Source organism: Electrona antarctica (genome assembly GCF_951216825.1).
Source record: "Electrona antarctica genome assembly, chromosome: 11".
Classification (NCBI taxonomy): Eukaryota; Metazoa; Chordata; class Actinopteri; order Myctophiformes; family Myctophidae; genus Electrona; species Electrona antarctica.
The window spans coordinates 1,496,758-1,640,936 of NC_136792.1; the positions used below are offsets into that span (position 1 = coordinate 1,496,758).

General features: G+C 46.1%; 5 protein-coding genes and 1 pseudogene across 6 annotated transcripts; 4 read left to right on the top strand and 2 right to left on the bottom strand.

Annotated features, from left to right (window-relative positions):
• Nucleotides 1-1,456: 1,456 nt before the first annotated feature.
• LOC306932977 (carbohydrate sulfotransferase 3-like) lies at nucleotides 1,457-6,691 on the bottom strand (the record flags this gene model as incomplete). Its single annotated transcript, XM_079514948.1, has 3 exons — nucleotides 1,457-2,153; nucleotides 4,591-5,001; nucleotides 6,612-6,691. 3 exons carry the CDS (start codon nucleotides 6,689-6,691, stop codon nucleotides 1,457-1,459), a joined length of 1,188 nt encoding a protein of 395 aa, XP_079371074.1.
• A 12,321-nt stretch (nucleotides 6,692-19,012) lies between these two features.
• On the bottom strand, nucleotides 19,013-21,893 carry LOC306932978 (carbohydrate sulfotransferase 3-like; the record flags this gene model as incomplete). Its single annotated transcript, XM_079514949.1, has 3 exons — nucleotides 19,013-19,700; nucleotides 20,615-21,064; nucleotides 21,814-21,893. The coding sequence occupies 3 exons, from the start codon at nucleotides 21,891-21,893 to the stop codon at nucleotides 19,013-19,015; spliced, it is 1,218 nt and encodes a 405-aa protein (XP_079371075.1).
• Nucleotides 21,894-35,183: 13,290 nt separating this feature from the next.
• LOC306932979 (carbohydrate sulfotransferase 3-like) lies at nucleotides 35,184-42,048 on the top strand (annotated as a pseudogene). Its single transcript has 3 exons — nucleotides 35,184-35,263; nucleotides 40,059-40,355; nucleotides 41,369-42,048. The product of its transcript is annotated as a carbohydrate sulfotransferase 3-like (transcript).
• Nucleotides 42,049-52,991: 10,943 nt separating this feature from the next.
• On the top strand, nucleotides 52,992-59,052 carry LOC306932980 (carbohydrate sulfotransferase 3-like; the record flags this gene model as incomplete). The annotated part of the gene is made up of 3 exons (XM_079514950.1): nucleotides 52,992-53,071; nucleotides 53,891-54,337; nucleotides 58,356-59,052. The coding sequence occupies 3 exons, from the start codon at nucleotides 52,992-52,994 to the stop codon at nucleotides 59,050-59,052; spliced, it is 1,224 nt and encodes a 407-aa protein (XP_079371076.1).
• Nucleotides 59,053-67,634: 8,582 nt separating this feature from the next.
• On the top strand, nucleotides 67,635-110,716 carry LOC306932981 (carbohydrate sulfotransferase 3-like; the record flags this gene model as incomplete). The annotated part of the gene is made up of 6 exons (XM_079514951.1): nucleotides 67,635-67,714; nucleotides 95,610-95,992; nucleotides 98,326-98,401; nucleotides 104,901-104,936; nucleotides 106,528-106,578; nucleotides 110,011-110,716. The coding sequence occupies 6 exons, from the start codon at nucleotides 67,635-67,637 to the stop codon at nucleotides 110,714-110,716; spliced, it is 1,332 nt and encodes a 443-aa protein (XP_079371077.1).
• Nucleotides 110,717-138,550: 27,834 nt separating this feature from the next.
• Nucleotides 138,551-141,431, top strand: LOC306932982 (carbohydrate sulfotransferase 3-like; the record flags this gene model as incomplete). The annotated part of the gene is made up of 3 exons (XM_079514952.1): nucleotides 138,551-138,630; nucleotides 139,380-139,829; nucleotides 140,744-141,431. 3 exons carry the CDS (start codon nucleotides 138,551-138,553, stop codon nucleotides 141,429-141,431), a joined length of 1,218 nt encoding a protein of 405 aa, XP_079371078.1.
• Nucleotides 141,432-144,179: the final 2,748 nt, after the last annotated feature.

Sequence of the window (144,179 nt, forward strand, 5' to 3'; positions counted from 1 at the left end):
CCATATAGCCAATAGACTACTAAGTATCATAGGCAGCGCCATATAGCCAATAGACTACTAAGTATCATAGGCAGCGCCATATAGCCAATAGACTACTAAGTATCATAGGCAGCGCCATATAGCCAATAGGCTACTAAGTATCATAGGCATCGCCATAGCCAATAGGATACTAAGTATCATAGGCATCGCCATATAGCCAATAGGATACTAAGTATCATAGGCATCACCATAGCCAATAGACTACTAAGAGTCCCAGATACTTAGCTTTGCTACATACTGTACAAACCACTTGACCTGACAAATACAATGAAGGAAAGAAGATGTGTATTTATCCCCTCGCGTCCTGCAGATCATTACAACACTCTTTATGGCATTATATTTTACATAAAATGCATGGCCCAAGAATGATGATTATTAAAGAATAATATATATGGCATTTGTCTGATGACATGAAGAACATGATTTTGGCACAGTATCCCGCGAGGCAGACCAAAGTTAAAACACATAGAATAGCATAGACGTCACAAAATACAATTTCACATTACTGCCAACTTCACCTGAGTCAAATATTTAAAGCCATATCGTCAAATATATCCGTTCTACAATAAACAGGTTGTCTTGTGGATTATAATAAGGGTGAGCATTGCGTCAGAATAGAGGAGCCCCTTGAGATGCAGCATCTCATTTTAGAGGGGGTCCTATATGCACCGATACAACAATACATGCAGTACTGTGCAAATCCACAATACACAGTACACACTATGCAATACAATTATGGCACAATTAATGTTGTATCCCTTACATCCTGTTAGTGTCATTGAGGCAAATAACTGGTAAGTGTGTATAATTTGACATAATTGTGTGTGGATCAAATGTCTGATCACTGGTAAAGCATCATTCTCATCTCGTGTCTGTCCCGTGACCCGTTTAGTTTGGGTGTGGAAACGGCACCTTTTGGCCACCAATCCACCTGCAACAATTAAAAGCACATTATACAACAGGTCGTTTCGAGGAAGCAATATGATTGGTTGAAACAGCCTTCTAGCCGTGGTTCAAACGAGCACCACTCCACACCTAATCAAAACAAAGCATTCAGCTGCTCTGTTCTCCCAGAGAGCAGCAAACTGGGTGGCTTTAGGCTAGCTAGTTTCTTGCGACATTTGTGGTCGTAGTGACTACATCTGCCATTAAAAGAATATGTTTTTTCAGCGATTTTTTTAGTTTTAACATTACACAGGTCATTCGCACGTATAATTCGCGTCGCTAATTCGCCAGTGTGTAATGACTTTTACTGTTGTATAATTGTAACATTACACGAGAGGGTGTGGTTTAACGTCATTGATGCACTTCTGCATTGCTTTCGGAACTCGCCTTGCAGGCTCGTTCCTGCAGTATCGCAGGATTGCGTTAATGACGTTAAACCACCCCCTCTCGTGTAATATTGCTTAAATCTTTGCTATATCAGGTACAACGGGTCAAGCAGGCTGACGGACCTATTGACCAACGTCTTCTCATCGTCCACAAGGCTGTACCCAAACAGTTCCATGGTCGGCCCGCACACCATCTGAACGACCCGGGCCACCTCGTACGGCAGGCTAAACCTCCACTTGTCCGCCTGCTCCAAGGAGTTCCTATTGGTTTTCCAAGGATACAAAGGATCGTTGTTCGCCGGCGTGGTCTGCGTGTTCCTCAGAATCCACTCCCTGGCCTGTGAACTGAACGGTATCCCCGCAAAGCTGTAAATCTCCTCGGCCTTCTGCATGGGGTAGCGGGTGACGTCCTCGTAGCGCAGCAGCATGTAGCGTCGCCGCAGCCAGCGAGGCCGGCTCAGACCCACCATGGCCGACATGCGGACGCTGTCACATTCCCCCTTCAGCCACTTCACCTGCTCGTCGTCCTCGGGCACTTTACCCTGCCGCGCCCACGTCTTCCACTTCTGGAAGAAGGGGAAGACCACCATGCGGGACGCCAGCATGGCCCGGGGGTCTCGCACCAGCTGGATGACCCTCAGGTCCAGACGAGGGTCTTCCACCAAGGGACGCAGGATGTCTAGCTGGCGCACGCGGACGGTCTTGATGACGCGGTGTTCTTTAGTGAGGCAGGATTGGGATGCCAGGGTCAGGTTGAGAGGCCTGCAGCTTGTCGTAGTACACCTGGGTGAAGAGAGGGACATTTCTAGCTGTAAGTCCTTAGTGTGGAGTCAAAACAAGACTCTCTGAATAACTGTAGTCCAGGGTTTCCAGAAGGTTGCATACTCGGGTTCGGGTTAATTTCCCTGCAGCCAATTTGAACCGGAAACAAATACGAGGCCGGGGTGTCATATTTGTTTCCATTGCTGCCAATAAGCCAATCAAACTAAGCTATGGGAAAGTTAACTGGATCAGTTAACCATACAATGGTACTTTCTGGATACCCCGCACAGAGCCTACTGTAAAACGCTGTGGCTTCCCTCTGCAATTGCAACGGCTTTCAGACTGCTGAATTAATTAGCCTGGCTGTTGAATCCCCCTATGCATAATAGCCTAAATCTTATCTTACAAACAGAATTACGTTCCCATATATCCTTTTACATCATTCATACAGTGATATGCAGTTTATGCACAGCCTATACAGTATAGACTGAACAATGCCTATACAGTACATCAGCAATAATGTGCTAATATGCTAATGTGAGTTTTGTGGTGACATTCAAAAGCCTATACAGATTGAAGTAAGTAGCCTTGCTTAGCCATGAGGCCCATAGGGCAGGAGCCTATCTCCTGTTTCTGTAGCCATGAGGCCCATAGGGCAGGAGCCTGTCTCCTGTTTCTGTAGCCATGAGGCCCATAGGGCAGGAGCCTATCTCCTGTTTCTGTAGCCATGAGGCCCATAGGGCAGGAGCCTGTCTCCTGTTTCTGTAGCCATGAGGCCCATAGGGCAGGAGCCTATCTCCTGTTTCTGTAGCCATGAGGCCCATAGGGCAGGAGCCTATCTCCTGTTTCTGTAGCCATGAGGCCCATAGGGAAGGAGCCTATCTCCTGTTTCTGTAGCCATGAGGCCCATAGGGCAGGAGCCTGTCTCCTGTTTCTGTAGCCATGAGGCCCATAGGGCAGGAGCCTGTCTCCTGTTTCTGTAGCCATGAGGCCCATAGGGCAGGAGCCTATCTCCTGTTTCTGTAGCCATGAGGCCCATAGGGCAGGAGCCTATCTCCTGTTTCTGTAGCCATGAGGCCCATAGGGCAGGAGCCTATCTCCTGTTTCTGTAGCCATGAGGCCCATAGGGCAGGAGCCTATCTCCTGTTTCTGTAGCCATGGGTCCCATTTTTTAGAGTCTTTGGTATGACCCGGCCGGGGATCGAACCCCGACCTCCCAGTCTCAGGGCGGACACTCTAACCACAAGGCCACTGAGCTGGTACAGATTGAGCATAGAGTATAACCACACCCCGCTTCTGTAGCCAACACGGAAAAAACTGCTGTCAAAATCAACACTAACAGACCAAACCTGTTCTACACAGCTGGCCCGTATAGGCCAGTCAATCTAAGGTTTGACCCAAAATAAAATTGCAATTCAAGAACATATTATAAATTAAAAATTAAAAAATGAAATATTTAGTGGATCATGGTTAATTCAGGCGTTGAAAGTTGGGGTACCATTAATTCTTTCACCGCCATTGCTGTAGATGTAGGTCAATTGAAGCCTATGTTTTGATACTACGCTTACCGCCATTGCCGTTGATTAATGGCAATTGCGCTTTTATAGTGCATTCGATCGATCGAGCCATAATGCTACTTACGTTAGCATCTGGTAGCTAACAAGACTCCGGAGCCCATCTTAGATCATCGGCACCATAAGAATCCATTCTATCCGTTTCTTTCAATCGCCTGTATCTCCTATTCCTTGACCCATATGGCATTTTTGGTCAAAACAGCGTTTCTTTGATGGCACAGAGCCGGCGATGTGGAGCTCCCCAGTACATATCGTAAACAACAGTTGAACGGGACCTGTTCAACTTCCTAGGATAATACTTTTTCCGGTATGTGGCTTTTCAAAATAAGAGCTCAACTGGGAAAAATGCTGGCGTGAATTAGATCCTAATTTTTCAATAAATGCTAAGTGTTAACAACCTACTGTATATAAGGCAAAACATTTCTAAATTTCATTGTGCTTTAAGTAACATGTGACGTGACGAACTAGGTGGTTTTCATGATTCTGAATCCATTGCAAGCATTCGTTTTGCACTCCTTGGGGCTAAAAACGGCCATAGCCGTCATCACAAATGTGATGAGGTCATCAGTGGCTATGGCCGAATTTAGGATTTTTTTCCGTGCAAAACTGAATGCTTGGAATGGATTCAGAATCATGAAAAACCCCTAGTTTGACACGTCACATGCTACTTAAAGCATAATGAGGAATTTAAATGCCTTATATAGGTTGTTAATGGTACGGTGAAGGAAAACTTTTAATATATGATGTAGGAGGATATTATTAACGATATCACATTACTATTGCAATATCTTCTGGGTCACGCCTCTTTGTAGCATAGATTGACTGGCCGAATACTGGCTCTACGTGAAAACAAAAGTTATCAAAATCTGCAATACCACACATACTTGACCCCTGGAGTGCAGACAGGCTTTTTACAGAGAGCTGCGCTGGCATGTCTAGCGTACAGCGTGGGCGTCACATGGTTCAGAGGCCGCGGAGAAATGAATTCTTCCAGGGGGGTGAAGTCGCACAGGAACAGTCCCTGGAGAACGTCCTTGTGGAACCCTGCCAATCCCTGTAAGTACCACAGGGGTTCGTACAGATAGAACATATTGTCGCCGTGCTGGTTGAAAAACTCCCCCACAAACGAGGAACCCGTCCTGGTCGAGGCGAGGATTAGGATGTGCTTGTGGCCTCCGCTGTGGCTGTTGGCGTCCATGATGTCCTCCTCCTCCTCTGGCTCCTCGGAGGGCAGACCCTGCTGGGTTTGTGGCGTCGGATGTGGAGTCACTCTCTGGATCAGCTCATCAGAGACCCTGATGAGACATGATGGATTGATTAGCTCACATTTCATATAAACTAATTCAGCGTACAAACAAATGTTGTAGTTTTCCCAACCACCGTGACCGCGGTCGTCACCGTATCACCTAAAACTGGGGTATGTGTGGGCCTTAAATCTCCATCTCCATCACACATACAGTAGAGGCCTATACTTTATATTGTTTAGATTTGACAGGTTGAATTGTGCAGTTTATTTTTTGTCTTTCATTTCTTTCTACTTTTTGTCTATGTTGAGTCGGGTGCTGCAAATTGTAATTTCATTGCACCTGCAAAACTGTGCCCTTATGTCTCTATGTATGTAACTGTATTTTTGTCTCCACCAGGCCGAAGGCATGGGGAGAGAGTATGTTTTGCACTCCGTCCGTGTGTCCGTCCGTCCGTGTGTGTGTCCGTCCGTCCTTCCTTCCTTCCGTCCGTCTGTGTACAGCTAATCTCCGGCACCGTTAACCCGGTCGATGCCAAACTTTGCACACACACTCCCTGGATGCCAACCATGAACCTCTGCCCCACATTTTCCAGAACGGCCTGTTATAGCGCCACCATGAGGCAGCTTTTCACATTTATACCTAAAACTGTACCGATCTGCGTGAAACGTTGCATGCACACTCCCTAGAGGCCAAGGACAAACCTTTTACCTGCATTTTCCGCATCTGCCTTTTATAGCGCCACCAGGAGGCCGACTTTTGTAAAACACATTTTTTGATATTACTCCTCCAGATTCTGTCCAAAAATCTCACAAATCGTTACACAATATCTCTATGGTCATGTGCTCAAGTCGGATCTGTCTGATATTTCATATTCCATCCTAATTGGCTATAATTGGCTTTCACAGTTTGCAAGATTGCCCCGTTTTGAACAATAGCCTCAAATCATGAACGCAGCATGCAATTTACGTGAAATCTTTCACACATTTTCTTACTAGGCTGAGGAATATATCCCACCCTTTTCACATTGGCCTGTTATAGCGCCACCAACAGGTTGATTTTTGCAAAACACATTTTTGGAACAAAATGCCTCAAATCGGTACACATGATCTCTGTAGTCATGTGATCAAGACGAGTCTGTTGGATTTCTCAGATTGTACACTGATTGGCTAAAATTGCCTTCCAAAGTTTTCAGGAGTGGCCCGTTTTGTACAAAATGCTGCACATGTCCTGCTCATCCAGAATTCTATCCTCAGAGATGCTATGAGTGATCTGGCTCTGCATTTCCTCAACAAAATGAAGAAAAGAAAAAACATTCTCCTAAACATTTTGCCAAACATCACACACACTCCTATCCTCCTGGTGGAGACCTGTGCCCGGAAGGGCACTTTTTCTAGTTATTTCTGTTTTTGTGTTATGTCAAATGTGTGTATATGTGTTGCATACCAGGCCACTGGGCCACAAGACAAATTTCAGTGCGAATTGACAATAAAGTACTATATCATATCATATCAATTAGACATTTACAGGTTTAGGAACCAATTAGACATTTACAGGTTTAGGAACCGATTGGACATTTACATGTTTACAACAGTATACAACTGGAACCAAATGGACCCGTAACTTCCACTGCATCTCAATATGAAGGCCACCTCCCTCACCTCGATAAGATGTTGGTCTCCTGTTCGATGATGACCAGGGCCACGATGCAGATGAAGATGATGGCATACTTGGTCTTCATTTTTAACGGTGGACCTTGAAGTGACGTCTAGTGTGTGTTCGCCAACGGCTCCTGTCTTGAAGGAATCTGTTCAATAAATCTGTTTTAATAAATATATTAAAATATAGGTCTAACTTCCCCTAACCTCCCAACATGTGGCTTGTTAAGGAAAGGGGTAGGATGAAATTAAAAGCAATTGCTTCTTTATTATACACATCTGCGTTTATCACAATTTTAGACAAATTAAACAGTTCAGAAACAATGCAATGTACTCAGCAGTGTTGTTATTGTCGACTAAAACTAAGACGAAAAATGTTCGTCGACTACCTTTTTTCACTGACCAAAACTAAATGGAAACTGAATGAAAACTAAGCTATGTTGACTAAAACTAATACTAAATGTATTGACAACAGATACAAACTAGACTAACATGTTAGGAAGGGACTAGTGGACAAGAGATCCAGTATAAGTCATTTTACACTTGGTTGCATGCTGAAAATAGCAGATCTACAAGCACACAACGCATCGCAGCGGGACAAGTTGTGAGCTTGTAGATCGGCTATTTTCAGCAAGTGTAAAATCAGTCATTACGACGCCATCAAGGCCCGCCAAAAGACATTTTAGTCGACTAAATCAACTGTAGATTGAGTCGACTAAAATCTTATGACATTTAGTCGACTAAAACTAGACTAACACTAAAACATTCCAGGTGACTAAAACTAAGATTCTCTGTGGGGTTCAGGTCAGGCCAGTTGGCTGGTCAGTTAAGCACTGTAATACCATGGTCAGTACACCAGTTACTAGTAGTTTTGGCTCTGTGGGCAGGTGCCAAATCGAGCTGGAAAGGAAAATCAGCATCTCCATAAAAGCTTGTCAACATACTGAGGCTTCCACTGTCAGTGGACCAACAGCATGCAGATGACATGGCCTAAATCATCACTGTGTTTTATCAAGTCCAGGGTCTCAACACAACCGTCTATTATGATATTGTACAGCACTGTTAGCTCTGGTCCATAGCTCTAATGCGTTGCATTTATAGAGCTATGGACCAGAGCTACAGCACTGTTAGCTCTGGTCCATAGCTCTAATGCGTTGCATTTATAGAGCTATGGACCAGAGCTACAGCACTGTTAGCTCTGGTCCATAGCTCTAATGCGTTGCATTTATAGAGCTATGGACCAGAGCTACAGCACTGTTAGCTCTGGTCCATAGCTCTAATGCGTTGCATTTATAGAGCTATGGACCAGAGCTACAGCACTGTGTGCTCTGGTCCATAGCTCTAATGCGTTGCATTTATAGAGCTATGGACCAGAGCTACAGCACTGTGTGCTTCCATATCTTGCTTTTTGTTGATGCTGATCTAACTTTTCCAGCAGGACTTGGCAACCTGCCCACAGAGCCAAAACTACTGGCCCAAACACACGCATGTGCATACGCACGCACGCACGCACGCACGCACGCACGCACGCACGCACGCACGCACGCACGCACGCACGCACGCACGCACGCACGCACGCACACAGTATATTAAATATCAGAATGTTTGACTCCCTGCTGACTTGCGATGGATTCAGAATCACGTTGTTTCCTCTGGTCCAGTGCGTAAGCAAACTCACTAACACACTTTTTGAATAATGTTTAATTTTCAATGTTGCAACACTTAAAATATAGAATATGAAATGTTAACGGTAATATCGTATCATATCGATATCACAATATTTGGCATAAATACAGAGATATGAAATGTTGTGCAGCCCTACTGTACAGATAGAAGGAATCCGTGTATCTTGTGTTCAATCAATATTCTGTCTGGTGTCCCAAAATTGAAAATCGAAAATTGGCTTGTTTTTCAATATCAGCTTTTTAACTACAAGGATGGAAAACGAAAATTGACTCAAATCGCGTTTTTCTTTTTTGTTAAACACAACTTCTTGCCAAGTATTCTGAAATCGAAAAACGAAAATCCAAAAATGCCCTTTTTCAATTTCCAATATCTGTCTTTCGTCTACCAAAAATGTGCCAAAAAAGCCAAGTCGGCTCTCAATGTTCTCCCCGGCTCCGCCGCGTAATAACGCGCGCGCATATGTGCGTCCTCCCCAACGGCAAAGTAGGAGAGAGAGAGAGAGAGAGAGAGAGAGAGAGGGAGGGAGGGAGAGAGAGAGATAGGGGGACTCTCTCTCTCTCTCTGGGGAGGCAGAGAGAGAGAGAGAGAGAGAGGCAGAGAGAGATAGGGGGACTCTCTCTCTCTGGGGAGGCAGAGAGAGAGAGAGAGAGAGAGAGTGCCCACAGGTGTGTGGGCATGGGGAAATCATGAAATAAGAAGAAATAAGGCATTTTCCCAAATTTAGAATTTTTATTTCACAACATATTCCCCAATTTCCACTGAGGTTATGGGGTGAATGAATGTGCCAACACAGTGACATTGTCCTGCATCAGATCACATCAGAATACGTTTTTAAAAGTCTGACTTTTATATAAACCGATATGGATATTTAATAGGAGACATGCTGGGCACACATGGACACATGGACAAAATGTGGGTTATTATTTAGCATCATATGCAGATATCATTTTCTTTTGCAGTTTATAATTAAGCAAAAAAAAGGAAAAAATATCCACAAATATGTATGATTTTTTGAGTGGTCCAACCACTCCCTTATGGAGCTATGTGTGTGGCTGGCATGGCTGGCTGGCTGGCTGGCTGGGTCTGAGCACGAAAACATCATGGTTGTTTTTCACCACCTGTGCGCAACCTAACACACACACAAACACACACGCACATATTAACTGCATGTATTTATGATGATTTTGGGTGTGCCAGTACAGTACAGTACAGTACAGTACAGTACAGTACAGTACAGTACAGTACAGTACAGTACAGTACAGTACAGTACAGTACAGTACAGTACAGAAGTGGGACCCCGACACGGTAGCTCTGTCATTTCTCAACCGTTTCTGACCGTTTCTGCCCTTTTTCAATTTCCAATATCTGTCTTTCGTCTACCAAAAATGTGCCAAAAAAGCCAAGTCGGCTCTCAATGTTCTCCCCGGCTCCGCCGCGTAATAACGCGCGCGCATATGTGCGTCCTCCCCAACGGCAAAGTAGGAGAGAGAGAGAGAGAGAGAGAGAGAGAGAGGGAGGGAGGGAGAGAGAGAGATAGGGGGACTCTCTCTCTCTCTCTGGGGAGGCAGAGAGAGAGAGAGAGAGAGAGGCAGAGAGAGATAGGGGGACTCTCTCTCTCTGGGGAGGCAGAGAGAGAGAGAGAGAGAGTGCCCACAGGTGTGTGGGCATGGGGAAATCATGAAATAAGAAGAAATAAGGCATTTTCCCAAATTTAGAATTTTTATTTCACAACATATTCCCCAATTTCCACTGAGGTTATGGGGTGAATGAATGTGCCAACACAGTGACATTGTCCTGCATCAGATCACATCAGAATACGTTTTTAAAAGTCTGACTTTTATATAAACCGATATGGATATTTAATAGGAGACATGCTGGGCACACATGGACACATGGACAAAATGTGGGTTATTATTTAGCATCATATGCAGATATCATTTTCTTTTGCAGTTTATAATTAAGCAAAAAAAAGGAAAAAATATCCACAAATATGTATGATTTTTTGAGTGGTCCAACCACTCCCTTATGGAGCTATGTGTGTGGCTGGCATGGCTGGCTGGCTGGCTGGCTGGGTCTGAGCACGAAAACATCATGGTTGTTTTTCACCACCTGTGCGCAACCTAACACACACACAAACACACACGCACATATTAACTGCATGTATTTATGATGATTTTGGGTGTGCCAGTACAGTACAGTACAGTACAGTACAGTACAGTACAGTACAGTACAGTACAGTACAGTACAGTACAGTACAGTACAGTACAGAAGTGGGACCCCGACACGGTAGCTCTGTCATTTCTCAACCGTTTCTGACTCTGGGTGGCACACCGGAACAGCCCCGGTCCCCCGGGCACGTTCCTGGGGGTCTGCCTACCTTGAACACAAGGTAGGCCTAGGCCTACACAGTGCGGCACTGCGCCTGATGTTCTGTCACCGCGGTACAGGAATATTGGCTATACGGCTATTTGCGCACGCCTTGATTGACAGGTCAATGATAACTCGTCGTCCGATCCTTTCCACTTTTATTTTACAGATGTTTACAGATAAATAGCTTTAACAGATACATTGTTTTAAACACCGTCACCAGTCCTGGCAGTCCATTACATTACACAGACCGGTCAGAGTTCACGCCAATGTGGCAAAGCCGACATCACACACACCTGCACGCACGCACGCACGCACGCACGCACGCACGCACGCACGCACGCACGCAAAACATTTTTCTTGTTCTCTATAATGCAATGCAATCTTATCTTTTTAGCAGAGGCTTCAAAGAAGTGCCATCATGACTTTACAAATGTTTAACAAGAGGAAGTTTTAGTTCAAGCATTAACTATTAGCATTAGTTAAAAATAGCATTTAATTGAACTGCAGTGATTGACGCCTGCCTGCCTGCCTGCCTGCCTGCCTGCCTGCCTGCCTGCCTGCCTGCCTGCCCGCCCGCCCTGCCTGCCTGCCCTGCCTGCCCTGCCGGTGGGATAAAGTAGACCTTTTAAGCAGTTACCATTACTTATAAGAGTGTGCACCCCTGTGCTTAGCAAGGTCACAGAGAGACAGAAATATTTCTATATAGTGTCTGAAAAAGTAGAGACACGTCAGAGTTCTCCAGGTCAGACGACCTCTCTGGCCTGCTTCAAGGGGCGCCCCGACCAACGGACTGATATGATCCAATCTAATTTGTGATGTGTGAATAAAGCATCCCAGGCAATCATTAAAATATGCCAGTTCTTATAATTCCATGACTTATGTTTACAGCCTGTTTATTGGACTATCAGATAATTCTCGCACGATAACGAAGCATCACTATCTATCTATCTATCCGCTCACAGCTGAATAAGATTTTAAGGTAGCACTTTACAATAACGACCTGTTATAAAGCATTTATAAACATTTATTTAAAAAAATGCCTTTTTTAATGTCGATTTGGCCTTTTTTAACATTGATTTAGAGGAATACAGACATCCCACCCTAGAAAATAAAATCACACCCATGTGAAGTGAGTGGGGGGAGGGGGGGGGGGGTTTCAGACCCACAGGATCGAGCCCAGGGTGCCGGGCCGGTTCCGGCGAGCCGCCCCGCGTCCGAAACGGTAGAGAAATGACAGAGTTACCATGCATGTTAGGGGCCCCGGGGTCCCCGGAACATCCAGACCCCCAGGAACGTGCCCGGGGGACCGGGACGGTTCCGGTGTGCCACCCAGAGTCAGAAACGGTTGAGAAATGACAGAGCTACCGTGTCGGGGTCCCACTTCTGTACTGTACTGGCACACCCAAAATCATCATAAATACATGCAGTTAATATGTGCGTGTGTGTTTGTGTGTGTGTTAGGTTGCGCACAGGTGGTGAAAAACAACCATGATGTTTTCGTGCTCAGACCCAGCCAGCCAGCCAGCCATGCCAGCCACACACATAGCTCCATAAGGGAGTGGTTGGACCACTCAAAAAATCATACATACATTTGTGGATATTTTTTCCTTTTTTTTTGCTTAATTATAAACTGCAAAAGAAAATGATATCTGCATATGATGCTAAATAATAACCCACATTTTGTCCATGTGTGCCCAGTATGTCTCCTATTAAATATCCATATCGGTTTATATAAAAGTCAGACTTTTAAAAACGTATTCTGATGTGATCTGATGCAGGACAATGTCACTGTGTTGGCACATTCATTCACCCCATAACCTCAGTGGAAATTGGGGAATATGTTGTGAAATAAAAATTCTAAATTTGGGAAAATGCCTTATTTTTTTACATTTTCTTATTTCATGATTTCCCCATGTCCACACACCTGTGGGCACTCTCTCTCTCTCTCTCTCTCTCTCTGCCTCCCCAGAGAGAGAGAGTCCCCCTATCTCGCTCTGCCTCTCTCTCTCTCTCTCTCTCTCTCTGCCTCCCCAGAGAGAGAGAGTCCCCCTATCTCTCTCTCTCCCTCCCTCCCTCTCTCTCTCTCCCTCCCTCCCTCTCTCTCTCTCTGAACAGAACTAACGACGAGTCGCGATGCGGCCCCTCTCCCCTCACACACACACACACACACACACACAAGGACTTATGTGCGCACTGGCACCGTTCCTCATCTCGCGCAAGAGACGCCAGAGAGATAGTCACTTAGGCTACTCACTTGTTGTGGAGGCTATTGTTTTCCATAAACATTTCCATGCGTCACAGTCAGGGACCTGCTGACGATTTGGTGGTTCACTATAGTTACCCTACTACTGCAGTCTGCTGCCTGCATATAACAGCGCTGCATTATCTCATGCAGATCGGCTACTTTGCCGTTGGGGAGGACGCACATATGCGCGCGCGTTATTACGCGGCAGAGCCGCGGAGAACATTGAGAGCCGACTTGGCTTTTTTGGCACATTATATGCCCCCCCTCGCCGTGCGTATTGTGCGCGCGTGAGAAATGGGAGGTGTGGCGTGGCCACATTGCGTGACTGTCACTCTCAAAGCATGAGAGTTGGCAGCATTGCCGTTTACAAATGTTGAACACTATACGATTATTATTGATGCTAAAAGTTTTAGTTAAAAATAGCATTTAATTGAACTGCAGTGACATGATTGACATATGTCTGTCTGTCTGTCTGTCTGTCTGTCTGTCTCTATCTATCTATCTATCTATCTATCTATCTATCTATCTATCTATCTATCTATCTATCTATCTATCTATCTATCTATCTATCTATCTATCTATCTATCTATCCGCTCACAGCTGAATAAGATTTTAACAGGTGCAATCAAAAGTGTGCAAGGAAGCACATTTGGCTATCTATTATTATCATCATATAGGTTAATTACATATTCATATAGGCTATGAGGTTGTAGATCGGCTATCTGCACCCACACAGTGCGTAGCCATAACGCATCATTGAATAATGCGTTATTTTATCGATTAATTTAATTCTAAATTAATTATCTATTATCTTAGTGCTGAATCCGATTGCAATGTATGCAATGGCTATCATTGCATCACACCCACACACCCAGCACTATATAAAGATATCGCTTAGAAATGTATTGTAAATAAATAAATTAAAACAATAAATGAATGTATTGTCTCCTCCGGTGACAATACACAGGACTGAAAAAAGATAGGCGATATGGAAACAAGGATAAGAACAGATATGATCAGGCACAAAGCATTAATTGTCTTGATGTTGTATTGTGTTTTTGTTTCTGTATAATAAAGTAGGCCTAGGCTATTAAAAAAAGGGCGATCATCATAATCAATAATCATAAATGGGGTGCACCGGGAGATCCACGGCCGCGTCCGACGGACCCGTCCTGTTCCGACGGTCCGTCCCGCACGCAAGATTGCTGTAGGCTACTGTACAGTACAGTACTGTGCTAATCTGTTAGCCCTACAGTCGGCTAGCTAAAAACATATTGGAAGCTTCCGGATCGGTTCCGGGTGTGTTAGAACTACAAGCGGAAAGAGGACTTCATTTTCCATTCATGTAGACGAAAGACAGATATTGGAAATTGAAAAAGGGCATTTTTGGATTTTGGATTTTGGATTTCAGAATACTTGTTATCTTGTAGTAAGAGAAATCTATGCAAATCTGGGAATTAAATCGTTACCAAGAAATTTCTTCACCAATGTGTTTCTAAAGGTGTCTAATAACATGTACTAAAAGTTTGAAATTCAACTCCCGTGGGAAATTGAGTTATTAGCATAATATGCATAATATGCCCATAACATCCTATATAAGGCAAAAAAGTCCAAATTTCATCATTCTTTAAGTAACATGTGACATATGAAACTAGGGTGTTTGCATGATTCTGAATCCATTCCAAGCATTAGTTTTGCACAAAAAACACTCCTTGGGAGGAAAACGGCCACACAAACGTGATGAGGTCAGCCCATTTGGTCAAGTGGATATGGCCTAATTTAGCCCAAGGAGTGTTTTTTGTGCAAAACTAATGCTTGGAATGGATTCAGAATCATGCAATCACCCTAGTTTCATATGTCACATGCTACTTAAAGAATGATGAAATTTGGACTTTTTTGCCTTATATAGGATGTTATGGGCATATTATGCATATTATGCTAATAACTCAATTTCCCACGGGAGTTGAATTTCAAACTTTTAGTACATGTTATTAGACACCTTTAGAAACACATTGGTGAAGAAATTTCTTGGTAACGATTTAGTTCCCAGATTTGTCAAATACCTGATAAAATGCCCTTACTATTGGCAAGAAGTTGTGTTTAACAAAAAAGAAAAACGCGATTTGAGTCAATTTTCGTTTTCCATCCTTGTAGTTAAAAAGCTGATATTGAAAAACAAGACAATTTTCGATTTTCAATTTTGGGACACCAGAATTATAGTGTTGTGCACCACAAGATGCCCAACAGACCGCTCAGGCTTACAATACTCACAATATTAACATACACCAAGATGGCTACAGATATTGATTGTCCAGCAGTGTTGATTTTGACACAAATCTTTGTCTTTTGAGGTCATTTAGTTTTAGTCACATTTTAGTCATCTGAAAAGTTGTAGATTTAGGGCCTTATCTTGCCTGCCCTTATCCCTCAACTTTTTCGCTATTTTTTACTATTTTGAAAAAAACATTTTAAAATAGTTCAACTAGCCGATCTACATCTACACACTGTGAGCTTGTAGATCAGCTATTTGAACTATTCTAGGGATAAGGCTAAAGGGGTGGCGCAAGATAGCCCTTAGTCTAATTTTAGTGGACTAAATGTCATAAGATGCAAGTCAACTAAATCTACAGTTGATTTTGCCAACAAAACATATGTTGGCAGGCCTTGATAGCGCCGTAATGCAAGATTGTACGCTGCATGCTGAAAATAGCAGATCTACAAGCTCACAACGTGTAACGCTGCAACTCGTTGTGAACTAGCTTGTAGATCCACTATTTTAATACAACATAATCTGTCAGTAAGTTTTGACATGCAGTATGGATTTAGAAAGAACAACTTATTCACGTATTTCACACATCTAAAGTCACACTGTTATACAATGGTACTAATACAAAGCACACAAATTGATCAAACATGTCAAATTCCCACTATAGGAATTCACATCCAGGTGAAGATAATAGACATTTTACCTTCTTCTGCACAGGAGAAAAGACGCTGCTTCTTCACAAACACACCTGTGTGGAGTGTGGAGTGTCTGAGCTCATCTGAGGTCGTTGTCAGTTTGTCACGCCCTCAAAAGAAGAAAGAATGGACCTATGCAAACAGATCCTATCAAAACAGATCATTATGATTGATGAGTGTTTAATGCAGGGCATGGCGTGATTAATAGGAATGCAGTGTCACAATAGTTTGACGCAGCCTCCCCCTGGCCAGCCGGGGCGCCTGATGGAGTTTTCGTCAGTGGAAAAAGGTAGTCGACGAACATTTTTCGTCTTAGTTTTAGTCGACAAAAACAACACTGATGAGAACTTCCTACTTTTGGTGCTTTTAACCCATAAAGGACGGGAACGACTTTTGGTGTTTTGAGCATTATGTTATAACTTTAGCTATTGAAAAATAGCAGAGCTACAAGCTCATATAGCACTCTGCTATTTTTTGAAAAATCATGAAAATTTGGCGCAGATCTTTGAATATATATTCTTTCAGAGCAAACGTTTTTAACTCAAATCTTTGCTTCTGGAGGCGTTCCTGGAACAACATATTTTTAGATGGGGGTCGGCGGCCAATTTCATATATTGTTGGGGGTCGTTGACATTAAATAGTTTGAGATCCACTGATACAAAAACAGGGTTTTTCAGAAAACTGTCAGGATTTAGAAGACATTTGTAGAATCTGTTCTCAGGTTTAAGTACATTTTGATAGCAATACTTTTGTACTTAAGCGTAAGCGTCCAAAGCCCTTACCAGGCAGAGGACGTTAGGAGCATCACCCGAGCCCTCCACATTCATGGAAGGGACGTATAGGCTGACAGGTGAAGAGGCTGATTCACATGTCCCACGGACAGAACCTTCGGCAGAAAGGAGGAATTGGGTCGCAAAGTCACACTGGCCTTACCAGGACCCATCTGAAGACACTCCGCTCTCACTGAGAGCGCATGGAGCTCACCAACCGCAGAGGTGACTGCCAAGAGAAACGCAATTTTCCATGAAAGGTGCTGAAGAGAGGCAGTATCCAGGGGCTCAAAGGGAGGCTTCCCGAGTGCTGAGAGCACCAAGCCAAGGTCCCAAGCGAGGACCTGAAGAGCCTTCGCTGGGTGGAGGTGCCTCACTCCCTTCATAAAGATCGACAGCAACGGGTCCTTGCAGCTGTCCATCAGGGCCATCAGAATTGCATGCAGAGATAGCGGCAACATACACCTTTAGTGTGTTAGCCGCCTTGACCTCATCCAGCAGTGACTGCTCGCTCGCATGTCACTTTCCCGTGTAATAGCACGGGAATCATCGGTAAGTCCGCTCGATGGCTCCACCTAGCGGAGGAACTATCATATATTGGAGTGATCCAATATAGCACTACATAACCCGAAAGAGACCCCAACATACGGCAAATATAGTGCGCGCGCGTGACGGCCCAGCTAGCCGTGGCCAGGCCCATCTTGGACTGCATTTCTGGCTGTGCCACTGGTGCATGCGTGTGTGAGTGCGTGCTTGCTTTGCGTGCTATATATATTTTTTTCAGGAAAAATAAAAAACTGATCCCAAAAAATTATATTTCACCGAAAACGTTTATAACAATTTATTTAACTTAGAATAGTCAGTTATGTAACACAAGAAGATTAAATAGAAATATTGCGACTGTAGGTCGCAGATTACTATGGAAACCTGCAAAACATGTCAGTCAGTCCGTCACGCCACCATATACAGTATGGCCGTCAGTCCGTCACGCCTCGTAACATGCTCCATATATGGCTGTCTCCATATGAAGATCACGACACTGACCTCATCAAACCCTGGATAGCCATACATGGACAAGACTGGATCATCACCAGTGTAGAAGATCTGATCTGCGATCAGTTTGTCATGACGCAACCGTCATTGTGAAAGAAGTAGAGGGTATTTTCAGTTCCGTTTATTTGCATACATCGTCGACATTACATACAAGACATGCAAGGCCTGTCCGAACCACACTGACTTCTAATATAAAATTAAAGTTGAATAGTTCAAACAATATAAACATACTGTGCTGTATGTGACTGATTATGTTACATACATTATTTATGTAAAAATATACCCCGCTCGAGTATATATTTTACATAAAATGCATGGCCCAAGAATGATGATTATTAAAGAATAATATATATGGCATATGTCTGATGACATGAAGAACATGATTTTGGCACAGTATCCCGCGAGGCAGACCAAAGTTAAAACACATAGAATAGCATAGACGTCACAAAATACAATTTCACATTACTGCCAACTTCACCTGAGTCAAATATGTAAAGCCATATCGTCAAATATATCCGTTCTACAATAAACAGGTTGTCTTGTGGATTATAATAATGGTGAACATTGCGTCAGAATAGAGGATAGCCCCTTGAGATGCAGCAATTTCATTTTAGAGGGGGTCCTATATGCACAGATACAACAATACATGCAGTACTGTGCAAATCCACAATACACAGTACACACTATGCAATACAATTATGGCACAATGAATGTTGTATCCCTTACATCCTGTTAGTGTCATTGAGGCAAATAACTGGTAAGTGTGTATAATTTGACATAATTGTGTGTGGATCAAATGTCCAATCACTGGTAAAGCATCATTCTCATCTCGTGTCTGTCCCGTGACCCGTTTAGTTTGGGTGTGGAAACGGCACCTTTTGGCCACCAATCCACCTGCAACAATTAAAAGCACATTATACAACAGGTCGTTTCGAGGAAGCAATATGATTGGTTGAAACAGCCTTCTAGCCGTGGTTCAAACGAGCACCACTCCACACCTAATCAAAACAAAGAATTCAGCTGCTCTGTTCTCCCAGAGCGCAGCAAACTCGGTGGCTTTAGGCTAGCTAGTTTCTTGGGACATTTGTGGTCGTAGTGACTACATCTGTCATTAAAAAAATGTTGTTCAGCGATTTTCTTAGTTTTAAGGGTAACTGTTGTATAATTGCAACATTACACTCGAGGGGGTGGTTTAACGTCATTGATGAACTTCTGCATTGCTTTCGGAACTCGCCTTGCAGGCTCGTTCCTGCAGTATCGCAGGCGTGTGTTAATGACGTTAAACCACCCCCTCTCGTGTAATATTGCTTAAATCTTTGCTACATCAGGTACAACGGGTCAAGCAGGCTGACGGACCTATTGACCAACGTCTTCTCATCGTCCACAAGGCTGTACCCAAACAGTTCCATGGTCGGCCCGCACACCATCTGAACGACCCGGGCCACCTCGTACTGCAGGCTAAACCTCCACTTGTCCGCCTGCTCCAAGGAGTTCCTCATGGTGGAGTAAGGATCGATGTTCGCCGGCGTGGTTTGCGTGTTCCTCAGAATCCACTCCCTGGCCTGCGAACTGAACGGTATCCCCGCGAAGCTGTAAATCTCCTCGGCCTTCTGCATGGGGTAGCGGGTGACGTCCTCGTAGCGCAGCAGCATGTAGCGTCGCCGCAGCCAGCGAGGCCGGCTCAGACCCACCATGGCCGACATGCGGACGCTGTCGCATTCCTCCTTCAGCCACTTCACATGCTCGTCGTCCTCGGGCACCTTGCCCTGCTGCGCCCACGTCCTCCACTTCTGGAAGATGTCGGGGAAGGTCGCCATGCGGGACGCCAGGATGGCCCGGGGGTCTCGCACCAGCTGGATGACCCTCAGGTCCAGACGAGGGTCTTCCACCAAGGGACGCAGGATGTCTAGCTGGCGCAGGCGGGTGGTCTTCATGGCGCGGTGCTCTTTAGTGAGGCAGGATTGGGACGCCAGGGTCAGGTTGAGAGGCCCGCAGCTTTTTTTACACCTGGGTGAAGAGAGGGACATTTCTAGCTGTAAGTCCTTAGTGTGGAGTCAAAACAAGACTCTCTGAATAACTGTAGTCCAGGGTTTCCAGAAGGTTGCATACTCGGGTTCGGGTTAATTTCCATGCAGCCAATTTGAACCTGAAACAAATACGAGGCCGGGGTGTCATATTTGTTTCCATTGCTGCCAATAAGCCAATCAAACTAAGCTATGGGAAAGGTAACTGGATCAGTTAACCATACAATGGTACTTTCTGGATACCCCGCACAGAGCCTACTGTAAAACGCTGTGGCTTCCCTCTGCAATTGCAACGGCTTTCAGACTCCTGAATGAATTAGCCTGGCTGTTGAATCCCCCTATGCATAATAGCCTAAATCTTATCTTACAAACAGAATTACGTTCCCATATATCCTTTTACATCATTCATACAGTGATATGCAGTTTATGCACAGCCTATACAGTATAGACTGAACAATGCCTATACAGTACATCAGCAATAATGTGCTAATATGCTAATGTGAGTTTTGTGGTGACATTCAAAAGCCTATACAGATTGAAGTAAGTAGCCTTGCTTAGCCATGAACTAGGGGGTTTTCATGATTCTGAATCCATTGCAAGCATTAGTTTTGCACGAAAAAAAAATCCTTGGGGCTAAAAACTAATTAGCTAATTAACTAATTTAGCCCAAGGATTTTTTTTTCGTGCAAAACTGAATGCTTGGAATGGAAAAAAGTATGTTCCACTAAATCCATGAAGGAAAACTTTTAATATATTTGATGTAGGAGGATATTAGGACCAATTAACGATATCACATTACTATTGCAATATCTTCTGGGTCACGCCCCTTTGTAGCATAGATTGACTGGCCGAATACTGGCTCTACGTGAAAACAAAAGTTATAAAAATCTGCAATACCACACATCCTTGACCCCTGGAGTGCAGACAGGCTTTTCACAGAGATTTGCGCTGGCATGTCTAGCGTACAGCGTGGGCGTCACATGGTTCAGAGGCCGCGGAGAAATGAACTTTTCCAGAGGGGTGAAGTCGCACAGGAACAGTCCCTGGAGAACGTCCTTGTGGATCCCTGCCAACACCGACCCGTTGGTGGTGCGTTTCAGCATGGCATTTACGTAATACAGGGGTTCGTACAGATAGAACATATTGTCGCCGTGCTGGTTGAAAAACTCCCCCACGAACGTGGAGCCCGTCCTGGCCGTGGCGAGGATTAGGATGTGCTTGTGGCCTCCGCTGTGGCTGTGGGCGTCCATGATGTCCTCCTCCACCTCTGGCTCCTCGGACGGCAGACCCTGCTGGGTTTGTGGCGTCGGATGTGGAGTCACTCTCTGGATCAGCTCATCAGAGACCCTGATGAGACATGTTGGATTGATTAGCTCACATTTCACATAAACTAATTCAGCGTACAAACAAATGTTGTAGTTTTCCCAACCACCGTGACCGCGGTCGTCACCGTATCACCTAAAACTGGGGTATGTGTGGGCCTTAAATCTCCATCTCCATCACACATAGAGGCCTATACTTTATATTGTTTAGATTTTGCGCAGTGTATTTTTTGTCTTTAATTTCTTTCTACTTTTTGTCTATGTTCAGTCGGGTCGGGTGCTGCAAATTGTAATTTCATTGCACCTGCAGAATTGATATTACAGTACGGTTCTCAAAGTGGGGGTCCGGGCCCTCCGGGGACCCACAGGGGTCCTTGAAGGGGTTCCAGGGGCTCACCAGCAAAATCATAGATAGATAGTTAGGAATAGGAACCAATTATATATAGGAACCAGCATACAATAAGGTCAGACTGAAGAAGTATTTTGTCCATCAGTCGACTTTGAGGCTTAATCAGGTTTTTAGCCAGGACTAGACTGAGCTGTGGACATTGCTCTGTACCAGGCCGCTGGGCCACAAGACAAATTTCAGTGCGAATTGACAATAAAGTACTATATCATATCATATCAATTAGACATTTACAGGTTTAGGAACCAATTAGACATTTACAGGTTTAGGAACCGATTGGACATTTACATGTTTACAACAGTATACAACTGGAACCAAATGGACCCGTAACTTCCACTGCATCTCAATATGAAGGCCACCTCCCTCACCTCGATAAGATGTTGGTCTCCTGTTCGATGATGACCAGGGCCACGATGCAGATGAAGATGATGGCATACTTGGTCTTCATTCTTAACGGTGGACCTTGAAGTGACGTCTAGTGTGTGTTCGCCAACGGCTCCTGTCTTGAAGGAATCTGTTCAATAAATCTGTTTTAATAAATATATTAAAATATAGGTCTAACTTCCCCTAACCTCCCAACATGTGGCTTGTTAAGGAAAGGGGTAGGATGAAATCAAAAGCAATTGCTTCTTTATTATACACATCTGCGTTTATCACATGTAACAATTTTAGACAAATTAAACAGTTCAGAAACAATGCAATGCACTCAGCAGTGTTGTTATTGTCGACTAAAACTAAGACGAAAAATGTTCGTCGACTACCTTTTTTCACTGACCAAAACTAAATGGAAACTGAATGAAAACTAAGCTATGTTGACTAAAACTAATACTAAATGTATTGACAACAGATACAAACTAGACTAACATGTTAGGAAGGGACTAGTGGACAAGAGATCCAGTATAAGTCATTTTACACTTGGTTGCATGCTGAAAATAGCAGATCTACAAGCACACAACGCATCGCAGCGGGACAAGTTGTGAGCTTGTAGATCGGCTATTTTCAGCAAGTGTAAAATCAGTCATTACGACGCCATCAAGGCCCGCCAAAAGACATTTTAGTCGACTAAATCAACTGTAGATTGAGTCGACTAAAATCTTATGACATTTAGTCGACTAAAACTAGACTAACACTAAAACATTCCAGGTGACTAAAACTAAGATTTTCTGTGGGGTTCAGGTCAGGCCAGTTGGCTGGTCAGTTAAGCACTGTAATACCATGGTCAGTACACCAGTTACTAGTAGTTTTGGCTCTGTGGGCAGGTGCCAAATCGAGCTGGAAAGGAAAATCAGCATCTCCATAAAAGCTTGTCAACATACTGAGGCTTCCACTGTCAGTGGACCAACAGCATGCAGATGACATGGCCTAAATCATCACTGTGTTTTATCAAGTCCAGGGTCTCAACACAACCGTCTATTATGATATTGTACAGCACTGTTAGCTCTGGTCCATAGCTCTAATGCGTTGCATTTATAGAGCTATGGACCAGAGCTACAGCACTGTTAGCTCTGGTCCATAGCTCTAATGCGTTGCATTTATAGAGCTATGGACCAGAGCTACAGCACTGTTAGCTCTGGTCCATAGCTCTAATGCGTTGCATTTATAGAGCTATGGACCAGAGCTACAGCACTGTGTGCTTCCATATCTTGCTTTTTGTTGATGCTGATCTAACTTTTCCAGCAGGACTTGGCAACCTGCCCACAGAGCCAAAACTACTGGCCCAAACACACGCATGTGCATACGCACGCACGCACGCACGCACGCACGCACGCACGCACGCACGCACGCACACAGTATATTAAATATCAGAATGTTTGACTCCCTGCTGACTTGCGATGGATTCAGAATCACGTTGTTTCCTCTGGTCCAGTGCGTAAGCAAACTCACTAACACACTTTTTGAATAATGTTTAATTTTCAATGTTGCAACACTTAAAATATAGAATATGAAATGTTAACGGTAATATCGTATCATATCGATATCACAATATTTGGCATAAATACAGAGATATGAAATGTTGTGCAGCCCTACTGTACAGATAGAAGGAATCCGTGTATCTTGTGTTCAATCAATATTCTGTCTGGTGTCCCAAAATTGAAAATCGAAAATTGGCTTGTTTTTCAATATCAGCTTTTTAACTACAAGGATGGAAAACAGAAATTGACTCAAATCGCGTTTTTCTTTTTTGTTAAACACAACTTCTTGCCAAGATAACAAGTATTCTGAAATCGAAAATCGAAAATCCAAAAATGCCCTTTTTCAATTTCCAATATCTGTCTTTCGTCTACATGAATGGAAAATGAAGTCCTCTTTCCGCTTGTAGTTCTAACACACCCGGAACCGATCCGGAAGCTTCCAATATGTTTTTAGCTAGCCGACTGTAGGGCTAACAGATTAGCACAGTACTGTACTGTACAGTAGCCTACAGCAATCTTGCGTGCGGGACGGACCGTCGGAACAGGACGGGTCCGTCGGACGCGGCCGTGGATCTCCCGGTGCACCCCATTTATGATTATTGATTATGATGATCGCCCTTTTTTTAATAGCCTAGGCCTACTTTATTATACAGAAACAAAAACACAATACAACATCAAGACAATTAATGCTTTGTGCCTGATCATATCTGTTCTTATCCTTGTTTCCATATCGCCTATCTTTTTTCAGTCCTGTGTATTGTCACCGGAGGAGACAATACATTAATTTATTGTTTTAATTTATTTATTTACCATACATTTCTAAGCGATATCTTTATATAGTGCTGGGTGTGTGGGTGTGACGCAATGATAGCCATTGCATACATTGCAATCGGATTCAGCACTAAGATAATAGATAATTAATTTAGAATTAAATTAATTGATAAAATAACGCATTATTCAATGATGCGTTATGGCTACGCACTGTGTGGGTGCAGATAGCCGATCTACAACCTCATAGCCTATATGAATATGTAATGAACCTATATGATGATAATAATAGATAGCCAAATGTGCACACTTTTGATTGCACCTGTTAAAATCTTATTCAGCTGTGAGCGGATAGATAGATAGATAGATAGATAGATAGATAGATAGATAGATAGATAGATAGATAGATAGATAGATAGATAGATAGATAGATAGATAGATAGATAGATAGATAGATAGATAGAGACAGACAGACAGACAGACAGACAGACAGACATATGTCAATCATGTCACTGCAGTTCAATTAAATGCTATTTTTAACTAAAACTTTTAGCATCAATAATAATCGTATAGTGTTCAACATTTGTAAACGGCAATGCTGCCAACTCTCATGCTTTGAGAGTGACAGTCACGCAATGTGGCCACGCCACACCTCCCATTTCTCACGCACGCACAATACGCACGGCGAGGGGGGGCATATAATGTGCCAAAAAAGCCAAGTCGGCTCTCAATGTTCTCCGCGGCTCTGCCGCGTAATAACGCGCGCGCATATGTGCGTCCTCCCCAACGGCAAAGTAGCCGATCTGCATGAGATAATGCAGCGCTGTTATATGCAGGCAGCAGACTGCAGTAGTAGGGTAACTATAGTGAACCACCAAATCGTCAGCAGGTCCCTGACTGTGACGCATGGAAATGTTTATGGAAAACAATAGCCTCCACAACAAGTGAGTAGCCTAAGTGACTATCTCTCTGGCGTCTCTTGCGCGAGATGAGGAACGGTGCCAGTGCGCACATAAGTCCTTGTGTGTGTGTGTGTGTGTGTGTGTGTGTGTGTGTACCCCCCCCCCCCCCTCCCCCCACTCACTTCACATGGGTGTGATTTTATTTTCTAGGGTGGGATGTCTGTATTCCTCTAAATCAATGTTAAAAAAGGCCAAATCGACATTAAAAAAGGCATTTTTTTAAATAAATGTTAATAAATGCTTTATAACAGGTCGTTATTGTAAAGTGCTACCTTAAAATCTTATTCAGCTGTGAGCGGATAGATAGATAGCTAACTGTTAATACATACTTCATGTGCCTCTGTGCTTGAATGTTTATCCAAAAAAGAATGTTTATCCAAAAAAGAATGTTTATCCAAAAAAGAATGTTTATCCAAAAAAGCAGTTGAGACAAATAACAGTCTAAGAAGTCGATAATTTATTCTGACACCTCCCCGAAAAGGCATAGCTGTCCTGACCCCTAATCCATCATTTATTTATATATTATGGATAATTAGTGTGGGCTTAGACTAGCGTTATTCAGCTCAAGTAACTGCATGTCATCTGTCATGCCTGGCTATATGCCTACAGTCTTTGTAAACATTAGGCCTACATCCTGATCTGATGCTGCAGCTGAACACAAGGTAGGCCTAGGCCTACACAGTGCGGCACTGCGCCTGATGTTCTGTCGCCGCGGTACAGGAATATTGGCTATACGGCTATTTGCGCACGCCTTGATTGACAGGTCAATGATAACTCGTCGTCCGATCCTTTCCACTTTTATTTTACAGATGTTTACAGATAAATAGCTTTAACAGATACATTGTTTTAAACACCGTCACCAGTCCTGGCAGTCCATTACATTACACAGACCGGTCAGAGTTCACACCAAAGCGGCAAAGCCGACATCACACACACCTGCACGCACGCACGCACGCACGCACGCACGCACGCAAACAATTTTTCTTGTTCTCTATAATGCAATGCAATCTTATCTTTTTAGCATAGGGCTTCAAAGAAGTGCCATCATGACTTTACAAATGTTTAACAAGAGGAAGTAGGCCAATAGCCTATACGATTATTATTGATGCTAAAAGTTTTAGTTAAAGCATTAACTATTAGCATTAGTTAAAAATAGCATTTAATTGAACTGCAGTGACATGATTGACGTCTGTCTGCCTGTCTGTCTGTCTGTCTGTCTGTCTGCCTGCCTGCCTGTCTGCCTGTCTGTCTGTCTGTCTGTTGGTGGGATAAAGTAGACTTTTTAAGCAGTTACCATTACTTATAAGAGTGTGCACCCCTGTGCACACCCCTGTGCACACTGGCCTGTCAAAGGTCGTCTGACAGGCCAGGTCAGACGACCTCTCTGGCCTGCTTCAAGGGGCGCCCCGACCAACGGACTGATATGATCCAATCTAATTCTCCAGGTCAGACGACCCCTCTGGCCTGCTTCAAGGGGCGCCCCGACCAACGGACTGATATGATCCAATCTAATTTGTGATGTGTGAATAAAGTATCCCGAGCAATCATTAAAATATGCCAGTTCTTATAATTCCATGACTTATGTTTACAGCCTGTTTATTGGACTATCAGATAATTCTCGCACGATAACGAAGCATCACTATCTATCTATCTATCTATCCGCTCACAGCTGAATAAGATTTTAAGGTAGCACTTTACAATAACGACCTGTTATAAAGCATTTATAAACATTTATTTAAAAAAATGCCTTTTTTAATGTCGATTTGGCCTTTTTTAACATTGATTTAGAGGAATACAGACATCCCACCCTAGAAAATAAAATCACACCCATGTGAAGTGAGTGTGGGTGGGGGGGGGGGGGGGGTTTCAGACCCACAGGATCGAGGCCAGGGTGCCGGGCCGGTTCCGGCGAGCCGCCCCGCGTCCGAAACGGTAGAGAAATGACAGAGTTACCATGCATGTTAGGGGCCCCGGGGTCCCCGGAACATCCAGAACCCCAGGAACGTGCCCGGGGGACCGGGCCGGTTCCGGTGTGCCACCCAGAGTCAGAAACGGTTGAGAAATGACAGAGCTACCGTGTCGGGGTCCCACTTCTGTACTGTACTGTACTGTACTGTACTGTACTGTACTGTACTGTACTGTACTGTACTGTACTGTACTGTACTGTACTGTACTGTACTGGCACACCCAAAATCATCATAAATACATGCAGTTAATATGTGCGTGTGTGTTTGTGTGTGTGTTAGGTTGCGCACAGGTGGTGAAAAACAACCATGATGTTTTCGTGCTCAGACCCAGCCAGCCAGCCAGCCATGCCAGCCACACACATAGCTCCATAAAGGAGTGGTTGGACCACTCAAAAAATCATACATATTTGTGGATATTTTTTCCTTTTTTTTGCTTAATTATAAACTGCAAAAGAAAATGATATCTGCATATGATGCTAAATAATAACCCACATTTTGTCCATGTGTGCCCAGCATGTCTCCTATTAAATATCCATATCGGTTTATATAAAAGTCAGACTTTTAAAAACGTATTCTGATGTGATCTGATGCAGGACAATGTCACTGTGTTGGCACATTCATTCACCCCATTGTCATGATCCGTGACCTGTTCTGTCTCCCTCATGTGTTTCCCTATGTTCCTTGTTTTGGGTTTTACTTTTGTGCACTTTTACCTTTTATTTTGTAGTATCTAGTGTCTCTTGGTTTCCTGTGTTGCCCATGTTTACCTGCCTTGTCTAACCCTGTGATTAGTGTAGTGTTCTCCTCCTGTGTCTTGTTAGTCTCCCAGCCAATCCCTGTGTTGATTTTGTCTGTTGTGTTCACCTGTGTCTAGTTAGTCCTTGTCTATTTATATCCCCTTGTGTTTTCAGTTCTCCGTTGGTTCGTTATTTATTGTCACTGTGAGTATTTGTTAGTACCTTGTTCCTTGACTCCTCGTTTGCCCTGTATTTCAGATCCCCTAGTTTTCCCAGTTTAGTGTTTCCCTTTGTACTCCTTGTTCTGTGTTCACTTCTGACTGCCTACCCGTGTTTTGACCTTTTGCCTGTACCTGGACACTGATGAATGCCTACTCCTCTGGTTTGGTGAAAATAAAACCTTCATTTGAACTGAGCTGCCTCTGCCTCTCATCTTGCACTTGGGTCCTCATTCACTGTCTTGACTCGAACCGTGACAGAACGAACCAACCAACATGGACCCAGCAGATGACGCAGAGGTGGATGATTTCACCAAGGTGCTTCAATCCATGGTCTCCATTATGGAGTTTTGCAACCGTCCATCCACCACGGCTGAACAGAAGATCGAGGCTCTGAAGCAGGCTCTCCGGGTGGCCTACTCCAGTCCAGACCTATCGGGCAAGCTTGGTGGCATTATAAAAGGGATGTGGGCTGCCATATCCAATGCACCTGCAAGTGTCCGGTCTGCTATCCATCAGCCTGCAATCCACCCTACTTCCCAGCCTGCTCCACAGCCCTGCTTACCCTTTTCCTGGAAGGATTTTGGTGTAACCAGGGAGGTGTTTTATGAAGACTCCAACTTCCTAGAGTCCCTTCATAAATATTGGAGGAGTGACTGTGAATTTGCCAAGTATTTGGCTTTCTACAGATGGGAGAGCCGTGGTGCTCTTTTTCCTGATCCCCAGGAGGCGGTCACTCCCGTCTCCTCTGTTTTCCTGCCTCCCATCACGCCGCCGCCTGGCATCCAGGAGCCGCAGCCCGGCATCCAGGAGCTTCCATCCTGCATCCAGGAGCCTCCGTCCTGCATCCAGGAGCCTCCGTCCTGCATCCAGGAGCTTCCGTCCTGCATCCAGGAGCCTTCGTCCTGCATCCAGGAGCTTCCGTCCTGCATCCAGGAGCCTTCGTCCTGCATCCAGGAGCCTTCGTCCTGCATCCAGGAGCCTTCGTCCTGCATCCAGGAGCCTTCGTCCTGCATCCAGGAGCCTCCGTCCTGCATCCAGGAGCCTTCGTCCTGCATCCAGGAGCCTCCGTCCTGCATCCAGGAGCCTCCGTCCTGCATCCAGGAGCCTTCGTCCTGCATCCAGGAGCTTCCGTCCTGCATCCAGGAGCTTCCGTCCTGCATCCAGGAGCCTTCGTCCTGCATCCAGGAGCCTTCGTCCTGCATCCAGGAGCCTTCATCCTGCATCCAGGAGCTTCCGTCCTGCATCCAGGAGCCTTCATCCTGCATCCAGGAGCTTCCGCCTGCAGCCCCGTCTCGTCCGTCTGCAGTCCCTCCTGCAGCCCCGTCTCGTCCGTCTGCAGTCCCGCCTGCAGCCCCGTCTCGTCCGTCTGCAGTCCCGCCTGCAGCCCCGTCTCGTCCGTCTGCAGTCCCGCCTGCAGCCACTTATCCAGAGTTTGCAGCCCTGTCTGCAGCCTCGCCTCCGTCTGCAGAACCCCTGCTGCCGGACCCCGGGCCTGACCTTCAGTTGTCAGAGCCCAGGCTTGCACTACAGCAGCAGGACCTCGGGACTGCACTCCATCCGCTGGCCCCTGACACTGCTTTCCGGCCACCCGACCCCGGTTCTCCTCTCCCTATGCCCCCATCTCCTTGTTCTCAGGTACCCCAGTTTCTGTGTCCCCAGTCTGTTAACGCCCCCCGGTTCCACTCCAGAAGACCCAGTCCTGTGGCCAAGGCTGTAGTTGGTCCTCCTACCACCCCATTAGCTGATCTCCCTATTTGTTTATCTGCCTGTCTCCCTGTCTGTATGTCTGCGAGCGTGTATGCCAGTCTTCTTGTGCGTCTGTCTACTCCCCAGTCTTTTAGTCACCCTTCCAACCTGTTTACCCCCCTGTTATGTCAGACTGCTTGTTTGTCCGCCTGTTTGACTGTCTGTCAGTTAATTTGTTTGTCTCTTGGTTTGTCTCACTGTCTGCCTGTCTGCTTGTCTGTGTGCATGTCTATGTGTCTCCCCACCTGCCTTTCTGTGTGACCCTTGCCCTAAGCCACTCCAGTGTTTGTGCCCCTACTGGTTTTGAGCTTGTAGATCTGCATTCTTTTTTTCTTTGCTGCTTTGTTCCTGCCAGTCCCATGTTTAGTCCTGTGCCCCAGTCTTTTCTCTTGGCCCTGATCCCCTGTCCCAGTGTCCCTCCTTCCAGACCCCCCACCACCCGCCCTGCTCGATGTTATGGACTTTGTTTTGTGCGATGTCTGGAAGCCATCGCTTAAGGGGGAGGCACTGTCATGATCCGTGACCTGTTCTGTCTCCCTCATGTGTTTCCCTATGTTCCTTGTTTTGGGTTTTACTTTTGTGTACTTTTACCTTTTATTTTGTAGTATCTAGTGTCTCTTGGTTTCCTGTGTTGCCCATGTTTACCTGCCTTGTCTAACCCTGTGATTAGTGTAGTGTTCTCCTCCTGTGTCTTGTTAGTCTCCCAGCCAATCCCTGTGTTGATTTTGTCTGTTGTGTTCACCTGTGTCTAGTTAGTCCTTGTCTATTTATATCCCCTTGTGTTTTCAGTTCTCCGTTGGTTCGTTATTTATTGTCACTGTGAGTATTTGTTAGTACCTTGTTCCTTGACTCCTCGTTTGCCCTGTATTTCAGATCCCCTAGTTTTCCCAGTTTAGTGTTTCCCTTTGTACTCCTTGTTCTGTGTTCACTTCTGACTGCCTACCCGTGTTTTGACCTTTGCCTGTACCTGGACACTGATGAATGCCTACTCCTCTGGTTTGGTGAAAATAAAACCTTCATTTGAACTGAGCTGCCTCTGCCTCTCATCTTGCACTTGGGTCCTCATTCACTGTCTTGACTCGAACCGTGACACCCAGAACCTCAGTGGAAATTGGGGAATATGTTGTGAAATAAAAATTCTAAATTTGGGAAAATGCCTTATTTTTTACATTTTCTTATTTCATGATTTCCCCATGCCCACACACCTGTGGGCACTCTCTCTCTCTCTCTCTGCCTCCCCAGAGAGAGAGAGAGTCCCCCTATCTCTCTCTGCCTCTCTCTCTCTCTCTCTCTCTCTCTCTCTCTCTCTCTCTCTCTCTCTCTCTGCCTCCCCAGAGAGAGAGAGAGTCTCTCTCTCTCTCCCTCCCTCTCTCTCTCTCTCTCTCTCTCTGAACAGAACTAACGACGAGTCGCGATGCGGCCCCTCTCCCCACACACACACACACACACACACACACACACACGCACACACACACAAGGACTTATGTGCGCACTGGCTCATCTCGCGCAAGAGACGCCAGAGAGATAGTCACTTAGGCTACTCACTTGTTGTGGAGGCTATTGTTTTCCATAAACATTTCCATGCGTCACAGTCAGGGACCTGCTGACGATTTGGTGGTTCACTATAGTTACCCTACTACTGCAGTCTGCTGCCTGCATATAACAGCGCTGCATTATCTCATGCAGATCGGCTACTTTGCCGTTGGGGAGGACGCACATATGCGCGCGCGTTATTACGCGGCGGAGCCGCGGAGAACATTGAGAGCCGACTTGGCTTTTTTGGCACATTATATGCCCCCCCTCGCCGTGCGTATTGTGCGTGCGTGAGAAATGGGAGGTGTGGCGTGGCCACATTGCGTGACTGTCACTCTCAAAGCGTGAGAGTTGGCAGCATTGCCGTTTACAAATGTTGAACACTATACGATTATTATTGATGCTAAAAGTTTTAGTTAAAAATAGCATTTAATTGAACTGCAGTGACATGATTGACATCTGTCTGTCTGTCTGTCTGTCTGTCTGTCTGTCTGTCTGTCTCTATCTATCTATCTATCTATCTATCTATCTATCTATCTATCTGCTCACAGCTGAATAAGATTTTAACAGGTGCAATCAAAAGTGTGCAAGGAAGCACATTTGGCTATCTATTATTATCATCATATAGGTTCATTACATATTCATATAGGCTATGAGGTTGTAGATCGGCTATCTGCACCCACACAGTGCGTAGCCATAACGCATCATTGAATAATGCGTTATTTTATCGATTAATTTAATTCTAAATTAATTATCTATTATCTTAGTGCTGAATCCGATTGCAATGTATGCAATGGCTATCATTGCATCACACCCACACACCCAGCACTATATAAAGATATCGCTTAGAAATGTATTGTAAATAAATAAATTAAAACAATAAATGAATGTATTGTCTCCTCCGGTGACATGCGCACACAGGACTGAAAAAAGATATGGAAACAAGGATAAGAACAGATATGATCAGGCACAAAGCATTCATTGTCTTGATGTTGTATTGTGTTTTTGTTTCTGTATAATAAAGTAGGCCTCGGCTATTAAAAAAAGGGCGATCATCATAATCAATAATCATAAATGGGGTGCACCGGGAGATCCACGGCCGCGTCCGAGGGACCCGTCCTGTTCCGACGGTCCGTCCCGCACGCAAGATTGCTGTAGGCTACTGTACAGTACAGTACTGTGCTAATCTGTTAGCCCTACAGTCGGCTAGCTAAAAACATATTGGAAGCTTCCGGATCGGTTCCGGGTGTGTTAGAACTACAAGCGGAAAGAGGACTTCATTTTCCATTCATGTAGACGAAAGACAGATATTGGAAATTGAAAAAGGGCATTTTTGGATTTTGGATTGTTATCTTGGCAAGAAGTTGTGTTTAACAAAAAAGAAAAACGCGATTTGAGTCAATTTTCGTTTTCCATCCTTGTAGTTAAAAAGCTGATATTGAAAAACAATCGATTTTCAATTTTGGGACAACATAATTATAGTGTTGTGCACCACAAGATGCCCAACAGACCGCTCAGGCTTACAATACTCACATACACCAAGATGGCTACAGATATTGATTGTCCAGCAGTGTTGATTTTGACACAAATCTTTGTCTTTTGAGGTCACTACAAGCGGAAATAGGACTTAATTTTCCATTCATGTAGACGAAAGACAGATATTGGAAATTGAAAAAGGGCATTTTTGGATTTTCGATTTCAGAATACTTGTTATCTTGGCAAGAAGTTGTGTTTAACAAAAAAGAAAAACGCGATTTGAGTCAATTTCTGTTTTCCATCCTTGTAGTTAAAAAGCTGATATTGAAAAACAAGCCAATTTTCGATTTTCAATTTTGGGACACCAGACAGAATATTGATTGAACACAAGATACACGGATTCCTTCTATCTGTACAGTAGGGCTGCACAACATTTCATATCTCTGTATTTATGCCAAATATTGTGATATCGATATGATACGATATTACCGTTAACATTTCATATTCTATATTTTAAGTGTTGCAACATTGAAAATTAAACATTATTCAAAAAGTGTGTTAGTGAGTTTGCTTACGCACTGGACCAGAGGAAACAACGTGATTCTGAATCCATCGCAAGTCAGCAGGGAGTCAAACATTCTGATATTTAATATACTGTGTGCGTGCGTGCGTGCGTGCGTGCGTGCGTGCGTGCGTGCGTGCGTGCGTATGCACAGGCGTGTGTTTGGGCCAGTAGTTTTGGCTCTGTGGGCAGGTTGCCAAGTCCTGCTGGAAAAGTTAGATCAGCATCAACAAAAAGCAAGATATGGAAGCACACAGTGCTGTAGCTCTGGTCCATAGCTCTATAAATGCAACGCATTAGAGCTATGGACCAGAGCTAACAGTGCTGTAGCTCTGGTCCATAGCTCTATAAATGCAACGCATTAGAGCTATGGACCAGAGCTAACAGTGCTGTAGCTCTGGTCCATAGCTCTATAAATGCAACGCATTAGAGCTATGGACCAGAGCACACAGTGCTGTAGCTCTGGTCCATAGCTCTATAAATGCAACGCCTTAGAGCTATGGACCAGAGCTAACAGTGCTGTACAATATCATAATAGACGGTTGTGTTGAGACCCTGGACTTGATAAAACACAGTGGTGATTTAGGCCATGTCATCTGCATGCTGTTGGTCCACTGACAGTGGAAGCCTCAGTATGTTGACAAGCTTTTATGGAGATGCTGATTTTCCTTTCCAGCTCGATTTGGCACCTGCCCACAGAGCCAAAACTACTAGTAACTGGTGTACTGACCATGGTATTAGAGTGCTTAACTGACCAGCCAACTGGCCTGACCTGAACCCCACAGAGAATCTTAGTTTTAGTCACCTGGAATGTTTTAGTGTTAGTCTAGTTTTAGTCGACTAAATGTCATAAGATTTTAGTCGACTCAATCTACAGTTGATTTAGTCGACTAAAATGTCTTTTGGCGGGCCTTGATGGCGTCGTAATGACTGATTTTACACTTGCTGAAAATAGCCGATCTACAAGCTCACAACTTGTCCCGCTGCGATGCGTTGTGTGCTTGTAGATCTGCTATTTTCAGCATGCAACCAAGTGTAAAATGACTTATACTGGATCTCTTGTCCACTAGTCCCTTCCTAACATGTTAGTCTAGTTTGTATCTGTTGTCAATACATTTAGTATTAGTTTTAGTCAACATAGCTTAGTTTTCATTCAGTTTCCATGTAGTTTTGGTCAGTGAAAAAAGGTAGTCGACGAACATTTTTCGTCTTAGTTTTAGTCGACAATAACAACACTGCTGAGTGCATTGCATTGTTTCTGAACTGTTTAATTTGTCTAAAATTGTTACATGTGATAAACGCAGATGTGTATAATAAAGAAGCAATTGCTTTTGATTTCATCCTACCCCTTTCCTTAACAAGCCACATGTTGGGAGGTTAGGGGAAGTTAGACCTATATTTTAATATATTTATTAAAGGTATATTCAGTGATTTGACTTAATTCAAATATCACTTATTTTTTCTTTTTTTCTGGATAATCCTCCCTACTATAGAGTGTGCTGACTATATAAGGAGTTCCTCCCTGTCCCCAGTGAGCCACTGGGGTCAAAAAACCCTAGTTTCAGTTTTGGTGGTGGGTGGCAAAGCCTTCATCCAATCAGGATGAGAGGGGCCTTCCTCCAATCATGATCGAGTGGGGGCGGGCCTTGGTGCACATGCTGTTGGCCTGTTGCACTTCCCCCCACTGTAGAGCGTGCATGTGCACATTTTGTTACCGGGGCGGACTGGGTGGTTTTCAAAATCACCCAAATCACTGAATGCTCCTTTAAAACAGATTTATTGAACAGATTCCTTCAAGACAGGAGCCGTTGGCGAACACACACTAGACGTGACTTCAAGGTCCACCGTTAAGAATGAAGACCAAGTATGCCATCATCTTCATCTGCATCGTGGCCCTGGTCATCATCGAACAGGAGACCAACATCTTATCGAGGTGAGGGAGGTGGCCTTCATATTGAGATGCAGTGGAAGTTACGGGTCCATTTGGTTCCAGTTGTATACTGTTGTAAACATGTAAATGTCCAATCGGTTCCTAAACCTGTAAATGTCTAATTGGTTCCTAAACCTGCAAATGTCTAATTGATATGATATGATATAGTACTTTATTGTCAATTCGCACTGAAATTTGTCTTGTGGCCCAGCGGCCTGGTACAGAGCAATGTCCACAGCTCAGTCTAGTCCTGGCTAAAAACCTGATTAAGCCTCAAAGTCGACTGATGGACAAAATACTTCTTCAGTCTGACCTTATTGTATGCTGGTTCCTATATATAATTGGTTCCTATTCCTAACTATCTATCTATGATTTTGCTGGTGAGCCCCTGGAACCCCTTCAAGGACCCCTGGGGGTCCCCGGAGGGCCCGGACCCCCACTTTGAGAACCGTACTGTAATATCAATTTTGCAGGTGCAATGAAATTACAATTTGCAGCACCCGACCCGACTGAACATAGACAAAAAGTAGAAAGAAATTAAAGACAAAAAATACACTGCGCAAAATCTAAACAATATAAAGTATAGGCCTCTATGTGTGATGGAGATGGAGATTTAAGGCCCACACATACCCCAGTTTTAGGTGATACGGTGACGACCGCGGTCACGGTGGTTGGGAAAACTACAACATTTGTTTGTACGCTGAATTAGTTTATGTGAAATGTGAGCTAATCAATCCAACATGTCTCATCAGGGTCTCTGATGAGCTGATCCAGAGAGTGACTCCACATCCGACGCCACAAACCCAGCAGGGTCTTGTTAAGGAAATTATGATGTCCCATCATTGGCGATCAGCAGAGAGAGGCGAAGGCACGACACAGCATCAAGGAGTCCGGCATAATCATCATCGTTCTTTATTCATTGTTCCGATCATCTCAGTACAGCAGAATGGTTTAACAGTCCAACAGCACTCTCCCACCGCCTTTTCCATCAATGACATACAACCCCCTTTTATTGTCAAGCAAGCCCCAGTATACAGGAAATAGATAGTCAACAACAGGTGGTCATACAACATCTCCGTTTATGGTCGGAGTTAAGCGAGCAGGAAACATCCTATTCCAAGTGATCTAAGATGAGAGCACTATTAGTAAGTGGGCATGGGACCTCCAGCTGTCATTAGTGACAGCTTCTGCCAGGAAGCCATCGTTGCTATTCTGATTGTTGACCAATACCCACGAATAGGTAATAGTAACAGCTGTCAGATTGACAGCTGTTGGTTGGTTGTTTGGGAGAGGAAGTTAAGGTGTAATGAGCAGGACACAAACTTATTCTAATCTGTTCTATTGCGAGGACAACACACTATTAGTGACACCTTAACTGACAGACAGGAAACACACATGCTTGGTATACTGGCTTGGAGACCTCCTTGTCGACAGTGACTTGGAGATGACAGCTGTCAGATGACAACTGCATTAATTAGACTAAGCATTGGTGAAGGAAGGGACTTAATGGAATAGATCAATACACAATAATGTATATTATATGTATCGATCTATTTGGCATTCTAATAATTCCATTACAATTCCATCGCTTTTCATTTGGAAATGTGATCATATCAATTTCCATGGCCCAGGCGGTTTTTAGAATGACAAATATTGATGATTAAAACTGTATGGCTAGATTCATGTTTGATGACAGTGGTCAGATAAAGAAGGCTTCGCTATTTATTCATTATTTTTCTTCACGTCTAAGAACTTTTAAAAATTACACTTCTAAGAAATTAAAAAATTACTGGACACATCTAGAATCAAGAAAAAACACATCTATAGTTAAGATAGTAAACACATCTAGTTAAATTTAGGAAGATATTTAGAGCTTGTAGATCTGCTAATTTTTTTTTCCCCTTCTTTCCCTATACTATTTTTTTACTTTGTAATTCCACACTACAAAATACCTATAATAGTTAGTTTAAGAACCAAATGAACTGAAATGATTTAACTCAAATTAAAAGAATTGAAATGGGTTAAAACTTTAACCTGGTAAAACTTTAAAATTAGGATATTCTCCATTGAAACAAAACTAAAACTATGGCCACTGTTAGTCACCTCTCAGGCTGTTTTTCACACCCGAAAATAAATAAATAAACCGACTGACAATGACCAAGTCCTGTATTTTAGGCTCTCTGCTACTTTTAACTCAGTTACACACAAACACACAAATACCTTTCCTCCCCCTCACCCCCTCTGCCAGCTGGACAGAGAAAGAGAAAGAAAGGAAGGCTGTAAATCAGACATTTTTTTTTTCTTCCAATATCGAATTAATTCAAATTAAACTGTTGCTAATGTGAACAAGGTGAGGTTTTCTCTGTCTAAATATTATCTCCATTCGTTCAACATTTTCTGTATTATATTACTTAAGTTAGCGTTCAACCAAAGAATATTTCATATTTATACCAGTGACTTTCTGATAAGGGACGTTCAACCCGAAACTGCTTTATATCATGTATTACTATACTGATAAAGGACGTTCAACCTTGAAGAGAAAGGAACTATTTAACTTTCGTAAGCTCACTAGATTCGATTTTTTGCAGGTCTCACCCCGAAAATAAATCCTTTCTCTCTGTTTTCTATACTAAAGGCCTAGTGCTACCTAGTAAATACCAGAATAATTGACAGGAGATAAAATAATATTAGACGTTTAACCTTGTCAAACCATCATAAATGATTGATTTCACACTATTGATTTAACACCTTGAAACACTCACTTTTGAATAATTACTTAGATCCATATTAATTTATTTGCAAAACTATAAATGTATTCCTTTTAACTAACCCACACATAGGCTGTACCAATGACCCCTCCCCCTCTTGCCATTTTGGGGACGGGGTGTTAAATGAGGAGTTCCTTTAGTACAGTATATGTGCGTGGAAATGAATTCCAATATCTTATCATCCTATTTTAGGATTTTCTAACATTGTTGTTCTTGCCTACACTTTTACAAATTTTAGATTGGAGTCTAGTTAGATTAAAATTTAGATTAGATTTTTAGTAGTTTATCAAAACTTTTGTAGTTCACTACTTGCACATGTAAGACTAAATAGATTAAATCACATAGGGTAAATTACAAACTAAAGATCTAGTTATTTTCAATTGTATTTACCCTTTCGTAGTTTGTTTTCTTTAGCCAAAATTGATTTGCTGGCCCGTCGTTGCTGTGCGGCGTAGTACAGCAGCATGGTTCAGTGGACACCAACGTTTCATATGACCTGTCTGGCCGCAGTAATAGCACAAGTCCTCTCCCATGTGGCGTGCGTGGTTTAGTTGCCGTCTTCTTCTGTCCTTCCTTTCCTGGAGTACAGCCTCAACCCTGGCTCGGGTATGTACTTGTCCTCTCACTGGTCGGCTGTGGTATGGTCCTGGGTTGCCAGGCTGGTTACGCCAGGCTTCCCACGGCGGTGGGTGTTGTCTTGGTCTTGGGGTAGGCTCGCTGATGTGGTCTAGCTGGAAGCCGCTCAGTTGATTGGTTATTTCTTTTCCTCTGTGTTTGGTCATTTGAAAGTCTGGTTCTGGCTGGTCTCTGTTGTGGTTGCGGTCGGCATAATAGTTGTTGTTTGGTAGGGACACGTGGAGTTGTGTGTCTCTTCTTTGGTCGTTGTAGTAGCTATCATTTTCTTCAGGAATGGTGTTGGCTGCGCTGGCTTCATCGTTGTAGTTGGTTGTTTTGGCATGCAAAGTGTAGTTGGCTTGGTCGTCTTCATCGTTGTAGTTGGCTTGGTCGTTGGTTGTGTTGGCGTGTAGTAGTAACACCGCAGTTTGAAGTTCTTGTTCCAGGAGTGTCACACGTGACTCTGCCTGGTCCATTAGCTTTTTCTGGTCCTCTAGTTGGTGTCGACGTATCGCCTCCCTTTGCTGTGCGTCGCTCATTTCTTGTCGAAGTCTCTTTCGGCTCTGCTTTGCCCCCATCTTTAAAAAATTTTTTACCAAGTACTCATCTATGGTGAAGACGAGATATCGGCCCTGCGTCACTGCGTCATTTGTTAAGGAAATTATGATGTCCCATCATTGGCGATCAGCAGAGAGAGGCGAAGGCACGACACAGCATCAAGGAGTCCGGCATAATCATCATCGTTCTTTATTCATTGTTCCGATCATCTCAGTACAGCAGAATGGTTTAACAGTCCAACAGCACTCTCCCACCGCCTTTTCCATCAATGACATACAACCCCCTTTTATTGTCAAGCAAGCCCCAGTATACAGGAAATAGATAGTCAACAACAGGTGGTCATACAACATCTCCGTTTATGGTCGGAGTTAAGCGAGCAGGAAACATCCTATTCCAAGTGATCTAAGATGAGAGCACTATTAGTAAGTGGGCATGGGACCTCCAGCTGTCATTAGTGACAGCTTCTGCCAGGAAGCCATCGTTGCTATTCTGATTGTTGACCAATACCCACAAATAGGTAATAGTAACAGCTGTCAGATTGACAGCTGTTGGTTGGTTGTTTGGGAGAGGAAGTTAAGGTGTAATGAGCAGGACACAAACTTATTCTAATCTGTTCTATTGCGAGGACAACACACTATTAGTGACACCTTAACTGACAGACAGGAAACACACATGCTTGGTATACTGGCTTGGAGACCTCCTTGTCGACAGTGACTTGGAGATGACAGCTGTCAGATGACAACTGCATTAATTAGACTAAGCATTGGTGAAGGAAGGGACTTAATGGAATAGATCAATACACAATAATGTATATTATATGTATCGATCTATTTGGCATTCTAATAATTCCATTACAGTCTGCCGTCCGAGGAGCCAGAGGAGGAGGAGGACATCATGGACGCCAACAGCCACAGCGGAGGCCACAAGCACATCCTAATCCTCGCCATGGCCAGGACGGGCTCCACGTTCGTGGGGGAGTTTTTCAACCAGCACGGCGACAATATGTTCTATCTGTACGAACCCCTGTATTACGTAGATGCCATGCTGAAACGCACCACCAACGGGTCGGTGTTGGCAGGGATCCACAAGGACGTTCTCCAGGGACTGTTCCTGTGCGACTTCACCCCTCTGGAAAAGTTCATTTCGCCCACGCTGTACGCTAGACATGCCAGCGCAAATCTCTGTGAAAAGCCTGTCTGCACTCCAGGGGTCAAGGATGTGTGGTATTGCAGATTTTTATAACTTTTGTTTTCACGTAGAGCCAGTATTCGGCCAGTCAATCTATGCTACAAAGGGGCGTGACCCAGAAGATATTGCAATAGTAATGCGATATCGTTAATTGGTCCTAATATCCTCCTACATCAAATATATTAAAAGTTTCCCTTCATGGATTTAGTGGAACATACTTTTTTCCATTCCAAGCATTCAGTTTTGCACGAAAAAAAATCCTTGGGCTAAATTCGGCCATAGAATGCTGACCTCATCACATTTGTGATGACCGCTATGGCCGTTTTTTGCCCCAAGGATTTTTTTTCGTGCAAAACTAATGCTTGCAATGGATTCAGAATCATGAAAACCCCCTAGTTCATGGCTAAGCAAGGCTACTTACTTCAATCTGTATAGGCTTTTGAATGTCACCACAAAACTCACATTAGCATATTAGCACATTATTGCTGATGTACTGTATAGGCATTGTTCAGTCTATACTGTATAGGCTGTGCATAAACTGCATATCACTGTATGAATGATGTAAAAGGATATATGGGAACGTAATTCTGTTTGTAAGATAAGATTTAGGCTATTATGCATAGGGGGATTCAACAGCCAGGCTAATTAATTCAGGAGTCTGAAAGCCGTTGCAATTGCAGAGGGAAGCCACAGCGTTTTACAGTAGGCTCTGTGCGGGGTATCCAGAAAGTACCATTGTATGGTTAACTGATCCAGTTACCTTTCCCATAGCTTAGTTTGATTGGCTTATTGGCAGCAATGGAAACCAATATGACACCCCCGGCCTCGTATTTGTTTCAGGTTCAAATTGGCTGCAGGGAAATTAACCCGAACCCGAGTATGCAACCTTCTGGAAACCCTGGACTACAGTTATTCAGAGAGTCTTGTTTTGACTCCACACTAAGGACTTACAGCTAGAAATGTCCCTCTCTTCACCCAGGTGTAAAAAAAGCTGTGGGCCTCTCAACCTGACCCTGGCGTCCCAATCCTGCCTCACTAAAGAACACCGCGTCATCAAGACCGTCCGCCTGCGCCAGCTAGACATCCTGCGTCCCTTGGTGGAAGACCCTCGTCTGGACCTGAGGGTCATCCAGCTGGTGCGAGACCCCCGGGCCATGCTGGCGTCCCGCATGGTGGCCTTCCCCTTCTTCCAGAAGTGGAGGACGTGGGCGCAGCAGGGTAAGGTGCCCGAGGACGAGCAGGTGAAGTTGCTGAAGGAGGACTGCGACAGCGTCCGCATGTCGGCCATGGTGGGTCTGAGCCGGCCTCGCTGGCTGCGGCGACGCTACATGCTGCTGCGCTACGAGGACGTCACCCGCTACCCCATGCAGAAGGCAGAGGAGATTTACAGCTTTGCGGGGATACCGTTCAGTTCACAGGCCAGGGAGTGGATTCTGAGGAACACGCAGACCACGCCGGCGAACATCAAGCCTTACTCCACCATGAGGAACTCCTTGGAGCAGGCGGACAAGTGGAGGTTTAGCCTGCCGTACGAGCTGGTCCAGGTCGTTCAGATGGTGTGGGCCGACCATGGAACTGTTTGGGTACAGCCTTGTGGACGATGAGAAGACGTTGGTCAATAGGTCCGTCAGCCTGCTTGACCCGTTGTACCTGATGTAGCAAAGATTTAAGCAATATTACACGAGAGGGGGTGGTTTAACGTCATTAATGCACGTCTGCAATGCTGAAGGAAAGAGCCTGCAAGGCGAGTTCCGAAAGCAACGCAGAAGTTCATCAATGACGTTAAACCACCCCCTCGAGTGTAATGTTGCAATTATACAACAGTTACCCTTAAAACTAAGAAAATCGCTGAACAACATTTTTTTAATGACAGATGTAGTCACTATGACCACAAATGTCCCAAGAAACTAGCTAGCCTAGCCACCGAGTTTGCTGCGCTCTGGGAGAACAGAGCAGCTGAATTCTTTGTTTTGATTAGGTGTGGAGGGGAGGCATACTATGGTCCGACGGAGCATTGGTTCGATATGCGTCCGCACCTCGGACTAGCGCCTGCTCCCGTGCTTGCGGTTATGGTTAGGTTAGGGGTTGGGGTATCGGATCAATGAATCGTCGGACCAAACACATGTACCCGGTGTGGAGTGGTGCTCGTTTGAACCACGGCTAGAAGGCTGTTTCAACCAATCAGATTGCTTCCTCGAAACGACCTGTTGTATAATGTGCTTTTAATTGTTGCAGGTGGATTGGTGGCCAAAAGGTGCCGTTTCCACACCCAAACTAAAGGGGTCACGGGACAGACACGAGATGAGAATGATGCTTTACCAGTGATCAGACATTTGATCCACACACAATTATGTCAAATTATACACACTTACCAGTTATTTGCCTCAATGACACTAACAGGATGTAAGGGATACAACATTCATTGTGCCATAATTGTATTGCATAGTGTGTACTGTGTATTGTGGATTTGCACAGTACTGCATGTATTGTTGTATCTGTGCATATAGGACCCCCTCTAAAATGAAATTGCTGCATCTCAAGGGGCTATCCTCTATTCTGACGCAATGTTCACCATTATTATAATCCACAAGACAACCTGTTTATTGTAGAACGGATATATTTGACGATATGGCTTTACATATTTGACTCAGGTGAAGTTGGCAGTAATGTGAAATTGTATTTTGTGACGTCTATGCTATTCTATGTGTTTTAACTTTGGTCTGCCTCGCGGGATACTGTGCCAAAATCATGTTCTTCATGTCATCAGACATATGCCATATATATTATTCTTTAATAATCATCATTCTTGGGCCATGCATTTTATGTAAAATATATACTCGAGCGGGGTATATTTTTACATAAATAATGTATGTAACATAATCACATACAGTCACATACAGCACAGTATGTTTATATTGTTTGAACTATTCAACTTTAATTTTATATTAGAAGTCAGTGTGGTTCGGACAGGCCTTGCATGTCTTGTATGTAATGTCGACGATGTATGCAAATAAACGGAACTGAAAATACCCTCTACTTCTTTCACAATGACGGTTGCGTCATGACAAACTGATCGCAGATCAGATCTTCTACACTGGTGATGATCCAGTCTTGTCCATGTATGGCTATCCAGGGTTTGATGAGGTCAGTGTCGTGATCTTCATATGGAGACAGCCATATATGGAGCATGTTACGAGGCGTGACGGACTGACGGCCATACTGTATATGGTGGCGTGACGGACTGATTGACATGTTTTGCAGGTTTCCATAGTAATCTGCGACCTACAGTCGCAATATTTCTATTTAATCTTCTTGTGTTACATAACTGACTATTCTAAGTTAAATAAATTGTTATAAACGTTTTCGGTGAAATATAATTTTTTGGGATCAGTTTTTTATTTTTCCTGAAAAAAAAATATATAGCACGCAAAGCAAGCACGCACTCACACACGCATGCACCAGTGGCACAGCCAGAAATGCAGTCCAAGATGGGCCTGGCCACGGCTAGCTGGGCCGTCACGCGCGCGCACTATATTTGCCGTATGTTGGGGTCTCTTTCGGGTTATGTAGTGCTATATTGGATCACTCCAATATATGATAGTTCCTCCGCTAGGTGGAGCCATCGAGCGGACTTACCGATGATTCCCGTGCTATTACACGGGAAAGTGACATGCGAGCGAGCAGTCACTGCTGGATGAGGTCAAGGCGGCTAACACACTAAAGGTGTATGTTGCCGCTATCTCTGCATGCAATTCTGATGGCCCTGATGGACAGCTGCAAGGACCCGTTGCTGTCGATCTTTATGAAGGGAGTGAGGCACCTCCACCCAGCGAAGGCTCTTCAGGTCCTCGCTTGGGACCTTGGCTTGGTGCTCTCAGCACTCGGGAAGCCTCCCTTTGAGCCCCTGGATACTGCCTCTCTTCAGCACCTTTCATGGAAAATTGCGTTTCTCTTGGCAGTCACCTCTGCGGTTGGTGAGCTCCATGCGCTCTCAGTGAGAGCGGAGTGTCTTCAGATGGGTCCTGGTAAGGCCAGTGTGACTTTGCGACCCAATTCCTCCTTTCTGCCGAAGGTTCTGTCCGTGGGACATGTGAATCAGCCTCTTCACCTGTCAGCCTATACGTCCCTTCCATGAATGTGGAGGGCTCGGGTGATGCTCCTAACGTCCTCTGCCTGGTAAGGGCTTTGGACGCTTACGCTTAAGTACAAAAGTATTGCTATCAAAATGTACTTAAACCTGAGAACAGATTCTACAAATGTCTTCTAAATCCTGACAGTTTTCTGAAAAACCCTGTTTCTGTATCAGTGGATCTCAAACTATTTAATGTCAACGACCCCCAACAATATATGAAATTGGCCGCCGACCCCCATCTAAAAATATGTTGTTCCAGGAACGCCTCCAGAAGCAAAGATTTGAGTTAAAATCGTTTGCTCTGAAAGAATATATATTCAAAGATCTGCGCCAAATTTTCATGATTTTTCAAAAAATAGCAGAGTGCTATATGAGCTTGTAGCTCTGCTCTTTTTCAATAGCTAAAGTTATAACATAATGCTCAAAACACCAAAAGTCGTTCCCGTCCAGAATGGGTTAAAAGCACCAAAAGTAGGAAGTTCTCATCAGTGTGGTTTTTGTCGACTAAAACTAAGACGAAAAATGTTTGTCTACTACCTTTTTCCACTGACGAAAACGAAATGGAAACTAAATGAAAACTAAGCTATGACGACTAAAGCTAAGACGAAAAATGTTCGTCGACTACCTTTTTCCACTGACGAAAACTCCATCAGGCGCCCCGGCTGGCCAGGGGGAGGCTGCGTCAAACTATTGTGACACTGCATTCCTATTAATCACGCCATGCCCTGCATTAAACACTCATCAATCATAATGATCTGTTTTGATAGGATCTGTTTGCATAGGTCCATTCTTTCTTCTTTTGAGGGCGTGACAAACTGACAACGACCTCAGATGAGCTCAGACACTCCACACTCCACACAGGTGTGTTTGTGAAGAAGCAGCGTCTTTTCTCCTGTGCAGAAGAAGGTAAAATGTCTATTATCTTCACCTGGATGTGAATTCCTATAGTGGGAATTTGACATGTTTGATCAATTTGTGTGCTTTGTATTAGTACCATTGTATAACAGTGTGACTTTAGATGTGTGAAATACGTGAATAAGTTGTTCTTTCTAAATCCATACTGCATGTCAAAACTTACTGACAGATTATGTTGTATTAAAATAGTGGATCTACAAGCTAGTTCACAACGAGTTGCAGCGTTACACGTTGTGAGCTTGTAGATCTGCTATTTTCAGCATGCAGCGTACAATCTTGCATTACGGCGCTATCAAGGCCTGCCAACATATGTTTTGTTGGCAAAATCAACTGTAGATTTAGTTGACTTGCATCTTATGACATTTAGTCCACTAAAATTAGACTAAGGGCTATCTTGCGCCACCCCTTTAGCCTTATCCCTAGAATAGTTCAAATAGCTGATCTACAAGCTCACAGTGTGTAGATGTAGATCGGCTAGTTGAACTATTTTAAAATGTTTTTTTCAAAATAGTAAAAAATAGCGAAAAAGTTGAGGGATAAGGGCAGGCAAGATAAGGCCCTAAATCTACAACTTTTCAGATGACTAAAATGTGACTAAAACTAAATGACCTCAAAAGACAAAGATTTGTGTCAAAATCAACACTGCTGGACAATCAATATCTGTAGCCATCTTGGTGTATGTTAATATTGTGAGTATTGTAAGCCTGAGCGGTCTGTTGGGCATCTTGTGGTGCACAACACTATAATTCTGGTGTCCCAAAATTGAAAATCGAAAATTGTCTTGTTTTTCAATATCAGCTTTTTAACTACAAGGATGGAAAACGAAAATTGACTCAAATCGCGTTTTTCTTTTTTGTTAAACACAACTTCTTGCCAAGATAACAAGTATTCTGAAATCCAAAATCCAAAATCCAAAAATGCCCTTTTTCAATTTCCAATATCTGTCTTTCGTCTACATGAATGGAAAATGAAGTCCTCTTTCCGCTTGTAGTTCTAACACACCCGGAACCGATCCGGAAGCTTCCAATATGTTTTTAGCTAGCCGACTGTAGGGCTAACAGATTAGCACAGTACTGTACTGTACAGTAGCCTACAGCAATCTTGCGTGCGGGACGGACCGTCGGAACAGGACGGGTCCGTCGGACGCGGCCGTGGATCTCCCGGTGCACCCCATTTATGATTATTGATTATGATGATCGCCCTTTTTTTAATAGCCTAGGCCTACTTTATTATACAGAAACAAAAACACAATACAACATCAAGACAATTAATGCTTTGTGACTGATCATATCTGTTCTTATCCTTGTTTCCATATCGCCTATCTTTTTTCAGTCCTGTGTATTGTCACCGGAGGAGACAATACATTCATTTATTGTTTTAATTTATTTATTTACAATACATTTCTAAGCGATATCTTTATATAGTGCTGGGTGTGTGGGTGTGATGCAATGATAGCCATTGCATACATTGCAATCGGATTCAGCACTAAGATAATAGATAATTAATTTAGAATTAAATGAATCGATAAAATAACGCATTATTCAATGATGCGTTATGGCTACGCACTGTGTGGGTGCAGATAGCCGATCTACAACCTCATAGCCTATATGAATATGTAATGAACCTATATGATGATAATAATAGATAGCCAAATGTGCTTCCTTGCACACTTTTGATTGCACCTGTTAAAATCTTATTCAGCTGTGAGCGGATAGATAGATAGATAGATAGATAGATAGATAGATAGATAGATAGATAGATAGATAGATAGATAGATAGATAGATAGATAGATAGATAGATAGAGACAGACAGACAGACAGACAGACAGACAGACAGACATATGTCAATCATGTCACTGCAGTTCAATTAAATGCTATTTTTAACTAAAACTTTTAGCATCAATAATAATCGTATAGTGTTCAACATTTGTAAACGGCAATGCTGCCAACTCTCATGCTTTGAGAGTGACAGTCACGCAATGTGGCCACGCCACACCTCCCATTTCTCACGCGCGCACAATACGCACGGCGAGGGGGGGCATATAATGTGCCAAAAAAGCCAAGTCGGCTCTCAATGTTCTCCGCGGCTCTGCCGCGTAATAACGCGCGCGCATATGTGCGTCCTCCCCAACGGCAAAGTAGCCGATCTGCATGAGATAATGCAGCGCTGTTATATGCAGGCAGCAGACTGCAGTAGTAGGGTAACTATAGTGAACCACCAAATCGTCAGCAGGTCCCTGACTGTGACGCATGGAAATGTTTATGGAAAACAATAGCCTCCACAACAAGTGAGTAGCCTAAGTGACTATCTCTCTGGCGTCTCTTGCGCGAGATGAGGAACGGTGCCAGTGCGCACATAAGTCCTTGTGTGTGTGTGTGTGTGTGTGTGTGTGTGTGTGTGTGTGTGTGAGGGGAGAGGGGCCGCATCGCGACTCGTCGTTAGTTCTGTTCAGAGAGAGAGAGAGGGAGGGAGGGAGAGAGAGAGAGGGAGGGAGGGAGAGAGAGAGATAGGGGGACTCTCTCTCTCTGGGGAGGCAGAGAGAGAGAGAGAGAGAGAGAGAGAGAGGCAGAGAGAGATAGGGGGACTCTCTCTCTCTGGGGAGGCAGAGAGAGAGAGAGAGAGAGAGAGAGTGCCCACAGGTGTGTGGACATGGGGAAATCATGAAATAAGAAAATGTAAAAAATAAGGCATTTTCCCAAATTTAGAATTTTTATTTCACAACATATTCCCCAATTTCCACTGAGGTTATGGGGTGAATGAATGTGCCAACACAGTGACATTGTCCTGCATCAGATCACATCAGAATACGTTTTTAAAAGTCTGACTTTTATATAAACCGATATGGATATTTAATAGGAGACATGCTGGGCACACATGGACAAAATGTGGGTTATTATTTAGCATCATATGCAGATATCATTTTCTTTTGCAGTTTATAATTAAGCAAAAAAAAAGGAAAAAATATCCACAAATATGTATGATTTTTTGAGTGGTCCAACCACTCCCTTATGGAGCTATGTGTGTGGCTGGCATGGCTGGCTGGCTGGCTGGGTCTGAGCACGAAAACATCATGGTTGTTTTTCACCACCTGTGCGCAACCTAACACACACACAAACACACACGCACATATTAACTGCATGTATTTATGATGATTTTGGGTGTGCCAGTACAGTACAGAAGTGGGACCCCGACACGGTAGCTCTGTCATTTCTCAACCGTTTCTGACTCTGGGTGGCACACCGGAACCGGCCCGGTCCCCCGGGCACGTTCCTGGGGGTCTGGATGTTCCGGGGACCCCGGGGCCCCTAACATGCATGGTAACTCTGTCATTTCTCTACCGTTTCGGACGCGGGGCGGCTCGCCGGAACCGGCCCGGCACCCTGGGCTCGATCCTGTGGGTCTGAAACCCCCCCCCCTCCCCCCACTCACTTCACATGGGTGTGATTTTATTTTCTAGGGTGGGATGTCTGTATTCCTCTAAATCAATGTTAAAAAAGGCCAAATCGACATTAAAAAAGGCATTTTTTTAAATAAATGTTTATAAATGCTTTATAACAGGTCGTTATTGTAAAGTGCTACCTTAAAATCTTATTCAGCTGTGAGCGGATAGATAGATAGATAGTGATGCTTCGTTATCGTGCGAGAATTATCTGATAGTCCAATAAACAGGCTGTAAACATAAGTCATGGAATTATAAGAACTGGCATATTTTAATGATTGCCTGGGATGCTTTATTCACACATCACAAATTAGATTGGATCATATCAGTCCGTTGGTCGGGGCGCCCCTTGAAGCAGGCCAGAGGGGTCGTCTGACCTGGAGAATTAGATTGGATCATATCAGTCCGTTGGTCGGGGCGCCCCTTGAAGCAGGCCAGAGAGGTCGTCTGACCTGAAGAACTCTGACGTGTCTCTACTTTTTCAGACACTATATAGAAATATTTCTGTCTCTCTGTGACCTTGCTAAGCACAGGGGTGCACACTCTTATAAGTAATGGTAACTGCTTAAAAGGTCTACTTTATCCCACCGGCAGGGCAGGCAGGGCAGGCAGGCAGGGCGGGCGGGCGGGCGGGCGGGCGGGCAGGCAGGCAGGCAGGCAGGCAGGCAGGCAGGCAGGCAGGCAGGCGTCAATCACTGCAGTTCAATTAAATGCTATTTTTAACTAATGCTAATAGTTAATGCTTTAACTAAAACTTCCTCTTGTTAAACATTTGTAAAGTCATGATGGCACTTCTTTGAAGCCTCTGCTAAAAAGATAAGATTGCATTGCATTATAGAGAACAAGAAAAATGTTTTGCGTGCGTGCGTGCGTGCGTGCGTGCGTGCGTGCGTGCAGGTGTGTGTGATGTCGGCTTTGCCGCATTGGCGTGAACTCTGACCGGTCTGTGTAATGTAATGGACTGCCAGGACTGGTGACGGTGTTTAAAACAATGTATCTGTTAAAGCTATTTATCTGTAAACATCTGTAAAATAAAAGTGGAAAGGATCGGACGACGAGTTATCATTGACCTGTCAATCAAGGCGTGCGCAAATAGCCGTATAGCCAATATTCCTGTACCGCGGTGACAGAACATCAGGCGCAGTGCCGCACTGTGTAGGCCTAGGCCTACCTTGTGTTCAAGGTAGGCAGACCCCCAGGAACGTGCCCGGGGGACCGGGGCTGTTCCGGTGTGCCACCCAGAGTCAGAAACGGTTGAGAAATGACAGAGCTACCGTGTCGGGGTCCCACTTCTGTACTGTACTGTACTGTACTGTACTGTACTGGACTGTACTGTACTGTACTGTACTGTACTGTACTGTACTGGCACACCCAAAATCATCATAAATACATGCAGTTAATATGTGCGTGTGTGTTTGTGTGTGTGTTAGGTTGCGCACAGGTGGTGAAAAACAACCATGATGTTTTCGTGCTCAGACCCAGCCAGCCAGCCAGCCAGCCATGCCAGCCACACACATAGCTCCATAAGGGAGTGGTTGGACCACTCAAAAAATCATACATATTTGTGGATATTTTTTCCTTTTTTTTGCTTAATTATAAACTGCAAAAGAAAATGATATCTGCATATGATGCTAAATAATAACCCACATTTTGTCCATGTGTCCATGTGTGCCCAGCATGTCTCCTATTAAATATCCATATCGGTTTATATAAAAGTCAGACTTTTAAAAACGTATTCTGATGTGATCTGATGCAGGACAATGTCACTGTGTTGGCACATTCATTCACCCCATAACCTCAGTGGAAATTGGGGAATATGTTGTGAAATAAAAATTCTAAATTTGGGAAAATGCCTTATTTCTTCTTATTTCATGATTTCCCCATGCCCACACACCTGTGGGCACTCTCTCTCTCTCTCTCTGCCTCCCCAGAGAGAGAGAGTCCCCCTATCTCTCTCTGCCTCTCTCTCTCTCTCTCTCTGCCTCCCCAGAGAGAGAGAGAGTCCCCCTATCTCTCTCTCTCCCTCCCTCCCTCTCTCTCTCTCTCTCTCTCTCTCTCTCTCTCTCCTACTTTGCCGTTGGGGAGGACGCACATATGCGCGCGCGTTATTACGCGCGGAGCCGGGGAGAACATTGAGAGCCGACTTGGCTTTTTTGGCACATTTTTGGTAGACGAAAGACAGATATTGGAAATTGAAAAAGGGCATTTTTGGATTTTCGTTTTTCGATTTCAGAATACTTGGCAAGAAGTTGTGTTTAACAAAAAAGAAAAACGCGATTTGAGTCAATTTTCGTTTTCCATCCTTGTAGTTAAAAAGCTGATATTGAAAAACAAGCCAATTTTCGATTTTCAATTTTGGGACACCAGACAGAATATTGATTGAACACAAGATACACGGATTCCTTCTATCTGTACAGTAGGGCTGCACAACATTTCATATCTCTGTATTTATGCCAAATATTGTGATATCGATATGATACGATATTACCGTTAACATTTCATATTCTATATTTTAAGTGTTGCAACATTGAAAATTAAACATTATTCAAAAAGTGTGTTAGTGAGTTTGCTTACGCACTGGACCAGAGGAAACAACGTGATTCTGAATCCATCGCAAGTCAGCAGGGAGTCAAACATTCTGATATTTAATATACTGTGTGCGTGCGTGCGTGCGTGCGTGCGTGCGTGCGTGCGTGCGTGCGTATGCACATGCGTGTGTTTGGGCCAGTAGTTTTGGCTCTGTGGGCAGGTTGCCAAGTCCTGCTGGAAAAGTTAGATCAGCATCAACAAAAAGCAAGATATGGAAGCACACAGTGCTGTAGCTCTGGTCCATAGCTCTATAAATGCAACGCATTAGAGCTATGGACCAGAGCTAACAGTGCTGTAGCTCTGGTCCATAGCTCTATAAATGCAACGCATTAGAGCTATGGACCAGAGCTAACAGTGCTGTAGCTCTGGTCCATAGCTCTATAAATGCAACGCATTAGAGCTATGGACCAGAGCTAACAGTGCTGTAGCTCTGGTCCATAGCTCTATAAATGCAACGCATTAGAGCTATGGACCAGAGCTAACAGTGCTGTAGCTCTGGTCCATAGCTCTATAAATGCAACGCATTAGAGCTATGGACCAGAGCTAACAGTGCTGTACAATATCATAATAGACGGTTGTGTTGAGACCCTGGACTTGATAAAACACAGTGATGATTTAGGCCATGTCATCTGCATGCTGTTGGTCCACTGACAGTGGAAGCCTCAGTATGTTGACAAGCTTTTATGGAGATGCTGATTTTCCTTTCCAGCTCGATTTGGCACCTGCCCACAGAGCCAAAACTACTAGTAACTGGTGTACTGACCATGGTATTACAGTGCTTAACTGACCAGCCAACTGGCCTGACCTGAACCCCACAGAGAATCTTAGTTTTAGTCACCTGGAATGTTTTAGTGTTAGTCTAGTTTTAGTCGACTAAATGTCATAAGATTTTAGTCGACTCAATCTACAGTTGATTTAGTCGACTAAAATGTCTTTTGGCGGGCCTTGATGGCGTCGTAATGACTGATTTTACACTTGCTGAAAATAGCCGATCTACAAGCTCACAACTTGTCCCGCTGCGATGCGTTGTGTGCTTGTAGATCTGCTATTTTCAGCATGCAACCAAGTGTAAAATGACTTATACTGGATCTCTTGTCCACTAGTCCCTTCCTAACATGTTAGTCTAGTTTGTATCTGTTGTCAATACATTTAGTATTAGTTTTAGTCAACATAGCTTAGTTTTCATTCAGTTTCCATTTAGTTTTGGTCAGTGAAAAAAGGTAGTCGACGAACATTTTTCGTCTTAGTTTTAGTCGACAATAACAACACTGCTGAGTACATTGCATTGTTTCTGAACTGTTTAATTTGTCTAAAATTGTGATAAACGCAGATGTGTATAATAAAGAAGCAATTGCTTTTGATTTCATCCTACCCCTTTCCTTGACAAGCCACATGTTGGGAGGTTAGGGGAAGTTAGACCTATATTTTAATATATTTATTAAAACAGATTTATTGAACAGATTCCTTCAAGACAGGAGCCGTTGGCGAACACACACTAGACGTCACTTCAAGGTCCACCGTTAAAAATGGAGACCAAGTATGCCATCATCTTCATCTGCATCGTGGCCCTGGTCATCATCGAACAGGAGACCAACATCTTATCGAGGTGAGGGAGGTGGCCTTCATATTGAGATGCAGTGGAAGTTACGGGTCCATTTGGTTCCAGTTGTATACTGTTGTAAACATGTAAATGTCCAATCGGTTCCTAAACCTGTAAATGTCTAATTGGTTCCTAAACCTGTAAATGTCTAATCATATCGATATGATATGATATAGTACTTTATTGTCAATTAGCACTGAAATTTGTCTTGTGGCCCAGCGGCCTGGTATGCAACACATATACACACATTTGACATAACACAAAAACAGAAATAAAAATACAGTTACATACATAGAGACATAAGTCCTGGCCAAAAACCTGATTAAGCCGACAAAATACTTCTTCAGTCTGACCTTATTGTATGCTGGTTCCTATATATAATTGGTTCCTATTCCTAACTATCTATCTATGATTTTGCTGGTGAGCCCCTGGAACCCCTTCAAGGACCCCTGGGGGTCCCCGGAGGGACCGGACCCCCACTTTGAGAACCGTACTGTAATATCAATTTTGCAGGCAATGAAATTGCAGCACCCGACCCGACTCAACATAGACAAAAAGTAGAAAGAAATTAAAAGAACATGCATATTGACATTTTTGTAGACCAAAATAAACTGCACAATTCAACCTGTCAAATCTAAACAATATAAAGTATAGGCCTCTACTGTATGTGTGATGGAGATGGAGATTTAAGGCCCACACATACCCCAGTTTTAGGTGATACGGTGACGACCACGGTCACGGTGGTTGGGAAAACTACAACATTTGTTTGTACGCTGAATTAGTTTATATGAAATGTGAGCTAATAAATCCAACTTGTCTCATCAGGGTCTCTGATGAGCTGATCCAGAGAGTGACTCCAAATCCGACGCCACAAACCCAGCAGGGTCTGCCCTCCGAGGAGCCAGAGGAGGAGGAGGACATCATGGACGCCCACAGCCACAGCGGAGGCCACAAGCACATCCTAATCCTCGCCTCGACCAGGACGGGTTCCTCGTTTGTGGGGGAGCTTTTCAACCAGCACGGCGACAATATGTTCTATCTGTACGAACCCCTGTGGCACGTAAATTCCATGCTGAAGGCCACCACCGGGTCGGTGTTGGCAGGGATCCACAAGGGTGTTCTCCAGGGACTGTTCCTGTGCGACTTCACCCCTCTGGAAAAGTTCATTTCTCCGCGGCCTCGGAACCATGTGACGTCCACGCTGTTCTGTAGACATGCCAGCGCAGCTCTCTGTAAAAAGCCTGTCTGCACTCCTGCGGTCAAGGATCTGTGGTATTGCAGATTTTGATAACTTTTGTTTTCACGTAGAGCCAGTATTCGGCCAGTCAATCTATGCTACAAAGGGGCGTGACCCAGAAGATATTGCAATAGTAATGTGATATCGTTAATTGGTCCTAATATCCTCCTACATCATATATTAAAAGTTTTCCTTTATGGATTTAGTGGAACATACTTTTTTTCCAGGTCAAAAGTTGGGGTACCGTACCATTAACAACCTATATAAGGCATTTAAATTCCTCATTATGCTGTAAGTAGCATGTGACGTGTCAAACTAGGGGTTTTTCATGATTCTGAATCCATTCCAAGCATTCAGTTTTGCCACTGCTGACCTCATCACATTTGTGATGACGGCTATGGCCATTTTTAGCCCCAAGGAGTGCAAAACTAATGCTTGCAATGGATTCAGAATCATGAAAACCCCCTAGTTCGTCACGTCACATGTTACTTAAAGCATAATGAAATTTAGAAATGTTTTGCCTTATATACAGTAGGTTGTTAACACTTTAATTGCCCGGAACTATTTAATCCATTACATTCTTGCGCCCAGTCGATTTATAAACACGGACGCCTTTTCCGGACGGACCGGCGGAAGTTCATGATGTTGTGTAGCAGCTAACAATAGCCACACCACTCTAGAATCGATCGACAACAACGGGAGACAAGAATAAATCTATCGAGACTAGCGACTGGACTGCGGAGCGCCGTCTAACACAGGATATTTTTTCAGAAAAAGACGGGATGATTTAGATTGCGAGTAATGAACGTTTTAAGATTTTCGTTTTCATCAGCTAAACAGAGGAGGGAGTTTTTCGATGACGTCTCACTCTTGCGCGTCACCGAGGAGAGCCCAGGAGGCGCGCCTGGGCTATACAGCCATGCGATCTGTTCTCGTATCAATAAACTTCGTCTTTTGGACAATACTTCGTCCTGGGCGACGGGCGTTACTAATAGAAAGGACAAAGAACTTCGTCCTGGGCGTTCGGATTGTTAACACTTAGCCCGCTAGCATTTATTGAAAAATTAGGATCTAATTCACGCCAGCATTTTTCCCAGTCGAGCTCTTATTTTGAAAAGCCACGTTTACTACCGGAAGTAGTATTATCCTAGTAAGTTGAACAGGTCCCGTTCAACTGTTGTTTACAATATGGGTCTATGCCGGGGGACTGGAGAGCTCCACATCGCCGGCTCTGTGCCATCAAAGAAACGCTGTTTTGACCAAAAATGCCAGATGACAAGGAATAGGAGATACAGGCGATTGAAAGAAACGGATAGAATGGATTCTTATGGTGCCGATGATCTAAGATGGGCTCCGGAGTCTTGTTAGCTACCAGATGCTAACGTAAGTAGCATTATGGCTCGAACGATCGAATGCACTATAAAAGCGCAATTGCCATTAATCAACGGCAATGGCGGTAAGCGTAGTATCAAAAAATAGGCTTCAATTGACCTACATCTACAGCAATGGCGGTGAAAGAATTAATGGTACCCCAACTTTCAACGCCTGAATTAACCATGATCCACTAAATATTTCATTTTTTAATTTTTTATTTTTTATTTATAATATGTTCTTGAACGATTACTATTGCAATTTTATTTTGGGTCAAACCTTAGATTGACTGGCCTATACGGGCCAGCTGTGTAGAACAGGTTTGGTCTGTTAGTGTTGATTTTGACAGCAGTTTTTTCCGTGTTGGCTACAGAAGTGGGGTGTGGTTATACTCTATGCTCAATCTGTACCAGCTCAGTGGGTGGCCTTGTGGTTAGAGTGTCCGCCCTGAGACTGGGAGGTCGGGGTTCGATCCCCGGCCGGGTCATACCAAAGACTCTAAAAAATGGGACCCAGTGTCTCCCTGCTTGACACTCAGCATCAAGGGTTGGATTGGGGGGTAAGTGTCATGTCCAGGGGGTGTACTTGTACATCCAGCTGCCTCACGCTACAGAAACAGGAGATAGGCTCCTGCCCTATGGGCCTCATGGCTACAGAAACAGGAGATAGGCTCCTGCCCTGTGGGCCTCATGGCTACAGAAACAGGAGATAGGCTCCTGTGGGCCTCATGGCTACATAAACAGGAGATAGGCTCCTGCCCTATGGGCCTCATGGCTACAGAAACAGGAGATAGGCTCCTGCCCTATGGGCCTCATGGCTACAGAAACAGGAGATAGGCTCCTGCCCTATGGGCCTCATGGCTACAGAAACAGGAGATAGGCTCCTGCCCTATGGGCCTCATGGCTACAGAAACAGGAGATAGGCTCCTGCCCTGTGGGCCTCATGGCTACAGAAACAGGAGATAGGCTCCTGCCCCTATGGGCCTGATGGATACAGGAGATAGGCTCCTGCCCATAGTGGCTACAGAGATAGGCTCCTGCCCCTATGGGCCTCATGGCTACAGAAACAGGAGACAGGCTCCTGCCCTATGGGCCTCATGGCTACAGAAACAGGAGACAGGCTCCTGCCCTATGGGCCTCATGGCTACAGAGATAGGCTCCTGCCCATAGTGGCTACAGAGATAGGCTCCTGCCCCTATGGGCCTCATGGCTACAGAAACAGGAGACAGGCTCCTGCCCTATGGGCCTCATGGCTACAGAAACAGGAGACAGGCTCCTGCCCTATGGGCCTCATGGCTACAGAAACAGGAGACAGGCTCCTGCCCTATGGGCCTCATGGCTACAGAAACAGGAGACAGGCTCCTGCCCTATGGGCCTCATGGTTACAGAAACAGGAGATATGCTCCTGCCCTATGGGCCTCATGGCTACAGAAACAGGATACAGGCTCCTGCCCTATGGGCCTCATGGCTACAGAAACAGGAGACAGGCTCCTGCCCTATGGGCCTCATGGATACAGAAACAGGAGATAGGCTCCTGCCCTGTGGGCCTCATGGCTACAGAAACAGGAGATAGGCTCCTGCCCTGTGGGCCTCATGGCTACAGAAACAGGAGATAGGCTCCTGCCCTATGGGCCTCATGGCTACAGAAACAGGAGATAGGCTCCTGCCCTATGGGCCTCATGGCTACAGAAACAGGAGATAGGCTACTGCCCTATGGGCCTCATGGCTACCGAAACAGGAGATAGGCTCCTGCCCTATGGGCCTCATGGCTACAGAAACAGGAGATAGGCTCCTGCCCTATGGGCCTCATGGCTACAGAAACAGGAGATAGGCTCCTGCCCTATGGGCCTCATGGCTACAGAAACAGGAGACAGGCTCCTGCCCTATGGGCCTCATGGCTACAGAAACAGGAGATAGGCTCCTGCCCTATGGGCCTCATGGCTACAGAAACAGGAGATAGGCTCCTGCCCTATGGGCCTCATGGCTACAGAAACAGGAGATAGGCTCCTGCCCTATGGGCCTCATGGCTACAGAAACAGGAGATAGGCTCCTGCCCTATGGGCCTCATGGCTACAGAAACAGGAGACAGGCTCCTGCCCTATGGGCCTCATGGCTAAGCATCTGTATAGGCTTTTGAATGTCACCACAAAACTCACATTAGCATATTAGCACATTATTGCTGATGTACTGTATAGGCATTGTTCAGTCTATACTGTATAGGCCGTGCATAAACTGCATATCACTGTATGAATGATGTAAAAGGATATATGGGAACGTAATTCTGTTTGTAAGATAAGATTTAGGCTATTATGCATAGGGGGATTCAACAGCCAGGCTAATTAATTCAGGAGTCTGAAAGCCGTTGCAATTGCAGAGGGAAGCCACAGCGTTTTACAGTAGGCTCTGTGCGGGGTATCCAGAAAGTACCATTGTATGGTTAACTGATCCAGTTAACTTTCCCATAGCTTAGTTTGATTGGCTTATTGGCAGCAATGGAAACAAATATGACACCCCCGGCCTCGTATTTGTTTCCGGTTAATTGGCTGCCAATCAAACTGCAGGAAAATTAACCCGAACCCGAGTATGCAACCTTTTGGAAACCCGCGACTACAGTTATTCAGAGAGTCTTGTTTTGACTCCACACTAAGGACTTACAGCTAGATATGTCCCTCTCTTCACCCAGGAACCAGTGTAATACGCAAAGCTGCAGGCCTCTCAACCTGTCCCTGGCGTCCCAATCCTGCCTCACTAAAGAGCACCGCGCCATCAAGACCGTCCGCCTGCGCCAGCTAGACATCCTGCGTCCCTTGGTGGAAGACCCTCGTCTGGACCTGAGGGTCATCCAGCTGGTGCGAGACCCCCGGGCCATCCTGGCGTCCCGCATGGCGACCTTCCCCGACATCTTCCAGAAGTGGAGGACGTGGGCGCGGCAGGGCAAGGTGCCCGAGGACGACGAGCATGTGAAGTGGCTGAAGGAGGAATGCGACAGCGTCCGCATGTCGGCCATGGTGGGTCTGAGCCGGCCTCGCTGGCTGCGGCGACGCTACATGCTGCTGCGCTACGAGGACGTCACCCGCTACCCCATGCAGAAGGCCGAGGAGATTTACAGCTTTGCGGGGATACCGTTCAGTTCACAGGCCAGGGAGTGGATTCTGAGGAACACGCAGACCACGCCGGCGAACATCGATCCTTACTCCACCATGAGGAACTCCTTGGAGCAGGCGGACAAGTGGAGGTTTAGCCTGCCGTACGAGCTGGTCCAGGTCGTTCAGATGGTGTGCGGGCCGACCATGGAACTGTTTGGGTACAGCCTTGTGGACGATGAGAAGACGTTGGTCAATAGGTCCGTCAGCCTGCTTGACCCGTTGTACCTGATGTAGCAAAGATTTAAGCAATATTACACGAGAGGGGGTGGTTTAACGTCATTAACGCACGCCTGCGATACTGCAGGAACGAGCCTGCAAGGCGAGTTCCGAAAGCAATGCAGAAGTGCATCAATGACGTTAAACCACCCCCTCTCGTGTAATGTTACAATTATACAACAGTAAAAGTCATTACACACTGGCGAATTAGCGACGCGAATTATACGTGCGAATGACTTGTGTAATGTTAAAACTAAAAAAATCGCTGAAAAAACATATTATTTTAATGGCAGATGTAGTCACTACGACCACAAATGTCGCAAGAAACTAGCTAGCCTAGCCACCCAGTTTGCTGCTCTCTGGGAGAACAGAGCAGCTGAATGCTTTGTTTTGATTAGGTGTGGAGTGGTGCTCGTTTGAACCACGGCTAGAAGGCTGTTTCAACCAATCATATTGCTTCCTCAAAACGACCTGTTGTATAATGTGCTTTTAATTGTTGCAGGTGGATTGATGGCCAAAAGGTGCCGTTTCCACACCCAAACTAAACGGGTCACGGGACAGACACGAGATGAGAATGATGCTTTACCAGTGATCAGACATTTGATCCACACACAATTATGTCAAATTATACACACTTACCAGTTATTTGCCTCAATGACACTAACAGGATGTAAGGGATACAACATTCATTGTGCCATAATTGTATTGCATAGTGTGTACTGTGTATTGTGGATTTGCACAGTACTGCATGTATTGTTGTATCGGTGCATATAGGACCCCCTCTAAAATGAGATGCTGCATCTCAAGGGGCTCCTCTATTCTGACGCAATGCTCACCCTTATTATAATCCACAAGACAACCTGTTTATTGTAGAACGGATATATTTGACGATATGGCTTTAAATATTTGACTCAGGTGAAGTTGGCAGTAATGTGAAATTGTATTTTGTGACGTCTATGCTATTCTATGTGTTTTAACTTTGGTCTGCCTCGCGGGATACTGTGCCAAAATCATGTTCTTCATGTCATCAGACAAATGCCATATATATTATTCTTTAATAATCATCATTCTTGGGCCATGCATTTTATGTAAAATATAATGCCATAAAGAGTGTTGTAATGATCTGCAGGACGCGAGGGGATAAATACACATCTTCTTTCCTTCATTGTATTTGTCAGGTCAAGTGGTTTGTACAGTATGTAGCAAAGCTAAGTATCTGGGACTCTTAGTAGTCTATTGGCTATGGTGATGCCTATGATACTTAGTATCCTATTGGCTATATGGCGATGCCTATGATACTTAGTATCCTATTGGCTATATGGCGATGCCTATGATACTTAGTATCCTATTGGCTATGGCGATGCCTATGCTACTTAGTAGCCTATTGGCTATATGGCGCTGCCTATGATACTTAGTAGTCTATTGGCTATATGGCGCTGCCTATGATACTTAGTAGTCTATTGGCTATGGCGCTGCCTATGGCGCTGCCTAACTTGTCAGGTATAATCGAGCGGGTATATTTTATACATAAATAATGTATGTAAGATAATCAGTCACATACAGCATATTATGTTTATATTGTTTGAACTATTCAACCTTAATTTTATATTAGAAGTCAGTGTGGTTCGGACAGGCCTTGCATGTCTTGTATGTAATGTCGACGATGTATGCAAATAAACGGAACTGAAAATACCCTCTATTTCTTTCACAATGACGGTTGCGTCATGACAAACTGATCACAGATCAGATCTTCTACAGTATCGTTGTTTCAACCAATACAAGCGAGCTGTTGGGGGCTCAGTGCTTCTGGTGCTGCTGCTGTTGGGGGCTCAGTGCTTCTGGTGCTGCTGCTGTTGGGTGCTCAGTGCTTCTGGTGCTGCTGCTGTTGGGGGCTCAGTGCTTCTGGTGCTGCTGCTGTTGGGTGCTCAGTGCTTCTGGTGCTGCTGCTGTTGGGGGCTCAGTGCTTCTGGTGCTGCTGCTGTTGGGTGCTCAGTGCTTCTGGTGCTGCTGCTGTTGGGGGCTCAGTGCTTCTGGTGCTGCTGCTGTTGGGGGCTCAGTGCTTCTGGTGCTGCTGCTGTTGGGGGCTCAGTGCTTGTGGTGCTGCTGCTGTTGGGGGCTCAGTGCTTGTGGTGCTGCTGCTGTTGGGGGCTCCGTGCTTCTGGTGCTGCTGCTGTTGGGGGCTCAGTGCTTCTGGTGCTGCTGCTGTTGGGGGCTCCGTGCTTCTGGTGCTGCTGCTGTTGGGGGCTCAGCAACCCGAGCCGGTGGAGGGCTGGATCGATGGGTCTGTTCAACTTCATTCCTCACGCCGTTAAGGGTAAGTCAACCACTTGGACAGCTCTTTATGGCTGTCTACAACCACATCACTTGGTGACCCACAATAATAATAATAATAATAAACTTTATTTGTATAGCACCTTTCATACATAAATGCAACTCAAAGTGCTTCACAGGGCAGTACATAAAAATAGCAATAAAACACAGGCAAGCAGTTAGACGGATAAAACAATGGTAAAGAGCAAACAACAAAAAAAGCATAAAAACATAGATGGACGAGAAACAAAGCACACCGCAAAAGGTCAGAATAGAGAACTCAACTAAAACTAAAACTAAAACTCAATTAAAAGCAAGAGTAAAAAGGTGAGTCTTGAGTTGAGCTTTAAGAATGTCTACAGAGGGTGCGTGTCTAAGTTGAAATGGAAGTCGATTCCAGGCTGTAGGCCCATAGAAGCAGAAGGCTGCCTCACCATATTTTTTTAGGCACTTCAAGCAGGCCAGCAGTGGAGGACCTGAGGGGGCGGTTAGGAACGTATCTGGGTAGGCATTCGCAAAGGTATGAAGGTGCAAGACCGTTTAGGGATTTATAAACAAATAAAATCATTTTAAAATCAATCCTAAAAACCACCGGGAGCCAATGTAGTGAGTGTAAAACTGGAGTAATATGATCTCTCATCTTAGTTTTGGTTAAAACCCTAGCAGCCGCATTTTGAACAAGTTGGATTCTGTCTGTTGACTTCTTTGGCAGGCCCGAGAGGAGGGAATTACAGTAATCGAAACGCGGAAAAACCAAAGCGTGGACCAATGCAGTCTTGGTTGCTTGATTAATGTGAGTGTTGAAATTTAATTCTGAGTCAATAATAACCCCCAGGTTCTTTACTATGGACTTACTTCCTACAGTCAGGTTGCCGGTCCCCATTGTCGATTTTGTCAACTGAAACTATGACGGAAAATGTTCGTCGACTTTTTTCACTGACAAAAACTAAATGGAAACTAAGCTATGATGACTAAAACTAAGACTAAATATATTGACAATTTCGTCAACAAATAAAAACTAGACTAAAATGTTAGGAAGGGGACTATAGTGAACTAGTCATCTGCTATTTTCAGCATGCAACCAAGTGTAAAATTACTTATACTGGATCTCTTATCAGTCATTGTACACTTACTTGGTTGCATGCTGAAAATAGCATGCAACCAAGTGTAAAACGAGTGTACAACGCATCGCGCTGCGACACGTTGTATGGTAGAGTATGTTAATACAATATAACTTATATATATATATATTTTTTTTTCATATTTTGAAAATTCCTCTAATCGGGTGTGCAGGTGACGACATGCACAATATCATTTAATTTTCTTTATTTTCTTTATAATGGGCTTCGGTGGCAACGAGGGCCAGAACTGGTTTCCACCAGGTCCACTGTGCAGTATGTGAACCATGGTGACATTGATCAATTTGATAAAAAGCTTCTGATATATTATTTAGGGCCCCAAATCTATAAATCTCACACTATTAAGGCAACCGGCCGGTTCCACGCGCTGCACAAGGTGCCCTTTTTTTCACTTGAGAACCTGCCCCTCTAAATGTCTGTGCACGTTCGGGAAAGGAAAAAAAAATATATATATATATATATATATATATATATATATATATATTTCCGAACGTGTGCCATAGATTGGTGATTGGTCATTTCTGAACCATTTTTTAATATACAAAGTTCTCCATATTCCTTGATAATTCTACTTTGCTATATCAGCCATCCTTCTATTGTCTCCCAATGAAACGATATCAATTATTGAAGACCTAACGTTGGATGATGGCCACATTACATGCACGCAGAAAGAAGGCTATACTCACTCCATTTTTGTTGGGGGGGGGGGGGGGGGGAGCCGATCATGTTGTGAGCTTGTAGATCAGCAGTTCTTTTGTTTTTAGCCGGATGTCAGGGTTAAAGTGTTTAGCTATAGCTACCCAGTGAGCCTGTTTTTAGCCGGATGTCAGGGTTAAAGTGTTTAGCTATAGCTACCCAGTGAGCCTGTTTTTAGCTGGATGTCAGGGTTAAAGTGTTTAGCTATAGCTACCCAGTGAGCCTGTGGCCCATACATATATTATGCCACATATATTCCATGTTTGGGATTTCAATAATTGGGTCTTTAATATCAGTACAGTTGCAGGAGAAAAAGGGCCACTTAGGTGAATGGGTGCGTAGGATACTTGAGAGCTACACATTAGGTTATTACAGTAGGCCTAGATAGATAGATGGCTTCTCAGAGGACAGTGTTATTTGAGGACAGGAGGATTATTTGAGGACTTGTTTGTCAACATAGCTTAAGTTGTGGTTCCATTAGGGTGCGGTGCTGTAGTCTATGTTGATGATAAAGAATGAACCTATGCATGACGACCTGACAGTCAAAACAGATCATTATGATATTAAGTGCTTAATGAAGGGCATGGCGTGATTTCTAGGAATGCAGTGTCACAATAGTTTGACGCAAAGGTGCCTAACCCTGATCAGAGGTGAGGAAGAGGTCTGATGGGGAGCCTGTGGACCCTCCGAGGGTCTCCATGAGTTATGTTGAGTGTTATTATAACTAGCCCTTACCCGTTGTGAGATATTGCCCCCCCATAAATATCTTTAATTGCCGTTCATTAAGAAAAATACTTGCAGCGGGGGGGTACTGCGCCCTGGGTGCGTTTTCGCATTTTTAATTCACTCATAAATTCATTATTAATTTATAATGTGTTAAATTGGAAAAAGGGCTTCGTGCAGACCTCCATGTTATTATGGTCAATGCCTGTGTCAAAAGTGGGAGCGATTGTTGCAGGCGGTGAGGAGATACGTGTTTCTGACATTCATTCAGACATTGAGTTAATTATAGTATGATAGTTAGTTGGCGGTGCTTCTCAACAGATGACATGCCATGTTTTCATCTTTTCCACTGTGGTCACATACCGTTGAGTTGACTCTCACATACTGTACGACGTAGTGCTGCAGGTAGGTATCACGTACAGTACCACATACTGTACGACGTAGTGCTGCAGGTAGGTATCACGTACAGTACCACATACTGTACGACGTAGTGCTGCAGGTAGGTATCACGTACAGTACCACATACTGTACGACGTAGTGCTGCAGGTAGGTATCACGTACAGTACCACATACTGTACGACGTAGTGCTGCAGGTAGGTATCACGTACAGTACCACATACTGTACGACGTAGTGCTGCAGGTAGGTATCACGTACAGTACCACATACTGTACGACGTAGTGCTGCAGGTAGGTATCACGTACAGTACCACATACTGTACGACGTAGTGCTGCAGGTAGGTATCACGTACAGTACCACATACTGTACGACGTAGTGCTGCAGGTAGGTATCACGTACAGTACCACATACTGTACGACGTAGTGCTGCAGGTAGGTATCACGTACAGTACCACATACTGTACGACGTAGTGCTGCAGGTAGGTATCACGTACAGTACCACATACTGTACGACGTAGTGCTGCAGGTAGGTATCACGTACAGTACCACATACTGTACGACGTAGTGCTGCAGGTAGGTATCACGTACAGTACCACATACTGTACGACGTAGTGCTGCAGGTAGGTATCACGTACAGTACCACATACTGTACGACGTAGTGCTGCAGGTAGGTATCACGTACAGTACCACATACCGTACGACGTAGTGCTGCAGGTAGGTATCACGTACAGTACCACATACCGTACGACGTAGTGCTGCAGGTAGGTATCACGTACAGTACCACATACCGTACGACGTAGTGCTGCAGGTAGGTATCACGTACAGTACCACATACCGTACGACGTAGTGCTGCAGGTAGGTATCACGTACAGTACCACATACCGTACGACGTAGTGCTGCAGGTAGGTATCACGTACAGTACCACATACCGTACGACGTAGTGCTGCAGGTAGGTATCACGTACAGTACCACATACTGTACGACGTAGTGCTGCAGGTAGGTATCACGTACAGTACCACATACTGTACGACGTAGTGCTGCAGGTAGGTATCACGTACAGTACCACATACCGTACGACGTAGTGCTGCAGGTAGGTATCACGTACAGTACCACATACCGTACGACGTAGTGCTGCAGGTAGGTATCACGTACAGTACCACCAATCATCCTGACACTTTATTTAAGGTTATTGTAGCAGTCAATTTATATTGGGAGGGGGCGGGGCGGGGGTCCCGAGACATTGCCAAAGCATTTCCGGGGGGGGCGGGGGTGGGGGGGTTCTTTTTGCAACTGAATGGCTGGAAAGTGGAAATGAAGAGTTTACATATAGTACACATAGTACATGCATACACCTTCCCTAATGATTATATCTGGTTTCAGTATTTATTTATGGTGTATTGTCTCTATTATTAAGGTTATTGTAGCAGTCGATTTATATTGGTGGTCGGGAGGGGGCGGGGCGGGGGTCCTGAGACATTGCCAAAGCATTTGAATGTTTTAGTGTTAGTCTAGTTTTAGTCGACTATAAATGTCATAAGATTTTAGTCAAACAAACAGGAAGGTAGGAGCGCACACCAGTAGTGGGGAGGTGCTGACCGCAGGAGATAACTATGACTGAGAAAGGAGAGAGGCCGCACAGCTCGTAGTCACGATGCCATCAAAATCTTTATTTTTCCAACGTTTCGTTTGACCAGCCAACTGGCCTGACCTGAACCCCACAGAGAATCTTAGTTTTAGTCACCTGGAATGTTTTAGTGTTAGTCTAGTTTTAGTCGACTAAATGTCATAAGATAGTGTGTTAGCCGCCTTGACCTCATCCAGCAGTGACTGCTCGCTCGCTCGCATGTCACTTTCCCGTGTAATAGCACGGGAATCATCGGTAAGTCCGCTCGATGGCTCCACCTAGCGGAGGAACTATCATATATTGGAGTGATCCAATATAGCGCTACATAACCCGAAAGAGACCCCAACATACGGCAAATATAGTGCGCGCGCGTGACGGCCCAGCTAGCCGTGGCCAGGCCCATCTTGGACTGCATTTCTGGCTGTGCCACTGGTGCATGCGTGTGTGAGTGCGTGCTTGCTTGCGTGCTATATATATTTTTTTAAACTGATCCCAAAAAATGATATTTCACCGAAAACGTTTATAACAATTGATTTAACTTAGAATAGTCAGTTATGTAACACAAGAAGATTAAATAGAAATATTGCGACTGTAGGTCGCAGATTACTATGGAAACCTGCAAAACCTGTCAGTCAGTCCGTCACGCCACCATATACAGTATGGCCGTCAGTCCGTCACGCCTCATAACATGCTCCATATATGGCTGTCTCCATATGAAGATCACGACACTGACCTCATCAAACCCTGGATAGCCATACATGGACAAGACTGGATCATCACCTAGATCTGCAACACTGCATCTCTGCATCTGACATAAAACATAAACTATTCAAACTATTGTAATGTTGTTAGAACATTTAATTACAGCAGTGCAATTATGTGAATGTCCTAAACAAACGCTGCTGTCACAGAGTGTCAGGTGAGAACAGATTGATGTCACAGAAATGTAGTTTGAGGGCGTGACAAACCTCAGATGAGCTCGGACACTCCACACTCCACACAGGTGTGTTTGTGAAGAAGCAGCGTCTTTTCTCTCAGCATCTCCTGTGCAGATGAAGGTAAAATGTCTATTATCTTCACCGGGATGTGAATTCCTATAGTGGGAATTTGACATGTTTGATCAATTTGTGTGCTTTGTATTAGCACCATTGTATAACGGTGTGACTTTATGTGTGTGAAACACTTGAATAAGTTGTTCTTTCTAAAAAATAAAAGTTACTGTTGCGCGTGCCAAGCTGTCATTCTCTTGTATTATATATCGTATTATTTATTTATTTCCCACCACAGAGTAACCTCGCGCAGCAGACTATCCAGCATGAATCTTCCACCCCGAAGACACCGGCTGTGTCGGTAGGCCAATCAGAGGCAGGCGGGGCGTTACCATGTCTATGCTCGGACGTAGAAAAGATATACGCGGCTGAAGGATACCGGATTTGATAGTGGTTTCCCATACTCATGTTTCAGTCCACACTGTTTCTGCATCAAGGCTAATGTTTTGCTTTGGTGGAAAAAATGGTGGTAAAAAGTTGAATATCATGTACGTTATTAGTAAATGAGGCCTTTTACCCTCAACCTGACTGCTTTATTCTAGAATGAGTTTTGTCTGTTGAACGACAGCGATGAATGGAGGAGAGCTGAGTGAACAGATTCCTTCGAGACAGGAGCCGTTGGCGAACACACACTAGACGTCACTTCAAGGTCCACCGTTAAAAATGGAGACCAAGTATGCCATCATCTTCATCTGCATCGTGGCCCTGGTCATCATCGAACAGGAGACCAACATCTTATCGAGGTGAGGGAGGTGGCCTTCATATTGAGATGCAGTGGAAGTTACGGGTCCATTTGGTTCCAGTTGTATACTGTTGTAAACATGTAAATGTCCAATCGGTTCCTAAACCTGTAAATGTCTAATTGGTTCCTAAACCTGTAAATGTCTAATTGATATGATATGATATATTACTTTATTGTCAATTCGCACTGAAATTTGTCTTGTGGCCCAGCGGCCTGGTATGCAACACATATACACACATTTGACATAACACAAAAACAGAAAGACAAATACAGTTACATACATAGAGACATAAGGGCACAGAGCAATGTCCACAGCTCAGTCTAGTCCTGGACACAGAGCAATGTCCACAGCTCAGTCTAGTCCTGGACACAGAGCAATGTCTACAGCTCAGTCTAGTCCTGGACACAGAGCAATGTCCACAGCTCAGTCTAGTCCTGGACACAGAGCAATGTCCACAGCTCAGTCTAGTCCTGGGCACAGAGCAATGTCCACGGCTCAGTCTAGTCCTGGACACAGAGCAATGTCCACAGCTCAGTCTAGTCCGGGACACAGAGCAGTGTCCACAGCTCAGTCTAGGCCTGGACACAGAGCAATGTCCACAGCTCAGTCTAGTCCTGGACACAGAGCAATGTCCACAGCTCAGTCTAGTCCTGGACACAGAGCAATGTCCACAGCTCAGTCTAGTCCGGGACACAGAGCAGTGTCCACAGCTCAGTCTAGGCCTGGACACAGAGCAATGTCCACAGCTCAGTCTAGTCCTGGACACAGAGCAGTGTCCACAGCTCAGTCTAGGCCTGGACACAGAGCAATGTCCACAGCTCAGTCTAGTCCTGGACACAGAGCAATGTCCACAGCTCAGTCTAGTCCTGGCCAAAAACCTGATTAAGCCTCAGTCGACAAAATACTTCTTCAGTCTGACCTTATTGTATGCTGGTTCCTATATATAATTGGTTCCTATTCCTAATTAGGGATATTATTGCTATTTATCGGGTATTGAGGGCTAATTGGGCGTTGTGTTGATGGGTTATTGGGTCTAGGGGTTGATGGGTTATTGGGTTAGTTTGATACGAAGTTGGGTATCGCCCTATTAATCTTTTTTCACATGTTTAATCATGTTATAAAAAATTATTGACAGGTGATAAATTAAGTTCCCACCCCTGTCTTTCCCTTAAAAATACCGAGGGGTCTTTATCTCATTTCTAGACAGAGATATGATTTTTTGAAAAAAAATTGGTTAGGGTTTTTTAGGGGTGCACTACACAACTTACAACACACGATTGAGGGGGGCGTAAGGGCTGGATTTGAGCCCCCAATTAACCATAATTGACCCCTCCCAATGCTTATTAATTGTCCCTAAACCCTAAGCTAGACCCCCACCCCAAAACCCATCAAGGAACACCCCCCAATGCATATTAATTGTCCCTAAACCCTAAACTGGCCGCCCACCCCAAAACCCATCAAGGACCACCCCCCAATGCATATTAATTGTCCCTAAACCCTAAACTGGCCGCCCACCCCAAAACCCATCAAGGACCACCCCCCAATGCATATTAATTGTCCCTAAACCCTAAACTGGCCCCCCACCCCAAAACCCATCAAGGACCACCCCCCAATGCATATTAATTGTCCCTAAACCCTAACCTAGCCCCCCACCCCAAAACCCATCAAGGACCACCCCCCAATGCATATTAATTGTCCCTAAACCCTAACCTAGCCCCCCACCCCAAATCCATCAAGGACCACTCCCCAATGCATATTAATTGTCCCTGAACCCTAAGCTGCTCCTTAATTGTCCCCGAATCAAAGCTAGACCCTATAAAACATAATCATAAATACACTTTTTTGCAAGCTTAGGGACCCACAAATGTGTCACTACAAACCCTTACCAATTGACTCCAAATCGTCTGAAACATGCTCCTAGCTCATTTCCCCACGACCATTTTGACAGTGCCCCCCCAGTGTCCCCCAGTACCCCCCCAGTGCCTCCCCAGACAGTGCCCCCTCAGTGTCCCCCCCAGTGAATCCCCAAGTGCCCCCCAAGTGCCCCCCCAGTGTCCCCCAAGTGCCCCCCCAGTGTCCCCCAGTGTCCCCCCAGTGCCTCCCTAGACAGTGCCCCCTCAGTGTCTCCAAGTGCCCCCCACCCCCAGTGTCCCCCCAGTTCCTCTCCAGACAGTGCCCTCCCAAGTTTCCCACCAGTGTCCCCCCAGTCCCTCCCCAGACAGTGCCCCACCAAGTGCCCCCCAGTGCCTCCCCAGACAGTGTCCCCCAAGTTCCCCCCACCCCCAGTGTCCCCACAGTGCCTCCCCAGACAGTGCCCCCCAAAGTGCCCCCCCAATCCCCCCCATTTTGGCCAAAATAATATCCCTAAGCCCCGCCCACCTGCAGTTTCAGATATTGGGTGAAAAATGAATGGAATTGATATGGAATTGGGCACCCCAATATCCTATCAAGTCCATTCATTTTTCACCCAAAAAGTCTCACTTCCGGTTTCTCCCCCCAGTGTCCCCCCAGTGCCTCCCCAGACAGTGCCCCCCCAAGTGCCCCCCAAGTGCCTCCCCAGACAGTGCCCCCCAGTGTCCCCCCAGTGCCTCCCCAGACAGTGCCCCTCCAAGTGCCCCGCAAGTGCCTCCCCAGACAGTGCTCCCCCCAAGTACCGCCCCCAGTGTCCCCCAGTGTCCCCCCAGTGGCCCCCAAGTGCCCCCACAGTGTCCCCCCAGTGCCCCCCCATGTCCCCCAGTGTCCCCCCAGTGCCTCCCCAGACAGTGCCCCCCCAAGTGTCCCCCAAGTGCCTCCCCAGACAGTGCCCCCCCAGTGTCCCCCAAGTGCCTCCCCAGACAGTTCCCCCAAATCCCAGTCCATCCCCAGGCAGTGCCCCCCAGTGTCCCCCCAGTGCCCCCCCCCCCAATTGCCCCCCAATGCCTCCCAAGACAGTGTCCCCCAAGTGCCTCCCCAGACAGTGCCCCCCAGTGTCCCCCAAGTGCCTCCCCAGACAGTTCCCCCAAGTCCCTGTCCATCCCCAGACAGTGTCCCCCCAGTGCCCCCCCAAAGTGCCCCCCCAATGCCTCCCAAGACAGTGCCCCCCAGTGTCCCCCAAGTGCCTCCCCAGACAGTGCCCCCCCAAGTGCCCCCCAAAGTGTCCCCAAAGTGCCTCCCCAGACATTGCCCCCCCAAGTGTCCCCCAAGTGCCCCCCCAGTCCATCCCCAGACAGTGCCCCCCAGTGTCCCACCAGTGCCCCCCCCCCCCAAGAGCCCCCCAATGCCTCCCCAGACAGTGCCCCCCAAGTGCCTAAGCCCCTGGGTTAGGGTTAGGGTTAGCCCTAAGCCCTGCCCACCTGCATTTCAGAATGGAATTGATATGGAATTGGGTAACCCTAATTGAATGGAATTGATATGGAATTGGGTAAACAAAATCGAAAAAATGACTAAGTGTAACCCTAAGTGCCCCCCCAGTGTCCCCCAAGTGCCTCCCCAGACAGTGCCCCCAAGTGCCACCCCAGTGCCTCCCCAGACAGTGCCCCCTCAGTGCCCCCACCCAGTGCCTCCTCAAGTGCCCCCCAAGTGTTCCCCAAGTGCCTCCACAGACATTGCCCCCCCCAAGTGTCCCCCAAGTGCCTCCCCAGACAGTTCCCCCAAGTGCCCCCCCAGTCCATCCCCAGACAGTGGCCCCCAGTGTCACCCCACTGCCCGCCCCCCCCCCAAGTGCCCCCCCAATACCTCCCCAGACAGTGCCCCACCCCCCAAGTGCCTAAGCCCCTGGGTTAGGGTTAGGGTTAGCCCTAAGCCCCGCCCACCTGCATTTCAGAATGGAATTGATATGGAATTGGGTAACCCTAATGGAATGGAATTGATATGGAATTGGGCACCCCAATATCTTATCAAATCAATTAATTTCTTCACCCAAGAAGGTATCACTTCCAGTTTCAGATATTGGGTGAGAAATGAATGGAATTGATACGGAATCGGGCACCCCAATATCTTATCAAATCAATTCATTTCTTCACCCAAACAGGTATCACTTTCGGTTTTCAGATATTGGGTGAAAAATGAATGGAATTTATATGGAATTGGGCACCCCAATATCTTATCAAATCAATTCATTTTTTTCACCCAAAAAGTCTCACTTCCGGTTTCTCCCCCCCAGTATCCCCCAGTGTCCCCCTAGTGCCTCCCCATACAGTGCCCCCTCAGTGCCCCCCCCCAGTGCTTCCCCAAGTGCCCCCCCAGTGCCTCCCCAAGTGCCCCCCACCCCCAGTGCCTGAATTTCTTTTTCAGTTCACAACTAATCATTCTTCTAACAGAATCTTGCCTGAGGAAGGACCAACCAGTCCGGAAAAAAAAAAAAAAAAAAAAAAAAAAAAAATTGTCCAACATTTCATGGCACATGGCATTGCAGATCTAAAAGTGTCTGGACTCCAACACAATCCCAACTGGACAGTAGGACAAAGACGTTTTAATGAAAGACAGTGGATCAAGAACCTCAACACGGATTTTCCTGGAGGTTTAAACATGCCAAAAAATTAGACAAGTTGTTTTGATTTTGTACCAAAACTCCACAGACACATAGACAAAGCCAACACTCAATGGAAATCAGACTTTGAATAGGGGACACATTAGCACATTCCAAATCAACCTGGGACAAGAAACAAAGAGGTGTCACTGACACCAAATGGGCCATTAGACACCGGACCCAGGGAACAAAAGAGAAACACATGTAAATGTTTCTTTTTTGAAATGGAGCCATGGGGTGAATTAACCCCAATAAGGCTAAATAAACCAAAAATCCTACAACAATAGGGTAAACTTAAACTCAGGGATAAACTGGATAAAATCTAAGAGTGATTGGATTAGGCTTCCTTCAAGTACATGGCGAATGCACTCATTCCTTGCAATGTACTTACATACACTTACATATGTTGCGACCTTCGGTCGCAACATATGTAAGTACATTGCACTGAAGTCCCCAGGTCCCCCCAGTGCCCCCCCCCCAATTGCCCCCCAATGCCTCCCAAGACAGTGTCCCCCAAGTGCCTCCCCAGACAGTGCTCCCCCCAAGTGCCCCCCCACTGTCCCCCAGTGTCCCCCCAGTGCCTCCCCAGACAGTGCCCCCCAGTGCCTCCCCATACAGTGCCCCCCCAAGTGCCCCCCAAGTGCCTCCCCAGACAGTGCTCCCCCCAAGTGCCCCCCCAGTGTCCCCCCAGTGCCCCCCATGTGCCCCCCCAGTGTCCCCCAAGTTCCCCCCCAGTGTCCCCCAGTGCCTCCCCAGACAGTGCCCCCTCAGTGTCTCCAAGTGCCCCCCACCCCCAGTGTCCCCCCAGTGCCTCCCCAGACAGTGCCCCCCAAAGTGCCCCCCCAATCCCCCCCATTTTAATAAAAATAATATCCCTAAGCCCCGCCCACCTGCAGTTTCAGATATTGGGTGAAAAATGAATGGAATTGATATGGAATTGGGCACCCCAATATCCTATCAAGTCCATTCATTTTTCACCCAAAAAGTATCACCTCCGGGTTTCAGATATTGGGCGAAAAATGAATGGAATTGATACGGAATTGGGCACCCCAATATCTTATCAAGTCCATTCATTTGTCATCAAGTACATGGCGAATGCACTCATTCCTTGCAATGTACTTACATACACTTACATATGTTGCGACCTTCGGTCGCAACATATGTAAGTACATTGCACTGAAGTCCCCAGGTCCCCCCAGTCGAGCTTGTACCTGTAACTTGGGGGAAGTCTATTATAATTATTACTGATTCTCCAGTAGAGACATGTTGCCTCTACAAAAACCACACTACAAATGAAAGAAACCAGAACAAGAGAACACACACCCATTGATTCTGATTGGACGGAATGAAACAATGGCCAAGTAAACCACACCCATCAACAAAGCTAATTGGCTGAAGGACTATGAGTCACGCCCACCATTAGGAACACATAAAACCAGGGCTCCAGCACAACTAATCATTCTTCTAACAGAATCTTGCCTGAGGAAGGACCAACCAGTCCGAAACGTCGCTATAGCATGCATCAGATGAACTACCCGAGAGACCACTGCCGAACCACCGGAGAAGCATGGCCTGAGGACAGGCCTCGCTTCCGAGGAGACCCTCCACCTGGACGATGGCCTGGAAACAGGCTACATCACCAGGAGAGACCCAACACCCAACCGCCTGAAGACAGGCCACAATTCCACCGGAGACTGGATGAGCCTTGGATGAACAACAGACCTCAAGATCGGAGGCCTGTATCCCCACCAAGACTCAGAGAGAGATCTCACCAACAGTCCCAGGGAATTCCAAACAACCAACCGCCTGAAGACAGGCCACAGGTCCACCGGCGACGGAACGAGCCTTGGATGAACAACAGACCGCGAGACCAGCGGCCTGTACATCAACCAAGAGTCGGAGAGAGACCTCACCACCAGACCCAATCGGGTACAGTAAGATACAACACACACACCTACACACACACACACCACACAGAAAGAGGTGACTTCTTAAAAGCCATCAGGACCATGAACAAATTGATCATAAGTACACACCATCTGCAGAATGTAAATTCTTCTAGCAGACCACCAGCGAGTATAGCCAGGAAAACACTTGAACTCATCAATTTGATAAAACCAGCTCAACCAACAGCTAAAACTACCCTACTACTCGAAGGGATATCCAGACACTGGTGCCACACAATAATCTTAGCCCTAGAAGAACACTACACTACACTCCTAAACACAACCAAACAAGAGTTAACAGAAAGCTTAACAGAGGACGAGGAGAAAAAAGCCTTCACCATAGCAATCAGATGGGCTAGAAAAAACTTAGGGAAGAGACTAAAACAATTGGAGATAAACAAAGCTCAACAGATAATCACACAGCTAAGAACAAATAGAACTGCAATAGCTGCCCCTCCCCCTCCTGCTGTTGTTTCTCTGCATGCCCCCAATTCCATCTCTCCTCCCACTATTCCTGTTATGCATGTTTCCACTCCCCCTCCTCCTGCCCCATCTGTATGGACGATCCCCCATTGTCCTCCACCCGTACCCTCCCCTTGTGTATCCACTGCCCCTCCCTCTCCTCCTTCACTGTCCTCCACCCTCTCTACCCCAGTTGTATGTATCCCCTTTCTCCGCCCAGCCCTTCTACCTACCCCCCCTACCTCCCAACCCCGTACAGGGACAACAACACCGGGAGCAAGACCAAAGGTACAAACAACAGTAGTACAGGTCCTCCCAAGAAGGGACCTATCACAAGAAGACTTTCCCCACCTGGCCGCACCAATACAGAAGAGCCCACCACAGAGGCAAACACGAAGTAAACAAGACCCACCCCAGGGGGCCAATCCAAATGGCACACCACAACCCCAGAGGGCTGACCGCAGCCGGACGGAACCAACAACACAGGAGAACACCACACAGAACCAGACCCAGGGCACAGAAGGAGATAGAATAGACCCAAGTAGGACCACTACAGACCCAGGAGAGAACCTGGAACAGGGAATAGATGAACCAGAGAAAGATGAACCAAGGATCCCAGGGAAAGTATACAGACACATCAACACGAAGGAAAAGAACACACTTTGGAGACTATACCCAAAGAAAAGCCTCCTCATCGTAGGGGATTCGAACCTGGACAACATCCCACCCTTCGGACGAACGGATCTACAAGTGGATTGCTACCCAGGAATGACATTCCAACATGCAAAGACCCTACTAGAGAAAACACCAAAGAACACCACGGTAGCACATTGCATCCTGTCGGTTGGGATAAACAACAAGGGCCACGCTACCGCTTCAGCACAGAAGTCGATGAGATCGAGCATCGTAGCAGCACAGAACGCCTTTCCAGCCGCAAGTATCCATGTCCCTTTAATTAATTTCTCAAATGACCTCCCAGCAAAGGATAGGCATAACTTAAGAGATTTAAATCGCGTTATTGCAAAACAAAATTTCCTCCCGAAATTGGATGAACGGGATTTTAAAGTGGTTCATGATAACATACATTGGAAAACAGAGACAGGCAAAGCAATGCTTGAAAATTGGCTCCTTAGTTTAAACTAATTGACCCCATAAACCAAGAAAGGAGGGGGGGGAAGTCAAACATAATTAATCTGTCCCATTACTTCCAGCCGGATCAACATCAGACCGAACTGCTGGAAAAGGGACTTTCATTTGTCCCGACCCTAGACATCTACAAACAACAAACCAACAGATTAAAGAAGGACCTCTCCCAGTATCACCGCAGACTGAAACTAGCTACACACTTTAGAATGGACCAGGGGAGGGAAATACCACCCTTCCAGCCAGGATCAAACTGGGAACCTGCAGACGCTGTGCTCCCACAGAGCCTGAAACAACTGATCCAGGACGACACAAACACGGTAAGACACATACCAGGACACCTTAAGGAGAAAGATAACCTCACAACAGAACAAGCTAAAGCACTGAGGGAACTAGCCAACAACCAACAGATTGTAATCAAGCCAGCAGATAAAGGCTCCTGTATAGTAATAATGGACAGACACCAATACCTGTTTGAAGGGGAGAGACAGCTCAGCAATCAGGATCATTATAGGCAATTAGACAGACCAATTTACAAACAAACTGCTGTAAAGGCCAAAGCCATCATAAAAAGACTGAGGGAAAAGAAGCACATAAACGCCAAACAACAACAATATTTGCTCGGACAGGACACTCCACGAGCGAGGATATTTTATCTTTTGCCAAAAATCCACAAGAGCCCGGATTCATGGACAATACCATACGAAATACCGCCGGGGAGACCAATTGTGTCTGACTGTGGCAGTGAGACCTATCAGACAGCAGAGTATATTGAACACTTCCTGAACCCACTGTCAATAAGACACCCCAGTTTTATAAAAGACACTTACGATTTTGTAGGCAAAATCAAAGCAATAGTAGTACCAAAAGAAGCCTTTCTGTTTTCGATAGATATAGACAGCCTCTACACAAACATTGAGACGACAGCAGGGCTACAAGCAGTCAAGGAAGTTTTCAGTAAATACCCAGACACAAATCGACCAGAGGAGGAATTACTCCAATTGTTAGACTTAAATCTAACCAGGAATGATTTTTCCTTCAATAACAAGTTATATCTACAAACCAAAGGGACGGCCATGGGAAAGAGGTTTGCACCATCTTATGCAAACATTTACATGAGCATATGGGAACAGACAGCCCTAGAAAAATGCAGACTAAAACCAACACATTACTATAGATTTCTGGATGATATCTTTGGAATATGGGAACATAGCAAAGAAGAATTCCAGGCATTTATTGATGTGTTAAATAGCCATCATAGATCCATAACGATAAAATATGTGACACACACGGAAAGTATTGACTTTCTTGATGTCACAATCTTCAAGGGCCCAAACTTCAACACAAACGGGAAATTAGACTTAAAAGTATTCTTTAAGGAAACAGACACTCACGCCTTACTACACAAAACGTCATTCCACCCACCACACTCGTACACAGGTATAGTCAAATCACAACTGCTGCGATTCCATAGGATTTGCACGCAAGGAAGTGATTTCAAAATAGCCTGTAAAACGCTATTTAATGCTCTCAGACTACGAGGTTACACCAGGACATTCCTACGGAAAGCTCACAATACCTTCTTAGAGGTAAGAGTACGGGATCAAGGCCCAAAAATAGCCCTAGTAACCAGTTATTCAACACAGAGCAGACTAGCCAACAACAGATTAAAAAGGAATTTTGAGAACCGAACAGATGATCTTCTAAAGGAATATAAAATAATATCAGCCTACAGAAAAAACAAAAATCTTAAAGACTATCTGGTACAGAGCAAGCTAAAAGGAATCAACACACCAGCACGCCAGAGACCAGAATACTTCAAACCCAAACAAATAGTTAAAAATAGAACTACAAAACGTGTGCTGGAGATTAAACAACAGATAACAGCCAGCACCAGCAACTGTATTTATTTAATCACATGTGAAAAATGTGGCTTACAATATGTCGGAGAAACGAGTAAAACAATAGCTGCAAGGCTGAGACAACACAGGTACAATATTAACAATGCAAAAAAGACAACTACAAGGATTGTCCAACATTTCATGGCACATGGCATTGCAGATCTAAAAGTGTCTGGACTCCAACACAATCCCAACTGGACAGTAGGACAAAGACGTTTTAATGAAAGACAGTGGATCAAGAACCTCAACACGGATTTTCCTGGAGGTTTAAACATGCCAAAAAATTAGACAAGTTGTTTTGATTTTGTACCAAAACTCCACAGACACATAGACAAAGCCAACACTCAATGGAAATCAGACTTTGAATAGGGGACACATTAGCACATTCCAAATCAACCTGGGACAAGAAACAAAGAGGTGTCACTGACACCAAATGGGCCATTAGACACCCAGGGAACAAAAGAGAAACACATGTAAATTTTTCTTTTTTGAAATGGAGCCATGGGGTGAATTAACCCCAATAAGGCTAAATAAACCAAAAATCCTACAACAATAGGGTCAATTTAAACTCAGGGATAAACTGGATAAAGTCTAAGAGTGATTGGATTAGACTTCCTTCAAGTACATGGCGAATGCACTCATTCCTTGCAATGTACTTACATACACTTACATATGTTGCGACCTTCGGTCGCAACATATGTAAGTACATTGCACTGAAGTCCCCAGGTCCCCCCAGTGCCTCCCCAGACAGTGCCCCCTCAGTGTCTCCAAGTGCCCCCCACCCCCAGTCCCCCCCCAGTGCCTCCCCAGACAGTGCCCCCCAAAGTGCCCCCCCAATCCCCCCCATTTTAATAAAAATAATATCCCTAAGCCCCGCCCACCTGCAGTTTCAGATATTGGGTGAAAAATGAATGGAATTGATATGGAATTGGGCACCCCAATATCCTATCAAGTCCATTCATTTTTCACCCAAAAAGTATCACCTCCGGGTTTCAGATATTGGGCGAAAAATGAATGGAATTGATACGGAATTGGGCACCCCAATATCTTATCAAGTCCATTCATTTTTCACCCAAAAAGTCTCACTTCCGGTTTCAGATATTGTGCCAGTGCCTCTGTAGACAGTGCTCCCCCCTCCTGCTGTTGTTTCTCTGCATGCCCCCAATTCCATCTCTCCTCCCACTATTCCTGTTATGCATGTTTCCACTCCCCCTCCTCCTGCCCCATCTGTATGGACGATCCCCCATTGTCCTCCACCCGTACCCTCCCCTTGTGTATCCACTGCCCCTCCCTCTCCTCCTTCACTGTCCTCCACCCTCTCTACCCCAGTTGTATGTATCCCCTTTCTCCGCCCAGCCCTTCTACCTACCCCCCCTACCTCCCAACCCCGTACAGGGACAACAACACCGGGAGCAAGACCAAAGGTACAAACAACAGTAGTACAGGTCATCCCAAGAAGGGACCTATCACAAGAAGACTTTCCCCACCTGGCCGCACCAATACAGAAGAGCCCACCACAGAGGCAAACACGAAGTAAACAAGACCCACCCCAGGGGGCCAATCCAAATGGCACACCACAACCCCAGAGGGCTGACCGCAGCCGGACGGAACCAACAACACAGGAGAACACCACACAGAACCAGACCCAGGGCACAGAAGGAGATAGAATAGACCCAAGTAGGACCACTACAGACCCAGGAGAGAACCTGGAACAGGGAATAGATGAACCAGAGAAAGATGAACCAAGGATCCCAGGGAAAGTATACAGACACATCAACACGAAGGAAAAGAACACACTTTGGAGACTATACCCAAAGAAAAGCCTCCTCATCGTAGGGGATTCGAACCTGGACAACATCCCACCCTTCGGACGAACGGATCTACAAGTGGATTGCTACCCAGGAATGACATTCCAACATGCAAAGACCCTACTAGAGAAAACACCAAAGAACACCACGGTAGCACATTGCATCCTGTCGGTTGGGATAAACAACAAGGGCCACGCTACCGCTTCAGCACAGAAGTCGATGAGATCGAGCATCGTAGCAGCACAGAACGCCTTTCCAGCCGCAAGTATCCATGTCCCTTTAATCAATTTCTCAAATGACCTCCCAGCAAAGGATAGGCATAACTTAAGAGATTTAAATCGCGTTATTGCAAAACAAAATTTCCTCCCGAAATTGGATGAACGGGATTTTAAAGTGGTTCATGATAACATACATTGGAAAACAGAGACAGGCAAAGCAATGCTTGAAAATTGGCTCCTTAGTTTAAACTAATTGACCCCATAAACCAAGAAAGGAGGGGGGGGAAGTCAAACATAATTAATCTGTCCCATTACTTCCAGCCGGATCAACATCAGACCGAACTGCTGGAAAAGGGACTTTCATTTGTCCCGACCCTAGACATCTACAAACAACAAACCAACAGATTAAAGAAGGACCTCTCCCAGTATCACCGCAGACTGAAACTAGCTACACACTTTAGAATGGACCAGGGGAGGGAAATACCACCCTTCCAGCCAGGATCAAACTGGGAACCTGCAGACGCTGTGCTCCCACAGAGCCTGAAACAACTGATCCAGGACGACACAAACACGGTAAGACACATACCAGGACACCTTAAGGAGAAAGATAACCTCACAACAGAACAAGCTAAAGCACTGAGGGAACTAGCCAACAACCAACAGATTGTAATCAAGCCAGCAGATAAAGGCTCCTGTATAGTAATAATGGACAGACACCAATACCTGTTTGAAGGGGAGAGACAGCTCAGCAATCAGGATCATTATAGGCAATTAGACAGACCAATTTACAAACAAACTGCTGTAAAGGCCAAAGCCATCATAAAAAGACTGAGGGAAAAGAAGCACATAAACGCCAAACAACAACAATATTTGCTCGGACAGGACACTCCACGAGCGAGGATATTTTATCTTTTGCCAAAAATCCACAAGAGCCCGGATTCATGGACAATACCATACGAAATACCGCCGGGGAGACCAATTGTGTCTGACTGTGGCAGTGAGACCTATCAGACAGCAGAGTATATTGAACACTTCCTGAACCCACTGTCAATAAGACACCCCAGTTTTATAAAAGACACTTACGATTTTGTAGGCAAAATCAAAGCAATAGTAGTACCAAAAGAAGCCTTTCTGTTTTCGATAGATATAGACAGCCTCTACACAAACATTGAGACGACAGCAGGGCTACAAGCAGTCAAGGAAGTTTTCAGTAAATACCCAGACACAAATCGACCAGAGGAGGAATTACTCCAATTGTTAGACTTAAATCTAACCAGGAATGATTTTTCCTTCAATAACAAGTTATATCTACAAACCAAAGGGACGGCCATGGGAAAGAGGTTTGCACCATCTTATGCAAACATTTACATGAGCATATGGGAACAGACAGCCCTAGAAAAATGCAGACTAAAACCAACACATTACTATAGATTTCTGGATGATATCTTTGGAATATGGGAACATAGCAAAGAAGAATTCCAGGCATTTATTGATGTGTTAAATAGCCATCATAGATCCATAACGATAAAATATGTGACACACACGGAAAGTATTGACTTTCTTGATGTCACAATCTTCAAGGGCCCAAACTTCAACACAAACGGGAAATTAGACTTAAAAGTATTCTTTAAGGAAACAGACACTCACGCCTTACTACACAAAACGTCATTCCACCCACCACACTCGTACACAGGTATAGTCAAATCACAACTGCTGCGATTCCATAGGATTTGCACGCAAGGAAGTGATTTCAAAATAGCCTGTAAAACGCTATTTAATGCTCTCAGACTACGAGGTTACACCAGGACATTCCTACGGAAAGCTCACAATACCTTCTTAGAGGTAAGAGTACGGGATCAAGGCCCAAAAATAGCCCTAGTAACCAGTTATTCAACACAGAGCAGACTAGCCAACAACAGATTAAAAAGGAATTTTGAGAACCGAACAGATGATCTTCTAAAGGAATATAAAATAATATCAGCCTACAGAAAAAACAAAAATCTTAAAGACTATCTGGTACAGAGCAAGCTAAAAGGAATCAACACACCAGCACGCCAGAGACCAGAATACTTCAAACCCAAACAAATAGTTAAAAATAGAACTACAAAACGTGTGCTGGAGATTAAACAACAGATAACAGCCAGCACCAGCAACTGTATTTATTTAATCACATGTGAAAAATGTGGCTTACAATATGTCGGAGAAACGAGTAAAACAATAGCTGCAAGGCTGAGACAACACAGGTACAATATTAACAATGCAAAAAAGACAACTACAAGGATTGTCCAACATTTCATGGCACATGGCATTGCAGATCTAAAAGTGTCTGGACTCCAACACAATCCCAACTGGACAGTAGGACAAAGACGTTTTAATGAAAGACAGTGGATCAAGAACCTCAACACGGATTTTCCTGGAGGTTTAAACATGCCAAAAAATTAGACAAGTTGTTTTGATTTTGTACCAAAACTCCACAGACACATAGACAAAGCCAACACTCAATGGAAATCAGACTTTGAATAGGGGACACATTAGCACATTCCAAATCAACCTGGGACAAGAAACAAAGAGGTGTCACTGACACCAAATGGGCCATTAGACACCCAGGGAACAAAAGAGAAACACATGTAAATTTTTCTTTTTTGAAATGGAGCCATGGGGTGAATTAACCCCAATAAGGCTAAATAAACCAAAAATCCTACAACAATAGGGTAAATTTAAACTCAGGGATAAACTGGATAAAATCTAAGAGTGATTGGATTAGACTTCCTTCAAGTACATGGCGAATGCACTCATTCCTTGCAATGTACTTACATACACTTACATATGTTGCGACCTTCGGTCGCAACATATGTAAGTACATTGCACTGAAGTCCCCAGGTCCCCCCAGTGCCTCCCCAGACAGTGCCCCCTCAGTGTCTCCAAGTGCCCCCCACCCCCAGTCCCCCCCCAGTGCCTCCCCAGACAGTGCCCCCCAAAGTGCCCCCCCAATCCCCCCCATTTTAATAAAAATAATATCCCTAAGCCCCGCCCACCTGCAGTTTCAGATATTGGGTGAAAAATGAATGGAATTGATATGGAATTGGGCACCCCAATATCCTATCAAGTCCATTCATTTTTCACCCAAAAAGTATCACCTCCGGGTTTCAGATATTGGGCGAAAAATGAATGGAATTGATACGGAATTGGGCACCCCAATATCTTATCAAGTCCATTCATTTTTCACCCAAAAAGTCTCACTTCCGGTTTCAGATATTGTGCCAGTGCCTCTGTAGACAGTGCTCCCCCCCAAGTGCCCCCCCAGTGTCCCCCCAGTGCCTCCCCGGACAGTGCCCCCCCAAGTGCCCCCCCAGTGCCTCCCCAGACAGTGCCCCCCAAGTGCCCCCCCACTGTCCCCCAGTGTCCCCCCAGTGCCTCCCCATACAGTGCCCCCCAGTGTCCCCCCAGTGCCCCCCCCAAGTGCCCCCCCAATGCCTCCCCAGACAGTCCCCCCCCCCCAAGTGTGCCCCCCCCCCCAAGTGCCCCCCCCAATGCCAAAAATCCACAAGAGCCCGGATTCATGGACAATACCATACGAAATACCGCCGGGGAGACCAATTGTGTCTGACTGTGGCAGTGAGACCTATCAGACAGCAGAGTATATTGAACACTTCCTGAACCCACTGTCAATAAGACACCCCAGTTTTATAAAAGACACTTACGATTTTGTAGGCAAAATCAAAGCAATAGTAGTACCAAAAGAAGCCTTTCTGTTTTCGATAGATATAGACAGCCTCTACACAAACATTGAGACGACAGCAGGGCTACAAGCAGTCAAGGAAGTTTTCAGTAAATACCCAGACACAAATCGACCAGAGGAGGAATTACTCCAATTGTTAGACTTAAATCTAACCAGGAATGATTTTTCCTTCAATAACAAGTTATATCTACAAACCAAAGGGACGGCCATGGGAAAGAGGTTTGCACCATCTTATGCAAACATTTACATGAGCATATGGGAACAGACAGCCCTAGAAAAATGCAGACTAAAACCAACACATTACTATAGATTTCTGGATGATATCTTTGGAATATGGGAACATAGCAAAGAAGAATTCCAGGCATTTATTGATGTGTTAAATAGCCATCATAGATCCATAACGATAAAATATGTGACACACACGGAAAGTATTGACTTTCTTGATGTCACAATCTTCAAGGGCCCAAACTTCAACACAAACGGGAAATTAGACTTAAAAGTATTCTTTAAGGAAACAGACACTCACGCCTTACTACACAAAACGTCATTCCACCCACCACACTCGTACACAGGTATAGTCAAATCACAACTGCTGCGATTCCATAGGATTTGCACGCAAGGAAGTGATTTCAAAATAGCCTGTAAAACGCTATTTAATGCTCTCAGACTACGAGGTTACACCAGGACATTCCTACGGAAAGCTCACAATACCTTCTTAGAGGTAAGAGTACGGGATCAAGGCCCAAAAATAGCCCTAGTAACCAGTTATTCAACACAGAGCAGACTAGCCAACAACAGATTAAAAAGGAATTTTGAGAACCGAACAGATGATCTTCTAAAGGAATATAAAATAATATCAGCCTACAGAAAAAACAAAAATCTTAAAGACTATCTGGTACAGAGCAAGCTAAAAGGAATCAACACACCAGCACGCCAGAGACCAGAATACTTCAAACCCAAACAAATAGTTAAAAATAGAACTACAAAACGTGTGCTGGAGATTAAACAACAGATAACAGCCAGCACCAGCAACTGTATTTATTTAATCACATGTGAAAAATGTGGCTTACAATATGTCGGAGAAACGAGTAAAACAATAGCTGCAAGGCTGAGACAACACAGGTACAATATTAACAATGCAAAAAAGACAACTACAAGGATTGTCCAACATTTCATGGCACATGGCATTGCAGATCTAAAAGTGTCTGGACTCCAACACAATCCCAACTGGACAGTAGGACAAAGACGTTTTAATGAAAGACAGTGGATCAAGAACCTCAACACGGATTTTCCTGGAGGTTTAAACATGCCAAAAAATTAGACAAGTTGTTTTGATTTTGTACCAAAACTCCACAGACACATAGACAAAGCCAACACTCAATGGAAATCAGACTTTGAATAGGGGACACATTAGCACATTCCAAATCAACCTGGGACAAGAAACAAAGAGGTGTCACTGACACCAAATGGGCCATTAGACACCCAGGGAACAAAAGAGAAACACATGTAAATTTTTCTTTTTTGAAATGGAGCCATGGGGTGAATTAACCCCAATAAGGCTAAATAAACCAAAAATCCTACAACAATAGGGTCAATTTAAACTCAGGGATAAACTGGATAAAATCTAAGAGTGATTGGATTAGACTTCCTTCAAGTACATGGCGAATGCACTCATTCCTTGCAATGTACTTACATACACTTACATATGTTGCGACCTTCGGTCGCAACATATGTAAGTACATTGCACTGAAGTCCCCAGGTCCCCCCAGTGCCTCCCCATACAGTGCCCCCCAGTGCACACATACCAGGACACCTTAAGGAGAAAGATAACCTCACAACAGAACAAGCTAAAGCACTGAGGGAACTAGCCAACAACCAACAGATTGTAATCAAGCCAGCAGATAAAGGCTCCTGTATAGTAATAATGGACAGACACCAATACCTGTTTGAAGGGGAGAGACAGCTCAGCAATCAGGATCATTATAGGCAATTAGACAGACCAATTTACAAACAAACTGCTGTAAAGGCCAAAGCCATCATAAAAAGACTGAGGGAAAAGAAGCACATAAACGCCAAACAACAACAATATTTGCTCGGACAGGACACTCCACGAGCGAGGATATTTTATCTTTTGCCAAAAATCCACAAGAGCCCGGATTCATGGACAATACCATACGAAATACCGCCGGGGAGACCAATTGTGTCTGACTGTGGCAGTGAGACCTATCAGACAGCAGAGTATATTGAACACTTCCTGAACCCACTGTCAATAAGACACCCCAGTTTTATAAAAGACACTTACGATTTTGTAGGCAAAATCAAAGCAATAGTAGTACCAAAAGAAGCCTTTCTGTTTTCGATAGATATAGACAGCCTCTACACAAACATTGAGACGACAGCAGGGCTACAAGCAGTCAAGGAAGTTTTCAGTAAATACCCAGACACAAATCGACCAGAGGAGGAATTACTCCAATTGTTAGACTTAAATCTAACCAGGAATGATTTTTCCTTCAATAACAAGTTATATCTACAAACCAAAGGGACGGCCATGGGAAAGAGGTTTGCACCATCTTATGCAAACATTTACATGAGCATATGGGAACAGACAGCCCTAGAAAAATGCAGACTAAAACCAACACATTACTATAGATTTCTGGATGATATCTTTGGAATATGGGAACATAGCAAAGAAGAATTCCAGGCATTTATTGATGTGTTAAATAGCCATCATAGATCCATAACGATAAAATATGTGACACACACGGAAAGTATTGACTTTCTTGATGTCACAATCTTCAAGGGCCCAAACTTCAACACAAACGGGAAATTAGACTTAAAAGTATTCTTTAAGGAAACAGACACTCACGCCTTACTACACAAAACGTCATTCCACCCACCACACTCGTACACAGGTATAGTCAAATCACAACTGCTGCGATTCCATAGGATTTGCACGCAAGGAAGTGATTTCAAAATAGCCTGTAAAACGCTATTTAATGCTCTCAGACTACGAGGTTACACCAGGACATTCCTACGGAAAGCTCACAATACCTTCTTAGAGGTAAGAGTACGGGATCAAGGCCCAAAAATAGCCCTAGTAACCAGTTATTCAACACAGAGCAGACTAGCCAACAACAGATTAAAAAGGAATTTTGAGAACCGAACAGATGATCTTCTAAAGGAATATAAAATAATATCAGCCTACAGAAAAAACAAAAATCTTAAAGACTATCTGGTACAGAGCAAGCTAAAAGGAATCAACACACCAGCACGCCAGAGACCAGAATACTTCAAACCCAAACAAATAGTTAAAAATAGAACTACAAAACGTGTGCTGGAGATTAAACAACAGATAACAGCCAGCACCAGCAACTGTATTTATTTAATCACATGTGAAAAATGTGGCTTACAATATGTCGGAGAAACGAGTAAAACAATAGCTGCAAGGCTGAGACAACACAGGTACAATATTAACAATGCAAAAAAGACAACTACAAGGATTGTCCAACATTTCATGGCACATGGCATTGCAGATCTAAAAGTGTCTGGACTCCAACACAATCCCAACTGGACAGTAGGACAAAGACGTTTTAATGAAAGACAGTGGATCAAGAACCTCAACACGGATTTTCCTGGAGGTTTAAACATGCCAAAAAATTAGACAAGTTGTTTTGATTTTGTACCAAAACTCCACAGACACATAGACAAAGCCAACACTCAATGGAAATCAGACTTTGAATAGGGGACACATTAGCACATTCCAAATCAACCTGGGACAAGAAACAAAGAGGTGTCACTGACACCAAATGGGCCATTAGACACCCAGGGAACAAAAGAGAAACACATGTAAATTTTTCTTTTTTGAAATGGAGCCATGGGGTGAATTAACCCCAATAAGGCTAAATAAACCAAAAATCCTACAACAATAGGGTCAATTTAAACTCAGGGATAAACTGGATAAAATCTAAGAGTGATTGGATTAGACTTCCTTCAGGTACATGGCGAATGCACTCATTCCTTGCAATGTACTTACATACACTTACATATGTTGCGACCTTCGGTCGCAACATATGTAAGTACATTGCACTGAAGTCCCCAGGTCCCCCCAGTGCCCCCCCCAAGTGCCCCCCCAATGCCTCCCCAGACAGTCCCCCCCCCCCAAGTGTGCCCCCCCCCCCAAGTGCCCCCCCCAATGCCTCCCCAGACAGTCCCCCCCCCCCAAGTGCCTAGATATTGGGTTAGGGTTAGGGTTAGCCCTAAGCCCCGCCCACCTGCATTTCAGAATGGAATTGATATGGAATTGGTAACCCTAATTGAATGGAATTGATATGGAATTGGGTACCCCAATATCAAGTGCCCCCCCAGTCCATCCCCAGACAGTGCCCCCCAGTGCCCCCCCCCCCAAGTGCCCCCCCAATGCCTCCCCAGACAGTCCCCCCCCCCAAGTGCCTAGATATTGGGTTAGGGTTAGGGTTAGCCCTAAGCCCCGCCCACCTGCATTTCAGAATGGAATTGATATGGAATTGGTAACCCTAATTGAATGGAATTGATATGGAATTGGGTACCCCAATATCAAGTGCCCCCCCCCAGTCCATCCCCAGACAGTGCCCCCCAGTGCCCCCCCCCCCAAGTGCCCCCCCCCCCAAGTGCCCCCCCCCCCAAGTGCCCCCCCAATGCCTCCCCAGACAGTCCCCCCCCCAAGTGCCTAGATATTGGGTTAGGGTTAGCCCTAAGCCCCGCCCACCTGCATTTCAGAATGGAATTGATATGGAATTGGTAACCCTAATTGAATGGAATTGATATGGAATTGGGTATACCAATATAAAAGTCTCACTTCCGGTTTCTCCCCCCCAGTGTCCCCCAGTGTCCCCCCAGTGCCTCCCCAGACAGTGCCCCTCAGTGCCCCCCCCAGTGCCTCCCCATGTGCCCCCCCAAGTGTCCCCCAAGTGCCTCCCCAGACAGTGCCCCCCCAAGTGTCCCCCAAGTGCCTCCCCAGACAGTTCCCCCAAGTGCCCCCCCAGTCCATCCCCAGACAGTGCCCCCAAGTGCCCCCCCCAAGTGCCCCCCCCAATGCCTCCCCAGACAGTGCTCCCCCCAAGTGCCCCCCAGTGTCCCCCCAGTGCCCCCCAAGTGCCCCCCCAGTGTCCCCCAAGTGCCCCCCCAGTGTCCCCCAAGTGCCCCCCCAGTGTCCCCCAGTGTCCCCCCAGTGCCTCCCCAGACAGTGCCCCCTCAGTGTCTCCAAGTGCCCCCCACCCCCAGTGTCCCCCCCAGTGCCTCCCCAGACAGTGCCCCCCAAAGTGCCCCCCCAATCCCCCCCATTTTGGCCAAAATAATATCCCTAAGCCCCGCCCACCTGCAGTTTCAGATATTGGGTGAAAAATGAATGGAATTGATATGGATTTGGGCACCCCAATATCATATCAAGTCCATTCATTTTTCACCCAAAAAGTATCACCTCCGGGTTTCAGATATTGGGTGAAAAATTTATGGAATTGATACGGAATTGGGCACCCCAATATCTTAGCCAGTGCCTCCGTAGACAGTGCTCCCCCCAAGTGCCCCCCCCAGTGTCCCCCAGTGTCCCCCCAGTGCCTCCCCAGACAGTGCTCCCCCCAAGTGCCCCCCCACTGTCCCCCAGTGTCCCCCCAGTGCCTCCCCAGACAGTGCCCCCCAGTGCCTCCCCATACAGTGCCCCCCCAAGTGCCCCCCAAGTGCCTCCCCAGACAGTGCTCCCCCCAAGTGCCCCCCCAGTGTCCCCCCAGTGCCCCCCATGTGCCCCCCCAGTGTCCCCCAAGTGCCCCCCAGTGTCCCCCAGTGTCCCCCCAGTGCCTCCCCAGACAGTGCCCCCTCAGTGTCTCCAAGTGCCCCCCACCCCCAGTCCCCCCCCAGTGCCTCCCCAGACAGTGCCCCCCAAAGTGCCCCCCCAATCCCCCCCATTTTAATAAAAATAATATCCCTAAGCCCCGCCCACCTGCAGTTTCAGATATTGGGTGAAAAATGAATGGAATTGATATGGAATTGGGCACCCCAATATCCTATCAAGTCCATTCATTTTTCACCCAAAAAGTATCACCTCCGGGTTTCAGATATTGGGCGAAAAATGAATGGAATTGATACGGAATTGGGCACCCCAATATCTTATCAAGTCCATTCATTTTTCACCCAAAAAGTCTCACTTCCGGTTTCAGATATTGTGCCAGTGCCTCTGTAGACAGTGCTCCCCCCCAAGTGCCCCCCCAGTGTCCCCCCAGTGCCTCCCCGGACAGTGCCCCCCCAAGTGCCCCCCCAGTGCCTCCCCAGACAGTGCCCCCCAAGTGCCCCCCCACTGTCCCCCAGTGTCCCCCCAGTGCCTCCCCATACAGTGCCCCCCAGTGTCCCCCCAGTGCCCCCCCCAAGTGCCCCCCCAATGCCTCCCCAGACAGTCCCCCCCCCCAAGTGTGCCCCCCCCCAAGTGCCCCCCCCAATGCCTCCCCAGACAGTCCCCCCCCCCCCAAGTGCCTAGATATTGGGTTAGGGTTAGGGTTAGCCCTAAGCCCCGCCCACCTGCATTTCAGAATGGAATTGATATGGAATTGGTAACCCTAATTGAATGGAATTGATATGGAATTGGGTACCCCAATATCAAGTGCCCGCCCAGTCCATCCCCAGACAGTGCCCCCCAGTGCCCCCCCCCCAAGTGCCCCCCCCCCCAAGTGCCCCCCCAATTCCTCCCCAGACAGTCCCCCCCCCCAAGTGCCTAGATATTGGGTTAGGGTTAGGGTTAGCCCTAAGCCCCGCCCACCTGCATTTCAGAATGGAATTGATATGGAATTGGTAACCCTAATTGAATGGAATTGATATGGAATTGGGTACCCCAATATCAAGTGCCCCCCCCCAGTCCATCCCCAGACAGTGCCCCCCAGTGCCCCCCCCCCCCCAAGTGCCCCCCCCCCCAAGTGCCCCCCCAATGCCTCCCCAGACAGTCCCCCCCCCAAGTGCCTAGATATTGGGTTAGGGTTAGCCCTAAGCCCCGCCCACCTGCATTTCAGAATGGAATTGATATGGAATTGGTAACCCTAATTGAATGGAATTGATATGGAATTGGGTATACCAATATAAAAGTCTCACTTCCGGTTTCTCCCCCCCAGTGTCCCCCAGTGTCCCCCCAGTGCCTCCCCAGACAGTGCCCCTCAGTGCCCCCCCCAGTGCCTCCCCATGTGCCCCCCCAAGTGTCCCCCAAGTGCCTCCCCAGACAGTGCCCCCCCAAGTGTCCCCCAAGTGCCTCCCCAGACAGTTCCCCCAAGTGCCCCCCCAGTCCATCCCCAGACAGTGCCCCCAAGTGCCCCCCCCAAGTGCCCCCCCCAATGCCTCCCCAGACAGTGCTCCCCCCAAGTGCCCCCCCAGTGTCCCCCAGTGTCCCCCCAGTGCCCCCCAAGTGCCCCCCCAGTGTCCCCCAAGTGCCCCCCCAGTGTCCCCCAGTGTCCCCCCAGTGCCTCCCCAGACAGTGCCCCCTCAGTGTCTCCAAGTGCCCCCCACCCCCAGTGTCCCCCCCAGTGCCTCCCCAGACAGTGCCCCCCAAAGTGCCCCCCCAATCCCCCCCATTTTGGCCAAAATAATATCCCTAAGCCCCGCCCACCTGCAGTTTCAGATATTGGGTGAAAAATGAATGGAATTGATATGGATTTGGGCACCCCAATATCATATCAAGTCCATTCATTTTTCACCCAAAAAGTATCACCTCCGGGTTTCAGATATTGGGTGAAAAATTAATGGAATTGATACGGAATTGGGCACCCCAATATCTTAGCCAGTGCCTCCGTAGACAGTGCTCCCCCCAAGTGCCCCCCCCAGTGTCCCCCCAGTGCCTCCCAAGTGCCCCCCCCCCCCCGTGTCCCCCACTGGCCCCCAGTGCCTCCCCAGACAGTGCCCCCCAAGTGCCCTCCCAGGGTCCACCCAGTGCCTCCCCAGACAGTGCCCCCCAGTGTCCCGCTAGTGACACCCCAGACAGTGCCCCCCCAAGTGCCCCCTAGTGCCTCCCCAGACATTATCCCCCCCATGTGCCCCTCCCAGTGTCCCCCCATTGCCTCTCCAGAGTGCCCCTCCCAGTGTCCCCCCAGTGCCTCCCCAGACAGTGCCCACCCCCCAAGTGCCCCACCAGTGCCTCCCCAGTCAGTGCTCCCCCCAAGTGCCCCCCCAGTTTCCCCCAATGTCCCCCAGTGCCTCCCCAGACAGTGCCCCCCAAGTGTCCTCCCCAGTGTCCCTCAGTGCCCCCCCAGTGCCTCCCCAGACAGTGCCCCTCAGTGTCCCCCCAGTGCCTCCCCAGACAGTGCCCCCCTATTGTCCCCCAGTGCCCACCCAGTGCCTCCCCAGATAGTGCCCCCTAGTGTCCCCCCAGTGCCTCCCCAGACAGTTCCCCCCCAAGTGCCCCCACAGTGTCCTGACAGAAACATCAAGTATGATTTCCGGCACACCTCGTCGCTGCGAATCCAATGGTCTTGCGTAAAGTAATATCTTATCTTTATAGAGTTAGGTATGTAGGTTAGGGTTAGGCCATGCATGTCAATGCAAACAATAAACTATCAAACATAATTCATAAAATGCCCAATTAGCGGAATGAGCCCTTAATGCTACCATTCCCCTCCCCCGATGAAAAATCCTTGAGGGGGATCTGACACAGATATTCACTGGATGCCTGGGAGCAAGGTGGGGAGCGATTCTGGGAAGTTGATGGGTTATTGGGGTTAGGGTTAGGGCTATTACATATTAATTGTCCCTAAACCCTTTGCTAGTTCAAACTCCTCTTCATCATCGTCCTCCTCATCCTCCTCCACCTCTGGGGGATTAGGTGCAACCTCAGGAGGGGGGTTAGGCTGGAGATGTTGGGGTAACCCCTCCTCCTCATCCTCTTCCTCCTGGTCATCAGGTTAGGGTGGTAACTTGTAATTGGGTGAACAGTAAAGGGAGGTTGATAGTTAGCTGGGTGGGGGCCTCAAATGAAGCCTTAGTAAATTTCCGGGATCGTAAGTACTTTGATTGACCTCTCGTGAACCGTAAATGCTAGTATCATAATGCAGATGTCTACGCGTGCAGCAGAGAATTCCGAAAAGAATGGATGGTGATTGAACACCTGCGGGACCCCATGACATGACTTATGGCAGGTCAAAGGTGAGGGTTAGGGTTTTGACACTAAAATGGGTGGTGTCTTCATGAAAATTGGGGGGCTCTAAAGACCACCTGGATTGTGTCTGAGGTCTGTTTTTCGGACCAAACGTACCCAGGGCTGTGGTCTCTGCTGTGTTCTTAGCCCTACGCCCTGAGACCCGCACAACCGGCCTGAACCCTCAAAAAATAGGAGCTGGGTTAGCGGCATACGTTCATGGGTGATTGGGTCAATCTCTTTTTTATAACCATTAAAGATATAATCAATCTCTGCTCAACAACCTTTATACACTTGTTTGCTGAACCCCAGGGGACGTGCCCTTCGAAGGACGGCTTGGACCCTCACACCCTGAGTTCTGACCTTTCGGACAGCAGAAGGCCGTAAAATAGAGGCCTTGGTTAGGGGTATAGCTTGCTCTTTCGCAACCACGCGGCAGCCGTGCACAGCACCGGCTCGAGGCCGGTACTGACGGATTGGGCTCGGCTTCACGATTCAGAAAACGTCCAGTCTGCGCAAAAAGGACCCCCCATTTATGATATATCTGTGTTCCGATTAGTAATCAATCTCCATGTTAATAACGCCCAAAATACCCCTGCCCACACTAACCCGTGTATAAAATTGTGCACACTAATTAACCACCTTCCCGACGAGGTACAGCCACGGGACCAACACCATTCGATTCAGCGTGCAAAAGTAAGTCAGACTAAGTTGTCCTTTTTTGAAATAAGAAGAAAGTCTATAGCGCACCTAATTAAGAGTGTTTAACTCCGCCCACAAAGGCCGCACAGGGGCATGGCACACATCCAGGCGTAGGGCTTGACGAGACGAACACGTTGCTGTGTGTTTCTCCACACACGGTCATGTGGTTCAGAAAATGAGGATTACACTTTGACGCACGATAACTCCGCCCACAAAGGTCGAAAAGGGGCGTGCCAAATATCCACGCATAGCTCGCGATTAGACGAACGCGCTCATATTTGTTTCCCTGCATACGGACTTATGGTTCTCAAATTTAGGTTTAGCATTTCACCATTCAATACAGTGTAAGGGTTACCATGTCTATGAGGCTTGTTGATGACGGGTCAGAGTTGGCGAACTCTTGCTACGGGTGTCGCACGAGTATGGTGGACCTATTGGAGCATAGATCAAGGAAAGCTGAACGCGCCCATGTAAATGACATCGCAAACGGACCTTTCGTTGGCGAGCTATCGTGCGTCGAAGAGTAACCCTAGCCCTAGCCAATTAAGAGAACCGTAAGTCCGTGTGCGCAGAAACCCATATGGGCGCGCTCGGCTCGTCGCGCTGAGTCGGAAAATGGTCTTGGTTTTGCCGAGACGTGTCCGGGGGCAGGGTTTAACCTTTAGGGTTAGGGTCATAAAAAGGTTAGGGCGGTAACTAGAAATTGGGTGAACAGTAAAGGGAAGTTGATAGTTAGCTGGACGGGTCCTCATATGCTATCTAGCCTTGCTAGATTAGGGGATCGCTCTTTGGAGACCACGCGACAACCATGCACAGCACGGGCTCGAGGCCGGTACCGACGCATTGGGCTCGGCTTCACGATTCAGAAAACGTCCTGTCTGTGCGAAAAGGACTCCCCCATTTATGATATATCTGTGTTCCAATTAGTGATCAATCTCCGTGATAATAACGCCCAAAACACCCCCTAACACCAACCCATCTATAAAATTGTGCATACTAATTAACCACTTTCCCGTAAGTCTGTGTGCATGGATACGGTCACGTTCGGCTCGTCACGCTGAGTCCGAAAATGGTCTTGGTATGTAAGTATGCACCCGGGGGGGTGCATACTTAGTTTAGACTAGTCATTGGTTAGACATGGGTTAAGGTTAGGTTTAGGTGTGCTGCCCCGTGGGAGGTTAGGTTTAGGGTGAGGGTTTGAGATAGGTTGTAGTTGTAGGACTAATGACTGGTCTAACCAATGACTAGTCTAAACCAAAAACTGTCTAAACTAAGTACTGCACCCGTCCGGGGGAGCAGGGTTAGAGTGTACCAGCAGATGGCAGCAGAGGATAAGGCATATAGTGAGTAGTGTACATAGTGCCCCTTCTTTGGTGTTAATGGAGTGGGGGGTCATTGGTTAGGGGGTTAGGGATAATTGATGTGGAATTGATATATCATTGGTTAGGCTCTTGATGGGTTTTGGGGTGGGGGTCAGGGGTGGGGGTCATGGCTTAGGGGGTTAGGGATAATTGATGTGGATTTGATATATCATTGGTTAGGGTCTTTATGGTTTTTGGGGTGGGGTCATAGGGCTAGGGGGTTAGGGAAGAGTTGACTGTTATTGATAGTATATTGGTTATTGGGTGGATATTGGGTGAATTATAGCGCCCCCTACTGGACCGGGGTGAAACGGGGTGGAAAAACAGCACCCCCCGGTGGCCGTTTCGGGAAATTGGGTGCGTACCCAATGACCTATCAACCAACACATTCAAAGACATATCAATCCCATTGATCCGTTTTCTTATCAAGTTGATGGGATCCGGGATAAAGTTATAGGGAAATCGTCTGAAACCCGACCCCTCATCAACTCCTATGTTAAATCGCCCAATAACCCCCGAAATGTCCCTATCCCTAACTATCTATCTATGATTTTGCTGGTGAGCCCCTGGAACCCCTTCAAGGACCCCTGGGGGTCCCCGGAGGGACCGGACCCCCACTTTGAGAACCGTACTGTAATATCAATTTTGCAGGTGCAATGAAATTACAATTTGCAGCACCCGACCCGACTCAACATAGACAAAAAGTAGAAAGAAATGAAAAGAACATGCATATTGACATTTTTGTAGACAAAAATAAACTGCACAATTCAACCTGTAAAATCTAAACAATATAAAGTATAGGCCTCTACTGTATGTGTGATGGAGATGGAGATTTAAGGCCCACACATACCCCAGTTTTAGGTGATACGGTGACGACCGCGGTCACGGTGGTTGGGAAAACTACAACATTTGTTTGTACGCTGAATTAGTTTATATGAAATGTGAGCTAATAAATCCAACTTGTCTCATCAGGGTCTCTGATGAGCTGATCCAGAGAGTGACTCCACATCCGACGCCACAAACCCAGCAGGGTCTGCCCTCCGAGGAGCCAGAGGAGGAGGAGGACATCATGGACGCCAACAGCCACAGCGGAGGCCACAAGCACATCCTAATCCTCGCCTCGACCAGGACGGGTTCCTCGTTTGTGGGGGAGTTTTTCAACCAGCACGGCGACAATATGTTCTATCTGTACGAACCCCTGTGGCACGTAAATTCCATGCTGAAGGCCACCACCGGGTCGGTGTTGGCAGGGATCCACAAGGGTGTTCTCCAGGGACTGTTCCTGTGCGACTTCACCCCTCTGGAAAAGTTCATTTCTCCGCGGCCTCGGAACCATGTGACGTCCACGCTGTTCTGTAGACATGCCAGTGTTACACACTTGGATTGAAATGATGATTTTCCAGTGTGCAGGAATTAAAGGGATTTATTTATCTGTAAACACACAGACAAAGGCACACAATAAGCAACACTGCTCACGTTGTTGCTAACTCTGGTCCTAACTGATCAGTATCAGAACACAAAGATCACAAATATCAGTCAATAAGGTGCATTCAGTTGGTATACATGAAATAGCAGTAATACTCTTGTACTTGTAAACAGTATACAGAAACCACAAATGACTTCTCTAATTGTATCAAAATACTCCCAATTATGAAATACATCAAATATCACATTACTATATCAATAGCAAAACGTTTTCACCTTGTAAACAACAATAATGTGTCTTCAGTATAAACTCTCACAGTATTATTTAAATAACTCTCAAAAAACGGACTTTATCAGCTGCATTACATTACTCTGGCTACCATAGTGAAATCATCTTACACAACACACATCCACATCACATTCATTCCAGGCTACAGATGAGCTTCTTAACCCAACCCAAAACGTCATGTTCAGTATATTAAGATAAGCATTTCTAATGACAACTCATGTGCATTCCACACACGTCACACACATTTGCTTCACAGATACTCTTCTCTGTTTATACATTCATTTAACATGTTCACTATCACATTTCTACACTTTATCTCATCGTTTCTCACCTGTAAACACACAGACAAAGGGACACAATAAGCAACACTGCTCACGTTGTTGCTAACTCTGGTCCTAACTGATCAGGACCCCTGCTGTCCAAGTAGTGCCTTGCACAGAGAGTGTTTAGCTGCCCAAACGATTGCCTGTCCAAAAATGCATTGCATTGTAGTGCAAACCAGGAATGATACTGTTTCACAGCTTCAGTAAATGTATAATCATGCAAAATGTCTCAACCACAGTTCACAGTATCATGTAACCAACTAATTAAATGAAAAGAAACACAATCATGTATCGGAACAATCAAATGAAATAATATGATGGGGGTATTCCCGTTGGCTGTATTAATCATGTACTTCAGAATCCCAATATAGTATTCCCGTTGGCTGTATTAATCATGTACTTCAGAATCCCAATATAATCATGTATCTCACACTCTCCCCTCCAAAACAAATGTCGTCCCGACATTCCGTATGTCCCAGAACACTCATGTCTTCAACAGCCAGGTGAGTAACAGCCACAGATAACAGGAGTCAGTGTTCATATCCCAGGATACAGTTCTCAACCTCACATGCATCTCCCAGTTCCATGTAAAGCGTCCATAGCTGATATCATCGTGCACTATGAATATCTGCTATTGTTCTCCGCCCAGTAGCGGGAAAAGTGTATCCCCACTGATAGGTTATTACCTCTTTCCTGTGCTAAAACTCAGTATAGTGACCAACATTTTATGTTCTATTACCATGTACGCAAAACATGTATAAAATGTCACTGATCTTAAGTGTCTGGCATTTAAATCAAAACAAAACAAAATAATTCACACACTGAACTCTTAACTTGGTCTCTTGTAAACAAACTTCTAGACTACAATCTGAACCTCACTAGTGTCTAGGAGTGATGCTGGGCTGTCCCAGTGAGTCATAGGTGAGTGTCTTAGTGGGGTGTCTGTCTCTGCAAGGATACTTCCTGACAGCAGGAGACGATGGCTCTGCATCACTGTGGTCATCTGCTTCACCCGACTCTCCAGCCTCTGCCTCGGCTGACTCTGCATTCTCCCCCTCTGGCTCCACTCCCTCCGGCTCATCACGTTCGGCCTCTGGCTCCAACCCGTCATCCTCCTCGTCCTGACGCTCATCTCTCTCGTCGGGATTTGGCTCTGGATCCGTTGTCGCTGGCTGTGGCACGAACTCCTCTGCTTCCACTCTCAACTCGCTGCTGGACCTTCCATAACGTCCTGTTGATGGAGCGCTGATGACTCCCCAGTTATCTTCCTCATCCTCGGAGCTGCTTTGCTGGTCTTGTTGTTGTGACTGCTCTTGGTGTCTGTGCCTCTTTTTGGACTTTCTCTTTGATGTTTTCGGTGTCTCAGGTTGGCTTTGTTCAACTGGGAGAAAGTCACAAGGCAGCAGAAGGTTTCGGTGGAGGACTCTTGTTCGACCTGAGCCTCTCTCTGGCTTCACCTCGTAGACCGGACTGTCTTGGTGCTTTCTCTCCGTCACTACATGGACCTGATCCTCCCAGAAGGATCTCAGCTTCCCTGGGCCGCCTCTCTCAGAGAAGTTGCATATGAGGACTCTACAACCGGGATATAGCTCTGCTCCGTAGCTCTTCTGGTTATAATGCTCCTGTGATCTGTCTCTCTCTCCTTGTGCAGTCTCTGATGCCAGGCGGTATGCCTCCTCCATGCGTTTTCTCCACTTGCTGGCATACTCACTGTGTGATGCACTCTGGTGACTCGGCTTGAGACCAAACATGATGTCCACAGGGATCCTTGGGTTCCTGCCGAACAGGAGATAATACGGTGCATAACCAGTAGCTTCACTGCGCGTGCAGTTATATGCATGAACGACCTTCGCCAGGGAGCTCTTCCAGTCAGCTTTTGCATCTTCTGTCAGGTTTCTCAGCATGGAGAGCAGTGTTCTGTTAAATCGCTCCACCTGACCATTCCCTTGCGGGTGATACGGTGTGGTGCGTGAGCCTTGGATACCACAGTATGCCTCCATGTTGGTGAACAGCTTGTTCTGGAACTCCTTTCCCTGGTCATGGTGGAGTTTGGCAAATAATCCGAACTTGAGCACGAAGTCACCCCAAATCTTCTCAGCCGCTGTCTTTGCTGATTTGTTGGTACAGGCATAGGCTTGAGCAAAGCGAGTATAGTGGTCCATAACCACTAAAATGTACTCGTATCCTCCTTTGCATTTCTCAAGGTGAAGATAGTCAATCGAAACCATCTCAAAAGGATACGTAGTAACTATGCTCTTCAGCGGTGCTCTGGTTTGCCTATTGGGTCGCTTACTCTTTATGCAGCTGCAGACCTTGGTGATGTAATGCTCAATGTCTCGTTGCATGTGTGGCCAGTAGAAGCGGTTGCGGACCAGATGCAGGGTCCGTTCCACACCAAGATGCCCCATTTCCTCATGCAGTTCTTTGTATATCAATGGGTAGAACTTACTGGGTAGCACTAGTTGAGATCTTGTGGCTGTTTTTCTGAACAGGATGCCTTCTTCATCGATGTAGAGTCTGCTCTTCTCCCTCATTAGTGCTGCCACGTTGTCTTGATGTTCTTGACGCTTTACAGTCGGCCACTGTTTAGTCACGATGCATTCTCTTACTCTTTTAATGACTGTGTCCTCTTCTTGTGCCTTTCTCATCTCGCTGCGGGAGATCTCGGTGATCGGCGATGGCACTTGATCCTCTTCCTCTGCACACGCGGTGGCGATGGTGAGTGGGCACATCCATGGTTGTTGCTCTTCGACCTGTATGGATACTGCATGTGTGACACTGCTTATCACCTCAGGCTGCATTTCCTGTGAGCACTCTTGCATGTACTTATCCATGTCTAGTGGCATTCGTGACAGGCCATCTGCATCGCCGTTGAGCTTTCCGGGACGATAGCGAATGCAAAAGTTGAAGTCGGCCAGCTCTGCCACCCAGCGGTGTGTCGTTGCATTCAACTTTGCTGTTGTCAGAACATACGTCAACGGATTGTTATCTGTGTAGACGACAAAAGATGGTGCATAATACAGATATTCTCTAAACCGTTCACATATCGCCCACTTCATGGCCAAGAATTCAAGTTTTCCTGAGTGGAGATGGTAATTCCTCTCAGGTTCTGTCAGGGTTCTTGAGCCATATGCAATGACAACAAGCTTGCCTTGCTGTCTCTGGTACAGTACGGCACCCAGTCCTTCTTGTGACGCATCACAGTGCATTACGAATGGGTCTTCGAACTGTGGGTAGCCTAGGATAGGCGGATGTAAGAGGAACTCTATCAGTCTACACAGGACCTCTTGGTGTTCTGCCGTCCAGGTGATGGATTTGCTGGATGGCGCCTGGTCTGATTTCTTCCATCCTCCCGTCTTGTTCTTTTGTTTTCCCTTGGGCTTTCCTTCTGGTGTTCTCTCAACCACTAGCAGGCTATACAGTGGCTTGGCAATGCGGGAGAAGTTGGGAATGTACTGTCTGTAGTAGGATAAAAATCCCAGTAGTTTTCTTAAGTCTCCCACAGTTGCAGGTGTCCTGTTCTTCAGAGCTTGCACTGGTGCTAACTCAGTAGGGTTCATCGTGTAGCCTTCTTTAGACACAATCTTGCCCAGGAACTTCACACTGTCTTTGAACACGTCACACTTCCGCGGTGTCAGCTTGACTCCATGTTGCTGGTAGCGCTGTAAGACTGTTCGCAGATCTTGCAGGTGATCATCGAAGGTGTGACTGTGCACAAGGTTGTCATCGAGGTAGGGCTGGCATGACTCGTCCCTGAGTCCCACCAGGCATTCTTCCATGCTTCGTTGGAATTCTGCTGGGGCGGAGGACAGTCCGAAGGGGATCCGCACCCATTCATATAGGCCCCAGGGTGTAATAAAAGCTGTCAGTGGTTGACTGCTCTCGTCCATGTGACCCTGGTGGTATGCCTTCCCCTGGTCGAGGACAGAAAACCATGCACTTCCTGTTAAACTGTTCAGCATGTCTTGCACACGAGGGATGGGGTGACGGTCAGGGATGGACTTCCGGTTCAGCTCCCGATAATCACAGCATAGACGGAGGCTGCCATCCTTCTTACGCACACAGACGATGGGCGAGGAGTAAGGGGATCTAGATTTCTTTATCCATCCTTTGTTAAATAAGTCCTCCAGATACTCCTTGACTTCTTTGTGTAGTGGCTTGGGCACTGATATGTAGGTGCGCTTGACAGGGGTGGTGTCGTTCAGTCTGATTTTGAGCTTGAGGGAGGGGATACTCCCCACATCATCATCATTGCGGGAAAACGCACCGCTCTCTTCTCTCAGCAGTTGTTTCACCATCCTCTGCTTTTCTGGTGACAGGTGGTCGACAGACACCAGGGGGTCCCACCCGCTTCCATCTTGGTACGCCACAGCCACTTCACCTCTCTTCTCATCTGTCTGTGTCAGTGTAGTCTTTTCCATAAGCACATCCCCTGCACTTTGTTTCACCTCAACTGGTCTCGCGTCTGCAGGATATATGGCTTTGATCCTCTGTACCTGGCCCAACACTGTGCGCGGGTTGACAGTGATGTCATAACAGGTGTCATTTGTCACTGGGATGCTGACTCGGGACCATGTCCCTCTCTGCAGGCTAATGATGGATTCTGTGATGTTCAGACCATCTGGCCATTTTGGACTCTCTTCAGGCTCGAATACTACTTCCTGTTTGGTGGAAAGGGGGCTTGTTCGCACGCAGCACTTGACCTCCTTTGTCTTGCCAGCTGGTATGACTGCATGACGTCGTCCGACTCTGACCACTCCTTCTTTCGTGTCTATGTCACTGGTTTGGAGTAGCTGTGTCAGCACTTCTATTTTGTTGTAGTCAAAGGAGAAGGCTTCCCTCAACGCCTTGGTGGTGACGTCAGGCTGTTTTTCCATTCCACACTTTACTAGCTCTTCGATCACGTTGTAGCCAATTATTGGCTCGGCTGGTACTCTTGGGTCACGGGCAATGAGCACAGGTACATGGAGTTCAGGGTTTAAGGTGTCATCTGATTTAAGCTGGAACTTCACTTCCACCCAGCCTGCGAAAGGTATGGCTGTCTGGTTCACTGCCTTTCCCAGCACTGTGCCTGATTCTAGGAGTTCTTGTATGCTGCGTACTGTCGTGTGTGGCAGGTGATTTCTTCTCCATTTCTCACTCATCATGCTCACCTGCGACCCGGTGTCCCAAATGGCTTGTGTTTTCACTCCATTAAAGGAACAGTCGACAATACACTTATTCCCAATGAGGCTCAGCAACTTTGATTGGTGCTGTGTGGATAGGTGACTCACATGGATGGTGCCTTCCTCTTCTGCTGACCCCCATGGCTCTGACTCCGATGACTCCATCTCCTCTAGCTGTCTGATCCGTTCACACAGCAGGTTCTGCACATCTTCACTCTGTTCACTTTGACTTGGGGAGGGTGCATTTAGTGGCATGACAGTGTGGCCTGAGATCGCTGCTTCATCAGGGTTGCCCAGTGGCTTCCGTGGACCTCTGCAGCCTCTCGAGACGTGTCCTGATTGGCCACATTTGAAACAATGTTCACAGTGATCACCCACCCCATTGTCTTGACAGGCTTTACATCCTCTCCTTGTATTCCATCTGGGTGTGCGGGGAGCCACTGGAGTGTTGTGCATGCTTTTTCTCATTTCTTCCACTTCTTGTTTTAGTTGTTTTACCACTTCATACAGCTCAGTGTCCTTTTGACTCGTTGGTGCGGCTCCTTTACGCCCCTTGGTGTTCTTTGCTGCAGCTGCATGATCTGGCCGATCTTCGTCGTTGTCATGACTCTGCTGATGAATTCCCACTTCTGTCTGCATCTCGTGCACTCTTGTTATTTTACTGCTTGTATTCTTTTTCAGCTTATTCTGTCGTTCAAGATCAGCACTCGATGCTTCATTCATCCTTTCAATGAGGATTTCATCTGTGACCTTCAAATCATCAAGAAAAGTCTTTAGTTGGAACTTGATATTGTCACTGATGAGCCCTGTGCTGACAGACCTCAGGAATCTGCGGTGTATGAGTTCTGGGCTGTATTGTTCATCTGTCCCTGGCTCCTTAGCAGCAAGCAGTAGTCTTTCTTTTAACTCCATGGCCCTGAAGAGAAAGTTTTGATGACTCACGGCTGTCCTGTGTGATATTCACCAGCCGGTGGTACAGGTCAGTGGAACTCTCTTCCTTGAAGTGGCCTTTGAGTATTGTTTTAAGTTGGGGGAGAGTTAGGTCACTTTTAATTTCCAGCATGTCCCTGATGCTGAGGCCTGGGCTGATTGCTTTTACTACGGCTTCAGTAATTTCAGCTTCACAGTGTCCCCTGCTCAGTCCCACATCAATTTGATGCATCAGGTTTGTGAATGAGAGCTTTTCTCTTTGACCCCTCTCCCCAATCTGTCCATGGATCTTAAATTCTCTCCGTATTGTCACTTCAGGCAGTCTGTTTTGTGGTGGCTGTTGCTTCACATCTTGCTGGTCTGGAGGTCGACTTGTTTTCTTATTTTTCACTACTCCACTCAGGCGTTTTATTTCTTCACTGAGAGCTTGTGTAGATGACTGAAAACTCAACTGAAGGCTGTCAAATTGTTTTTTTAGGATGGCAAGTTCTTCAGCTTCTCTCTCCGTGTTCGGTTCACTTTCTGCTCCATGCTCCAGCGCCTCTGTTAATTTCAGCAGCTTGTTTAGATGGTCTTCTGCTACATCTGATTCTTCTTTCTCAATTACAGTCTCAATAGATTCATTGATAAGGCGGAGCAAGACGTGCCTCTTTGTTTCCTCTTCAGCTGACACTTTAATTTCAATGCACACTGTCTTTAATGCACACTGTCTGGACTCAGGTCCAGTAGCTTCTCACCCAACTGGTCTTGCAATTCTTCCAGCGCCATTTTCTTTAAGTGTCCAGTCTCTCATCCACGTGAAGGCACTTCTCCGCTCCTGGGCTGGCTCGCCATATTTTGTTACACACTTGGATTGAAATTATGATTTTCCAGTGTGCAGGAATTAAAGGGATTTATTTATCTGTAAACACACAGACAAAGGCACACAATAAGCCACACTGCTCACGTTGTTGCTAACTCTGGTCCTAACTGATCAGTATCAGAACACAAAGATCACAAATATCAGTCAATAAGGTGCATTCAGTTGGTATACATGAAATAGCAGTAATACTCTTGTACTTGTAAACAGTATACAGAAACCACAAATGACTTCTCTAATTGTATCAAAATACTCCCAATTATGAAATACATCAAATATCACATTACTATATCAATAGCAAAACGTTTTCACCTTGTAAACAACAATAATGTGTCTTCAGTATAAACTCTCACAGTATTATTTAAATAACTCTCAAAAAACGGACTTTATCAGCTGCATTACATTACTCTGGCTACCATAGTGAAATCATCTTACACAACACACATCCACATCACATTCATTCCAGGCTACAGATGAGCTTCTTAACCCAACCCAAAACGTCATGTTCAGTATATTAAGATAAGCATTTCTAATGACAACTCATGTGCATTCCACACACGTCACACACATTTGCTTCACAGATACTCTTCTCTGTTTATACATTCATTTAACATGTTCACTATCACATTTCTACACTTTATCTCATCGTTTCTCACCTGTAAACACACAGACAAAGGCACACAATAAGCAACACTGCTCACGTTGTTGCTAACTCTGGTCCTAACTGATCAGGACCCCTGCTGTCCAAGTAGTGCTGTTACGTGCCACGTAGTGTAGTTTGTGGGTTGCGAGAGGTCCCGGGATCGTTGAGCATTGTGTGTGCAAATAATTTGCTTACTGTACAAAATTTGTGCTGCAGGAGTGGTTTTGAGTTTTGGCTTTTAGTGATAGTGTTTTGCACTGTGCCATTAAGGGAGATGAAGTCGGTAGTGTTGGAAGGTGTATTGGACTTGTCTTGGGCCGTTCTCTGGAGGCGGGGCCAGTTGGTGCAGCCCTCCCTGAAACATGGAGACGGGGGGGGTCACCAACTGCTGTGCCAAAGGGGGACCCCATGGCATTTTTCATCGACCTCAACTGGGTCACTGGAGGGTGCAGGGGGAGAAAAGGTGCCGTAAGGTCACAGAGCTGAGCATGTGCAAATGCTCACGATTATTCACAGGCTCAAGTTAGAGTTTCAGCTGAAGGCGGCCAGCAGGCTGCGTGCATTGGAGCTCGAGTCTGCTCCTTCACAAGCTGTGTCAGTGTCCATCTCCCCTGTTTCTGTTCCTCCAGCAACTGTGGCAGCGTCTGCCTCTACTTCCATTACTGGTATAGGCACCTCCACAACACTACCTGTTGATGCTGATTCATGTAAGCACCTCCCTAAACCAACACTTTTGAATGCCTTGCTGTTGTACCTAACTAGCCAAAGCAGAGCTGGTCCACTCTACTGCAGTGCAAATTTTCACGTTTAAGTACATTTTGGTGACACTTCAGATCATAGGTCATTTAGTAGGTATTTCATATTTGGTATTATGTGATGACTTGAGGCCAACAGTCTAGAGAGCATTGGTTGCTCTTTTTTGTGAACAGAACAGGGTGTCAATTAGGCCTACTGACTGTGTTTTAACCTTGTTCTTTATGTTAGCTGTTGGGCCTGTAGGTTTTTGTAATGGTTAATTTTGGTTTGCTCAGTGTTGGAGACTTTTTTGTTTTTGGTTTGGTTAGAGAGCATATGATTTAACAAACTTTAGGGTAAGTTTGTTCTTTGTGGTGGGCGTGTTACGTGCCACGTAGTGTAGTTTGTGGGTTGCTCTGTTTTCCTCCCCTGTCTCTCCTTCCCTCCACTCTCTCATTCTCTGCAGGTTTGAAGTCCCCGGTCACCTCATCTGTCAATCAGCCTGTTACCTGACTCCTCCCTCATCCAATCACCACCACCTGCTGCCTATAAAAGGCTGAGTCCCACCTGGGCTCACTCTCTCAACCAGCACACCTCAGTTTTGTTTGTAGCCCTGTCACTGCTGCATCATTTGTCTCCTTTTGTGTCCCAGAGCAAATCTTATGTGTTTAGTGTATTGTTCTACTACTAATGTAAATTCTATGCTATATGCCCTGCCTTGGGACAGGTAAGACAGAGGCCTCTATACATAGGCACCACGTAGGTAGAACCTTGTTAAGCACACTAGGTAAGGGGTGTTTGCCACCACATGTATTTTGAACTAAGTTTTGGTTAGAGTAGTTAGGTAGGCAGGCTTTTGTTTTACTAATTGTCTAGATAGTTAGTTAGTCTGTCTTTTGTTTCCCTAGCTGCTCCTTTTGTTGTTTTGGCAACACTCGTGTCCCCTGGCAGTGGCTTAATTGTTTTGCTTTATTGTATGCTTCATGCATACACTTTTGACCACCTGTAAATATCTAGTGCCTAATTCAAGAGTAAAAAAGCACATCACCTTTGGTGATTCTAACCCTGTGTTGACTCTGTTTATTTGCACCGCCAATGCTTGATATGATCCCTTGTTTCTTATACATTGTTGTGAAACCCTAGCCTCTAGACATGTCATGACTATTTTGTCTAGGGGTTTCGTAACAAGTGCCTTGCACAGAGAGTGTTTAGCTGCCCAAACGATTGCCTGTCCAAAAATGCATTGCATTGTAGTGCAAACCAGGAATGATACTGTTTCACAGCTTCAGTAAATGTATAATCATGCAAAATGTCTCAACCACAGTTCACAGTATCATGTAACCAACTAATTAAATGAAAAGAAACACAATCATGTATCGGAACAATCAAATGAAATAATATGATGGGGGTATTCCCGTTGGCTGTATTAATCATGTACTTCAGAATCCCAATATAGTATTCCCGTTGGCTGTATTAATCATGTACTTCAGAATCCCAATATAATCATGTATCTCACACCAGCGCAGCTCTCTGTAAAAAGCCTGTCTGCACTCCTGCGGTCAAGGATCTGTGGTATTGCAGATTTTGATAACTTTTGTTTTCATGTCGAGCCAGTATTCGACCAGTCAATCTATGCTACAAAGGGGCGTGACCCAGAAGATATTGCAATAGTAATGTGATATCGTTAATTGGTCCTAATATCCTCCTACATCATATATTAAAAGTTTTCCTTCATGGATTTAGTGGAACATACTTTTTTTCCAGGTCAAAAGTTGGGGTACCGTACCATTAACAACCTATATAAGGCATTTCAATTCCTCATTATGCTTTAAGTAGCATGTGACGTGTCAAACTAGGGGTTTTTCATGATTCTGAATCCATTCCAAGCATTCAGTTTTGCTACTGCTGACCTCATCACATTTGTGATGAAGGCTATGGCCGTTTTTAGCCCCAAGGAGTGCAAAACTAATGCTTGCAATGGATTCAGATTTCAGAATCATGAAAACCCCCTAGTTCGTCACGTCACATGTTACTTAAAGCATAATGAAATTTAGAAATGTTTTGCCTTATATACAGTAGGTTGTTAACACTTTAATTGCCCGGAACCATTTAATCCATTACATTCATGCGCCCAGTCGATTTATAAACACGGACGCCTTTTCCGGACGGACCGGCGGAAGTTCATGATGTTGTGTAGTAGCTAACAATAGCCACACCACTCTAGAATCGATCGACAACAACGGGAGACAAGAATAAATCTATCGAGACTAGCGACTGGACTGCGGAGCGCCGTCTAACACAGGATATTTTTTCAGAAAAAGACGGGATGATTTAGATTGCGAGTTATGAACGTTTTAAGATTTTCGTTTTCATCAGCTAAACAGAGGAGGGAGTTTTTCGATGACGTCTCACTCTTGCGCGTCACCGAGGAGAGCCCAGGAGGCGCGCCTGGGCTATACAGCCATGCGATCTGTTCTCGTATCAATAAACTTCGTCTCTTGGACAATACTTCGTCCTGGGCGACGGGCGTTACTAATAGAAAGGACAAAGAACTTCGTCCTGGGCGTTCGGATTGTTAACACTTAGCCCGCTAGCATTTATTGAAAAATTAGGATCTAATTCATGCCAGCATTTTTCCCAGTCAAGCTCTTATTTTGAAAAGCCACGTTTACTACCGGAAGTAGTATTATCCTAGTAAGTTGAACAGGTCCCGTTCAACTGTTGTTTACAATATGGGTCTATGCCGGGGCACTGGAGAGCTCCACATCGCCGGCTCTGTGCCATCAAAGAAACGCTGTTTTGACCAAAAATGCCATCTGGGACAAGGAATAGGAGATACAGGCGATTGAAAGAAATGGATAGAATGGATTTTTATGGTGCCGATGATCTAAAATGGGCTCCGGAGTCTTGTGACAACAACAGCTAGCTACCAGATGCTAACGTAAGTAGCATTATGGCTCGAACGATCGAATGCACTATAAAAGCGCAATTGCCATTAATCAACAGCAATGGCGGTAAGCGTAGTATCAAAAAATAGGCTTCAATTGACCTACATCTACAGCAATGGCGGTGAAAGAATTAATGGTACCCCAACTTTCAACCCCTGAATTTACCATGATCCACTAAATATTTAATTTTTCAATTTTTTATTTATAATATGTTCTTGAACGATTACTATTGCAATTTTATTTTGGGTCAAACCTTAGATTGACTGGCCTATACGGGCCAGCTGTGTAGAACAGGTTTGGTCTGTTAGTGTTGATTTTGACAGCAGTTTTTTCCGTGTTGGCTACAGAAGCGGGGTGTGGTTATACTCTATGCTCAATCTGTACCAGCTCAGTGGGTGGCCTTGTGGTTAGAGTGTCCGCCCTGAGACTGGGAGGTCGGGGTTCGATCCCCGGCCGGGTCATACCAAAGACTCTAAAAAATGGGACCCAGTGTCTCCCTGCTTGACACTCAGCATCAAGGGTTGGATTGGGGGGTAAGTGTCATGTCCAGGGGGTGTACTTGTACATCCAGCTGCCTCACGCTACAGAAACAGGAGATAGGCTCCTGCCCTATGGGCCTCATGGCTACAGAAACAGGAGATAGGCTCCTGCCCTGTGGGCCTCATGGCTACAGAAACAGGAGATAGGCTCCTGCCCTATGGGCCTCATGGCTACAGAAACAGGAGATAGGCTCCTGCCCTATGGGCCTCATGGCTACAGAAACAGGAGATAGGCTCCTGCCCTATGGCCCTCATGGCTACAGAAACAGGAGATAGGCTCCTGCCCTATGGGCCTCATGGCTACAGAAACAGGAGATAGGCTCCTGCCCTATGGCCCTCATGGCTACAGAAATAGGAGATAGGTTCCTGCCCCTATGGGCCTCATGGCTACAGAAACAGGAGACAGGCTCCTGCCCTATGGGCCTCATGGCTACAGAAACAGGAGACAGGCTCCTGCCCTATGGGCCTCATGGCTACAGAAACAGGAGACAGGCTCCTGCCCTATGGGCCTCATGGCTACAGAAACAGGAGACAGGCTCCTGCCCTATGGGCCTCATGGCTACAGAAACAGGAGACAGGCTCCTGCCCTATGGGCCTCATGGCTACAGAAACAGGAGACAGGCTCCTGCCCTGTGGGCCTCATGGTTACAGAAACAGGAGACAGGCTCCTGCCCTGTGGGCCTCATAGCTACAGAAACAGGATATAGGCTCCTGCCCTGTGGGCCTCATGGCTACAGAAACAGGAGATAGGCTCCTGCCCTTTGGGACTCATGGCTACAGAAACAGGAGATAGGCTCCTGCCCTATGGGCCTCATGGCTACAGAAACAGGAGACAGGCTCCTGCCCTATGGGCCTCATGGCTACAGAAACAGGAGACAGGCTCCTGCCCTATGGGCCTCATGGCTACAGAAACAGGAGATAGGCTCCTGCCCTATGGGCCTCATGGCTACAGAAACAGGAGACAGGCTCCTGCCCTATGGGCCTCATGGCTACAGAAACAGGAGATAGGCTCCTGCCCTATGGGCCTCATGGCTACAGAAACAGGAGATAGGCTCCTGCCCTATAGGCCTCATGGCTACAGAAACAGGAGACAGGCTCCTGCCCTATGGGCCTCATGGCTACAGAAACAGGAGATAGGCTCCTGCCCTATGGGCCTCATGGCTACAGAAACAGGAGATAGGCTCCTGCCCTATGGGCCTCATGGCTACAGAAACAGGAGACAGGCTCCTGCCCTATGGGCCTCATGGCTAAGCAGAAAGTACCATTGTATGGTTAACTGATCCAGTTAACTTTCCCATAGCTTAGTTTGATTGGCTTATTGGCAGCAATGGAAACAAATATGACACCCCCGGCCTCGTATTTGTTTCCGGTTAATGGCTGCCAATCAAACTGCAGGAAAATTAACCCGAACCCGAGTATGCAACCTTCTGGAAACCCGTGACTACAGTTATTCAGAGAGTCTTGTTTTGACTCCACACTAAGGACTTACAGCTAGAAATGTCCCTCTCTTCACCCAGGAACCAGTGTAATACGCAAAGCTGTGGGCCTCTCAACCTGGCCCTGGCGTCCCAATTCTGCCTCACTAAAGAGCACCGCGCCATCAAGACCGTCCGCCTGCGCCAGCTAGACATCCTGCGTCCCTTGTTGGAAGACCCTCGTCTGGACCTGAGGGTCATCCAGCTGGTGCGAGACCCCCGGGCCATCCTGGCGTCCCGCTTGGCGACCTTCCCCGACATCTTCCAGAAGTGGAGGACGTGGGCGCGGCAGGGCAAGGTGCCCGAGGACGACGAGCATGTGAAGTGGCTGAAGGAGGAATGCGACAGCGTCCGCATGTCGGCCATGGTGGGTCTGAGCCGGCCTCGCTGGCTGCGGCGACGCTACATGCTGCTGCGCTACGAGGACGTCACCCGCTACCCCATGCAGAAGGCAGAGGAGATTTACAGCTTTGCGGGGATACCGTTCAGTTCACAGGCCAGGGAGTGGATTCTGAGGAACACGCAGACCACGCCGGCGAACAACGATCCTTTGTATCCTTGGAAAACCAATAGGAACTCCTTGGAGCAGGCGGACAAGTGGAGGTTTAGCCTGCCGTACGAGGTGGTCCAGGTCGTTCAGATGGTGTGCGGGCCGACCATGGAACTGTTTGGGTACAGCCTTGTGGACGATGAGAAGACGTTGGTCAATAGGTCCGTCAGCCTGCTTGACCCGTTGTACCTGATGTAGCAAAGATTTAAGCAATATTACACGAGAGGGGGTGGTTTAACGTCATTAACGCACGCCTGCGATACTGCAGGAACGAGCCCGCAAGGCGAGTTCCGAAAGCAACGCAGAAGTGCATCAATGACGTTAAACCACCCCCTCTCGTGTAATGTTACAATTATACAACAGTAAAGGTCATTACACACTGGCAAATTAGCGACGCGATTTATTCGTGCGAATGACCTGTGTAATGTTAAAACTAAAAAAATTGAACCACGGCTAGAAGGCTGTTTCAACCAATCATATTGCTTCCTCGAAACGACCTGTTGTATAATGTGCTTTTAATTGTTGCTGGTGGATTGGTGGCCAAAAGGTGGCGTTTCCACACCCAAACTAAACGGGTCACGGGACAGACACAAGATGAGAATGATGCTCTACCAGTGATCAGACATTTGATCCACACACAATTATGTCAAATTATACACACTTACCAGTTATTTGCCTCAATGACACTGTCATGGTCTGTCGCTCTACAGGCCATGTCTCCACGTCAGCCACTCCCACTCTCCATTCCCTCTCTCAGTCCTTGTCACACACCTGTTTCCACCCCCTCTTCAGCCCAACAGTGCCATGCCCATTCCACACCTGAGAACACTTCTGCAATCACCCTGCTCCCTATAAGACTGGACTCATTCCACACAAACACTGTCAGTACATACATTGTTGTTCCAGTGATCTGCCCCGGACTTCTGGTTTGCTATCTTGGATTTGTATAACTTTTGGGCTTCCTGTATTTACGCATTTATGCTTCTGTAAGCGTTGTATTTTTGGACTTCTGAGTTTATGCATTTTTGCTCCTGAAGTATTGCATTTTTGGATTTCCAGATATATTATCATTTTTGCATTTACTACTTATTGGCTGTATGCTCTCTGCATTAATAAATACGTTCATTTAAGACTATTCTGCGTTTGTCTCTGCACTTGGGTTCAGTCCTTCACTGTGAACCGTGACAGAATGTACTGACCAATAATGAACCCAGCAGAGATAAAACTTTTTCATAGAAAAGTCGCAGAATTTGATAATGTGGTTTCCTGTCTCTTGGCCTCTCAACCTAAACTGTGTGCTGAACTCCAAGTGGAGATCTCAATACAGCAGCAGTGGTTAAAGGAGAGACCATGGGTAAGCCATTTTGTCCCCCACCTGGATGTGGTCCTTGGGAGGCTCAAGAACTTTGAAAATGCCTCAATTCCCCATGCGTCCCAACCAGTTCCCTGCTCTCTCAGGCTTGGAGTGGTGAGTCTAGAATCTGCTAGCCCTGATACGTTTCCTAACCAGCAGAAGACTCAGTATATGGACTTGCGTTCCTATTTTTGCAGTAAGGCCAAAATTCCAGTTTTTTATGAACAACTTCACGCCCCAGATCCTTATCTGGGCACACGCCTGGCTCTGGGAGGTCCCCGTAGGGCCAACAAACGGGGCAACATCTCACAGGATCGCCCAGCAACCAAGCCCACCCGGCCAGCCATCTCCAGTCTGCTGTCAGCCCCTACCCAGAGACCTTCAGTGTCTGCAGCTCCCCCTGCAGGCCTGCCTCTCATTTTGGCCGTTCCGCCTCCAGTGTCTGCAGTTCCACCTGTGGTCCAATCTGCAGCATCCTCATCTCCTGGGTGTGCAGCATCCTCCGTCTCTCCTGGGTGTGCAGCATCCTCCGTCTCTCCTGGGTGTGCAGCATCCTCCGTCTCTCCTGGGTGTGCAGCATCCTCCGTCTCTCCTGGGTGTGCAGCATCCTCCGTCTCTCCTGGGTGTGCAGCATCCTCCGTCTCTCCTGGGTGTGCAGCATCCTCCGTCTCTCCTGGGTGTGCAGCATCCTCCGTCTCTCCTGGGTGTGCAGTATCCTCCGTCTCTCCTGGGTGTGCAGCATCCTCCGTCTCTCCTGGATGTGCAGCATCCTCCGTCTCTCCTGGATGTGCAGCATCCTCCATGTCTCCTCGGTGTGCAGCTCTGCCTGCAACCCCGCCTCCTGAGCCTGCAGCCCCACCTCCTGAGCCTGCAGCTCCGCCTGCAGCCCTCCCTCCTGAGTCTGCAGCAATGGCTCCTGCAGCCCTGACGCCTGCAGCTCCGGCTCCAGAGCCTGCAGCTTCGCCTCTGCCTGCAGCACCTCCGGCTTTGCCTCTGCCTGCAGCACCTCCGGCCTCGCCTCTGCCTGCAGCACCTCCGGCTTCGCCTCTGCCTGCAGCACCTCCGGCCTCGCCTCTGCCTGCAGCACCTCCGGCCTCGCCTCTGCCTGCAGCACCTCCGGCCTCGCCTCTGCCTGCAGCACCTCCGGCCTCGCCTCTGCCTGCAGCACCTCCGGCCTCGCCTCTGCCTGCAGCACCTCCGGCTTCGCCTCTGCCTGCAGCACCTCCGGCTTCGCCTCTGCCTGCAGCACCTCCGGCTTCGCCTCTGCCTGCAGCACCTCCGGCCTCGCCTCTGCCTGCAGCACCTCCGGCTTCGCCTCTGCCTGCAGCACCTCCGGCTTCGCCTCTGCCTGCAGCACCTCCGGCCTTGCCTCTGCCTGCAGCACCTCCGGCCTTGCCTCTGCCTGCAGCACCTCCGGCGTCGCCGCCTGCAGCATCTCTGGCCCTGCCTCCGCCTGCGGCCTCGCCTTCGTTGTCTTCTGCCTCGTCACGGCCTCCGGGGCGACCGCCCGATGACTTTGCATCTCCCTCGTCACGGCCTCTGGGCCGACCGCCTGATGACTCCACATCTGCCTCATCCCAGTGGCCCGGCCGTCCACCCGACGTCAACTTCACCGCCTCGTCTCAGCCTCCCGGCCGTCCACCCGACGACAACTTTTCCATCTCGTCTCAGCCTCCCGGTCGTCCACCAGATGACGCCACCTCGTCTCGGCCTCCAGGCCGTCCGCCAGACGATGCTTCATCTGTCTCGTCCCAGCCCCCAGGCCGTCCGCCTGACACCTCGTCCCAGCATCCTGGCCGCCCACCTTACGTCATCTGCTCAGCTTCAGTTCCCCTCCCCCTGACCCCCTCCACCCACCCTGCTCGGTGTTCCGGTCCAGCGTGGTGGGACGTCTGGAAGCCGTCCCTTAAGAGGGAGGTACTGTCATGGTCTGTCGCTCTACAGGCCATGTCTCCACGTCAGCCACTCCCACTCTCCATTCCCTCTCTCAGTCCTTGTCACACACCTGTTTCCACCCCCTCTTCAGCCCAACAGTGCCATGCCCATTCCACACCTGAGAACACTTCTGCAATCACCCTGCTCCCTATAAGACTGGACTCATTCCACACAAACACTGTCAGTACATACATTGTTGTTCCAGTGATCTGCCCCGGACTTCTGGTTTGCTATCTTGGATTTGTATAACTTTTGGGCTTCCTGTATTTACGCATTTATGCTTCTGTAAGCGTTGTATTTTTGGACTTCTGAGTTTATGCATTTTTGCTCCTGAAGTATTGCATTTTTGGATTTCCAGATATATTATCATTTTTGCATTTACTACTTATTGGCTGTATGCTCTCTGCATTAATAAATACGTTCATTTAAGACTATTCTGCGTTTGTCTCTGCACTTGGGTTCAGTCCTTCACTGTGAACCGTGACAGACACTAACAGGATGTAAGGGATACAACCTTCATTGTGCCATAATTGTATTGTGTGTACTGTGTATTGTGGATTTGCACAGTACTGCATGTATTGTTGTATCGGTGCATATAGGACCCCCTCTAAAATGAGATGCTGCATCTCAAGGGGCTATCCTCTATTCTGACGCAATGCTCACCCTTATTATAATCCACAAGACAACCTGTTTATAGAACGGATATATTTGACGATATGGCTTTAAATATTTGACTCAGGTGAAGTTGGCAGTAATGTGAAATTGTATTTTGTGACGTCTATGCTATTCTATGTGTTTTAACTTTGGTCTGCCTCGCGGGATACTGTGCCAAAATCATGTTCTTCATGTCATCAGACAAATGCCATATATTATTCTTTAATAATCATCATTCTTGGGCCATGCATTTTATGTAAAATATATACTCGAGCGGGGTATATTTTATACATAAATACAGTCACATACAGCATATTATGTTTATATTGTTTGAACTATTCAACTTTAATTTTATATTAGAAGTCAGTGTGGTTCGGACAGGCCTTGCATGTCTTGTATGTAATGTCGACGATGTATGCAAATAAACGGAACTGAAAATACCCTCTACTTCTTTCACAATGACGGTTGCGTCATGACAAACTGATCGCAGATCAGATCTTCTACACTGGTGATGATCCTGTCCATGTATGGCTATCCAGGGTTTGATGAGGTCAGTGTCGTGATCTTCATATGGAGACAGCCATATATGGAGCATGTTACGAGGCGTGACGGACTGACGGCCATACTGTATATGGTGGCGTGACGGATTGACTGACATGTTTTGCATGTTTCCATAGTAATCTGCGACCTAGCTATGTTAGAGCTATGTTACTCTCAACTTCCGCCGCTCGCATGAATGCAGACCAGCCTCTCCTCTTTAGCGTAAATAAAAATAACGTTTTTGCTACTCACCAAAACAAAGGCGAGTTGTGTCATTAGAAAGCCTACTTTCCATAGTGGACGCACTCTGAGCCCCCCACCACACGTATAAACTGTACTTTTTGGCCAAAAGGGGATTTTGTTTCCACCGGAAAACAATTACTTTTAGTTACTCCGCTGCGCCCTCTACCGATATTGCCCAGAGAACTGACTCATAGAGAATAATTTTCCTCCGGTGAAAAAAAATCCCTTTCTGGCCAAAAAGTACAGTTTATACGTGTGGTGGGGGGCTCAGATTGCGTCCACTAAGGAAAGTAGGCTTTCTATTGACACAACCCGTCTTTGTATTGGTGAGTAGGTCAAACGTTTGTGAGATTTCCACAAAAGAGGAGAGGCTGGTCTGATTTCGATGTGAGCTTTAAAACTGAAAGACCCATAGCCTTATACTGAAGCAGTAGAAGGCTATGGACCAGAGCTATCTGCGACCTACAGTCGCAATATTTCTATTTAATCTTCTTGTGTTACATAACTGACTATTCTAAGTTAAATAAATTGTTATAAACGATTTCGGTGAAAGATATATAGCACACAAGCAAGCACGCACTCACACGCGCATGCACCACTGGCGCAGCCAGAAATGCAGTCCAAGATGGGCCTGGCCACGGCTAGCTGGGCCGTCACGCGCGCGCACGTATTTTGGGGTCTCTTTCGGGTTATGTAGTGCTATATTGGATCACTCCAATATATGATAGTTCCTCCGCTAGGTGGAGCCATCGAGCGGACTTACCAATGATTCCCGTGCTATTACACGGGAAAGTGACATGCGAGCGAGCAAGCAGTCACTGCTGGATGAGGTCAAGGCGGCTAACACACTAAAGGTGTATGTTGCCGCTATCTCTGCATGCAATTCTGATGGCCCTGATGGACAGCTGCAAGGACCCGTTGCTGTCGATCTTTATGAAGGGAGTGAGGCACCTCCACCCAGCGAAGGCTCTTCAGGTCCTCGCTTGGGACCTTGGCTTGGTGCTCTCAGCACTCGGGAAGCCTCCCTTTGAGCCCCTGGATACTGCCTCTCTTCAGCACCTTTCATGGAAAATTGCGTTTCTCTTGGCAGTCACCTCTGCGGTTGGTGAGCTCCATGCGCTCTCAGTGAGAGCGGAGTGTCTTCAGATGGGTCCTGGTAAGGCCAGTGTGACTTTGCGACCCAATTCCTCCTTTCTGCCGAAGGTTCTGTCCGTGGGACATGTGAATCAGCCTCTTCACCTGTCAGCCTATACGTCCCTTCCATGAATGTGGAGGGCTCGGGTGATGCTCCTAACGTCCTCTGCCTGGTAAGGGCTTTGGACGCTTACGTTGGGATCAGGCTGACTGATCAGCTCTTCGTATGCTACGGTGATAGAGTCTTGGGCCAAAGGCTTTCGCGTGTTGATACCATTGCTTGTGCTTACCGCTTGGCCAGGCGGGCTCTGCCGCCTGCGGTGGTGGCACACTCGGTTCGGGGCATGGCTACTTCTTGGGCACAGCTTAAGGGGGTGCCCCTTTCAGACATCTGTGCCTCAGCCAGCTGGATGTCACCTAGTGCCTTCACCAGGTTCTACCGCGACAATGTGGTCCCTGAGAATCGGTTGGAACAAGCTGTTTTGGGGGTTGCCTCTGCTCCTTCGGAGACAGTGGGCTCCTCTCTGTGACTGAGCTGGGGCTGGCCGCTTCCACGTGGAGGGCTTGGCTCTTGTTCTCATTGATAGATGATTCTGACTGATGGACTGATCTGGTAGTGTACCACCATATATTGGAGTGATCCAATATAGCTTCATAACTAAGGTTACGTAGGTAACCACGGTTATGTGAGCGATTTGATCACTCCAATATAGTCGCGGAGATCTATCGCGCCTCGGAGAAGGCACGAGGAAGGGGAAGTGACGTGCGGGGCAAAGTGTCCTCGGAGGCGGTGCCTCACTCGCACGTCACTTTCCCGTGTAATAGCACGGAAATCATCGTTAAGTCCAAGTCATCGGATGGCTCCACCTAGGGGAGGAACTATCATATATTGGAGTGATTCAATCGCTCACATAACCGTGGTTACCTATACGTAACCTTCGTTACGTATAGGTAACCAGAGTGACTGAACTGCCTAACAGCCATGCAGTTAAGCACGCACGCACGCACGCACGCACGCACGCACGCACGCACGCACGCACGCACGCACGCACGCACGCACGCACGCACGCACGCACACACACACACACACACACACACACACACACACACACACACACACACACACACACACACACACACACGATAATTAAAAGCATAATCCTTTAATTGTTATTGTCACCACCCGACCTCCTCCTCCTTCCACCTGTTCATTGGGCAGACAGAGCCAAGAACTGACATCATGTTTATTCATATTAAGCAAGACAACCAGAGCAGGTAAAAAAAATAATAAAAAAAAATATATATATTATAAATAAATAAATAAAGACATTATGAAAATGAATCTGATTCATGTGGTCTCACTGTGCTTGTTGAGACATCCATATTTAAATAGTTTATGTATTGTATTATAAACACAAGTATCACTACTGCACTGTAGAAATATAATTGACTTGAATAAAAGTACAAAAGTATTGCTATCAAAATGTACTTAAACCTGAGAACAGATTCTACAAATGTCTTCTAAATCCTGACAGTTTTCTGAAAAACCCTGTTTCTGTATCAGTGGATCTCAAACTATTTAATGTCAACGACCCCCAACAATATATGAAATTGGCCGCCGACCCCCATCTAAAAATATGTTGTTCCAGGAACGCCTCCAGAAGCAAAGATTTGAGTTAAAAACGTTTGCTCTGAAAGAATATATATTCAAAGATCTGCGCCAGATTTTCATGATTTTTCAAAAAATAGCAGAGTGCTATATGAGCTTGTAGCTCTGCTATTTTTCAATAGCTAAAGTTATAACATAATGCTCAAAACACCAAAAGTCCTTCCCGTCCAGAATGGGTTAAAAGCACCAAAAGTAGGAAGTTCTCATCAGTGTTGTTTTTGTCGACTAAAACTAAGTCGAAAAATGTTCGTCGACTACCTTTTTCCACTGACGAAAACAAAATGGAAACTAAATGAAAACTAAGCTATGACGACTAAAACTAAGACGAAAAATGTTCGTCGACTACCTTTTTCCACTGACGAAAACTCCATCAGGCGCCCCGGCTGGCCAGGGGGAGGCTGCGTCAAACTATTGTGACACTGCATTCCTATTAATCACATCATACATAATTATCTTTTGCATAGGTTCATTCTTTCTTCTTTTGAGGGCGTGACAAACTGACAACGACCTCAGATGAGCTCAGACACTCCACACTCCACACAGGTGTGTTTGTGAAGAAGCAGCGTCTTTTCTCCTGTGCAGAAGAAGGTAAAATGTCTATTATCTTCACCTGGATGTGAATTCCTATAGTGGGAATTTGACATGTTTGATCAATTTGTGTGCTTTGTATTAGTACCATTGTATAACAGTGTGACTTTAGATGTGTGAAATACTTGAATAAGTTGTTCTTTCTAAATCCATACTGCATGTCAAACTTACTGACAGATTATGTTGTATTAAAATAGTGGATCTACGAGCTAGTTCACAACGAGTTGCAGCGTTACACGTTGTGAGCTTGTAGATCTGCTATTTTCAGCATGCAGCGTACAATCTTGCATTACGGCGCTATCAAGGCCTGCCAACATATGTTTTGTTGGCAAAATCAACTGTAGATTTAGTTGACTTGCATCTTATGACATTTAGTCCACTAAAATTAGACTAAGGGCTATCTTGCGCCACCCCTTTAGCCTTATCCCTAGAATAGTTCAAATAGCTGATCTACAAGCTCACAGTGTGTAGATGTAGATCGGCTAGTTGAACTATTTTAAAATGTTTTTTTCAAAATAGTAAAAAATAGCGAAAAAGTTGAGGGATAAGGGAAGGCAAGATAAGGCCCTAAATCTACAACTTTTCAGATGACTAAAATGTGACTAAAACTAAATGACCTCAAAAGACAAAGATTTGTGTCAAAATCAACACTGCTGGACAATCAATATCTGTAGCCATCTTGGTGGATGTTAATATTGTGAGTATTGTAAGCCTGAGCGGTCTGTTGGGCATCTTGTGGTGCACAACACTATAATTCTGGTGTCCCAAAATTGAAAATCGAAAATTGGCTTGTTTTTCAATATCTGCTTTTTAACTACAGGGATGGAAAACGAAAATTGACTCAAATCGCATTTTTCTTTTTTGTTAAACACAACTTCTTGCCAAGATAACAAGTATTCTGAAATCCAAAATCCAAAAATGCCCTTTTTCAATTTCCAATTTCCAATATCTGTCTTTCGTCTACATGAATGGAAAATGAAGTCCTCTTTCCGCTTGTAGTTCTAACACACCCGGAACCGATCCGGAAGCTTCCAATATGTTTTTAGCTAGCCGACTGTAGGGCTAACAGATTAGCACAGTACTGTACTGTACAGTAGCCTACAGCAATCTTGCGTGCGGGACGGACCGTCGGAACAGGACGGGTCCCTCGGACGCGGCCGTGGATCTCCCGGTGCACCCCATTTATGATTATTGATTATGATGATCGCCCTTTTTTTAATAGCCTAGGCCTACTTTATTATACAGAAACAAAAACACAATACAACATCAAGACAATTAATGCTTTGTGCCTGATCATATCTGTTCTTATCCTTGTTTCCATATCGCCTATCTTTTTTCAGTCCTGTGTATTGTCACCGGAGGAGACAATACATTAATTTATTGTTTTAATTTATTTATTTACAATACATTTCTAAGCGATATCTTTATATAGTGCTGGGTGTGTGGGTGTGATGCAATGATAGCCATTGCATACATTGCAATCGGATTCAGCACTAAGATAATAGATAATTAATTTAGAATTAAATTAATCGATAAAATAACGCATTATTCAATGATGCGTTATGGCTACGCACTGTGTGGGTGCAGATAGCCGATCTACAACCTCATAGCCTATATGAATATGTAATGAACCTATATGATGATAATAATAGATAGCCAAATGTGCTTCCTTGCACACTTTTGATTGCACCTGTTAAAATCTTATTCAGCTGTGAGCAGATAGATAGATAGATAGATAGATAGATAGATAGATAGATAGATAGATAGATAGAGACAGACAGACAGACAGACAGACAGACAGACAGACAGACAGACAGACAGACAGACAGACAGACAGACAGACAGATGTCAATCATGTCACTGCAGTTCAATTAAATGCTATTTTTAACTAAAACTTTTAGCATCAATAATAATCGTATAGTGTTCAACATTTGTAAACGGCAATGCTGCCAACTCTCACGCTTTGAGAGTGACAGTCACGCCTCCCATTTCTCACGCACGCACAATACGCACGGCGAGGGGGGGCATATAATGTGCCAAAAAAGCCAAGTCGGCTCTCAATGTTCTCCGCGGCTCCGCCGCGTAATAACGCGCGCGCATATGTGCGTCCTCCCCAACGGCAAAGTAGCCGATCTGCATGAGATAATGCAGCGCTGTTATATGCAGGCAGCAGACTGCAGTAGTAGGGTAACTATAGTGAACCACCAAATCGTCAGCAGGTCCCTGACTGTGACGCATGGAAATGTTTATGGAAAACAATAGCCTCCACAACAAGTGAGTAGCCTAAGTGACTATCTCTCTGGCGTCTCTTGCGCGAGATGAGCCAGTGCGCACATAAGTCCTTGTGTGTGTGTGTGTGTGTGTGTGTGTGTGTGTGTGTGTGTGTGTGTGTGTGTGTGTGTGTGTGTGGGGAGAGGGGCCGCATCGCGACTCGTCGTTAGTTCTGTTCAGAGAGAGAGAGAGAGAGAGAGAGAGAGAGAGGGAGGGAGAGAGAGAGATAGGGGGACTCTCTCTCTCTCTGGGGAGGCAGAGAGAGAGAGAGCGAGAGAGAGAGAGAGAGAGGCAGAGAGAGATAGGGGGACTCTCTCTCTCTCTGGGGAGGCAGAGAGAGAGAGAGAGAGAGAGAGAGGCAGAGAGAGATAGGGGGACTCTCTCTCTCTCTGGGGAGGCAGAGAGAGAGAGAGAGAGAGAGTGCCCACAGGTGTGTGGGCATGGGGAAATCATGAAATAAGAAAATGTAAAAAATAAGGCATTTTCCCAAATTTAGAATTTTTATTTCACAACATATTCCCCAATTTCCACTGAGGTTCTGGGTGTCACGGTTCGAGTCAAGACAGTGAAGGAGGACCCAAGTGCAAGATGAGAGGCAGAGGCAGCTCAGTTCAAATGAAGGTTTTATTTTCACCAAACCAGAGGAGTAGGCATTCATCAGTGTCCAGGTACAGGCAAAGGTCAAAACACGGGTAGGCAGTCAGAAGTGAACACAGAACAAGGAGTACAAAGGGAAACACTAAACTGGGAAAACTAGGGGATCTGAAATACAGGGCAAACGAGGAGTCAAGGAACAAGGTACTAACAAATACTCACAGTGACAATAAATAACGAACCAACGGAGAACTGAAAACACAAGGGGATATAAATAGACAAGGACTAACTAGACACAGGTGAACACAACAGACAAAATCAACACAGGGATTGGCTGGGAGACTAACAAGACACAGGAGGAGAACACTACACTAATCACAGGGTTAGACAAGGCAGGTAAACATGGGCAACACAGGAAACCAAGAGACACTAGATACTACAAAATAAAAGGTAAAAGTACACAAAAGTAAAACCCAAAACAAGGAACATAGGGAAACACATGAGGGAGACAGAACAGGTCACGGATCATGACAGTGCCTCGCCCTTAAGCGATGGCTTCCAGACATCGCACAAAACAAAGTCCATAACATCGAGCAGGGCGGGTGGTGGGGGGTCTGGAAGGAGGGACACTGGGACAGGGGATCAGGGCCAAGAGAAAAGACTGGGGCACAGGACTAAACATGGGACTGGCAGGAACAAAGCAGCAAAGAAAAAAAGAATGCAGATCTACAAGCTCAAAACCAGTAGGGGCACAAACACTGGAGTGGCTTAGGGCAAGGGTCACACAGAAAGGCAGGTGGGGAGACACATAGACATGCACACAGACAAGCAGACAGGCAGACAGTGAGACAAACCAAGAGACAAACAAATTAACTGACAGACAGTCAAACAGGCGGACAAACAAGCAGTCTGACATAACAGGGGGGTAAACAGGTTGGAAGGGTGACTAAAAGACTGGGGAGTAGACAGACGCACAAGAAGACTGGCATACACGCTCGCAGACATACAGACAGGGAGACAGGCAGATAAACAAATAGGGAGATCAGCTAATGGGGTGGTAGGAGGACCAACTACAGCCTTGGCCACAGGACTGGGTCTTCTGGAGTGGAACCGGGGGGCGTTAACAGACTGGGGACACAGAAACTGGGGTACCTGAGAACAAGGAGATGGGGGCATAGGGAGAGGAGAACCGGGGTCGGGTGGCCGGAAAGCAGTGTCAGGGGCCAGCGGATGGAGTGCAGTCCCGAGGTCCTGCTGCTGTAGTGCAAGCCTGGGCTCTGACAACTGAAGGTCAGGCCCGGGGTCCGGCAGCAGGGGTTCTGCAGACGGAGGCGAGGCTGCAGACAGGGCTGCAAACTCTGGATAAGTGGCTGCAGGCGGGACTGCAGACGGACGAGACGGGGCTGCAGGCGGGACTGCAGACGGACGAGACGGGGCTGCAGGCGGGACTGCAGACGGACGAGACGGGGCTGCAGGAGGGACTGCAGACGGACGAGACGGGGCTGCAGGCGGGACTGCAGACGGACGAGACGGGGTTGCAGACGGGGTTGGTTACACCAAAATCCTTCCAGGAAAAGGGTAAGCAGGGCTGTGGAGCAGGCTGGGAAGTAGGGTGGATTGCAGGCTGATGGATAGCAGACCGGACACTTGCAGGTGCATTGGATATGGCAGCCCACATCCCTTTTATAATGCCACCAAGCTTGCCCGATAGGTCTGGACTGGAGTAGGCCACCCGGAGAGCCTGCTTCAGAGCCTCGATCTTCTGTTCAGCCGTGGTGGATGGACGGTTGCAAAACTCCAAATCATCCACCTCTGCGTCATCTGCTGGGTCCATGTTGGTTGGTTCGTTCTGTCACGGTTCGAGTCAAGACAGTGAATGAGGACCCAAGTGCAAGATGAGAGGCAGAGGCAGCTCAGTTCAAATGAAGGTTTTATTTTCACCAAACCAGAGGAGTAGGCATTCATCAGTGTCCAGGTACAGGCAAAGGTCAAAACACGGGTAGGCAGTCAGAAGTGAACACAGAACAAGGAGTACAAAGGGAAACACTAAACTGGGAAAACTAGGGGATCTGAAATACAGGGCAAACGAGGAGTCAAGGAACAAGGTACTAACAAATACTCACAGTGACAATAAATAACGAACCAACGGAGAACTGAAAACACAAGGGGATATAAATAGACAAGGACTAACTAGACACAGGTGAACACAACAGACAAAATCAACACAGGGATTGGCTGGGAGACTAACAAGACACAGGAGGAGAACACTACACTAATCACAGGGTTAGACAAGGCAGGTAAACATGGGCAACACAGGAAACCAAGAGACACTAGATACTACAAAATAAAAGGTAAAAGTACACAAAAGTAAAACCCAAAACAAGGAACATAGGGAAACACATGAGGGAGACAGAACAGGTCACGGATCATGACAGTGCCTCCCCCTTAAGCGATGGCTTCCAGACATCGCACAAAACAAAGTCCATAACATCGAGCAGGGCGGGTGGTGGGGGGTCTGGAAGGAGGGACACTGGGACAGGGGATCAGGGCCAAGAGAAAAGACTGGGGCACAGGACTAAACATGGGACTGGCAGGAACAAAGCAGCAAAGAAAAAAAGAATGCAGATCTACAAGCTCAAAACCAGTAGGGGCACAAACACTGGAGTGGCTTAGGGCAAGGGTCACACAGAAAGGCAGGTGGGGAGACACATAGACATGCACACAGACAAGCAGACAGGCAGACAGTGAGACAAACCAAGAGACAAACAAATTAACTGACAGACAGTCAAACAGGCGGACAAACAAGCAGTCTGACATAACAGGGGGGTAAACAGGTTGGAAGGGTGACTAAAAGACTGGGGAGTAGACAGACGCACAAGAAGACTGGCATACACGCTCGCAGACATACAGACAGGGAGACAGGCAGATAAACAAATAGGGAGATCAGCTAATGGGGTGGTAGGAGGACCAACTACAGCCTTGGCCACAGGACTGGGTCTTCTGGAGTGGAACCGGGGGGCGTTAACAGACTGGGGACACAGAAACTGGGGTACCTGAGAACAAGGAGATGGGGGCATAGGGAGAGGAGAACCGGGGTCGGGTGGCCGGAAAGCAGTGTCAGGGGCCAGCGGATGGAGTGCAGTCCCGAGGTCCTGCTGCTGTAGTGCAAGCCTGGGCTCTGACAACTGAAGGTCAGGCCCGGGGTCCGGCAGCAGGGGTTCTGCAGACGGAGGCGAGGCTGCAGACAGGGCTGCAAACTCTGGATAAGTGGCTGCAGGCGGGACTGCAGACGGACGAGACGGGGCTGCAGGCGGGACTGCAGACGGACGAGACGGGGCTGCAGGCGGGACTGCAGACGGACGAGACGGGGCTGCAGGAGGGACTGCAGACGGACGAGACGGGGCTGCAGGCGGGACTGCAGACGGACGAGACGGGGTTGCAGGCGGGACTGCAGACGGACGAGACGGGGCTGCAGGCGGGACTGCAGACGGACGAGACGGGGTTGCAGGCGGGGTTGGTTACACCAAAATCCTTCCAGGAAAAGGGTAAGCAGGGCTGTGGAGCAGGCTGGGAAGTAGGGTGGATTGCAGGCTGATGGATAGCAGACCGGACACTTGCAGGTGCATTGGATATGGCAGCCCACATCCCTTTTATAATGCCACCAAGCTTGCCCGATAGGTCTGGACTGGAGTAGGCCACCCGGAGAGCCTGCTTCAGAGCCTCGATCTTCTGTTCAGCCGTGGTGGATGGACGGTTGCAAAACTCCAAATCATCCACCTCTGCGTCATCTGCTGGGTCCATGTTGGTTGGTTCGTTCTGTCACGGTTCGAGTCAAGACAGTGAATGAGGACCCAAGTGCAAGATGAGAGGCAGAGGCAGCTCAGTTCAAATGAAGGTTTTATTTTCACCAAACCAGAGGAGTAGGCATTCATCAGTGTCCAGGTACAGGCAAAGGTCAAAACACGGGTAGGCAGTCAGAAGTGAACACAGAACAAGGAGTACAAAGGGAAACACTAAACTGGGAAAACTAGGGGATCTGAAATACAGGGCAAACGAGGAGTCAAGGAACAAGGTACTAACAAATACTCACAGTGACAATAAATAACGAACCAACGGAGAACTGAAAACACAAGGGGATATAAATAGACAAGGACTAACTAGACACAGGTGAACACAACAGACAAAATCAACACAGGGATTGGCTGGGAGACTAACAAGACACAGGAGGAGAACACTACACTAATCACAGGGTTAGACAAGGCAGGTAAACATGGGCAACACAGGAAACCAAGAGACACTAGATACTACAAAATAAAAGGTAAAAGTGCACAAAAGTAAAACCCAAAACAAGGAACATAGGGAAACACATGAGGGAGACAGAACAGGTCACGGATCATGACAATGGGGTGAATGAATGTGCCAACACAGTGACATTGTCCTGCATCAGATCACATCAGAATACGTTTTTAAAAGTCTGACTTTTATATAAACCGATATGGATATTTAATAGGAGACATGCTGGGCACACATGGACAAAATGTGGGTTATTATTTAGCATCATATGCAGATATCATTTTCTTTTGCAGTTTATAATTAAGCAAAAAAAAGGAAAAAATATCCACAAATATGTATGATTTTTTGAGTGGTCCAACCACTCCTTTATGGAGCTATGTGTGTGGCTGGCATGGCTGGCTGGCTGGCTGGGTCTGAGCACGAAAACATCATGGTTGTTTTTCACCACCTGTGCGCAACCTAACACACACACAAACACACACGCACATATTAACTGCATGTATTTATGATGATTTTGGGTGTGCCAGTACAGTACAGTACAGTACAGTACAGTACAGTACAGTACAGTACAGTACAGTACAGTACAGTACAGTACAGTACAGTACAGTACAGAAGTGGGACCCCGACACGGTAGCTCTGTCATTTCTCAACCGTTTCTGACTCTGGGTGGCACACCGGAACCGGCCCGGTCCCCCGGGCACGTTCCTGGGGGTCTGGATGTTCCGGGGACCCCGGGGCCCCTAACATGCATGGTAACTCTGTCATTTCTCTACCGTTTCGGACGCGGGGCGGCTCGCCGGAACCGGCCCGGCACCCTGGGCTCGATCCTGTGGGTCTGAAACCCCCACCCCCTCCCCCCACTCACTTCACATTGGTGTGATTTTATTTTCTAGGGTGGGATGTCTGTATTCCTCTAAATCAATTTTTTTAAATAAATGTTTATAAATGCTTTATAACAGGTCGTTATTGTAAAGTGCTACCTTAAAATCTTATTCAGCTGTGAGCGGATAGATAGATAGATAGTGTGATATATTGGGTTTTGGTTACTTTCCAAGAACTGCCAATGCAGCCTGGCCTTTAGAGGGCAGCAACGGACTATCTATGGGGACTGTGGGTTACAGGTCAGAGTGTACTGTGTGCCCCGGATGTTCTGCATTCTTGATGATGATGTTGACCAAGCTTGTTGTTGTTACATGTCGATCCGAAAGTAAAGTACTACTTGCCAACAACTGAGTGATTCTTCCAGAGACTATATAACATCTTTTGGCGACGAGGATAAAGGATGGCTACCATAGGCACGCTAATAGCGTTTGATGAGAAATCCCAGACGTGGGAGGATTATTGCGAGATTTTTGAGCAGTTTTTCGCGGCAAATGGAATTGCCGACGGGGACAAACAGAGAGCCATATTGATAAGTGTGGTAGGTCCAGCTACTTACAGATTAATGAAGAGCCTTCTCAGCCCAGAAAAGCCTAAGGACAAAACGTTTCAGGAGATTGTACTCTTACTAAAAAATCACTTTGATCCAAAGCCCAGTGAAATTGTTCAAAGATTCAAGTTTGATTCGCGTAATCGCAAATCTGATGAAGCAGTGATGGATTATGTGGCCGAGCTGCGTCGGCTAGCTCAGGACTGTAACTACGGTGACACGTTGCAGGGAAGATTGAGGGACAGGATGGTCTGTGGAATAAATGACGACAGGACGCAGAGACGACTCCTGGCTGAAACAGGTCTCACTTTTGAAAAAACTTTGCAAATTGCCATATCAGTAGAGACTGCAAACAAGAATGCAAGGGATCTTCAATCTGTGGGCGACGCAGGGAAGTGTTTCAACGTCAATGAAGGTCCACGTGAGGCTCGGGCTGCATTCAAGGAGGAGGTCCGTGGGTGTTATCGGTGCAAAGGGACCAGACACACAGCAGCCGAATGTAGGTTCAAGCAGGAGAAATGTCACGCATGTGGAAAAGTGGGGCACATTGCTAGGGCATGTTTGGGCAAAAATAAGACTAACCAAGGGGGTAGAAGACCAACAGAGAGAGAAAGGAGACAGAGGCCCAGTTATCGCTCACACAAAGTGCATGAGAATCAGGATGAGGGCGAGAACAGCTCAGAAGATGAATTATTTTCATTAGGCTGCATGACATTCAGACTGGGGCGCATGAGTGAAATGCATCTGAGAAGAGGGGATCCCTACATGGTGGAAATGAAACTAAATGGAAAAAAGGTTGACTTGGAGATAGATACAGGCTGCAGTCTTACAGTGATAGATGAAAATCAGTTCAACAGAATGTGGAGTGAGACAAAGAGGCCGAAGGTGAAACCTATCAGAATCAAGTTGGAGACTTACACAGGAGACCCTGTGGGAGTGATAGGGGTTGCTCAGGTCAAGGTTGCATACAAGCAGCAAACAGAGACACTGCCACTGGTGGTGGTGAAAGGAGAGGGCCCTGGTTTGCTGGGTCGAGGCTGGCTGGAGGACATACACTTAAACTGGAAAGAGATAAAGGCCCGACACGGAGCACGGGCAGCTGTAAAAAACATGACGGTAGGGGACAAAATAACACTACAGCATGTGCTGAGCCAGAACGAGGAAGTATTCAAGGAAGAGATGGGCACCCTTAAAGGCACAAAGGCCACTATACATGTAAAATTGGATGCAACCCCCAGGTTCTTCAGGCCGAGGTCTGTCCCTTATGCCATGCGCGCTAAGGTGGATGAGGAGATAGACAGGTTGTTAAATGACAAGGTCATCACACCAGTGAAATATTCCGAGTGGGCTGCACCTGTGGTCCCCATCCTGAAGCCTAATGGGACTATACGGCTATGTGGAGACTACAAGCTCACGGTAAACACAGTCTCATCCCTGGAGCAGTATCCCATACCCAGACTGGAAGACCTGTTAGCTGCCCTGTCCGGAGGAAAGCAGTTCTCTAAATTGGACATGAGTCACGCTTATCAGCAGATCCTAATGGATGAAGAGTCAAAGAAATACCTGACAGTCAACACACACAGAGGACTGTTCACATACAACCGGCTGCCGTTCGGGGTGGCCTCAGCGCCAGCCATTTTTCAACGGACTATGGAAAGTCTGTTAAGAGGAATTCCCTTTGTGGCTATTTATCTCGATGATTTACTGATTACCGGGGAAACTGAGGCTGACCACCTGGCAAACCTGGCCACTGTGTTGACTAGACTGAAAGAGGCCGGACTGAGATTAAGAAGAAATAAGTGCATTTTCATGCAGGAGGCAGTGGAGTATTTGGGCCACAGAGTGGATGCCCAGGGGCTGCACCCTGTACAAACAAAAGTGAAGGCCATAGTGGACGCCCCGGCCCCTACAACTGTCACTGAGCTGAAGTCCTATTTAGGGCTCCTAAATTATTATAGCCGGTTTTTGCCAAACTTGTCAACCTTGCTGGCCCCACTGCATGAACTATTAAGAAAGGATGTGTCTTGGTCATGGAAGAGGAAGCAAGAGGAGGCTTTTAAAGACTCCAAGGCCCTGCTGACCACGGCTGCAGTCCTGGTACACTACTCAGCTGATCGGGAATTAATTCTATCCTGTGATGCTTCACCTTATGGAGTGGGTGCTGTTCTGTCACACCGGATGGAGGATGGAAGCGAGCGCCCCCTGGGGTTCATGTCCCGCACGCTGGCTCCTGCGGAAAAGGGATACTCACAACTGGACAAAGAAGGCCTGGCAGTGATGTTTGGGATACGGAAATTTCACAAATATCTGTATGGACGTACGTTCACTATCTATACGGATCACAAGCCACTGATCTCTCTTTTCGATGTGAGGAAGGCCATCCCTCAAATGGGCTCCCCCAGAGTCCAGAGGTGGCCGGTTCACCTGAGCGCTTATGAGTACAACATAGTGTACAAAGAAGGAAAAAGTCATGCAAATGCTGATGCGTTAAGCAGGCTGCCCCTGCGTGAGACAGTGAGGGAAGAAGAGGAAACGGAGCAAGTGCTGATGATGGATTTAATCGATGATTCACTGGTAGACAACCAGCAGCTAAGGCGTTGGACAGCAAAAGACGTGATTTTAGCACAAGTCCATGAGTACGTCTTGAAGGGCTGGCCAACGAAAACAGACACTCAGTTCCAGCCGTATCACCAGCGTCAGATGGAGCTGAGCGTGAAAGACGGCTGTGTACTCTGGGGAGCCAGGGTGATTATTCCCACTAAGGGAAGAGGGAAGATTCTAAAGTTACTGCATCAGTCCCACTCAGGCATGTCCAGAATGAAAGGTCTGGCGAGATCATATGTATGGTGGCCTGGTATGGACCAAGAGGTGGAGAAGGAAGTGAGGGCGTGTGACGAATGTCAAAAACACCAAAAGTCTCCACCCAGTGCGCCACTACATCCATGGGAGTGGCCTGAGGCCCCATGGTCAAGAATCCACATGGACTATGCAGGGCCATTCCTCGGAGAAATGTTCCTGGTGATAGTGGATGCTCATTCAAAGTGGATGGACGTCTACCCCATGAAAACATCCACATCCCACGCCACCATAGAGAAGCTGCGTCAGAGTTTTAGCGTTTTTGGTTTACCAAAAATGGCCGTGTCGGACAATGGCAGCTGTTTCACGAGTGCAGAATTTGAGTCATTCATGAAGAACAATGGCATTCAACATGTGAGGTCAGCCCCGTTTCACCCATCCTCTAATGGGCTGGCCGAGAGGGCCGTGCAGACTTTTAAAGGCGGCATGTTGAAGATCAAAGGTGAGACCATACAAACTCGAGTTTCAAGGTTTCTATTCAGTTATCGCATCACACCACATGCTACTACAGGTGTGTCACCCGCAGAGTTGATGATGGCTCGGAGGCCCCGGTCTCTATTCGACCTGCTCATGCCGGATGTAAAGGCAAAGGTGCAGCAAAAGCAGCTGAAACAAAAGGAGTACCATGACACAACCAAAGCCCTGAGATGTTTTGCACCTGGAGATAAAGTGTACATCAAGAACTACTCCTATGGTCCTAAGTGGATCCCTGCAGTCATCCACAGCTCATCAGGCCCAGTGTCCTATACGGTCATTGTAGGAAATGGCCGTGTCATGAAGAGGCATGTGGATCAGGTCCGTGCAAGGCTGATGGACACGGTGCCCAGCGGGATGCCGGAGGAGGGAGCGATGGTGTCATCGGACGCGGAGGTAGGCGCTGGGGGGCCCCTGCCTACGGTGATGGACGTCAGTGGACCTCAGCTTAGTGACCCGATGGACTCACAGCCTACGCCAGAGGTGGCGGTTCAGCGGGACACCCCTGCGGTGACGGAGTTGAGGCGGTCGGAGCGGGAGAGGCGTGCACCAGCGCACTTCAGAGACTTTGTTAGTTAAAGTGAGATCATTCCAGGAATAGAGCAACAATGCGCTCTGATCTCACTGGAAGGGCGTTTCCTTCCTATATATATAAAAAAAAAAAAAAAAAAGGAGAAGAAGAGAGAGAAAATGTGTTCGGTTGATTATTGAAAAATATATTGTGTGTTATGGGCAAGAGGGTTTGATATTTCCTGCTTAGTTTAGGCTGTGAACTTAAAGGGGAGGAAATGTGATATATTGGGTTTTGGTTACTTTCCAAGAACTGCCAATGCAGCCTGGCCTTTAGAGGGCAGCAACGGACTATCTATGGGGACTGTGGGTTACAGGTCAGAGTGTACTGTGTGCCCCGGATGTTCTGCATTCTTGATGATGATGTTGACCAAGCTTGTTGTTGTTACATGTCGATCCGAAAGTAAAGTACTACTTGCCAACAACTGAGTGATTCTTCCAGAGACTATATAACAGATAGTGATGCTTCGTTATCGTGCGAGAATTATCTGATAGTCCAATAAACAGGCTGTAAACATAAGTCATGGAATTATAAGAACTGGCATATTTTAATGATTGCCCGGGATACTTTATTCACACATCACAAATTAGATTGGATCATATCAGTCCTTTGGTCGGGGCGCCCCTTGAAGCAGGCCAGAGGGGTCGTCTGACCTGGAGAATTAGATTGGATCATATCAGTCCGTTGGTCGGGGCGCCCCTTGAAGCAGGCCAGAGAGGTCGTCTGACCTGGAGAACTCTGACGTGTCTCTACTTTTTCAGACACTATATAGAAATATTTCTGTCTCTCTGTGACCTTGCTAAGCACAGGGGTGCACACTCTTATAAGTAATGGTAACTGCTTAAAATGTCTACTTTATCCCACCAACAGACAGACAGACAGACAGGCAGGCAGGCAGGCAGGCAGGCAGGCAGGCAGACAGACAGACAGACAGACAGACAGACAGACAGACAGACAGACAGACAGACAGACAGACAGACAGACAGACAGACAGACAGACAGACAGACAGACAGACAGACAGACAGACAGACAGACAGACGTCAATCATGTCACTGCAGTTCAATTAAATGCTATTTTTAACTAATGCTAATAGTTAATGCTTTAACTAAAACTTTTAGCATCAATAATAATCGTATAGGCTATTGGCCTATACTTCCTCTTGTTAAACATTTGTAAAGTCATGATGGCACTTCTTTGAAGCCTATGCTAAAAAGATAAGATTGCATTGCATTATAGAGAACAAGAAAAATTGTGTGCGTGCGTGCGTGCGTGCGTGCGTGCGTGCGTGCGTGCGTGCAGGTGTGTGTGATGTCGGCTTTGCCGCATTGGCGTGAACTCTGACCGGTCTGTGTAATGTAATGGACTGCCAGGACTGGTGACGGTGTTTAAAACAATGTATCTGTTAAAGCTATTTATCTGTAAACATCTGTAAAATAAAAGTGGAAAGGATCGGACGACGAGTTATCATTGACCTGTCAATCAAGGCGTGCGCAAATAGCCGTATAGCCAATATTCCTGTACCGCGGCGACAGAACATCAGGCGCAGTGCCGCACTGTGTAGGCCTAGGCCTACCTTGTGTTCAGCTGCAGCATCAGATCAGGATGTAGGCCTAATGTTTACAAAGACTGTAGGCATATAGCCAGGCATGACAGATGACATGCAGTTACTTGAGCTGAATAACACTAGTCTAAGCCCACACTAATTATCCATAATATATAAATAAATGATGGATTAGGGGTCAGGACAGCTATGCCTTTTCGGGGAGGTGTCAGAATAAATTATCGACTTCTTAGACTGTTATTTGTCTCAACTGCTAGGCTTATACCAAAGATGTGTCACCCACGTTTGATTACTCTCTTGTGTTTTACAAAAATGTGTGAAACCAGAAATGTTTCAATGCAATAGGTGACTGACTGTGTTTATTACATGGCTTGGTTGAATGCTTGATTCTGATTGGTCAATCGCTTAATTCAGCGGTGAGTTATCTCATGATAATGACCGCTCCGCTGTATAATGACCGCTGCCTAATCAAACCCTCTGAGCACCACCAGCTGCGCGGCTGCGCCCGCTTGATTTACTGCCGTTTCCAACATAACAGCCATGTAAACACACACACTACTGACACACAATGTAATTTACAGCTAAACATTGCTCTTAAAAATGTTTTTGAAAACATTTGAGCGAGAAATAGACGAAGCAGCTGGACCCGAAAATGGATTCTATTTGATCAACTCACTTCCTTGTTTTCCGACAGTGCTTCAGCCCTGCAGCTGGGCAGACGCAGCCAGCGCGAAGTTATGGAATACTTTTTTTGTTGTGTTTTGGATCAATGGATTAATTTATGTTAGTTAGCCATGTAATAAGCGGGATAATATCTGGCTAGGTGGTCATTGTCGGGATATAATTCACCTTCAGGGAGTGTAACCACCTCGGCTTCGCCTCGGTGGTTAAACTCCCTGTCGGTGAATTATCTCCCGACAATGACCACCTAGCCAGATATTATCCCTTACATATGTGCTTGCAAATATAATGGCAAAACAGGATGTCATTGTGATTTGACAAATCAGCAGAACAGCAGAGGTTTGTTTTCCTATAAAGTTGGTGTGCTTTTTATTCAAGTTTGGAGGAAGCTTTCCAACCATTAGGCCTACAAAGGCATGCATAGGCCTGCCCTAGACTATAGGACAGGCGTATAGGCAACCGTTTTGAGATGAAGTGCATGTGTTTTTATTTACTTGATAGTCATATTAGGCCTGTAATATCAACATTAATGGCACTAAATAAAAAAACAACATGTCAGACTCAAGTGTATGTTGACTGATTAAGTTTATATGTGCATGCGTTGTTTACAGTCTATACATTCTGGACTTTTTTTGGATAAACATTCAAGCACAGAGGCACATGAAGTATGTATTAACAGTTAGCTATCTATCTATCCGCTCACAGCTTCAGACCCCCAGGAACGTGCCCGGGGGACCGGGGCTGTTCCGGTGTGCCACCCAGAGTCAGAAACGGTTGAGAAATGACAGAGCTACCGTGTCGGGGTCCCACTTCTGTACTGTACTGTACTGTACTGTACTGTACTGTACTGTACTGTACTGTACTGTACTGTACTGTACTGTACTGTACTGTACTGTACTGTCACTGTACTGTACTGGCACACCCAAAATCATCATAAATACATGCAGTTAATATGTGCGTGTGTGTTTGTGTGTGTGTTAGGTTGCGCACAGGTGGTGAAAAACAAGCATGATATTTCGTGCTCAGACCCAGCCAGCCAGCCAGCCAGCCATGCCAGCCACACACATAGCTCCATAAGGGAGTGGTTGGACCACTCAAAAAATCATACATATTTGTGGATATTTTTTCCTTTTTTTTGCTTAATTATAAACTGCAAAAGAAAATGATATCTGCATATGATGCTAAATAATAACCCACATTTTGTCCATGTGTCCATGTGTGCCCAGCATGTCTCCTATTAAATATCCATATCGGTTTATATAAAAGTCAGACTTTTAAAAACGTATTCTGATGTGATCTGATGCAGGACAATGTCACTGTGTTGGCACATTCATTCACCCCATAACCTCAGTGGAAATTGGGGAATATGTTGTGAAATAAAAATTCTAAATTTGGGAAAATGCCTTATTTTTTACATTTTCTTATTTCATGATTTCCCCATGCCCACACACCTGTGGGCACTCTCTCTCTCTCTCTCTCTCTCTGCCTCCCCAGAGAGAGAGAGAGAGTCCCCCTATCTCTCTCTCTCCCTCCCTCCCTCCCTCCCTCCCTCTCTCTCTCTCTCTCTCTCTGAACAGAACTAACGACGAGTCGCGATGCGGCCCCTCTCCCCTCACACACACACACACACACACACACACACACACACACACAGACGAGGACTTATGTGCGCACTGGCACCGTTCCTCATCTCGCGCAAGAGACGCCAGAGAGATAGTCACTTAGGCTACTCACTTGTTGTGGAGGCTATTGTTTTCCATAAACATTTCCATGCGTCACAGTCAGGGACCTGCTGACGATTTGGTGGTTCACTATAGTTACCCTACTACTGCAGTCTGCTGCCTGCATATAACAGCGCTGCATTATCTCATGCAGATCGGCTACTTTGCCGTTGGGGAGGACGCACATATGCGCGCGCGTTATTACGCGGCGGAGCCGGGGAGAACATTGAGAGCCGACTTGGCTTTTTTGGCACATTATATGCCCCCCCTCGCCGTGCGTATTGTGCGTGCGTGAGAAATGGGAGGTGTGGCGTGGCCACATTGCGTGACTGTCACTCTCAAAGCGTGAGAGTTGGCAGCATTGCCGTTTACAAATGTTGAACACTATACGATTATTATTGACGCTAAAAGTTTTAGTTAAAGCATTAACTATTGCATTAGTTAAAAATAGCATTTAATTGAACTGCAGTGACATGATTGACATCTGTCTGTCTGTCTGTCTGTCTGTCTGTCTGTCTGTCTGTCTGTCTGTCTGTCTGTCTGTCTGTCTGTTTATCTATCTATCTATCTATCTATCTATCTATCTATCTATCTATCTATCTATCTATCTATCTATCTATCTATCTATCTATCTATCTATCTATCTATCTATCTCTATCCGCTCACAGCTGAATAAGATTTTAACAGGTGCAATCAAAAGTGTGCAAGGAAGCACATTTGGCTATCTATTATTATCATCATATAGGTTCATTACATATTCATATAGGCTATGAGGTTGTAGATCGGCTATCTGCACCCACACAGTGCGTAGCCATAACGCATCATTGAATAATGCGTTATTTTATCGATTAATTTAATTCTAAATTAATGATCTATTATCTTAGTGCTGTATCCGATTGCAATGTATGCAATGGCTATCATTGCATCACACCCACACACCCAGCACTATATAAAGATATCGCTTAGAAATGTAATGTAAATAAATCAATTAAAACAATAAATGAATGTATTGTCTCCTCCGGTGACAATACACAGGACTGAAAAAAGATAGGCGATATGGAAACAAGGATAAGAACAGATATGATCAGGCACAAAGCATGAATTGTCTTGATGTTGTATTGTGTTTTTGTTTCTGTATAATAAAGTAGGCCTTGGCTATTAAAAAAAGGGCGATCATCATAATCAATAATCATAAATGGGGTGCACCGGGAGATCCACGGCCGCGTCCGACGGACCCGTCCTGTTCCGACGGTCCGTCCCGCACGCAAGATTGCTGTAGGCTACTGTACAGTACAGTACTGTGCTAATCTGTTAGCCCTACAGTCGGCTAGCTAAAAACATATTGGAAGCTTCCGGATCGGTTCCGGGTGTGTTAGAACTACAAGCGGAAAGAGGACTTAATTTTCCATTCATGTAGACGAAAGACAGATATCTGTACAGTAGGGCTGCACAACATTTCATATCTCTGTATTTATGCCAAATATTGTGATATCGATATGATACGATATTACCGTTAACATTTCATATTCTATATTTTAAGTGTTGCAACATTGAAAATTAAACATTCAAAAAGTGTGTTAGTGAGTTTGCTTACGCACTGGACCAGAGGAAACAACGTGATTCTGAATCCATCGCAAGTCAGCAGGGAGTCAAACATTCTGATATTTAATATACTGTGTGCGTGCGTGCGTGCGTGCGTGCGTGCGTGCGTGCGTGCGTATGCACAGGCGTGTGTTTGGGCCAGTAGTTTTGGCTCTGTGGGCAGGTTGCCAAGTCCTGCTGGAAAAGTTAGATCAGCATCAACAAAAAGCAAGATATGGAAGCACACAGTGCTGTAGCTCTGGTCCATAGCTCTATAAATGCAACGCATTAGAGCTATGGACCAGAGCTAACAGTGCTGTAGCTCTGGTCCATAGCTCTATAAATGCAACGCATTAGAGCTATGGACCAGAGCTAACAGTGCTGTAGCTCTGGTCCATAGCTCTATAAATGCAACGCATTAGAGCTATGGACCAGAGCTAAAAGTGCTGTAGCTCTGGTCCATAGCTCTATAAATGCAACGCATTAGAGCTATGGACCAGAGCACACAGTGCTGTAGCTCTGGTCCATAGCTCTATAAATGCAACGCCTTAGAGCTATGGACCAGAGCTAACAGTGCTGTAGCTCTGGTCCATAGCTCTATAAATGCAACGCATTAGAGCTATGGACCAGAGCTAACAGTGCTGTAGCTCTGGTCCATAGCTCTATAAATGCAACGCATTAGAGCTATGGACCAGAGCTAACAGTGCTGTAGCTCTGGTCCATAGCTCTATAAATGCAACGCATTAGAGCTATGGACCAGAGCTAACAGTGCTGTAGCTCTGGTCCATAGCTCTATAAATGCAACGCATTAGAGCTATGGACCAGAGCTAACAGTGCTGTAGCTCTGGTCCATAGCTCTATAAATGCAATGCATTAGAGCTATGGACCAGAGCTAACAGTGCTGTACAATATCATAATAGACGGTTGTGTTGAGACCCTGGACTTGATAAAACACAGTGATGATTTAGGCCATGTCATCTGCATGCTGTTGGTCCACTGACAGTGGAAGCCTCAGTATGTTGACAAGCTTTTATGGAGATGCTGATTTTCCTTTCCAGCTCGATTTGGCACCTGCCCACAGAGCCAAAACTACTAGTAACTGGTGTACTGACCATGGTATTACAGTGCTTAACTGACCAGCCAACTGGCCTGACCTGAACCCCACAGAGAATCTTAGTTTTAGTCACCTGGAATGTTTTAGTGTTAGTCTAGTTTTAGTCGACTAAATGTCATAAGATTTTAGTCGACTCAATCTACAGTTGATTTAGTCGACTAAAATGTCTTTTGGCGGGCCTTGATGGCGTCGTAATGACTGATTTTACACTTGCTGAAAATAGCCGATCTACAAGCTCACAACTTGTCCCGCTGCGATGCGTTGTGTGCTTGTAGATCTGCTATTTTCAGCATGCAACCAAGTGTAAAATGACTTATACTGGATCTCTTGTCCACTAGTCCCTTCCTAACATGTTAGTCTAGTTTGTATCTGTTGTCAATACATTTAGTATTAGTTTTAGTCAACATAGCTTAGTTTTCATTCAGTTTCCATTTAGTTTTGGTCAGTGAAAAAAGGTAGTCGACGAACATTTTTCGTCTTAGTTTTAGTCGACAATAACAACACTGCTGAGTGCATTGCATTGTTTCTGAACTGTTTAATTTGTCTAAAATTGTTACATGTGATAAACGCAGATGTGTATAATAAAGAAGCAATTGCTTTTGATTTCATCCTACCCCTTTCCTTAACAAGCCACATGTTGGGAGGTTAGGGGAAGTTAGACCTATATTTTAATATATTTATTAAAACAGATTTATTGAACAGATTCCTTCAAGACAGGAGCCGTTGGCGAACACACACTAGACGTCACTTCAAGGTCCACCGTTAAGAATGAAGACCAAGTATGCCTTCATCTTCATCTGCATCGTGGCCCTGGTCATCATCGAACAGGAGACCAACATCTTATCGAGGTGAGGGAGGTGGCCTTCATATTGAGATGCAGTGGAAGTTACGGGTCCATTTGGTTCCAGTTGTATACTGTTGTAAACATGTAAATGTCCAATCGGTTCCTAAACCTGTAAATGTCTAATTGGTTCCTAAACCTGTAAATGTCTAATTGATATGATATGATATAGTACTTTATTGTCAATCCGCACTGAAATTTGTCTTGTGGCCCAGCGGCCTGGTACAGAGCAATGTCCACAGCTCAGTCTAGTCCTGGCTAAAAACCTGATTAAGCCTCAAAGTCGACTGATGGACAAAATACTTCTTCAGTCTGACCTTATTGTATGCTGGTTCCTATATATAATTGGTTCCTATTCCTAACTATCTATCTATGATTTTGCTGGTGAGCCCCTGGAACCCCTTCAAGGACCCCTGGGGGTCCCCGGAGGGCCCGGACCCCCACTTTGAGAACCGTACTGTAATATCAATTTTGCAGGTGCAATGAAATTACAATTTGCAGCACCCGACCCGACTGAACATAGACAAAAAGTAGAAAGAAATTAAAGACAAAAAATACACTGCGCAAAATCTAAACAATATAAAGTATAGGCCTCTATGTGTGATGGAGATGGAGATTTAAGGCCCACACATACCCCAGTTTTAGGTGATACGGTGACGACCGCGGTCACGGTGGTTGGGAAAACTACAACATTTGTTTGTACGCTGAATTAGTTTATGTGAAATGTGAGCTAATCAATCCAACATGTCTCATCAGGGTCTCTGATGAGCTGATCCAGAGAGTGACTCCACATCCGACGCCACAAACCCAGCAGGGTCTGCCGTCCGAGGAGCCAGAGGTGGAGGAGGACATCATGGACGCCCACAGCCACAGCGGAGGCCACAAGCACATCCTAATCCTCGCCACGGCCAGGACGGGCTCCACGTTCGTGGGGGAGTTTTTCAACCAGCACGGCGACAATATGTTCTATCTGTACGAACCCCTGTATTACGTAAATGCCATGCTGAAACGCACCACCAACGGGTCGGTGTTGGCAGGGATCCACAAGGACGTTCTCCAGGGACTGTTCCTGTGCGACTTCACCCCTCTGGAAAAGTTCATTTCTCCGCGGCCTCTGAACCATGTGACGCCCACGCTGTACGCTAGACATGCCAGCGCAAATCTCTGTGAAAAGCCTGTCTGCACTCCAGGGGTCAAGGATGTGTGGTATTGCAGATTTTTATAACTTTTGTTTTCACGTAGAGCCAGTATTCGGCCAGTCAATCTATGCTACAAAGGGGCGTGACCCAGAAGATATTGCAATAGTAATGTGATATCGTTAATTGGTCCTAATATCCTCCTACATCAAATATATTAAAAGTTTTCCTTCATGGATTTAGTGGAACATACTTTTTTCCATTCCAAGCATTCAGTTTTGCACGAAAAAAAAATCCTTGGGCTAAATTAGTTAATTAGCTAATTAGTTTTTAGCCCCAAGGATTTTTTTTTCGTGCAAAACTAATGCTTGCAATGGATTCAGAATCATGAAAACCCCCTAGTTCATGGCTAAGCAAGGCTACTTACTTCAATCTGTATAGGCTTTTGAATGTCACCACAAAACTCACATTAGCATATTAGCACATTATTGCTGATGTACTGTATAGGCATTGTTCAGTCTATACTGTATAGGCTGTGCATAAACTGCATATCACTGTATGAATGATGTAAAAGGATATATGGGAACGTAATTCTGTTTGTAAGATAAGATTTAGGCTATTATGCATAGGGGGATTCAACAGCCAGGCTAATTCATTCAGGAGTCTGAAAGCCGTTGCAATTGCAGAGGGAAGCCACAGCGTTTTACAGTAGGCTCTGTGCGGGGTATCCAGAAAGTACCATTGTATGGTTAACTGATCCAGTTACCTTTCCCATAGCTTAGTTTGATTGGCTTATTGGCAGCAATGGAAACAAATATGACACCCCGGCCTCGTATTTGTTTCCGGTTCAAATTGGCTGCAGGGAAATTAACCCGAACCCGAGTATGCAACCTTCTGGAAACCCTGGACTACAGTAATTCAGAGAGTCTTGTTTTGACTCCACACTAAGGACTTACAGCTAGAAATGTCCCTCTCTTCACCCAGGTGTAAAAAAAGCTGCGGGCCTCTCAACCTGACCCTGGCGTCCCAATCCTGCCTCACTAAAGAGCACCGCGCCATGAAGACCACCCGCCTGCGCCAGCTAGACATCCTGCGTCCCTTGGTGGAAGACCCTCGTCTGGACCTGAGGGTCATCCAGCTGGTGCGAGACCCCCGGGCCATGCTGGCGTCCCGCATGGCGACCTTCCCCGACATCTTCCAGAAGTGGAGGACGTGGGCGCAGCAGGGCAAGGTGCCCGAGGACGACGAGCATGTGAAGTGGCTGAAGGAGGAATGCGACAGCGTCCGCATGTCGGCCATGGTGGGTCTGAGCCGGCCTCGCTGGCTGCGGCGACGCTACATGCTGCTGCGCTACGAGGACGTCACCCGCTACCCCATGCAGAAGGCCGAGGAGATTTACAGCTTCGCGGGGATACCGTTCAGTTCGCAGGCCAGGGAGTGGATTCTGAGGAACACGCAGACCACGCCGGCGAACATCGATCCTTACTCCACCATGAGGAACTCCTTGGAGCAGGCGGACAAGTGGAGGTTTAGCCTGCAGTACGAGGTGGCCCGGGTCGTTCAGATGGTGTGCGGGCCGACCATGGAACTGTTTGGGTACAGCCTTGTGGACGATGAGAAGACGTTGGTCAATAGGTCCGTCAGCCTGCTTGACCCGTTGTACCTGATGTAGCAAAGATTTAAGCAATATTACACGAGAGGGGGTGGTTTAACGTCATTAACACACGCCTGCGATACTGCAGGAACGAGCCTGCAAGGCGAGTTCCGAAAGCAATGCAGAAGTTCATCAATGACGTTAAACCACCCCCTCGAGTGTAATGTTGCAATTATACAACAGTTACCTTTAAAACTAAGAAAATCGCTGAACAACATTTTTTTAATGACAGATGTAGTCACTACGACCACAAATGTCCCAAGAAACTAGCTAGCCTAAAGCCACCGAGTTTGCTGCGCTCTGGGAGAACAGAGCAGCTGAATTCTTTGTTTTGATTAGGTGTGGAGTGGTGCTCGTTTGAACCACGGCTAGAAGGCTGTTTCAACCAATCAGATTGCTTCCTCGAAACGACCTGTTGTATAATGTGCTTTTAATTGTTGCAGGTGGATTGGTGGCCAAAAGGTGCCGTTTCCACACCCAAACTAAACGGGTCACGGGACAGACACGAGATGAGAATGATGCTTTACCAGTGATTGGACATTTGATCCACACACAATTATGTCAAATTATACACACTTACCAGTTATTTGCCTCAATGACACTAACAGGATGTAAGGGATACAACATTCATTGTGCCATAATTGTATTGCATAGTGTGTACTGTGTATTGTGGATTTGCACAGTACTGCATGTATTGTTGTATCTGTGCATATAGGACCCCCTCTAAAATGAAATTGCTGCATCTCAAGGGGCTATCCTCTATTCTGACGCAATGTTCACCATTATTATAATCCACAAGACAACCTGTTTATTGTAGAACGGATATATTTGACGATATGGCTTTACATATTTGACTCAGGTGAAGTTGGCAGTAATGTGAAATTGTATTTTGTGACGTCTATGCTATTCTATGTGTTTTAACTTTGGTCTGCCTCGCGGGATACTGTGCCAAAATCATGTTCTTCATGTCATCAGACATATGCCATATATATTATTCTTTAATAATCATCATTCTTGGGCCATGCATTTTATGTAAAATATATACTCGAGCGGGGTATATTTTTACATAAATAATGTATGTAACATAATCAGTCACATACAGCACAGTATGTTTATATTGTTTGAACTATTCAACTTTAATTTTATATTAGAAGTCAGTGTGGTTCGGACAGGCCTTGCATGTCTTGTATGTAATGTCGACGATGTATGCAAATAAACGGAACTGAAAATACCCTCTACTTCTTTCACAATGACGGTTGCGTCATGACAAACTGATCGCAGATCAGATCTTCTACACTGGTGATGATCCAGTCTTGTCCATGTATGGCTATCCAGGGTTTGATGAGGTCAGTGTCGTGATCTTCATATGGAGACAGCCATATATGGAGCATGTTACGAGGCGTGACGGACTGACGGCCATACTGTATATGGTGGCGTGACGGACTGACTGACATGTTTTGCAGGTTTCCATAGTAATCTGCGACCTACAGTCGCAATATTTCTATTTAATCTTCTTGTGTTACATAACTGACTATTCTAAGTTAAATAAATTGTTATAAACGTTTTCGGTGAAATATAATTTTTTGGGATCAGTTTTTTATTTTTCCTGAAAAAAATATATATAGCACGCAAAGCAAGCACGCACTCACACACGCATGCACCAGCGGCACAGCCAGAAATGCAGTCCAAGATGGGCCTGGCCACGGCTAGCTGGGCCGTCACGCGCGCGCACTATATTTGCCGTATGTTGGGGTCTCTTTCGGGTTATGTAGTGCTATATTGGATCACTCCAATATATGATAGTTCCTCCGCTAGGTGGAGCCATCGAGCGGACTTACCGATGATTCCCGTGCTATTACACGGGAAAGTGACATGCGAGCGAGCAGTCACTGCTGGATGAGGTCAAGGCGGCTAACACACTAAAGGTGTATGTTGCCGCTATCTCTGCATGCAATTCTGATGGCCCTGATGGACAGCTGCAAGGACCCGTTGCTGTCGATCTTTATGAAGGGAGTGAGGCACCTCCACCCAGCGAAGGCTCTTCAGGTCCTCGCTTGGGACCTTGGCTTGGTGCTCTCAGCACTCGGGAAGTCTCCCTTTGAGCCCCTGGATACTGCCTCTCTTCAGCACCTTTCATGGAAAATTGCGTTTCTCTTGGCAGTCACCTCTGCGGTTGGTGAGCTCCATGCGCTCTCAGTGAGAGCGGAGTGTCTTCAGATGGGTCCTGGTAAGGCCAGTGTGACTTTGCGACCCAATTCCTCCTTTCTGCCGAAGGTTCTGTCCGTGGGACATGTGAATCAGCCTCTTCACCTGTCAGCCTATACGTCCCTTCCATGAATGTGGAGGGCTCGGGTGATGCTCCTAACGTCCTCTGCCTGGTAAGGGCTTTGGACGCTTACGCTTAAGTACAAAAGTATTGCTATCAAAATGTACTTAAACCTGAGAACAGATTCTACAAATGTCTTCTAAATCCTGACAGTTTTCTGAAAAACCCTGTTTCTGTATCAGTGGATCTCAAACTATTTAATGTCAACGACCCCCAACAATATATGAAATTGGCCGCCGACCCCCATCTAAAAATATGTTGTTCCAGGAACGCCTCCAGAAGCAAAGATTTGAGTTAAAAACGTTTGCTCTGAAAGAATATATATTCAAAGATCTGCGCCAAATTTTCATGATTTTTCAAAAAATAGCAGAGTGCTATATGAGCTTGTAGCTCTGCTATTTTTCAATAGCTAAAGTTATAACATAATGCTCAAAACACCA